Consider the following 121,760-nt stretch of genomic DNA (forward strand, 5'->3'; position numbering starts at 1 on the left):
TTTTAGGTAAATTACTCTGCTTTGCAATGTAAAGGATTGAAAGATAAAACTAGAATATCACAATAATCTAGGTGAGAGGTGATGAGGAATTAAACTGGGGCAATAAGAGTAGGGATTGAGAAACTAAAATCATCCCAACTAATAATCAGACTGTAATGTACACATACAAGGCCAGGGACAAGGCCAAGCAAAAAATGTTCCTCACAAGGATACATGACAGCTGTAAAATGACTAACAACCTCTATCTTTTGAGTGACTGAATAGCTTCCTTGGCCTAGCTTTGTTCCGTTCTCCTCCAAATTAAAGTTGCTGAGATACTCAATTACTAAACTGCCTTGCTCCCCTAATCCCTCCTTAGAATTACTCAACTGAAACCCAAACTCTGCATAAAACCTCACCCTAATCTCTCTTATACCGACACACTTGGAGCAACATATATTCCCTTCAGCCTCAAGTTGACCTTGTCCAGCTCAGTGCATCCGTTGGATCTTGAGTAAATTCCTAATGTCTACTCCTGTTTTCTCATCTGTAAAAATCAAGATAGTAATCATAGTTCCCATCTCATAACACTTTTATTGTGAAAACTAAGATAACCCATGCTATATGCTGATACAGTGCCTAGCAATAGTGAATGCCTCCAAAACTTTAGCTATTACATCATCATCACCATCATCATTAGTGTGAACACCTCCTGACCCCCTCAAGAGGGGGTGAGGCACTGTATGCATTTCCAGTACAAGTATTCCACCTTTTATAATATCTATCATGGTTTACTACACATTGTCACTTTCACCTTTCTGCTTCTTGACTAAATCTTTTTTTTTTTTTTGAGACGGAGTCTCGCTCTGTCGCCCGGGCTGGAGTGCAGTGGCCGGATCTCAGCTCACTGCAAGCTCCGCCTCCCGGGTTTATGCCATTCTCCTGGCTCAGCCTCCCGAGTAGCTGGGACTACAGGCGCCCGCCACCTCGCCCGGCTAGTTTTTTGTATTTTTAGTAGAGATGGGGTTTCACCGTGTTGGCCAGGATGGTCTCGATCTCCTGACCTCGTGATCCGCCCGTCTCGGCCTCCCAAAGTGCTGGGATTACAGGCTTGAGCCACCGTGCCCGGCTTCTTGACTAAATCTTAAACTGTCTAGTTGGAGGTTTGGCAGTTGTATCCCCAAAGTAGAGTGCCCTGGATGGCACAGAATGTTGTAGCTATGCAAGTCACCAATGTTGCTGGTCCTTGTGATGAGAATTTACGCTGAGAATTGCTGCCCATTCTGAAAGCATCAGTGTTTGAGCTGTTGTAACATTTCTTATGAATCAGACCAGACTTTCATTTCAGAACAATAAGTAACAATTCCTTCTAAGAAATCTCGGCTCACTGCAACCTCCGTCTCCTGGGCTCAAGCGATTCTCCTGCCTCAGCCTCCCATGTAGCTGGGATTACAGGTGCGTGCCACAACCACCCGGCTAATTTTTGTATTTTTTAGTAGAGACGGGGTTTCACCATATTGGCCAGGCTGTTCTTGAACTCCTGACCTCAGGTAATCTGCCCGCCTTGGCCTCCCAAAGTGCCGGGATGACAGGCATGAGCCACTGCACCCAGCCATAGATTTTTTTAGTGAGTTAGAAATGAATGTAAATTTCCTTTTATAGGAGTTAGACATTTATTTTTAACAATTAACCACTGAATTCATTTTCAGAAACAGGCCTGAATTGCTTATTAATTTCATTACAGATGTAACTCTAAAAGCCAATTCCATTTCCGAACTATAATTACCATCATTTGAATTTAACAGAGAAAGATGTCTTCCAAGACTTCTTTTGGGTGGATGGCTGGTTTTAGAATAGCCAACTTTACCCTAACCGATGGACAAGACAGTCCTCCAGGTGGCCTTGGACTGACCCAGTTCTCCCTTCTTCCTTGCTTGTAGTTCTTAAGAATAACTGTAGAATGCACTGAGAATCCAATATCCTGATATGGAGGAACTGCCTGAAACAGCTTGGCCTTGTTCTTGTCCCTCCCAGGGAACGTAACATCTTGAGTTAGGGAGGAACTGTTTGAGACAGCCAGGTTGTGTTCCTCTCTCTCCTGGAAGCAGGATGTCCTTTAAAGCTTTGCCCAATGAGTTATGTGGCTCCTATGGTATATAACCCAAGGCAGGCTATGGTGCAAGTGGGGCACGTACAGTCAAGACTCCATCAGCCCTGCCCCGGGCAGCTTTTTTGAGCCCTGGGGTACTGGCTCACAATGGAGCCAGGGCCTCTTTTGTCCCTTGCTTCCTGTCTGGAAGTAATACATCTGCTTCATGTAATGTATTGGGTATGAGTGAGTTCTGTCACACTGGACTCAGACAGGTTGGTAACCAGTGTACACTGAAGCTGTTAAAGGATATCTCATTCATTTACAGACATATATATAGACTGAAACAATAGGAAGTCTTTCACCACCACTAATATTGTAAAGAAAGGGTTTTATTGAGCTAGTATTATTTAATGAAGATGGGCAGCAATTTTAATACAATCTTCTTTTCCAAGACCTTTGACAGACCTTAGGCCCAATTTTCCACCTTTATGTCTAGGAAAGTGCAAGTAAAACACTTTTGAGGGCATGAAAAACACAAGCTTGTTGTTAAGGTGTGTCAGTAGCCAGGGAAATCTGCTGTGCCCCTTTGAGGGTCATCTAACTAAGGCAGAGAGAAAGAAACTGCCTCAAGCCAGCTTCTGTCACCTCTGCAGGGAAGGTGGCCATGCAAACCAGGACATGGTTCAAAGTGAAAAAGAGTGTGGTTAATAATCACGCCAGAACACCAGATATAAGATGTATATTCATCCAACCCTATCTTGCAGACCAGATGACAAACATATTAATGAAAGAACTACTACCAGTCATTGATGCAACACTGAGTCTGAACATAGGTTTAGATGCATTCGGAAACATTCCAAGATATTTATAAGCAAGAGACACGGGGGCATGAATTCCTCAGAATATGTAGAATTATCTATATTTTAGCCTATCTGATAAGTTTCTCTCCCTATTACCATAACAAAAATTTTTTAGCCGGGCGCGGTGGCTCAAGCCTGTAATCCCAGCACTTTGGGAGGCCGAGACGGGTGGATCACAAGGTCAGGAGATCGAGACCATCCTGGCTAATACGGTGAAACCCCGTCTCTACTAAAGAATACAAAAAACTAGCCGGGCGACGAGGCGGGCGCCTGTAGTCCCAGCTACTTGGGAGGCGGAGGCAGGAGAATGGCGTGAACCCGGGAGGCGGAGCTTGCAGTGAGCTGAGATCCGGCCACTGCACTCCAGCCTGGGCGAGAGAGCCAGACTCCGTCTCAAAAAAAAAAAAAAAAAAAAAACAAAAAAAAAACAAAAGTTTTTTAAAGCACTGTATAAACTGAGAGATTTAAATTAATCACCTGCCTTGCAAAGAACCTTGACTAATGAGTAAATAAAGTTCAGACAGTTGTAAAGTGAAGACAGGATAGCTCTTTCACTGTAGAAAACATTATCATTATATACTATGTAACAGTGTGCAAACAATGCAAAATAATATTATAAACCATAGGCTATTAGATTACTAGTCCTTTGAAAAATATTTCTGGAAATGTACAATGAAAGAATTCTAAGTTCTAGGCACTTTAAGCATCCTTTCTCTTCTCTTCTCTTTTTTATTAGACATGGAGTCTCACTCTGTCGCCCAGGCTGCAGTGCAGTGGTGTGATCTTGGCTCACTGCAACCACCACCTCCTGGGTTCAAGCGATTCTCCAGCCTCAGCTTCCCGAGTAGCTGGCATTACAGGTGTCTACCACCATGCCTGGCTAATTTCTTAAATTTTTAGTAGTGACAGGGTCTCATCATGTTGGCCAGGCTGGTCTCGAACTCCTGACCTCAAGTGATCTTCCCGCCTCAGCCTCCCAAAGTGCTGGATTACAGGTGTGAGCCACCGTGCCCAGCCAAGCATTTTCTTTAAAATATTCTGCATATATTTCCTATATGATCAGACCTTTAAGTAAAATATCTGATCTTTGGAAATGCAAAGGGATTTCTGGGTATAGGAAAAGTCTTATTTTCTTATAATTACAAAATATATTTTCTACATCATAAATCGGTAGTAAGTAAGCATATCATGTCCTTGTAACAACTAAACACTGGGGCAAATGTACTGATTGATAAGCCCTTATGAAAGAATACACATTCATGTTATAAAATAAAATACATCTAAAACCATGGCCAATGTTCAGCCAGGAAGTACCAGTCTGGGCCAACAGGCTGTTTCTGAAAGGCCTGAGTTCTGGTCAGTGTCTGTGCCTTACTTTTGATTATAATCCCTACGTATAGTGCTATAGAACCACTAATGGATAAACATAAAAAAGATAGCTCAAAAATGTCAGACATAAAAAGATATTACAAGCCGGGCCAGGTGGCCAGCACCTGTAGCCCCAGCTACTCCACAGGCTAAGGCAGAAGGACTGCTTGAGCCTAAGAGTTCAAGGCTGCAGTGAGCTCTCACTGGGCCACTGCACTCTAGCCTGGGCAACAGAGCAAGACCTAGTCTCTCAAAGAAAAAAAAAAAAGGCATTACAATTACCAACAGGTAGCTGCAAGAGAAACTCGTGTCTCTTAGCTGGTACTGAATCGCTTTCCTCAAAGACTGATGAAGCACTCTCATGCTAAGAAATGCTCATCTGTAAATATTATCAAATGCAGGCACTTAGAATAGTCTAGTTAACAATTTTTAGTAAGCTAGTATATATTATAGCAAAAGCAAAATACTGCCTAGATATGAATGTTTTAGGGGGTTGCTTGGCTGGTTGCCGACTTGGGTTTCGCTCGTACATTCAGCACATAATCATGCCGGAAGGATGAACGGACAGTGCGATTCATCAGTGGCTGAAGAGGGCGGAAGTTGTCCACCATTCTTTTCTCCTTCTCCCCTTCAGAAGTGAAAAGCAGGGTTCGAAATTGCTCAAGCTAGAAATAGAAACAGAAAGCATAAATAATTTCAATAGAAAACTTGCTTTACCTTGTGAATAAATTACTTTCATTTTTACAATTCTGAGCATTCCTTGCAAATTAGATACAGGAGAAGTTATTTCTGGGTAAGAATGCCTTCACCACTTGACAGGGAATAAAATGCCCAGTGGTGGTGGTGATCCTGATGGTGGTCCTGTGGGGAGGAGAGCAGCAGGAGGTGGTGAAACCAGGAGGGCACTTGGGATCCAAAGACTTGGGGCAAAGGCCCTGTCCCCACATATTATCCATTTACCAAGGATGATGAGTTAATTCATCTTTTTCATTCTCAAGAACCTCCTCTTTAAATAAGCAAAAGAGCCAGCTTACAGAATGAGAAAGGAAAGATCTGATGCATATACTAACACCACCAAAAAAAGTGGGTTTATAAAATAATTTAACTGAATCATTAACATAAAATAAGTATTACTGATTGCTCAGTGCACCTGGGTATTGTGGGCAAAGCAATGCATATTGATGTCTTTATTTTTTCCTTTCCTTTTTTTTTTTTTTTTTTTTTAAAGACAAAGTCTTACTCTGTCACCCAGGCTAGAGTGCAGTGGTGTGATCATGGTTCACGGCAGGCTCAACCTCTGGGACTCAGGTGATCTCCCACCTCAGCCTCCCAACTAGCTGGGATTATAGGCACATGCCGCCACACCCAGCTAATTTTTAAATTTTTTGTAGAGACAGGGTCTCTCTATGTTGCCCAGGCTGGTCTTGAACTCCTGGCCTTAAGTGATCCTCCCACCTAGGTCTCCCAAAGTGCTGGGATTACAGGTGTGAGCTACCACACCAGGCTGCATGTAGGTGTCTTAATTGGAGACAGGATTCTCTTTGTTGATGCTGTCCAATAGAACTTTCTGCAATGACGGAAATGTTCCACATATGGCTACTGGGCACTTGAAATGTGGCCAGTGTAACTGAGGAACTGAATTTTACTTTTAATGTACTTATATTTAAATGTAAATGGTTACATGTGTCCAGTGGTTACAATATTAGACAATATAGCTCAATGCAAAAGGAGCAACCCAGAATATCAACGGCTTGTTCTCTGATGTAGCAGCAGTATCGACCAGTAGCCCCTTGGTTTCAGACCCAATTGTGTTATGAAATACTTTACTTAGGCTGGGCGTGGTGGCCTACAACTGTAATCCCAGCACTTTGGGAGGCCAAGGCGGGTGGATCACCTGGGTCAGAAGTTCAAGACCAGCCTGACCAACATGGTGAAACCCTGTCTCTACTAAAATTATAAAATTAGCCAGTCGTGGTGGCGAATGCCTATAATCCCAGCTACTGAGCCCAGGAGGCGGAGGTTGCAGTGAGCTGAGATCACGCCACTGGACTCCCACCTGGGCAAAAAGAGCGAATCTCCATGTCAAAAAAAAAAAAAAAAGGAAATATTTTACTTCAGGCCAGCAGGAAAATCCATTCCCATTCCCCTCATTCAAACTGAGAAGACAGCCTGGGGCACAGTAGACAAGCAAGTGAAGAGTCGTTTGCAACAAAGGCTTCAGGGCAAATAGAACTGAAGAGGCAGAACTAGGACTGAAAACAAGCAATGGACGTATCACACAGCGGCAAATCACACAAAAGCCCTCACTAATTAGGAAGCTGTACAAGTAGTTAATGTTTCTTTTTATTCAGCTAATTGCAGAAGATTAGAAATAGTCTAAAGTATCAAAGATAAATGACATCTATCTATGAAATGAACTAGTATACAGTCCTTAAAAATACCGAAGATGTTCATTATCTATAAAATGTTCCAGGCTCACACCCGTAATCCCAGCACTTTGGGAGGCTGAGGCGGGTGGATCACGAGGTCAGGAGTTTCAGACCAGCCTGGCCAACATAGTGAAACCCCATCTCTATTAAAAATACAAAAAATTAGCTGGGCGTGGTGGTGGGCGCCTGTAATCCCAGCTACTCGGGAGGCTGAGGCAGGAGAATTGCTTGAACCCGGGAGGCAGAGGTTGCAGTGAGCCGAGATCGCATCACTACACTCCAGCCCGGGCAACAGCTAGACACTGTCTTTAAAAAAAAAAAAAAAAAATGTTCCAGGCATCACTGAGTGAAAAGAGCAGCAAAATGGTATGCACAGAATGATTCCATTTTCATACAAAAATTGTGTATATTTATATAGATAAAAGACCAGAAGGACTTATGTGCATCTGGATAGACAAGAGACCAGAAGAATTTCCCTTAACAATGATAGTGGTAAAATTATAGGCAACTAGGATAATATTACAGATGACAGCTAGCATTGTTTTCCTTACTAAATTTTTAGTGTTACCATAGTTTTATATTAAATTACATTCTGGAAGTAGCCAGTACAGTTAGACCAGAAAATACAAAATAAAAATTTAAATTATATAATTGAAAAATAAATTTTAAAATTTTGTTGAAATTGTATTTACAAAGTCCTCACATGGGCCACTGACCCTCTGATGTATTTACTTTGTTTTTCAATGTTATGTCCATTTGTTTTTCTAGAAGGAAAACAAGTCGAGGAAATATGTCAATTTTTTAATCCAAAGAACAGAAACAGACTAATTGTACAAGCCACAAAGCCTATACATTTGCAGGCATGAAAGGCTTTTCCTATGCTTATCCTAGTACTTTTATGGCGGTATATCTCTGGAATGTATTCTTGTGTAAGGTCTGAATGGTGGATCCAATTTTTTTCCCCCAAATGCCTGCTCAATTGTTCCTCAACAGCATTTACCGAATACTCTATCTTTCCTGGCAACTGAGTTGAGATGCTATATTTATCACAAAATAAATTCTCACATGTATTTGGACATATTTCTGAAATTATTATTTTCTTCCTGTGATGGTTAACTTTATGTGTCATCTTGACTGGGCCCTGGGACGCGGAGACAGGTTAAATACTATGCCTACGTATGTCTGTGAAGGTGTCTCTGGAGGAGATTAGGATTTGAATTGGTGGACTGAGTAAAGAGAATGGCCCTCCCCAAAGTGGATGGGAATCATCCAATAAATTGAGGGTCTGAATAGAACAAAAAGGCAGAGGAAGGTTGAATTTGCTCTGGTTGCTTGAGCTAGAACATCAATTGTCTCCTTTCTTTGGAGCTCCTGGTTCTCAGGCTTTCAGACCAAGATAGAAATCTACATTATCAGCTCTCCAGCTCTCAGGCCTCTGAACTACACCACTGTCTTTCCTGGGTCTCCAGCTTGCAGATGGCAGATTGTAAGACTTCTTAGTCTCCACAATCACATGGCCAATACCTTATGATAAAACTTTATCTATCTTTTTCTTTATTTATCTTTATAGGGTTATAGAGTTAAGGTTATTTAACCTTGATAGGTTATTTATCTAACTTTATCAACTTTGTCTTTCTTAATTTTTTAAAATCTTTATCTATATCTGGTATGGTTTGGCCCTGTGTCTCTACCCAAATCCCACGTTCAATTGTAATCCCCCGTGTCAGGGGAGGGGATCATGGAGGTAGATTTCCTCCTCACTGTTCTCATGATAGTGAAAGAGTTCTCACGAGATCTGATGGTTTAAAAGTCTGTGGCACTTCCTCCATCTCTCTCTCTCTCTCCTGCCACCATGTGAAGAAGGTCCTTGCTTCCCTTTTGCCTTCTGCCATGATTTTAAGTTTCCTGAGGCCTCCCAGTCATGCTTCCTGTTAAGCCTATGGAACTGTGAGTCAATTAAACATCCTTTCTTCATAAATTACCCAGTCTCAGGTAGTTATTTATAGCGGTATGAAAATGGACTAATACAATATCTATCCTATTGGTTCTGTTTCTCTGGAGAATTCTAATATACTTCCCTCGATTGATCTATTTATCCATGTGCCAGTAACATGCTATTTAATTATTGAGGCTTTATAACCTTGTGAGTCTAATTATCCCGTATTTTTCTAGAATTTTCCCTGGTTATTTATGTGTTTGTCTTTATTCATGAGTTTAGAAATAGCATATCGATTTAAAAATCCTATTGGCGGCCGGGCGCGGTGGCTCAAGCCTGTAATCCCAGCACTTTGGGAGGCCGAGACGGGCGGATCACGAGGTCATGAGATCGAGACCATCCTGGCTAATACAGTGAAACTCTGTCTCTACTTAAAAATACAAAAAACTAGCCGGGCGACGAGGCGGGCGCCTGTAGTCCCAGCTACTCGGGAGGCTGAGGCAGGAGAATGGCGTAAACCCGGGAGGCGGAGCTTGCAGTGAGCTGAGATCCGGCCACTGCACTCCAGCCTGGGTGGCAGAGCAAGACTCCGTCTCAAAAAAAAAAAAAAAAAAAAAAAAAAAAAAAAAAAAAAAAAAATCCTATTGGCATATTTATTGGGAACACATTAAATTTATGGTGAATAAACAAGTCATGGAGAATGACAACTTAGGTTGTAATTTATGACAAAAAAGGTGTCTTTATGTCTTTTGATCCTATAATGTGTTAACTTTATTAATTCAAGTCTTCTTTTGTATCCTCCAGGAACATTTTAAGTTTTCTTATTAACGTTCCTTGTTAAAATTATTCCAAAGTATTTTATATTTTTGTTTCCATTATAAATAGGGGCCCTTCTTACATTATATCTTTATATCATATCTTTTAGCTGATTGTGATTTATGTATGTCAAATATATTGATTTCTAGAAATTAATATTGTATTCCACTGATTACCAAATTATCTCTGATTTTTGTAGTAGTTTTTTATTGTTTCTCTAATTTATTTTTTATTTTCCGGTCTAACTGCACTGGCTACTTCCAGAATGAATAACTTAATATAAAACTTAATACGGTAACAATCCTTTCCATTGAAAACCTACTATTTGCTTTTGAACTGAGATCAATCTCTTTTATCAAGATAGAGAAGTCTCTATTCAGCTCTGTTTTATTAAAAATTTTCAAAAACGGAATGGTGATCTTTATAAACGTCTTTTTAACTTCCCTGGAAATGATAATATGATTTTTCTATTTAGATCCACTGATAGAATGAATTATATTAATATCATTCTTAACAATGAACCATTCTCATATTACTGGAGTAAAAGCTACTTGGACAAAGTGTATATTTCTTCTGATGAATCTGCTGGATTCTGTTTCTAATACTTTCTTTTTAGCTTTTTTTCTTTTATATTCTTTAGAAGGGGTTCCAATCTTTGGTGAGTGTTGGTATCAGTTATGCTGGCTTCATAAAAAGAATTTGGAAGCTTTTTCTCTTATGAAAATGCTTTGTGGCCGGGCGCGGTGGCTCAAGCCTGTAATCCCAGCACTTTGGGAGGCCGAGACGGGCGGATCACGAGGTCAGGAGATCGAGACCATCTGGCTAATATGGTGAAACCCCGTCTCTACTAAAAAATACAAAAAACTAGCCGGATGAGGTGGCGGGCGCCTGTAGTCCCAGCTACTCGGGAGGCTGAGGCAGGAGAATGGCGTAAACCCGGGAGGCGGAGCTTGCAGTGAGCTGAGATCCAGCCACAGCACTCCAGCCTGGGCGACAGAGCCAGACTCCGTCTCAAAAAAAAAAAAAAAAAAAAAAAAGAAAATGCTTTGTAATCAATAAAAATCCCATAAAACAAGTATGAGTAAATATTATTGTAGTTTAGTATATTATACATTATACAGGATTTTGAGTGTTTGCATAGTAACTACTACTTAGGCTTAGTTTCTAAGGGAAAAATAGAACCCAAGTTCAAAAAACGGACTTACATTACAGTTTCTGGACAAACACTGTTGAATTCTATATTTATTCTGAGATTCTATAGTAGAATTCCCTTAAGGATTTTAAAGACTTTTGAACACATTCATTTCCAGCCTTCATTCTTTCCTTTAAAAGGGTCTTGATTTTGTAGAGTTTAATATTTATATATAAAATACACAAGGCATAAGAAGACATATGTAATTGTCAAATATAGATGTAAAAAGCTTATGTTCTTCTGTGTTTTAACTCTCTCTCTAGTTAATTTGAAACATCCCCAAATTCATGTCCAAACTGAGACAAGACGTTGGTACACTTCAATAGAAATGTATAAGCATTACAAGATGTTAAAACTGATGCCACAGTCTGAGCCCAGCCCTGTTTTAAATGGGCAGACAAGGATTTCCTTAGATTGAAATTGTGGAGAGAACGTACCTGATCATGATCAACCTCTACTGGTTGCTTCTTAATGATCCAGGTGACAGACTCGGAGAGGGGTGGGGTGGTCAGAGACCCTGAGTAGGTCCAGTAATCTGGGCAGGTAGGCATCAGGCAGGAAGGGTCAAATGACCCAAATTCCACAAGGGTGTCCTGGCCAAGAGAAGAGATAACTGAGTCATTATTTAATGGTGAAAACCACTCAGGAATCGGACAACGAGGTGATGGTTCTCAGGGAGTATGTGGAGATGAGCAGTGGTCCAGAGGAGCTCCAGGCCTTTCTGGGCAGCTACCTGAAGAATTGCTGCTTAGGAGATGGAATCATGCCCAGGCTTTGTTTCTGCAATTAACTGTGTATTTTTTATATTCCGCAGTAGGAAAACAGCCAAAACCATTTGATCTCTCAATTCCAGTGAGGTTACATCAGGTAGTCTCCTCTGAGTTTTGTTGAGAGGTTTCAGACAGCAGCCATTGCATAAAGAAGGACGCTTTGTATTTTCAAGAGAGGCTAACTGAGACTTGTCCTTTTAGGAAGAAATGCAGATCAGGAGGAGCCAGAAACCTGGACTAAAAGGAAAGAGAGGGAAAAAGAGGAAAATGGAGAGGAGAGGAGAGGGAAAGAGGTAGGGACCAGAAGGAGAGAGTGGGGGATGGGGGGAGATAATATATGGGCTTCCAGAGAGGAAAGGAGAGGGAAATAGGTAGGGACCAGAGGGATACAGTGGGGGATGAGAGGGAGAAGGAGAGAATATATGGGCCACCACAGAGCAGCCCTTTGAGATTCTGAATATTGAAGAATTAATATTGGGGGACTAGACAAAGGCATCCGACCTGAAGGATGTGGGTCATTGTTCTTTCCAGCTGGACAAGGCAAGTTTCTGTAGAACTGCTCTCTGCTCCCTGCCTGTGGGATGGCAGCTACAGAAAAGAAGGCTGCTCTGGGTATGTTCGCAAGGACTTAGAAGGAGCTGGTGTCAGGAACAGAGGAGGGGACAGCAATATGTTCCTGAGTCCCCAAGTCCTCAGCGGCACCGTGGCAAAACCAAAAAGCTCACTGCCTACCCACAGAATCATGACTTCTGTCCCCTGGGATCATAAATGGCAGTTTTCTTCTAAGGCTGAATACAGTTCACCTAATTAAACTTCCCAATTCAAAGTGCCTTGGTAATGTCTCCACTCTGAGATTGAAACATAAAAGTACATTTCAAGTAATTATGGAAAACAAATAGTACCTTATGCTTAATTGACGGCAAAGTATCCACTAATTTCTGTAGCTCTTTATGATGTTTGCCTAGCTAAAGAACAACAAATAAGAAAATATTACAAACAATGGACATCTCACTGTAGAAACTGTAACAGAATGTGAATTAAAATTAACTGGTGATTACATAAAAACAAATTGCATGACTGAAATTACACTTAAACTTGTAGTTTATAATTTTATAAACATTACTGAATTAAATTAGAGAACACATGAGCAGGCTGTTTGCTGACAAGGTCAGCATGCCTGCAGAGAAAGGTGCCCCCTGCTTCGTTTAAGTATAAGTTCTTAAATTGGAATTAAAATTAAATAAAATGAAAAATGGTTCCACAATTGCAGTAGACACATTTCAAGTGCTCAATTGCCACATGTGGCTTGTGACCACTCTATTGGGCTGTGCATTTTTATACCATTCAAAATATATTCTTTTTTTGGTGGTGCAGGGGATGGAGTCTCTCTCTGTTGCCCAGGCCAGAGTGCAGTGGCACAATCTCAGCTTGCTGCAGCCTCCACCTCCCAAGCTCAAGCGATCCTCCTTCCTCAGCCTCCCGAGTAGCTAGGATTACAGGTGCGCACCACCATGCCCGGCTAATTTTTATATTTTTAGTAGAAATAGAATTTCCCTGTGGAAACCAGGCTGGTCTCGAACTCCTGACCTCAAGTGATCCGCCTGCCTCAGCCTCCCAAAGTACTGGGATTACAGGCATAAGCCACTGTGCCTGGGCCTAAAATACATTCTTAACAATCCTGTATTTCTTTTTTTTTGTGGGGGACGGAGTCTCACTGGAGTGCAGTGGTGCAATCTCAGCTCACTGCAACCTCTGTCTCCCAGGTTCAAGTGATTCTCCTTGCCTCAGCCTCCCAAGTAGCTGGGATTACAGGCACCCACCACCATGTCTGGCTAACTTTTTTATATTTTTAGTAGAGGTGGGTTTTCACTAAGTTGGCCAGGCTAGTCTCGAACTCCTGACCTCGTGATCCACCTGCCTTGGCCTCCCAAAGTGCTGGGATTACAGGCGTGAGCTGCCACGCCTGGCCGTACAATCCTGTATTTCAAGCACTATTTATCTTACCAATGTACGGATCCCAATATTCTTGAAGTAAACAACAATATGATAATGTTCTATCTTTTCATTCTAGAATACACCACATCATTTAAAGTTGGTGAAATGTTTTACCTTTAAAAATACTCCTATCACCGCCAAACCATTTTCTTCCAGTGCTGCATCCTCAAAGTTTTCAAATTTGACTGCATTCCAATGTACTAAGTGCAGCTGAAACACCATGGAAGAGGGTTAACCCATGACTACACAGAATCTCTCCAGAATAAACCCACAGCCTCAGTCAACCTACGACATTTAAACATGTTTCCTCACCCAAAGTAAAGCCACTAAGAAAACCATATGACAACATGATGCAAGATGAGATAGAAACAAAGATCAGAGAGAAATTTAGGCAAGAGCAGCAATTAATATTATTTTAGAATGAAGGGATTTATTTGGGGAGAAAAATAGAAAATTCATATAACAAAGTGACACTTCAGTGAGCAATCAACATCTGTCTAGTCCCATCTTGATTTGCATGAAATACCAATATTCAAAATCCACTTGCATCTACAGGAGAGACGATGTTTATACTGAGAGAAATAGATCCTCCATATGGAAATTACGCAGGAGTTAAAGACAAATTTTTTCTTCAAGGAATAACCATTTAAAATGTGCTTTTAGGCTGGGTGTGGTGGCTCACACCTGTAATCTCAGCATTTTGGGAGGCCAAGGTGGGAGAATCACTTGAACCCAGGAGTTTGAGACCAGCCTGGACAACATAGTGAAACCCTGTCTCTACCAACAAATTTAAAAATTAGCAGAGGAGGCCGGGTGTGGTGGCTCAAGCCTGTAATCCCAGCACTTTGGGAGGCCGAGGTGGGTAGATTACGAGGTCAGGAAATCGAGACCAGCCTGGCTAACAGGGTGAAACCCTGTGTCTACTAAAAATACAAAAAATTAGCCGGGCACGGTGGCGGGTGCCTGTAGTTCCAGCTACTAGGGAGGCTGAGGCAGGAGAATGGCGTGAACCCGGGAGACGGAGCTTGCAGTGAGCTGAGATCCGGCCACTGCACTCCAGCCTGGGTGACAGAGTGAGACTCCGTCTCAAAAAAAAAAAAAAAAAAAAAAATTAGCAGGGCATGGTGGTGTGCGCCTGTTGTCTGAGGTGGGAGGATTGCTTAAGGTCGAGGCTGCAGTGAATCGTGCGCTCCAGACTGGGTGACAGAGTGAGACCCTGTCTCACAAAACAAAATAAAATGGAACAAATATAAAATAAATGTTTTAATGTGCTTTTATTTTTTACATAACATTTACAACTGAATTAGGAAAAAAGTTGTAAGAAGAAATTCTATTTCCTTAAAATCTCCCTTTATTTCCCTATAAATTATTCCTCATCCACCAGTTATGAATGCATTATCACCCAGCCTCCCAAGTGAGACACCACAAAATCATGGTTAACTTTGCCTTCTCCTATCCTGAAGAGAACCCCACCTTCAAGTCCTGTTGCTTTCATTTCAGAAACGCTTGATAAATCTTGCTCTTTTTCTCTATTTCTATTGCCACAGCCTTCATTTAGGCTCCCACCACTGCAAACTTGCATTAATTCGACCTGCGGCTCCACAATGTTCCCTGGGTTATTACTTTGGGCTACTATTTGAGTCCACCTTCGAATTCCAGAAGAATCCAGTTTCAGGATCTTAAGGTTCATTTCAACTATATTATTTGAGATGAGAGAAGTTAACATGTTTACATGTCTTAGCTGAGAATGATCAAAACTGCCTGAGAAAGCTATTTAGCATTTATAGGAATCACCTGATTCTTTGTGATAATTTCCTACAACTAAAAGTTCAGAATTATCCCCACTTCTCTACAGTTGTCACTGTTCCTGACCTTCTCAACATACCTCTGCTGGGAAGCATTTGCTGTCCACGGTGTGCTCAGAACCCCAGGCATCGATGGCCCCCCAGTGAAAATGGAACTGCTTCAATCGGTAGTTGTGTTCCAGGGGTCCTCCCTTGATCACTAAAATGGCACATCCAACAATTCAGGGAAGAGTTATTTGTGCAGTGGGGAAATGTGGGTGAAAGGCCAAATCTCCAGTGGACCCTCCATGTGAACTGTCTTAAATGGATTACACTGAATTATATACAAGTGATTATAAATTTGATTTTCATGAAGTCAATGCACATATAAGGACAAGACCAAATAACATCAAGATTTAACTACATAACAAGCTACAAACAACTGTTAAAGGCCAATTCTTGACTTAATTTTATATCCTATATTATTGTGTCCAGTTTTCTTTTGTGTGCAATAAAATGCAAATTTCTCTCAGCATATTTATCCAACATGACTTTATAATACTGAAATATGGGGATAAAGGGATCCTTCTTTTTTTATGCACGGACACTTTGCTTTTCAATTTTTGAAGATACTAGTGTTGCTTTCCCTTTCATTGAAATGGAATAGGAAATTTGCAAGTCAAAAACGATCACCTGGGAGATGTTGGTCAAAAGGTACAAAGCTTCAGTTAGGAAGAATATGTTTTCAAGATTTATTGCACAGCATGGTGACCATACTTGATAATAATGTATTGCACATTTCAAAATTACTAAAAGAGTAACAGTAGATTTTCTCACTACAAAAAAAAAAAATGGTAAGCACGTGAGGTGACGAATATTTTCATTGCTTGATATAATCTCATTCCACCATGCATACATATATCAAAAGATTACATTGTACCTGGTAAATATATACAAATATGTCAACTGAAAAAACACACTGGCCGGGCCTGGTGGCTCACACCTGTAATCCCAGCACTTTGGGAGGCTGAGGTGGGTGGCTCATCTGAGGTCAGGAATTTGAGACCAGCCTGGCCAACATGGTGAAACCCCATCTCTACTAAAAATACAAAAAATAAAATTAGCTGGGCATGGTGGCCCATGCCTGTAGTCCAGCTACTCAGGTGGCTGAGGCACAAGAATCACTTAAACCCAGGAGGTGGAGGTTGCAATGAGCCAAGATCGTGCCACTGCACTCCAGCCTGAGTGACAGAATGAGACTCTGTCTCACACACACACACACACACACACACGCACACACATTATTACCAATATATTATAGGCAAAATATTGACAAGTGGTTTTTTTTGTTTTTGTTTTTGTTTTTGTTTTTTGTTTTTTTGAAACAGGGTCTTACTCTGTCACCCAGGCTGGAGTGCAGTGGCACAATGTCAGTTCACTGCAACCTCTTCCTCCTGGGCTGAAGCCATTCTCCTACCTCAGTCTCCTGAGTAGCTGGGACTACAGGCGTGCACCACCATGCCAGGCTAATTTTTTTTTTTTTGTAGAGACGGTGTTTTGCCACGTTGCTCAGGCTTGTCTCGAACTCCTAAGCTCAAGAGATCCACCCATCTCAGCCTCCCAAAGTGCTGGGATTACAGGCGGTTGCGCCACTGCGCCTGGCCCAGATAAGACGTTTTTGGCCGGGTGCGGTGGCTCATGCCTGTAATCCCAGCACCTTGGGAGGCCGAGGCGGGTAGATCACCAGGTCAGGAAATCAAGACCATTCTGGCTAACACGGTGAAACCCCGTCTCTACCAAAAATACAAAAAAATTAGCTGGGCATGGTGACAGGTGCCTGTAGTCCCAGCTACTCTGGAGGCTTAGGCAGGAGAATCGCTTGAACCCAGGAGGCGGAGCTTGCAGTGAGCCGAGATCGCGCCACTGCACTCCAGCCTGGGCGACAGAGCAAGACTCTTTCTAAAAAAATAAAAAATAAAAAAATAGAAAAGAAAAGGAAAGGAAAGAAGAGAGAGAGAAAAATCAACTGTCAAGCAGCTGTCAGGCTAGTTAATTGGGATGTCACTGGTAACCTCAGCAAGATTAAAGGAAAAAGGTGGGGTTGGGTGGGGCAGATGAATGCAGGAAAGAAGGAAATATAGTCATCAAGAAATGGGGCAGGCCCAGCAGTGGCTCACACCTATAATCCTAGCACTCTGGGAGGCCAAGATGGGAGGATCACTTGAGGCCAGGAGTTTGAGAGCAGCCTGAAAAACATAGTGAGACCCAGTCTCTACAGAAGAAAAAGAAAGAAACAAAGAAATGGGGCAGGTAGACAGAAGATAGTGAATTGGAAAGCAGAGCAGTCATAACACATATCAAATAAATACATACTTATATATTTGAGGTTGTTGATATTTATTTTTTTAAAAATTTTTTTGAGACAGAGTCTCACTCTGTTGCCCAGGCTGAAGTGCAGTGGCACAATCTTGCCTCACTGCAACCTCCAACTCCCAGGTTCAAGCGATTCTCCTGCCTCAGCCTCCCTGAGAAGCTGGAATTACAGACGTGTGCCGCCATGCCCGACTAATTTTTGTATTTTGGTAGAGAAGGGGTTTCACCATGTTGGCCATGCTGGTTTCGAACTCCTGACCTCAAGCGATCCACCCACCTCGGCCTCCCAAAGCACTGGGATTACAGGCATGAGCCACCATGCTTGGCCTGATATTTTATTCTTTCCATGCTCTGAGAAAGGATTAAACTTGTAAAAAATTACATGACAAATATAAAACATTCAGCAAAGAGTCTGGCTGGTAGTAAGCAATCTGTAATATTCACTCCCTCCTTTTGCTTTTCAATGTGAAAGAGAAGGAGCTGACAGAGAAAGGGATGGTGAAGAAAAGGAAATACACAGAACCCATACAGATAAAAGCAAATGCAGGAAATGGACAGGAGGAATGCTTCTGGGGTGATGGAAATGTTTTAAAATTAGATTATAGTGATGGTTGCACAACTCTTGTAAATTTCCTTTAAAAATCATTCAACTGTACGTGTGTTTTAAACTGCGTACATGTGTTTTAAACTGTGTACGTGTGTTTTAAACTGTGTACATGTGTTTTAAAGTAAATGTAGGACCAAAACAGGGAAGGAGAACTTAAAATGTTTGTGAAAGCATTCTTACTAGGTTCACTGGCACTGCCCCAAAGGAGTGTAAAGTCAGGGAAGCAGGATGAAGCAGGATGGAGCAGGAAGCACCCTGAGGAGGAGAACAAAGGCACTCACCTCTCCATCTCTTAATGCCTACTGACAGTGCCAATAAGAGAAATTCCAGAGGACATGATAATTGACAGGGATCATCCAGGGATAATTTAGTGCCCTTCCCCACAGTATTTCGACTCTCTTATATGCACTCATTCAAATCAGTAACAATGTCCTACTCAGGGGAACCAAATACTAAATAACGCCCAGCAGAGGACTGCGGGATGAGATGTTCACATACCTTCTCTTATAATCCTACTAAGGTAGGTCATGTTGTTCTCTTTTTCATTCCAGAGTTTAGTAATTTGAGTCTTCTGTCTTTTATTTTTCTCTTGGTCTCCCCCAGTTAAAAGTTTGTCAACTCTGTTGATCTTCCCAAAGAACCAACTTTTGATTTCATTGATCTCTGCTCGTTCTTTATTATGTCCTTCTCTCTACTTGCTTTTGGGTTTATTTTGTTCTTCTTTTCTAGTTTCTTAAGGTGGAAAGCTGAGATACTGACTTGAGAAAGTTCTTCTCTATTATAGGCATTTTCATCTATAAGTTTACCTCTTAGCACTGCTTTAGCTGCATCCCAAAAGGACTGGTATAATGTTTTTGTCACATACCTTCCCCAGCTCCTTTTCTTTATTCCAATCCTCATAAAGCACATTGTGGCAGCATTTCTTAGGGTTTTTTCTTTGAAATTTATAGACATCGATATTTATTAGGTTTTTACTTTTCTAGAATTGTTTCTTGCCTTTCTTTGTTTCTAGAATGTCTTTGCTTTCTTTCACTTTTTATTTTTTATGTTCATTCACTCTTTTTTCCTCTTTGCATGCTATTGATTTGCAACAACATGGAGAAATAGCAACGAAGAATAAGCAGGAAATAAGAGGCAGTCACTGAAAGGTGGAAAAAGAGAGAGAGAGAGAAAGTTAGGTAATTACTAAACACCAGCCAGGAAAAGCAGCACCCGCAATTTGTTTCCTCTTTGACCAAACACTCTCTTATTGTAATAACTCATGGGTAGAACAAAGTGTCGGCTGTCCATACAGGTCCTGCAAAATCCACACCGTTAAAATCCTAAAAACTTCTGAGTCTCTATCCAGTCAAACGTGGCAGTCACACAATTTCTTTAAAACCACATCAGGCTACACCTGGGTTATCTGGGACCCCTGGGACTCCCGCTGGACTTCCCAGCAAAAGGGGCTATGTACTTGACTTCAGGAACTACCTGGCCTAGTAGCCGTCTCTTTCTCTGGCGTTCCTTGTTCAGATCCAGACCACCCTACACGCGGCTATACAGAACCAGGAAAGGGAATTAAATGTCCAGCTTTCAACTTTAACTCCTACCCTCCCCTTTTCCTGGTTATCCCTATTAAGAGAAGGGTTAGAAATCGCGAACGCCACTGGCCTAGGCAATCTCTCTGCATGCTTCTTCTGAGCGGCTTCTTCTGCGCGACCGCCGTTAACCGCAGTTCCACTTCCAGGCCCGTCTAACGCTTCTCTCAGCCTAAACCCTAACAATAGCCACATACCACCCCCGATCCTTGACGTCCCCTTGTTCCTAAACCCTGGACAGACACAAGTTTCCTTTTGTTATTCAAATGCCGGCACTACCCTCTGTAATACAACTTCCACTCCCAACTCAACCGTCTTTGCCCCTCCCAGTTCTTTCTTCTGGTGCAATGGGACCCTATATAAGAACCTTTCCACTCACGCCACTATAACCCTACTGTGTCTCCCTGTCACGCTAGTCCCCCAACTAACCTTGTGCACCCCTGCAGAATTTTCCAGGTGGGACTCCGCCCCTTTCCCTAGACCAAAACGAGCTATATTCCTCCCCCTAGTAGCCGGAGTCTCACTCACCACGTCCTTAGTTGCTGCAGGACTAGCCGGGGGAGCTTTAGGTCACTCCCTTATCAGCACTGCAAAACTCTCTCATCAATTCTCCATAGCTATGGAAGCTTCCGCCGAATCCCTTGCCTCATTACAGAGACAATTGACTTCCCTTGCCCAAGTTACCTTACAAAACCGCCGTGCACTAGACCTGTTAACGGCCGAAAAAGGAGGGACCTGTCTTTTCCTCAGAGAAGATTGTTGTTTCTACATAATGAATCTGGACTCGTAGAAACGCGAGTTCAACAACTACATAAACTCAGCCTAGAATTGCAGAAACAACAATTCACCTCTGCTGCCAACAGCTGGTGGAATTCCTCCATGTACTCCCTTCTAGTGCCCTTCATAGGACCATTCATAAGTATACTTCTCTTACTCACTATAGGACCATGTATAATAAACAGATTAACAAACTTTGTAAAAGAAAGACTCAACACTGTCCAGCTTATGGTCCTGAGAGCCCAGTACCAACCTGTACTCACCGAGACTTCCGAGTCAGACATATAAGACCCAGATTGGCTCTCAAGATACTAGAGAGAGGGGGGAATGAGGAGTGGAAAAATACTGAATATCAGAGGTCAGAAAAGTCAGGAAACTCCCCTTAATGCTAAAACAACAAGGTTATCTGGAAAGTCCCTAGCAGGGCAAGTGGCCGTTTGTGGTTTGGTCAAAGGGCGGGAACCAATGAACAACTGACTAATGTTTAACTTTAAATGTCAGCCAATTGTAAACCTACAACTGTAAAAACCCCCAGTGACTCTGTAACTTGCTGTAACTTGTTTGTGTCTGACTATAAAAGACGGCTGAACACCGAGCTCGGGGTCTCTCCCTAGGATCTGATACCTAGCTGGAGGGAACCGAGTTCGAACTCAAAATAAAGCGATCCCTGCCGCTTGGCGTTGTCTCTGGACTCTGGTGGTTGCTTTCGGGTCATCGCGGGTCTGGGCATTACAGCAGGAGTGAATATTTACTTTTTTTTTTCTTTTTTTTTTGAGACAGAGTCTCACTCTGACACCAGGCTGGGGTGCAGTGGTGCGATCTCGGCTCACTGCAAACTCCGCCTACTGGGTTCAAGTAATTCTCCTGTCTCAGCCTCCCAAGTAGCTGGGATTACAGGCATGCGCCACCACACCTGGCTAATGTTTTGTATTTTAGTAAAGACAGGGTTTCACCATGTTGCCCAGGGTGATCTTGAACTCCTGAGCTCAGGCAATCTGCCCACCTCGGCCTCCCAGAGTGCTGAGATTACAGGCGCCACCACTCCTGGCCTCATTATCATTTTTATGGACTCATTTCCTAACATTCATGAGAGAAAACAAGTTTCCTTGAGATCAAGATTTCTCAGTTTTAGCTCTATTGATACTGGAGGCTAGATAACTCTTCGTTAAGGTTATTTGGCGCACTGCAGGATCTTTAGCGGCATCCCTGACTTTGACACACTAGACGCCAATTTTGTTTCCCAAGTTGTGACAACCAAAAACGCCTTTGGATCCTGCAGTGGGGAGTGAGGGATATGGAGGGGTATGGGGGAAAGTTGGCAAAATTACCACTAGTTGATGACTACTTTAAACTATTTCAAATAATAATTATTTTGAGACTAATTTGGACTATTTGACATCATCAAATGCAGTAAAACAAACACGCAAACAACAACAAAAAAAGGGAAAATAAATCTTCACAAAATTTGCCACCTTCTATCTTCCACAGACACTAAGAAGTTTCAGGTAAACTTTGAAATCATTCACATTAGTTTATATCCAGGAAGGTTAGAAAAAGATTCAAAATCAATATACTATTTGAATTTGAAAAACTCTTTTAAAGCGTTCTTTTACACTAAGTAGGTAATACTGTTATTTAACAAAATTACCAGATCATAATTTCCATTTCTCTAATATATGACTAGTCTTTGCAACCTAATACACACATGACTATTCTTTTGGCCCCATTTCAAGTGTATTGTAATCTGCTAAGTTAAATCTGATTAAACAGTGTTACTGTTTAATGTAAAAGTTCTCGTAAAGTCAACAAGCAAAGGAAAAAATTAGTACATATTCAATATACACATACAAAATAAATTTCTGGCAAAACTTCCATTTCACACCTATGCTCTATACCAATTATAAATCTACACATAGAGAGAGATAAATTTATTAATTAAAAATACTACCTATACTACTTGAAGAAAATATGCATAAAAACTAGAAGGAATTTTTTTCACACATTGAAAAAGTTAAGATCAATGAGTTCCTTGCCATTGCTAACAAAGAGGTCAATACTGTCATGGTGAGAGTTTGATGTGTCTGTGTTAACACGACACTGTTTCTTTAACTCCTTACAAGACCACCATATCTTGCCCTCACCTGATTTATCTGTAGAATCTTCAAATTCCACGAGGAAAGAGTATCCATTATTCCAGACGTGGAGGCAGGTGGCTGGGTCATAAGAGATGGTGAGCGGTTTTAAGCCAGGATCATAAACACTGTCCCTCCACCGAATGTTGATGGGTGATTGTCGATCACCCCCGGGAACCAGGTCCACGCTCTCCCAAAGTGGATGCACTAGGAGAAAGCAGGTCAGGCTATTATCAAGACTGTTGGACCAAGTGCGGTGGCTCACTCCTATAATCCCAGCACTTTGGGAGGATAAGGCAGGTGGATCACTTGAGGCCAGGAGTTCGAGACCAGCCTAGGAAACACAGTGAAACCTGTCTCTACAAAATATACAAAAAAAAATTATCCAGGCATGGTGGTACACACCTGTAGTCCTAGCTACCAGGGAGGCTAAAGTGGGAGGACTGCTTGAGCCCAGGAGGTCAAGGCTGTTGTGAGCCATGATCGCACCACTGCACTCCAGCTTGGGTGACAGACCCAAACCATGTCTCAAAAGAAAAAAAGAAAACAAAGCCTGTCTACTGTACTTCTGGAGAACCTGTCAGGGCTAATGGAAACTAAAAGCCTTAGGAATTAGCCACTGTGATAGTTACTTTTAGGTGTTGACTTGACTAGATTAAAGAATACCTAGAAACCTGGTAAAGCATTATTTTGGGGTGTGTCTCTGAGGGTGTTTACAGAGGAGACTAGCATGTAATTCTGAGTGGACTAGGTGGGAAAGATTCGCCCTCAATGTGGGCAGGTATCATCCAAACTGCTGGGGGTCCAGAAAGAACAAAAACATGGAAAAACTGAATGTGCCCATCTGTCTGCTGGATCTTGGATACACTCTTCTGCTCCTGTCCTTGGGTAACAGGTACAGGCTTCCCAGCCTTTGGACTCCAGAACTAACACCAGCACCTCTCTGGGTTCTCAGGCATTTGGCCTCAGACTGATAGGTATACCATCAGCTTCCCTGGTTCTGAGGCCTTTGTCTTGGACTGTCCCATACTACCAGTATCTCAGGGTCTCTGGCTTGCAGATGGCCTGTCATGGGACTTCTCAGCCTCTATAATCGTGTGAGCAATTGCCACTAATAAATTCCCGCTCATCTATCTCTATCTATATACCTTATTGATTTTGCTTCTGGAGAACCCTGACCAATACAGCCACTTAGGGGTTTAATCGATAGACAAAAGTAGAGGATAAAGATAGGTCAGAGAGCACCTGGCAGAGGAATAGCATTTTGGCATCTTGCAAAACCAACACATCTCAGTCTGCCTACTAAGCTCACCTAAACCAAGTGCAATCTGTGCTGTGATCACAGCATAATGCATGGAGTTTAGTGCCATGTGGAAATAGGGTATTCAAAAATGAGTTTCTTTTCTTCATTGAGAATTTCCCAAGCCCCAACTCCCCAAAGTGGCTTTAAATACAAAGACAAATGAACTCAATCTTCAATAACAGATTTATTTTCAAAAAAGGAAATGGGAGAACTTTGGGAAAGGAAACATTCAATCAGTATTCTCAGTGTTTAATTGGTTGGCTGGTAGAAATCAAGGCTTGCGTAGCCTGCATCCTGTAAGATGCTTGCCCCACATAACTGTGCATGCTGAGTTGAGTTCACCTCCTATGTAAGCAAACTCTGAGGACCAGGCAGCCATCCTGCAAAACCTGGCTAGAACATCGGCATTGCTAAGGTCCCTGGAGGTCGCAGTGTGTCACAGGGATGTGGAGATTATCTATTAAGGTGTACACATACAATTCATCCCCCACAGGCACTGAAGACATTGCTGATGCTGATTGTCCTCCAGAGTCAAGCACCAGGTCTCTGTAGCAAGTCCCTGATAAGTATCAGCAGACTTGCTGATAACACAGATCGGCCTGTTGAGACCCCCATGTGTGATGAGCAGAACCAATGTGTATCAGTTTGGGGTGGTCCAGCTGTCTGTCCTTTAGAAGTACCATGGATGGGTAGGATCAAGAACAACAGGAAAACTAGGAGAAACATAGAGAAATCATTACCAAGGACCCTCTGCATCTCGCCCTACCACTAACAATAAGGATGAGACTGGCCAGGCGCGGTGGCTCACGCCTGTAACCCCAGCACTTTGGTAGATCACGAGGTCAGGGATCAAGACACGGTGAAACTCCGTCTCTATTAAAAATACAAAAAAATTAGCCGGGTGTGGTGGCACACGCCTGTAGTCCCAGCTACTCGGGAGGCTGAGGCAGGAAAATCGCTTGAACCCGGGAGATGGAGGTTGCAGTGAGCCGAGATTGTGCCACTATACTCCAGCCTGAGTGACAGAGTAAGACTGTCTCAAAAAAAAAAAAAAAAAAACAAAACGATGAGACTAAGGTAGTTGTTTTGTTACTCTGTCAAATCCCCCGTCAGTGGCAGCATCATCCTCCTATTTCCATAAAAAGCAGAAACCTGCCCCTGGTTACTCTGACAGAGCAGATAATCCTTTCCTTCGGAAATTGCTGAAAGCTGGAAGTCAATATCTTTTTTCTTTTCTTTTTTTTTTTTTTTAGACGGAGTCTTGCTCTGTCTCCCAGGCTGGAGTGCGGTGGCATGATCTTGGCTCACTGCAACCTCCACCTCCTGGGTTCAAGCGATTCTCCTGCCTCAGCCCCGAGTAACTGGGATTACAGGCGCATGCCACCACACCCGGCTAACTTTTGTGTATTTTTAGTAGAGATGGGGTTTCGCCATGTTGGCCAGGCTGGACTTGAACTCCTGGTCTCAAGTGATCCACCCACCTCGGCCTCCCAAAGTGCTGGGATTACAGGCGTGAACCACTGTGCCTGACCGTAAGTCAGTATCTTAACCTTGTGTCTTAGTGTTTTGTTTTGTTTTATTTATAAAAGTGCTCCAGCAATACAGACAAAGAGCTCTCCTGAGAGTGCCTAAATCAGTGGTTTTCAACAGAGAGAACAATTCAGTCCCCCAAAAACACTTGGCAATGTCTGGAGACATTTTCGGATGGCAAAACTGGGAGAGCGTGCTAGTGACATCTAGTGGTTAGAGGGCAGAGATGCTGCTAAACATCCTACAATGCACAGGATGGGCTCCCAGAAGAAAACCATTCTGATCCAAAAGCCAATAGTGCCAAAGTTGAGAAACCCTGGTCTAACGATAAAAGGTGCATGCAAACTCATAATATTCTTTGCTTTCTATTTCTTCATATAATGCAGTACTCTCATCTCTGGAGAGGTCTGAACCCAATGTTCTGTGTTTTCTTTTTTTTTTTTTCTTTCCTTAGTATAAAACAACTTGTGAAGAACAAGAACTTTAAAGAACAAGAAGTTTCTGTTTCAGAAATCTAAATGGAAAATGCACATGAACTGACACATCTGAAACAGAATTTGGGCTATACTGTCATAATCTAATTAGAATGCAAATTCCTTGTGGGCAGGAGCCACATCTTCCTCCTTTTTTGTTGCCCTGTGGTATCTTATTAAACATATGCCCTTCTGGAAAACATCCTATTAGGTACTATGTTCACTATCTGGGTGACAGGATCAATAGAAGCCCAACCTCACCACCATGCAATATACCCATGTAACAAATCTGCATATGTAACCCCTGAATGTAAAATAAAAATGGACATTTTAAAAAAGAAATAAATTAACAATTTGAAAAAGCTATCATGGCAACTATGCAGCGGCCAACATCATAAAATATACAACCTCAGGGTCTAAAAATGTTTAGTAATTTTATCCAGTAAAATATCATATATTTTTCATCTTAGGGGGAAAGATGATCTTAAATTTCTGTTACATTTGGTTCTGTTATATCCACCCAAACACTTGGATTCATATTCATGATGAATAAACATCTCTTTTAATGGCAAAAATAAAAAATAAAATAAACATATGCCCTGTAACGTATCCAACTGCCATTGTTGGGGGGAAAAAAGCTCAAATTCAAATGTTTTGCAAGGATTCAAACGATCTGAAAAATTATTCAAATTGTGTTAATTTTTAAACTTCTAGAAAGCCCTTGAAAGGCCTTGATTCTGTTTTTAAAGATTCCTGACACAAAGAGACTATGCACCTTCCCCTCTGAGACACTCAGTGGTTGATAATGTGAAAATTCACATTCTTCAAAGCCATTCATGAGGGTCTCCTGTGAAGACTAGGGAAGAACTGGAGTGACAATCAGCTCCCTAAGACGATGCCTTGGTCACCCTTAATTGTTCCCCATCTCATTCATGAAATGGGAAGTATCAACACTCACACTCATGCAAATACCAGCCCAAGACAACTGGGCCTATTCCTGCAATTGCTCTTTAATGACCATAATGACACAATCAATTTATACCCTTCAGTTTACAAGTTCAGCTTCCAGGTTTTCTTTCCTCCTACCCACCTCCTTCTTTACTAAACTACACCATCTAGGTTAGACCATCCAACTTACTGTGTGGGGAGGGGGTCCTTGGTCACTGCCCCCTTACTGAAGCCAATTTTTTGCCAACGGCTTGTTTTGCTAAACTGACACTTTTGTTCTCTCCTACTCCCCTCCTTTTCCTCTACTTAAGGAAAAATCAGATCAAAACAATTTCCTGGTAGTTGCTCATATTTTACCTCAAAAATAAGACATTATTTAAATTATTAAAAAATAGTATAGGTGCAAGCCACTGCTGCCTGGGTAAATTTTGAGGAGACACATACATTCACACCATAGCACAAATCTTCCCAGTGATGCTTCTCATCTTATTCCATCCACAAGTATTCACTGAAAGCCAGCTGGCTCACAGAGCAGTGAGGAAGGCAGATAATTAGACACATATGCATATAATTATAACTGCACCCATGTAATAAAATGTCATGAAATAAAAATCAGAGTGCTATGATTAAAAAATTATATTATGAAGTGATCATATTATAAGAGAGTAGCCAGAGATCACTTTGTCAAGGAGGTGACAATTAAGCCCAGACCTAAAGATAATGGGGTGATGATTAAGTGGTTTAACAGAAGCTTCATTTTCAGGTTTTTCTTGTATAGGGAAAATGAAATAAACAGATAGTGATTTTACCAACTGTGGTTTATGTTAACAAAGACACACTGTCATTAAGAAGGTGTCGGCTGGGTGCGGTGGCTCGTGCCTGTAATCCTAGCGCTTTGGGAGGCTGAGGCAGGCGGATCACCTGAGGTCAGGAGTTCAAGACCCACCTGGCCAACATGGTGAAACCCTATCTCTACTAAAGATACAAAAAAATTAGCTGGATGTGGTGGTGCGTGCTTATAATCCCAGCTACTCGGTAGGTTGAGGCAGGAGAATCGCTTGAACCCGGGAGGTGGAGGTTGCAGTGAGCCGAGATTGTGTCATTGCACTCCAGCCTTGGCGACAGGGCAAGACTCCGTCTCAAAAAAAAGAAAAAAAGGTGTCAGTAATTTGTAGCTGATGGGCAACAAAAACCCTGCAGAAGACTCCATGTTGAGGAGGTGCTTGATTTTAGTTGTTTATATGAGTAGTCCTAGGTTTGATTTATTTTGTGCTTTAGCACTGTCTTAGTCCATTCAGCCTGCTATGACAGAATGCCATAGACTAGGTGGCTTATAAATAAGAGAAATTTATTTCTCACAGTTCTGGAGTCTGGGAAGTCCAAGATCAAGGCGCCAGCAGACTGGGTGTCTGGCAAGGGCCTGCTTTCTGGTTCATAGACAGCCTCCTTGCTGTCTTCAAATAGTAGAAGGTACGAGGGGGCTCTCTGGGGTCTCTTTTATATTGGGAACTAATCCTATTCGTGAGAGCTCTGCCCTCATGATCTAACCACCTCCCCAAAGCCCCAGCTCTTAATATCATCACCTTGGGGGTAGGATTTCAACATATAAATGTTACGGGGTCATGAACATTCAGTTTGCTACAACCACCTATTTCCCCAGCTTTGGCACTGTCCTTTTAGCCCCTGAAACATGGAAAGCTCATTCCTGCCTTAGTCCCTTTCTTCGTGCTCCTCCTCCACAGAAATCAATTACCCTCATTTGGCTCAGGGCTAGGCCCCATTATCTTTAGGTCTTGGGCTTAATTGTCACCTCCTTGACAAAGTGATCTCTGGCTACTCTCTTATAGTATGATCACTTCATATTATAATTTTTTAATCATAGCACTCCGATTTTTCTTTCATGACATTTATTACATGGGTGCAGTTATAATTATATGCATATGTGTCTAATTATCTGCCTTCCTCACTGCTCTGTGAGCCAGCTGGCTTTCGGTGAATACTTGTGGATGGAATAAGATGAGAAGCATCACTGGGAAGATTTGTGCTATGGTGTGAATGTATGCGTCTCCTCAAAATTTACCCAGGCAGTGGTGGCTTGCACCTGTAATCCCAACACTTTGGCAGGCCAAGGTGGGCAGATCACTTGAGGTCAGTAGTTTGAGACCAGCCTGGCCAACATGGGGAGACCCCATCTCTAGTAAAAATACAAAAAATTAGCTGGGTGTGGTGGCTCATGTCTGTAGTCCCAGCTACTTGAGAGGCTGAGGCAGGAGAATCTCTTGAACCCGGGAGGCAGAGGTTGCAGTGAGCTGAGATTGTGCACTGCACTCCAGTCTGGGTGACAGAGCAAGACCCTATATAAAAAAAAAAAAAAAAAAAAAAAAAACCAAATGTACACACTGAAATCCTTTTCCCCAAGGTGATGGTATTAAGAGCTGAGGCCTTTGGGAGGTGACTATGTCACGAAGCCAGAGCCCTCATGAACGGATGAATACTCTTATAAAAGAGGCTTGAGAAAGCTCCTGAGCTCCTTCTACCATGTGAGGATGCAGCAAGAAGGCAAATTCTTTGAAGCAGAGAGAACCCTCATCAGACACTGAATCTACTGGCACCTTGGTTTTTTGGACTTCCTGGCCTCCGGAATTGTGAGCAACAAATTTCTGTTGTGTATAAATTATTCAGTCTGAGTTACTGTTATAGCAGCCCAAACAGCATAAGACAGTTCGTTTCTCCTTTTTGCTTTATTTCATTATTTTTCTTTAAGAATCATTCAGGTTTATCTCTTCTTCGCCTTGCTCAGCACAGCAGCCTAGTTCAGAAACCTAAACCCCAGACTTCATACAAAGCCTCTTGGTTGATTTCCTCCTCTAACTCTCCTCTACTCCTGAGTGCTGCCACTCAGCAATTTTCCTACATAACCACCTTTGTCACATTGCTCCTATGCTAAAGACAGTATATCAAGTTGTAACTTCCAAGTTCAATGCCCAGGTTTTCCTATTAGAACCCATCTCACTTATCTAATCTCATTTTCCTCATTCTTCCCAAACTCTGGTGTTCCTATGCTACTTTTCTTGTCATGTTATTCCCCTTAGCAAGCTACTCTTCTTACAACTAACTGCCTACCTACACAAGTTTATGTCTACTTTGGTTTTTTGTTTGTTTGTTTTGTTTTTTTGAGACAGAGTCTCGCTTTGTCACCCAGGCTAGAGTGCAGTGGCATGATCTCGGTTTACTGCAACCTCCGCCTCCCGGGTAAAAGCGATTCTCCTGCCTCAGCCTCCTGAGTAGCTGGGATTACAGGCGCCCGTCACCATGCCTGGCTAATTTTTGTGTTTTTTTTAAATTGTTGTTTGTTTGTTTGTTTTTGAGATGGAGTCTCACTCTGTCGCCAGGCTGGAGTGCAGTGGCACGATCTCAGCTCACTGCAACCTCCGACTCCCGGGTTCAAGCGATTCTCCTGTCTCAGCCTCCCAAGTAGCTGGGACTATAGGCACCCACCATGATGCCCAGCTAATTTTTGTATTTTTTAGTAGAGACAGGGTTTCACCATGTTAGCCAGTACGGTCATCTCAATCTCTTGACCTTGTGATCTGCCCGCCTCGGCCTCCCAAAGTGCTGGGATTACAGGCGTGAGCCACTGGACCCGGCCTAATTTTTGGTATTTTTAGTAGAGATGGGGTTTCACCATCTTGGCCAGGCTGGTCTGGAACTCCTGACTTCGTGATCCACCTGCGTTGGCCTCCCAAAGTGCTGGGATTACAGGTGTGAGCCACCACACCCAGCTGTCTACTTTGGTTTTTAAAAACTTTTTAAATAAAATTTTTTGTAGAGATAGGGTCTCGCTATGTTGCCCAGGCTGGTCTTGAACTCCTGGGCTCAAGCTACCTTCCTGTCTTGGCCTTCCAAAATGCTAGGATTACAGGCATGAGCCCCCATGCCTGGCCTTTAGCCCCACTTTGACTTGTGCTTAGAAGCCCTTCCTTTCCTTAAGAAATCTTTTCCAGTTCAAGTCTGGAAATCTTTTCCAGTTCAAGTCTAAGCTCCCTGATGACATACTCTCCAACCACTCTGAGCTTTGCTTTTTCTGAACACACACTGAATTTGCTTTCACACCATTTAGCACCCAACCATTCCTCACGTAATCTGTGTTTGCTTTATCTGCCCAAAGGGTCTGTGTCAACTCCAAGCCCATGAGGTCTGTGTCCTCCACTTTTTCTATAGTCTCCAGGGCTTCACTTGGTGCAAGGCACAGAAGAGGTACTAAATGCTTATTTTACTGATACAGAAAACCAAACAAATTGATACCAAGGCTCTCCACCCATTACCTCACAGCCACCATCTCTCTACCAGGCAAGCTGGTTTACCCTGAACACCTCTTAGGTTCACCTAATCGTATCTATCTGTTATTCGTTTGTTCCTTAAAATTCTACTAGGTTTTCAAGGTCAGTTCAAGCCCCTTCTCTGATACTCCCACCCTAAATAAAGCATCTTTCATCTGTTCTTACTCCTCAACACCTATTATCTCTGTTCCTGAGCTCCCCAATATGGTAGCACTGTCCCTGTGTGCTAGCCTAAATTGAGATGTACTATATAAATGTACAATACCAGGAACTTCGAAGGCTCAGTACAAAATAAATATTAAAATTTCATTTATAATTCTTATATTCATTTCATGTTAAAGTGATAATATTTTGGATATATTGGGTTAAATAAAATATATTAGTCAAATTAATTTGACCTGTTTACTTGTACTTTTTAAGATGCGGTTATTACAAAATATAGAATTACTCATATTTTTATTTTATTTTATTGAAGAGATGGGGTGTTGCTATGCTGCCCAGGCAGGTCTCAAACTCCTGACCTCAAGCGATCCTCCCACCTTGGCCTCCCAAAGTCCTGGGCTTACAGGCATGAGCCACTGTACCTGGCCTATTAGAAAATATAGAATGACCTATATGGCTCATATTTGTGGTTTACTTTATTTATCTACCAGAAAGCATTGCCTTATACCCTCATGTACTTTTTATCTGGTCCCCTGCTATGTACTGCCCTTTTTATGAGGGATGTCTACTTCCTCATGTTGCTGAAGACGACTCGTGTAGGCCTTGGCCTTAATACAGTGATGGTGTATACACTGGGACCCTCCGTATGACTTGGTTGAGGATGATCACAGAATCACAAATTGCCTTGTTAGAGCATCATCAGGGCTATAAAAGGCACTTGGATGCCAAGTCCATTAGCCATAAGATACCTCCCTGTGCAGTTATCAGCACAGGAGACTAAAGCTCACATTTCCTGATGGTCAGTTCCAGGGCTATTTGTCAGTCTCAGGCAGCTGAAGATAACCCTGAGGCCATTAATGCAATTCTAAGTGGCTCTTAAAAAGCTCTTTTCTCAAGGTTACTTGCATGTTAATAAAGACAATCTAGGGGCATCCTGAGTCTATATTTCAGAATTCTTTGTGAAAACACTGCAAAACAAGCTTTTTATTACTCTCCAGGCTTTATTTGTATTCTTCAAAATTAATTAGAGAAATAATAGAATAACTTTCTTTTTTTTTTTTTTGAGACAGAGTCTTGCTCTGTCACCCAGGCTGGAGTGCAGTGGCCGGATCTCAGCTCACTGCAAGCTCCGCGTCCTGGGTTTACGCCATTCTCCTGCCTCAGCCTCCGGAGTAGCTGGGACTACAGGCGCCCGCCACCTCGCCTGGCTAGTTTTTTGTATTTTTAGTAGAGACGGGGTTTCACCGTGTTAGCCAGGATGCTCTCGATCTCCTGACCTCGTGATCCGCCCGTCTCGGCCTCCCAAAGTGCTGGGATTACAGGCTTGAGCCACCGCGCCCGGCCTAGAATAACTTTCAAACACAGTACAGTTATGATATAGATTACTGCTGTCAAATAGAACTTTCTCTGATGATAGAAATGTCCAGTATATTAAGATCTAGTCATAGGTAGCTATAAAATTTTAATGAATTTAAATTTACATGTAAATACCCACATGGGGTTAGTGGCTACATTTTATACAGGGCTGGCTTCTTTAGTCCCTATTATCCTAACAGGTTTCTCTTTCTTCTACAAGTAAGGAGATCATGAACATTAAGAATCATTGGAATAACAAATCAGTATCATTTCCATTCTACCTGATATTCTTTATATTTCATTCAATTAAGAATTATTAAATGCACTTTCCTATGGTCTAAGATCTCATGCCTAAATCTTTTTATGTGACCATTAGACTAAATTTCACCAGACGATACCTAAGGGAAACTGATTTTATTTCCACATTGGATAATAGGTATAGGCTTTTATCTTTATCTTATTATATTACAAGTCTCCAAAGTCAGGACTATCAAGAGTTACTGTCTGCTACTTGAGATAACAGCAAATAGCAATCTGAGTTGACAGCTAAAGATTATCTGTGGAGAGCCTTGGGAGCAAAGATATCATGAGCACAGAGCGCAGGGCTGACCTGAAATGCTGCTTTCCGAATTTGCCACAACCTCCTACTTTCACTCACTCCTTATGCTGCTTTGCCTCCTTTTTTTTTTTTTTTTTTTGAGACGGAGTCTTGCTCTGTTACCCAGCTGGAGTGCAGTGGCCGGATCTCAGCTCACTGCAAGCTCCGCCTCCCGGGTTCACGCCATTCTCCTGCCTCAGCCTCCGAGTAGCTGGGACTACAGGCGCCCGCCACCTCGCCCGGCTAGTTTTTTGTATTTTTTAGTAGAGACGGGGTTTCACCGTGTTAGCCGGGATGGTCTCGATCTCCTGACCTCGTGATCCGCCCGCCTCGGCCTCCCAAAGTGCTGGGATTACAGGCTTGAGCCACCACGCCCGGCCTTTGCCTCCTCTTAAAAGGGTCAGATTTAAACATCTGAGACAGGCACTGAGCCTATGATGATGATAACAATTGTAGTACTAGAAGTAGCTCCCAACACTGAGTCCTCACTATGTGACAGCACTAGCTAAGGACTTTGCACATGAAAACCAGAAATGAAATTCTAAGCTCCCCAACGGACTGAATGGATCCCCTCTACCCTGGCCAGGGGGATCCCAAAGAAACCTGAAGAACTAGTTCAGGCCATGAGGGGAAGAGAGGTTGGGCATGCCCCATTATATTCCCTCCCTTTAGAGTTTAGGCACAACTGACCAGCATTAACACTCAAATAGAGATCATAAGACTGACATAGAATCTTCGTAGCAATAAAATACCTACCTCCAACCTGACCCTGGTATAGCATCACATGACAGATAGAAGGCTCTGAAAGAAATCAAAGTATTGTACCCCAAAATTCATTTATTTATTTGTTTATTTATTTTTTGGGAGAGAGTTTCGCTCTTTTCACCCAGGCTGGAGTGCAATGGCGTGATCTCAGCTCACCCAGAACCTCCGCCTCCTGGGTTCAAATGATTCTTTTGCCTCAGTCTCCTGAGTAGCTGGGATTACAGGCGCACACCACTACACCTGGCTAATTTTTATATTTTTAGTAGAGATGAGGTTTCACCATGTTGGCCAGGCCGATCTCAAACTCCTGACCTCAGGTGATCCACCTGCTTCAGCCTCCCAAGTGCTGGGATTACAGGCGCGAGTCACTGCACCCAGCCTTATCCCAAAATATATTTCTTTGACATATTTTGAAATGGCCCTGCAAAACCATCCCTTGTGGATAAATGTGCATTCTGTAGAGAGCCCCTGTCCCTTTCCAGGTCTTTTCCTGATCCAGGAGAGATCTGACACCTTTTAAGGTCCATAAGAGATGTTTACCATCTAATCTCTCTAAGCCTGCTAATGGGAGGCTTCATCTACATAACAAGAACCTTGGCTTCTACAATCCCCCTTATCTTAACTCAAGCATTTCTTTCAGTTGACTTCAAGTCTTTAGGCAAAGCTTAACTTTTTCAACCAACTGCCAAACAGCCAAACAGAAAATCTTTGTTTTTTTGTCGCCCAGGCTGGAGTGCAGTGGCGCAATCTCGGCTCACTGCAAGCTCCGCCTCCCGGGTTTACGCCATTCTCCTGCCTCAGTCTCCTGAGTAGCTGGGACTACAGGCACCCACCACTGCACCCAGCTAATTTTTTGTATTTTTTAGTAGAGACGGGGTTTCACCATGGTCTCGATCTCCTGACCTTGTGATCTGCCCGCCTCGGCCTCCCAAACTGCTGGGATTACAGGCGTGAGCCACCGCGCCCGGCCAACAGAAAATCTTTGAATCCACTTACTTATGACCTGTAAGCCCCTGCTTAGAGATGTCCTTTCCAGGCCAAACCAAGTGTTGACAAAAAGAGTCAAACTCTGTAAATATTTGAAGAGATTTATTCTGAGCCAAATATGGGTGACTGTGGCCCGTGACACAGCCCCCACATGGACCTGAGAACATGTGCCCAAGGTGCTCAGGGCACAGCTTGTTTTTATACATTTTAGAGAGGCATGAGACATCAATCAAATACATTTAAGAAATACACTGGTTTGGTCCAGAAAGGCGGGACAGTTCAAAGCTGGGGTGGGGATTGGGGGGGGCTTCTAGGCTATAGGTAAATTTAACATTTTCTGGTTGACAATTGGTTGAATTTGTCTAAAGACCTGGGATTGGTAGAAAGGGAATGGTTCGGGTTAAGATAAAGACTGTGGAGACCAAAGTTCTTTTGAAGTCTTATAGTGGCTGCCCTTAGAGAAAATAGATGAGAAATATTTCCTATTCAGATCTTAGTTAATCTCTTTAGGATTGGGAGGGTCTGGAAAAAAAAGATCTAGCTATGTTAATAGAGATTCTTTACAGATACAATTTTTCCCATACAGAACAGCTTTGCAGGGCAATTTCAAAATATGGCAAAGAAACATGTTTTGGGGTAAAATATTTTGATTTTCTTCTTTGTCTTGTAATGTTACACCAAAGTCAGGTTGGAAAGTAAATCACGATATATGGGTTAAATAAAACCCATCTGGTAACAATTTATGATTTGTGGGGCATGACTCCCCAGAGCCCTTAGATAGGAATTTGGGCAAGATAAAAAAAATCAGAGTTTCGCCCTCAGAATGTATACCTTACAGGTATTGATTTACGTCTTGCCTGTAACTTCTGTCTCCCCCATGCTGTAACCCAACCACCTTGGGTGTGTGTTCTCAGGACCTCTTGAGGCTGTATCATGGGCCACGGTCACTCATATTTGGCTCAGAATGAACCTCTTCCAATATTTTAGAGTTTGGCTTTTTTCATCAACACATGTTATCTTTTCAAACTCTCAAAAATCTGGGGTCATTCTTGGTCACAAGTGTACACTGGCCTTCTGTTGGGGTACCGAGCTGTCAGAAACAATGAGAACTGTCTTTACAATTGAGCAGATGAGGGTACAGAACATAGAAATAGGACCTGCTCAAAGGCCTAGAGCAGCAAAGACCACAATATTATTCTTGGGGCAAATAGGTTGGAACAGTGTAATATGCTACAAACCAAATCAAATGGTGACTGTCCCCTGTTTTTCCTAGTAACTTAGAAACAAGAACATGTCATCTGTTGTGGGAAATTTACTAAGTAAAGCTGCCCCTCCCGAAGCCACTACTGTTTGTTTTTTTTGTCAGCATTAAAAGCAGCAAACTATCCTAACTACATAAGCATACCGGATTTGGATGTTTAATTTCAACTGTCAAAAAAAAAAAAAAAAAAAAAAACGGCAAAACTACTAATACTTTGTAACATAAACCCTAGACCACAAAGTGCCAGTGTTCAGAATAAGCCAGTCTCGGTAGGATGTGGCATATTTGTAGGAAACCACACCTAGCAACCAGAAATTTATTATGCCTCTGGCCCGTTTATTTGAAAAAGAACACAGTCAATGTTGAAGGAAACAAAATAAACTTACAGTGAAAATATATTTGTGGAGCAGTTTCAAGCCCTTGGATGTAGCTAGATTAGCATTACTAATTTACAAGCATTCCATTCTTACCCAGTCTTTTTATTATGTGCATAAGGGGTCAAAGAAAATAAACATGAAAGTGGAGAAACCTAGACCTCAGTGCAACCCAACATTTGAAAACTCTGTGCCCGTGTTTTTTTTTTTTTTTTTTTTAAGACGGAGTATCGCTCTGTCGCCCAGGCTGGAGTGCAGTGGCCGGATCTCAGCTCACTGCAAGCTCTGCCTCCCGGGTTCACACCATTCTCCTGCCTCAGCCTCCCGAGCAGCTGGGACTACAGGCGCCCGCCACCTCGCCCGGCTAGTTTTTTGTATTTTTTAGTAGAGACGGGGTTTCACCGTGTTAGCCAGGATGGTCTCGATCTCCTGACCTCGTGATCCGCCCGTCTCGGCCTCCCAAAGTGCTGGGATTACAGGCTTGAGCCACCGCGCCCGGCCCCCGTGTTTTTTAAGTAACGGAAAACATGAAAAATTCCTCCTTATTGATAATACTTACATAGCTCCATTAACTCAAAGTTATCTGTCCACAAATACACACATTTTCCTTTCCCATCCTCTCAACTGCCCTCTCTAGAGCAGTCATGCAGAGCATGTTTGGCAATCTGCAGACAGTTTTGGTTGTTATAGCTTCATGAGGGTGCTACTAGCAACTAGTAGGCAGAGGCCAGGAATGCTGTAAAGACCCTCCAGGACACAGGACAACCTCCCACAACACACAATGATCCATCCTCAGCGTCCATCATGCCGCAGTGGAGAATCCCTGCCACATCCGGACATGGACAATGCCTTGTATTTCCAGAAGGGGAACGAGATGAGAGAGGTGTGAGGAAGACTATTTCCTGCCTCACTCAATCTTCCATCCTTACAGCAGAGCACACACTTGCAAACTGAACAGCTAGAATTAACTTTGCAATTCCTAACTCAGGACAGAATATTCCAGAACGTTGAAGCTAGTAAACTGCTTACAAACATTTACATGCAACTTCCAGAAACGTAAGGTTCCCAGAAATAATTTGTGGTTTGTGGATCAACCTTTGTTTAAAAGAAAAAAAAAAAAAAGACAATTGCTACCAAGAAATAATAAACAACAGGTTCCAAAGTATTAAACACTGGGATCTGTCTCTTGTCCAGTTTCTGCATGACATCATTTTAACATGCTAAAATTAGTCAAGAAAGAACATTCTACATTTACTTTCATGAATCAGTAGAGAAACAGCTATTCTCACAGTTCATAAGGCATATAATCCTACACTGGAAAGCCAAAGACAGCATAGCTACAAATGTTTAACATGTGTGATTATTATAAAGACAAGTATTTTTGCTCTTGCACACTTGCTCCCTCTTTTCTTTTTCTCTAAGAGATGAGATTTCGCTCTGTCACTCAGGCTGCAGCCCTTTTTGTTCTCTTTAAGGAAGTGGTGTACTCACAGGCTCGGTTCCGGGTTTTGTAAGTACAAGTGTAGAGGCTGCAGGGCCTCGTTGGCATGAATCTCGGAATCTGGAACTTTCTCCACAGCAATTTGCCTGGAGATGCTTGAAGAATGACCCTTAGGCTGTTCATCACCACCATCTTAGCTTGAAATCTTGATCAGTTCCCAGCTAAGTTGCAGGAACCTAATAACCTAGAGGGATGAAGGCAGAGGAGGGAAAGCTGTAAACAACAGAGACTTAAGATCATGGAGAAACCTCTAAGTAGGACAATATTCAGACTAGGAGTACACACCCTGAGGGGGAGGGAGGGAGGGTGGATGAGAGTTAACGGTTTATCCACTCTTGTTCCTCAAACTCATTGGTCCCCTCAGTGGAGGGCAGGGAGGGTCCTGAGGACTGACTCACATGCTTTGCGTTTCCCTCAGGGTTGGCAAATATTAGAAGTCCAGAGAAAAGCTTCTCTTTAGCCACAAGAATGAAAAAACTGTTTACAGTACAGTTTCTTAAAATAAAAAAAAAACAAAACATTGCTCCAGGAAATCCCAGTTAATTATCCAGCATGGTATTTACATGTACGAAGAACTCCAACATTAAAGCTCCCTCCAGGCTGTTGGACTAAAAACAAACATCTGTATCTAGATTGCTTACAAAAACAAAACAAAACCCACGATACATCCTGCCAAAATAGTCATGGGCAGTTTTGAAATCTGAGCTTAAATATAATCTATGACTCTTTGCCAATTTTTGGTGTAACACAATGGTCCCTGAACATGGGAAAACAGACAAAGTTAATCCTAAATTCTCTCTCCACCTTTCACATGGTCACAGTCAAAGTCTCAGAAGATGATGCTTTCCAAGGTATTCACTATGGTGTCCTGAAATTATGGTAATATTAACTTTGAACACTTTCCCCACCACAATACTGCTTCATCCATTTTCCCTGAAAACTATCCCTATTCCATTCTGAAATTTTGAAAAAAAAAATCAATTTTTCTTGGTTACACATTCATTCCACTACAGATTTAGAAGTGTTTAGTCTGAGTACTTAAGACACATTCAAACAGCTGTTCAGGACACCATCTGTGCAACCATGACTGTGGTGTGGCTGCAAGGCCATGTGCTCTGGCCCTGCTAAGATCTCGGCCTCACATCTATTTGCATTCCTGCCTGCCCACCAGCTACGTGGGCTTCAGTTCTTTCATTTTTTTTTTTTTTTTTTTTTTTTGAGACGGAGTCTCGCTCTGTCGCCAGGGCTGGAGTGCAGTGGCCGGATCTCAGCTCACTGCAAGCTCCGCCTCCCGGGTGCACGCCATTCTCCTGCCTCAGCCTCCCGAGTAGCTGGGACTACAGGCGCCCGCCACCTCGCCCGGCTAGTTTTTTGTATTTTTTTAGTAGAGACGGGGTTTCACAGTGTTAGCCAGGATGGTCTCGATCTCCTGACCTCGTGATCCGCCCGTCTCGGCCTCCCAAAGTGCTGGGATTACAGGCTTGAGCCACCGCGCCCGGCCTCAGTTCTTTCAACTCCTTTCTTTCCCTCCAGCCTGTGCAGATGCTCTTTTTTGTATTTTTCATAGAGACAGGGTTTCACCATGTTGGCCAGGCTGGTCTTGAACTCCTGACCTCAAGTGATCCTCCAACCTCAGCCTCCCAAAGTGCTGGGATTACAGCTGTGAGCCACTGAGTCTGGCTATCCCTGGTTAATTTTATTTTTTTTAGAGATGGGGGGGCGGGTCTCACTATATTACCTGGGTTGGTCTCGAACTCCTGGATTCAAGCAATCCTCCTGCTTAAGGGCCTCGCAAAGTGCTGGGATTACAGGTGTGAGCTACTGCATCTGGCCAGGTTATAGTTTTGTGTGTGTATTTGTGTATATACATTTTTGAAGGGAGCATGTATGTCAAAATGTACCTTATTTAAGAGATGCAAATGTTTGACTCAGGATTTAAAACATGGACTGGTAATAAACTTTCAAGGGATTATCTTGATAGTGCCTTGAGCTAAATAATAGTGATATAGGAGTTAAGAAGAAATTACTTAGGCAGATAGTGAGGGTATGGGAGTCCTCAGTAAGGTTTTCCTTTTAATAAAAAGCAGCCCCCAAATAATTTTCTTTTCTAACAAAGAGAAGCCTGTAAAATCGAGCTGCAGACATAGACAAGCAAGCTGGAAGCTTGCACAGGCGAATGCTGGCAGTTGTGCCAATAGAAAAATACTACCTAGGACTAGGCATGCTCAAAATGGTGGCTCCATCTTCTCTTTGCCAGCCAAGTGTACAGTAAGGAGCAGACAAGATGGCACTGGCCAAGTAGAAAGCCCTTTTGCAAAATAAGATTAGGGTGGGACGATCAGCCTTCCCACATGCTATGTAAATGTCACATCTGTTCGAACCAACCTGTGGCCCCCATGTAAATCAGACACCGCCTCCTCTCGCCTGCCTATAAAATCTGCTGCAGTCTGCCACTTGTCCCTTTTTTGGACGCCTCTCTCACAAGAGAGAGAGTTGCTCTCCTCTCTCCTTTCTTCTGCCTATTAAACTTTCCTCTCCTTAACTCCATGTGTGTGTTCCAGTCATTAATCTTCTCCGGGTGAGACACTATACCCCAGAAAACAAAGACGCGCATTAGCACCCTGTTTTCAAATAACTTCCTTAACTGAATTAACGGAGCAAACTTAAAGAACAATAGGCCATTGGCAACTTCAATTTAGACTCTCACTCTGCTTTGTTTTTCTTAACAAAGAAAAACTTTATTATGGAAAACTTCAATTTTATACTAGTATAGTAAGAACACTATAATAAAACCACCTACGTACCCAATATTCCATTTCAACCATCTGTTCATGGCCAATCAAGTTTTATTTATACTTCTCCTAACCCCCCTGCTATTTTTCCTCCCCAGCTTATTTTGAAGCAAATTCCCAGACATCCTATCAATTTATCCCTCATTGTATTTCTGAAATCAAAGGACACTGATTTCATCTCCTCCTCAAACAATCAGCAGCAAGCCTAGCCACCTCCACCCATTCCCCTAAACTGCCTTTGAAAAACTCCTAACCTATGAGCTTTGGTGGAGATTATTTCACTACTAATTCCATCTCCTGCATGGTGTGGCCGGCCCCGTGTCTACCTAAACTCTTTCTTTACTACGATGCTGAAACCGCCTTTGCAAAATTATAACTGAGGAAATTATGACAGTGAATAAAATCAGACCTAATCAACTCCATCTTGCTTCTAACCTTTAAGCTGTCCTTGTTCATTCCTGGATGTAGGCCGAACTAACTTTGGGAAGGAATTCAGTTCATGGCTTGACTCTGAAACAAAATTGATAGCAGCCCTTTCCCAAAAAGACCCCCTTGTTGTCTGGGGACGAGTCTGCCTTTGCAGGACTAACAACTTAGCTAGTGGTTAGAAATTACAGTTTAGGGATTGTGCAGCCTCTGCTCCAAGAGTTTGAACCTCCCCAAATTGCTCCTTGGGATAACATCACTATTGTAAAACCTAAGATCAACGCTTGAGATATTTTGCAGACCCTGCACTCCATGGATCAGCTGACACCACCCAGACCCGTAATCTGGCTCAATCAGTTCTGCCATCCCACCCAGGAACAAAAGACAGCAGGAAAACCTGAGCAATCAGCCTTCCCCACTTCTCAAGCCCTTACTCGCAAAATTATCTTTAAAAACTCTGCTCCCTGGATGCTCGTGGAGACTGATTTGAGTAATAATAAAACTCCGGTCTCCCACACAGTCGGCTCTGTGTGAATTACTCTTTCTCCATTGCAATTCCCCCGTCTTGGTAAATGGATTCTGTCCAGGCAGCGGTTGCAATGCCATGGTCTGTCTTTGTGCAGCAGGTAGGAAGAATCCTTTGAGCGGTTACAATAATATGAACTGAAATGGTTAAGATTAACGCTTAAAGTACACCCTTAAATTTATGCAAGAATCTAGAACCCAAGGAGCAGGAAAAATATTTGCTCAGTTACACTATACAAGAAATTCAGCCGGGTGTGGTGGCTCACGCCTGTAATCCCAGCACTTTGGGAGGCTGAGGCAGGTGGATCGTAAGGTCAGGAGATCGAGACCATCCTGGCCAACCTGGAGAAACCCTGTCTCTATGAAAAACAGAAGATTAGCCAGGCATGGTGGCACATGCCTGTAGTCCCAGCTACTCAGGAGGCTGAGGCAGGAGAATCACTTGAATCCGGGAGGTGTAGGCTGCAGTGAGCTGAGATCATGCCACTGCACTCCAGCCTGGGTGACAGAGCGAGACTCCACCTCAAAAAAAAAAAAAAAAAAAAAAAAAAATTAAACAAAACAAAAAAACAAGAAGTTGATGCTTTCTGTGACTTCAAACGGTGCAAGCTATGAAAGCTCTCTGAAAAAGCTGCTAAGTGTTATATAAATATAAGTTATTATTACTCAAATTGATTTTGTTAAAATGCTACCCATTGTATAAATGCAGAAAGCTAAGAAAATAGTCATTTTGGATGACTTTTAATATCATTTTTTGTTTTCTTTTAAAGCCAATAAATATCCCCAAACAAACAATTGCAACTAATCAGGATTCCCTCTGATAAAACTGATTTGACATTAAAATGAAATTTCAAAACCTTCTAAAAGATATAGGGAAACCTCGCGTTAACTGTGCTTCCTTTCCATTGATTTCCAGTCCTGAACTGAAGCAATACTGAGCGATTATCTCATGTCGAGCACTGTGCTTGTGTAAAGATGAAAAGATCATGCTCTTTCCCCATTCCCACAAGCTTGCAATCTACAAAGAAAAACTATTTAAACAAAGACTTCTTTTTTGTTACCTTTTCAAAAATTGTGATAAAGCATACATAATAGTTATCATTTTAACCAGCTGTAAATGTACAAATTCAGTGGCATTAAATACATTCATAATGTTGTGCAACCATCACCACCATCTGTACCCAAAACTTTTTCATCATCCCCAACATAAACTATGTACTCACTAAAGAAGAACTTCTCCTCTACCCCTTATCCCCTGGCAATCTCTCTTTTACTTTATGTCTCTGTGTATTTATTTGCCTATTCTAGGTACCTCACGTAAGTGTGATCATACAGTATTTGTCCTTCTGTGACTGGCTTATTTTACTTAGCATAATTAAACAGATATTTCTTTTCTTTTCTTTTCTTTTTCTTGAGACAGAGTCTCGCTCTGTCACCTAGGCTGGAGTGCAGTGGCGTGATCTCAGCTCACTGCAACCACCACCTCCCAGCTTCAAGTGATTCTTCTGCCTCAGCCTCCAGAGTAGCTGGGAATACAGGCGCCCGCCACCATGCCCGGCTAATTTCTGTATTTTTAGTAGAGACAGGGTTTTACCATGTTGGCCAGGCTGGTCTTGAACTCCTGACCTCAGGTGATCTGCCCGCCTTGGCGCCCCAAAGTGCTGGGATTACAGGCGTGAACCACCGTGCCTGGCCATAAACAAATATTTCTTAATCAAAGCTGGACACGATGGCGGCCTTGATTTAGTGCAATGAGAATATATGGTGCAGGGGCTCTAAGTTTCAGGAAAGGGTGGCATCTGAAAAATGTATCGTAGGAGAGAGATAATTTAACAGGGAGGCAAAGGCAGAGGGATGGACAGGGGAACCTTCCCCGATGATGAGGAGGTGGAAGGGGATGAGTAGGCCCCAAGGCCGAAGAAAACAATTAGAGTCAAAATGGGCAGAACCTTAGGTTTACTCAGTAAACAATTCCAGTGTCAGGGGAATATGGGCAAACAAGTGGAAAAGGCCTCCTTTCTTGCTCACAATCGAGTTAGAATGAGACATAGTAATTTTTGGGAGGATGATGGCAAGTACAATGCAAAGTCAACAGAAAGGATGTGTGGGCTCTGCCTTCAAAGGGAAGGTTGTGATAAGACAAGGCCAAGGGCATGGCCGCCAGCCAGGAGAGCTGTACAAACAGATGAGTGAACACACACCAGGCCAAGGCACAGGGCCCTGCACAAGAGGTTGTTAGGGGTGGGGGATGGGTCTGAGGCCTATTAGCATGGCACTCAGAGAAGTCTGGGAAATGACCCTTGACTCTGCTCCACAGAGAGCCATCCGGAAAGCACTGAGGCATGGCAAGCTGGGGCTGACGGCCAGGGCCATGGTCATGCCTTGAGGACTGCCCTGCATTCTGTAATCACACTGTCTGCACAACACCAAGGCTGGAGGCCAATGACGTCTGGCCTAGAGGAAGTTTCTCCTGTACATCCAGACTGACTCTCTAGGGCTAGGGGGCAGGACTCTCTAGGACAGAGGGCCAGACTTCACCCTCACCTTCACCCTCTCGGTCATTCTCCTCCACACTCAGTGGTAGATTGCTTGCAGCGGTCCAAAAGTCTGAACCTCTATCTGTGCCCCAGAATGGTGCTGATCTCACTGCAGGGGACCCTGACTCTGAAGATTTTCTTTTTCTCCTTTAGACAAAACAAAAACAAAAACCCGCAAACCTCAAACTGGTTTTTCTGAAAGAAAGCCAAGAGTATTTCTGAACTTCCCATCATTCCAAGTCTGCTATTAATATTTGTCAACACACTGGCCAAGCAGATGCCCTGGGGATGCAGTAGGAGGTGGGGCTAGGTGAGGATTTGAGATTAATTTGGGGAATATGAACTTCCAAGAGACTGGAAGGCTTTGGATATTATTCCATGGGTATAGGAGAAAGCAGTGATGGTTTCTGATGACTCCGACAATGGAGTACAGGATGGATGGGAGCAAGTAGAGCCAGGAAAGTCAGGGAGGAGGTGATTCCTTTAACCATCCTTCATTCAATCCATCACTCTTTTATTCTTTTTGTCATTAAGATATCAATTGAACATCTATTAAGTATGAAACATGGTTCTAGGTTCATTGGGGAAGAGAACAAAGCTCTTACCCTTGTGGAGCTCACATTTTAGTAGGGGATACAGGTAATAAACAACAAATGTAATAAACAAGTCAGTTGTAGAGACAATTTGAATATGTCCAGTAAAAAGTGGAGCAGGGTAAGATGAATTTGGAGTGCCACTTGAGAGAGGGTGTTATATTTTTAAATATATTGCTCACAGGAGGCCTCGTTAAGAAGATAAAATTCGAGCAAAGGATTGGAGGAGGTAGGGGATTAGTTACATGGCTATCTAAAGGAAGGACATTTCAGGCGTGGGGAACTGCCTGGGCAAAGATCCTGAAGTGGGCGTATGTCTGGCATATTCAAGGGATAGTAAGGAGGTCAATATGGCAGGAGTAGAGTGAACTAGGAGGAAGGCAGTAGGAGATGAGGTTCACAGGTAATGGATGACAGATGAAGACTTCTGGGCTACTGCAAGGGTTCTCTTTCTCTAAGTTAGGGTTTCTCAGTCTTGGCACTATTGACAGTTTTGATTAGATGACTCTTGGTTGTGGGGGAATGTCATGTGCATTGTAGGGCGTTTAGCAGCATCAGTATTGGCTAACATCCAATAGATGCCAGTTCCACCCTATATCAGAGTTGTTACAACAAAAAAATATCTACAGACATTGCCAGATGTCCCCTGGGGAAGGGGAATAGGACTACCACAGGTTGAAAACCACTGCTCTAAGTAAAAAGAGGAGACAATGGAGGTTTCTGAGCAGAGCAGTAACATTTTATATTTACATACAGTAATTTACATTTTTAAAAGATCACTCAGGCAGGGTGTGGTGCCTCATGCCTGTAATTCCAGCACTTTGGGAGGCCGAGGTGGGAGAAGAGGATCACTGGAGGTCAGGAGTTCGCAACCAGCCTGGCCAACATGGTGAAATCACGACTCTACTAAAAATACAAAAGTTAGCCAGGTGTGGTGGTGCATGTCTGTAATCCCAGCTACTCGGGAGGCTGAGGCAGGAGAATCGCTTGAACTCAGGAGGTGGAGGTTGTAGTGAGCACTCCAGCCTGGCGTCAGAGTGACAGAGCGAGACTCTGCCTCAAAAAAAAAAAAAAAAATCACAGCATGTCTTATTGAAAATTGCCTTGGGGAGTAGAGACCGGTAGGAACAGGAAAGAAGTAGGAAGTAGGAAAGAAGTAGGAAAACCTTTTAGGGATAATCCAAGGCTTGAACTAATCCAGAGATGTCACAGTGGACGTGGTAAGAAGTGGTTGGATTTTTGATATATCTTGAATATACAGCCCATAAGATGTGAACGAAAGGAGTTAAGGATTACTGGAAGATTTTTGGTCTACACAACTGGAAAGATAAAGTTACCATAAACTGAGATAGGGGAGACAGTGGGAGAAACAGGTTTTGGGTGGGAAATAAGTAGGTCAGGTTTAAGCATGTGGAGTTTGAAGTGAAACTCCAATAATCCGAGTGAGAGAATATGAAGCACCGAACTGGGCAGTGACAGTAGAGTTGGACAGGGTGCTTGGTATTCAAGAGACAGCCATTGTGATTTTTAAAATGTAGGGTCTGTCACTCAGTTAAAGGAGAATAAAAGGAAGAACTGAAGGAAGACCTTATTTAATAGCTGGAGTGATGCTGGCAGTAGGACGAGGATGAATCCCTGTACAGAAAAATATAACTTGTCGGGCTGGGCACAGTGGCTCACATCTGTAATCCCAGCACTTTGGGAGGCCGAGGCAGGTGGATCAAGAGGTCAGGAGTTCAAGATCAGCCTGGCCAAGATGGTGAAACCCCATTTCTACTAAAAATACAAAAATTAGCCGGGCGTGGTGGCAGGCGCCTGTACTCGGGAGACTGAGGCAGAGAATTGCTTGAACCCAGGAGGTGGAGGTTGCAGTGAGCTGAGATAGTGCCACTGCATTCCAGCCTGGGCGACAGAGCGAGACTGACTCAAAAAAAAAAAAAAAAAATAGAATCTGTCATGAGAAACAGGGAAGAGAAAGATGATGGCAGGTCATACCTCTAATCAAATTGGATGGTTTTTTTTTTTTTTTTTGAGACAAGGTCTCCGGGTCAGGTGCAGAGACTCACACCTGTAATCCCAGCACTTTAGGAGCCGAGGAGGGTGGATTACTTGATGGCAGGAGTCCCAGAGCAGCCTGGCCAACATAGCAAAACCCCATCTCCACTAAAAATACAAAAATTAGCCGTGCATGGTGGTGCAAGCCTATAAGCCCATCTACTCGGGAGGCTGAGGCAGGAGAATCACTTGAACCCAGGAGGCAGAGGTTGCAGTGAGCCGAGATCGCGCCACTGTACTCCAGGCTAGGTGACAGGGCAAAACTCCGTCTCAAAAAAAAGAAAAAGAAGAAGGAGATGGGGTCTCTGTTACCCACGCTAGAGTACAGTGGCATGATCTTGGCTCACTGTACCCTCTGCCTCCCACACTCAAGTGATCCTCCCACCTCAGCCTCCCAAGTAGCTGGGACCACAGGTGTACCACCACGTCCAGCTAATTTTTGTATTTTTGGTAGAGATGAGGTTTCGCCATGTTGTCCAGGCTGGTCTTGAACTCCTGGCCTCAAACGATCCACCCGCCTCAGCTTCCCGAAGTGCTGGGATTACAAGCGTACAGGCGTGAGCCACGGCGCCCAGCCCGCTAATCATATTGGATTTAAGGTGTCAATGGGACAGCTGAGAGGAAAGGTCTAGGAGAGAGTTGGCAACAGAGCTCTGGTGCTCAGGAGCGGTCAGGAAGCTACAGATAGAAAGAGAATCCCCTACTCCCAGCAGTTACAGGTGTATCAAGGGAGACTCACAAAAAGGAGCCATGAAGGATGCTGAGACTGAGAACAAACAGTCAAAGGCAATCAAGGAAGGAACAGAGCTTGGAAGGTCCAGGTGAGGAGGTTCCAGGAAAATCCAAGTAAACAGAAATTCAATTTAGCTAATACTAGATTGCAATACCTATAACAACACATAAGGTTATTTTTGTTCAGGCCTAAGGTCTATCCTCTCTGTTAAATTAAAAGTTATAGTTTATTAAGAGTTGGTTATTTAAACTTACTCACTGCATTCATAAAACCCAAGTTTGTGAAACCAAAAATAATGTTTAACCATCAAACACAGCACGTAACAATCAACTAATACCATACATTACTGTATTTCATGGAGAATCTGTCCATACCTAAGTTTGTCCATAAAGATGGGTCCCTGGGCTCGATGGACTACAGGGGAGCTTTCTGTGTTATATGCTCTTTGCCATCACTGAAGATTTATGTATATCCTCGGATTTTGCTAACCTGCCCCTTAGCTGTTTTCCAGACTTAGAAATGTGTGGAAACAAAGATTCTGAAAGCCCTCAATGAATCATTCATAAATCTTGTATTTATTAAACGACAAGTAGCTTGAACTCTGCCTGATTAAGCCATTCATATGTAGGCAAAACAGAAAAAAAAAAAATGTACTCTGACTAAAGGTTACAATTACATTGGAAAAAGTTCCTTCATTCTCAACAGATTGACCCTTCCTTTGATCACCTCTTGATTTCAAAAGGAAACAAGCCTTTTTGCAATTCCCAAATTAGAGATTATGTTGCAATATCTTGACTGAGAAAGCTCAGCTTCCCCCTCTCACCCACTTCTTCCCTGGGAGCATGATTCCAATGTGTGGTAGCCAAAGGTTTCAAAATATGTTTCTAATAATTGCCCAGTGCCACCAATGAGATGAAATGCATTTTCCCCTTTCCGTCCAATTTCCCAAATATTCATATTCATTCATTCACTCACAATTCATTCAACCTTTACTGCGTTCCAATTGTGAGTGGTTGTAGCTTTTTGCCTGGCTCCAGGGAGAAGAGGGCAGGTGTGTACAGGCACAGAGAACGGTGCCCTTGCTGCTTTTGGCATTTCAGTGAATTCCAACCCTGGTGCTGAGGTTAAAAAAAAAAAAAAAGTACCTGAGTAAAAACTATTCCTAGAAAGCTTTATGGTTTTCCACTTCCAACATACCCAAGAAGAGTGGCCACTCCTGAGGGATGTGCAGGGACAATTCAAGGGTATGCTCTGGGGTAGCTTCTCTCACCACAGAAATAGGGCTACTTGTCTCCATACTCCAGCAAGACTTTTAAACAGCAGAGTGATGGCCAGATTATCAGTAAAGGAAGAATGGGAAGCAGAAAGCAATGCGGTTTTCACTGGTTAAGAGAGAACAAATTCTTTTCAAACTAAAGTGTACATATCATCAACTCCCCATGTCTCTCAAACTCTCTCAGTGAAAATACACCTGAGGGAAGGGCACTGACACCAATATTAACCAATTGCCACAAGCCTCAGGGCAGAAGCATTTAACATTGAATGCCACAAGAATCACGAAAACCAACACGGTTTGTATTTGCAGGTTCCTCTCCTTCAGCTTTAGGGCTGAGCACAAAACAAAAAGGCCAGAAGGAACTGCAGAGCGAAGAAGACTCAGATTTGCCCGCATGGCACAATTGTGATGCTGATCCCCTATCTTGGGGGTGGGTGGCTGCGTCTCTCCACAGCCCCTAGCATAGTGGGCAGTGCGGCTACAATGCAGATCTGAGGGAGTCCCAGTTTACTGCGCCTCGGTTTCTGGAACCGCAACCTCAGATTTGTTGCCCTTACCCCCGTCTCTAGCTATTCACAGCATGCTGGACTTTCTAGAGTTATTTGGATTCAACCAACCTTGGCAACGCTACCTACCAAGGAACTGCCCTCGCCCACCCCCTTTTCTCTAGAACAGCTATTATCGCGTCCTGTGCAAAGAACCTTAAAGGATGACAGTCGTTTGGTAACTCCCATAGTGGAGGAAGAGGGCTAGGGTGGGGGAGTTCGATACCCCATTAGGCCCCAGTACTCCGGGGCGCCCTGCCGGGACCCAGACAGTACTCGCAGGATCAACAGCTCTCCTAGCTCCGAAACTCGGTGGGGCAGGGAGTCGTGGGAAGAATCTCGGCCCTGTCTGGATCGGCCTGCCCCTTGTCGCCCCACTCCTCTCGGCCACCCGTCCTTACCTGAGCGTCTCTCCAGATCACGAACCTAGCCGCTCGCTAGTCTCCGGGGATCCGCAGCTTGCACGCCAGCCGATCAGAGCTACGCCCCCTCGTGCCCTGTTACGCCCCACATACTAGGGCCGCGCCCCTCAACCGAGGCCACGCCCCCACCTGGCAGATCCACGCCCCACTACATCCGCACGTACCGCCCTGGTCACGCCCGCCCAAACCGTGCCAGTCTCTGCCCTCCACCCTGGCCGCACCCCTTTAGCTACAGCCACGCCCCTCTCGCCCGGGCCACGGCCCCATCCACCCCTGCTCCCTCCTGACCACGCCTCTAAGCTCCGCCTGGGCTCGTCCCTCTAGCCTGGGCCACGCCTCTGAGCCCCGCTCTGGCCCCGCCCCCGAATCCCCCCGCGGGACCACTCCTCCCTCCTCCTGCTAGCCGCTGGCCGCATTTGTGGATCGAAACTAGACCTGAGGCTTTAGAGCCTTATCTAAAAAGTGACTTTCCCTCGGTTCCTCCCATCTCCAAACACCACGACTTTATGTGCTGGGAACAGGTGACTCAGTAGGGAAACAAACAATGCACATGTCCTTTCCCGCTAGTTTTCATGTCTAATTTACCCGAGTTTCTTTAAGCCAGTTTTTATATCCTCTGAACTCGAACTGTGGACCCGTGTTCCTTCCAGCCCAATTTTCTTTTCTTTTTTTTTTTTTTTTTTTTTGAGACGGAGTCTCGCTCTGTCGCCGGGCTGGAGTGCAGTGGCCGGATCTCAGCTCACTGCAAGCTCCACCTCCCGGGTTCACGCCATTCTCCTGCCTCAGCCTCCTGAGTAGCTGGGACTACAGGCGCTGCCACCACGCCCGGCTAGTTTTTTGTATTTTTAGTAGAGACGGGGTTTCACCGTGTTAGCCAGTATGGTCTCGATCTCCTGACCTCGTGATCCACCCGTCTCGGCCTCCCAAAGTGCTGGGATTACAGGCTTGAGCCACCGCGCCCGGCCCCAGCCCAATTTTCATATCCTCTAAAGCAGAACCGTGGATGTGTTCCTTCTAGCCTCTTAGCCGACCTTAAATGCTAGGCAGATGAGTGGAAAAAACAGAATTCCTCTACTGCCTGATGTCTCCTCCAGATGGCCTTTCCTAGGCACCCAGTGACCCGTTGCTGCTGAGGGCCCGTGAAGACATCACCCCCGCTTTGTGCTTTGAGATTCCTCTGCTATCCTTCTTCCCTCCATTTACAACTCTGGGTCCACGTGCAAAATGTGAAGAAGCTATAACCAGCTTTCTTCCCCTGTGTACATACATCTCTGCCTCATTCATGCAAATTTCATTTATCGAGTACAAGCTCCCCTGACAAATAAGACAAACCTCAAGGAGCTTACAGTCTGAAGTTGCCCCCAACTTGGGTTTGGATGAGAAAATTGGGGAAGATGTGGCAAAAGGTTAATAGGTGGAAAAGGAGTTGGTAATCTCAGGTCTTCTTGACCCCATTAGTAGGAATATTTTGGGGTAGTAAACATAGGAAGTCACTTTTATAGTATTTAGTACATTTCTTTACACAGTAAATTATCAATAAATCTTAACTGAATATCTACTCTTCCACATGTATAGAAAGATATAATTTGCCCCCTTTGTAGAAGTAAAATTTGCTACTTATATTGCTTCATATGCCAATAATAAAGATTTTATAATCACACAGTTCTTTTTTCTTCTCTTCCCACCCTCCCTTGCATTTCTGGCTTGAAGACAGTGAGAATATTCAAAATGTTGGGCTAGAAAGAACACAGAGAAAAGAATAACTTTCAACAGAACACTTTCATTATGCTCACCCTGACCCTGAGAACTCTGCTTCATTTATAAAATGTTTCAACTGTCAGTCATTTTTTGCCTGAAAAATGAATCCACAGAAATTGGTCCAAATACAGCCTATATAAATTACTGAGTGATCTTTATACAAGTAGTTCTGCCTCACCGTCTTCCACAAATGATTTGAGGCAGCTTACTAAAATATAGACATTACTAGATTTAAAAAATAGGGGAAGGAACCAAGGAAAGGAGAGCTTAATGGAAGGAGAATGATGTGGCCAATGATAAGATTAACATTTAAGTTTGCACTCCATCAGATCCAGACAGTTGTCAGAATTAGACCAGAAATTTGACCCTAGCTAAGCCATAGAAAAGAGGAAATAGCAATCATTTTGAGGTTTTTACTGTTCATAAGATAAAAACTGGCTTTTTTTTCTTTTTTTTTTTGAGACACAGTTTCACACTTGTTGCCCAGGGTGGAGTGTAATGGTGCGATCTCAGCTCACTGCAACCTCCGGCCCTCGGGTTTAAGCGATTCTCCTGCCTCAGCCTCCTGAGTAGCTGGGATTGCAGGCATGCACCACCATGCCCGGCTAATTTTGTATTTTTAGTAGAGATGGGGTTTCTCCATGTTGGTCACGCTGGTCTTGAACTCCCGACCTCAGGTGATCCACCCGCCTCGGCCTCCCAAAGTACTGGGATTACAGGTGTGAGCCACCACACCCGGCCTTTTTTTCTTTTTTCTTTTTTTTTTTTTGAGGCAGAGTCTCGCTCTGTCGCCCAGGCTGGAGTGCAGTGGCCAGATCTCAGCTCACTGCAAACTCCACCTCCTGAGTTTACGCCATTCTCCTGCCTCAGCCTCCCAAGTAGCTGGGACTACAGGCGCCCGCCACCTCGCCCGGCTAGTTTTTTGTATTTTTTTAGTAGAGACGGGGTTTCACCGTGTTAGCCAGGATGGTCTCGATCTCCTGACCTCGTGATCCACCCGTCTCGGCCTCCCAAAGTGCTGGGATTACAGGCTTGAGCCACCACGCCCGGCCTTCTTTTTTTTTTAAACGGAGTTTCACTCTTGTCGCCCAGGCTGGAGTGCAATGGCGCGATCTCAGCTCACTGCAACCTCTGCCTCCAGGGTTCAAGCGATTCTCCTGCCTCAGCCTCCTGAGTAGCTGGAATTACAGGCACCTGCCACCATGCCCAGCTAATTTTTGCATTTTAGTAGACACGGGGATTTCACCATGTTGGCCAGGCTAGTCTCGAACTCCTGGCCTCAGGTGATCCACCTGCCTCGGTCTCCCAAAGTGCTGGGATTACAGGCGTGAGCCACCGTGCCCGGCTGTTTTGTTTTTATAGAAGCAGTTTTTCTTGAATTTTAGTCCTGAGAGAAATACAGTTTCCTCATAAAGATGATGTAGTGAGCCTAGTGGGAACTATCTATGTGTCATAAGGAGTGACACCCAAATCCCGTCAATGGAAACTATTGGCACAATCACAAAGCACAGTGCATTAAATCAATTCTACGAATTGGCCAGGCACAGTAGATCACACCTGTAATCCCAGTACTTTAGGAGGCTGAGGTGGGAGGATTGCATGAGCCCAGGAGTTAGAGACCAGCCTGGACAACATGGTGAAATCCCATCTCTACAAAATTAGCTGAGTGTGGTAGTATATGCCTGTAGTCCCAGCTACTCGGGAGGCTGAAGTGAGAGAATCACCTGAGCCTAGGGAGGCTGAGGCTGCAGTGAGCCATGATCACACCACTGCACTACAGCCTGGGCAACAGACTGAGATCCTGTTTCAAAAAAAAAAAAAAATTCCATGAACCATCAACATATTTCTGTTCACTTGAATACACAAGCCCTCAATGGTCTGGCTTAATCCAGGGTAGTATTTAGATCATCTTTCCTCAGGATGGCAAACAGGTTTCAACTCACATGTTAACTCTGAACTATTTGTAGTAGCTGCCTGAACAACTATGTTGAGAAGTTTGGGGTCTTTGTCCAGGCTCAGAAAGAAAAAGTTCTGTACTCAGTTAACAATGCTGTGGGTGTAGGATAGGTAAGTGGTTGCATGCAATAACCTACCTGGTACCTCTGCTTTGTAGAAATAGAGGTCTTGCATGTAGAACTTTTGTGCAGTCACTCAAAATCAACAATTCTCATGGTCGGGTGCGGTGGCTCACACCTGTAATCCCAGCACTTTGGGAGGCTGAGGCGGGTGGATCACCTGAGGTCGGGAGTTTGAGAACAGCCTGACCAAGCTGGAGAAACCCCATCTCTATGAAAAATAGAAGATTAGCCAGGCATGGTGGCACATGCCTGTAATCCCAGCTACTTGGGAGGCTGAGGCAGGAGAATCGCTTGAACCCAGGAGGCAGAGGTTGCAGTGAGCCGAGATTGTGCCATTGCATTCCAGCCTGGGCAACAAGAGTGAAACTCTGTCTCAAAAAAAAAAAAAAAAAAAAAATTTCTCACCACAGGGTTTTTGATATATGTCAGAGAGTAGAGAGTTCCAGGTCCCTTTCTCACTCTGATCCACCCATACTGGTCTTCCCATGTTCATTCCTGTCTCTGAACATTTTCTTTTGTTGTTCCCATTGTTTGGACCACTCTTTACTCAGATCTTTACATGGCTGCAGTTTTCTCATTATTCAGTACTTAGCTAAAATGTCACCTCTTTAGATATGTTTTTCCTGACAACTATATCTGAAGTTGTATCCAGAGCCTCTCAATCTGCACTGTGCCCAGAGATCACCCAAAGATCATGTTACAATGTAGACTCTGATGCAGTGGCTCTGCGATGTGACTTGAGATTCTAGATTTCAAGCACGCTGCCAGGAGATGCAATTCTGAGGTTCTATAAGACACTCTGAGGCTGAGCACGGTGGCTCACGCCTGTAATCCCAGCACTTTGGGAGACCAAAGTGGGTAGATCACCTGAGGTCAGGAGTTTGAGACTGGCATGGCCAACATGGCGAAACACCATCTCTACTAAAAATACAAAAATTAGCTGGGCATGGTGGTGGGTGCCTGTAATCCCAGCTACTCAGGAAGATGAGGCAGGAGAATCACTTGAACCCAGGAGGCAGAGGTGGCAGTGAGCCGAGATCATGCCATTGCACTCCAGCCTGAGCGACAGAGCAAGACTTCGTCTCAAAAAAAAAAAAAAAAAAAAAAAAAAGACACTTTGAGTAACAGCTTCACCTCTCCATCTCTATTACCTATTTTATTTTCTTCATAGTGTTTCTCAGTATTCAAAATTATTTGATTATTTGTTGGTTGGTTGGTTGTTTACTATAATGTAAATTCCCTAAGAGCAGGGACTCTGACCAATTTGTTCCACTTTGTACTCCTGGCAGTTAACACAGTACCTGGGGCATCAGAAAATGCCCTTTAAATATCGTTAAATGAATAATTTTATGATTCATTAATTCCTTTATCTGTTCAGTGACTGCTTAGTTATATGGCAGGAATTAACTATAAATGATAGAAGGCAGTGCTACTTAAGTGCTAGCCTATGAACTGCTAGGTACTCTGGTTCAAGCTGAGATAAGCTTGAACTAGAATGTAAATCTGATATGTCATTAAGCACGGTGGTCATTTAGGATGCCATGTTTTTCTTTTTTTCTTTTGTTTTTTTTTTTTGAGACAGAGTTTCACTCTTGTTGCACAGGCTGGTATGCAATGGCTGATCTCAGCTCACTGCAACCTCCACCTCCCAGGTTCAAGTGATTCTCCTGCCTCAGCCTCCTGAGTAGCTGGGATTACAGGCATGCAACACCATGCCCAGCTAATTTTTTGTATTTTTAGTAGAGATGGGGTTTCATCTCGTTGGTCAGGCTGGTCTTGAACACCTGACCTCAGGTGATCCACCTGCCTGGGCCTCCCAAAGTACTGGAATTACAGACATGAGCCACCGCACCTGGCCAGGATGCCATATTTTTTCATAGCCAGGCTTTCTTGATCTGATTAGTAGGATATTTCTGGGCAGCAAACACAGGAAGCCATATTTATAGTACTTACTACAGTCTTTTACACAATCTTCACTGTTTGTACGCCCTTTTTACTTGTGTATACAGCTACACTTTTTTTCCCCTCATAGCAGCAAGATTTGCTACATATAATTCTTCATCTGCCAGCAATAGAGATTTTACTTTCATTTTTTTAAACAGTAAAGATTTTAGAATCACATATTAGTTCCCTTCTTTTCCCACCTTCTGTTCTATTTCTGCCTTAAAGACAGTGGGAACATTCACAAAGTTGAGCTAGAAGGAGCACAGAGAAAAGAACAATTTTTCAACAAAACATTTTTATTCAGTTCACCCTGACCCTGAGAATTCTGCCTCATTTATAGAAAATGTTTCAAATGTAAGACATTTCTTGCCTGAAAACAGAAACAAAAATTGGGACCAAATATGGTTTAAGTTACTGTGTTCATTTTTATGTAGTTAGCAACAGCTTATCTTCTTCTACAAATGATTTGAGGCAGTTTACAAAATTAAAGACAATACTGGATAAAAAGCTGAAGGAACCAAGGGAAGGGAAGTTTAAAGAAAAGAGAGTAATGAAGCCAATGATAAAATAAACAAGTCACCAAGCCTGAACTTTTTCCTTCTTAGCACAGAGGAAAACGTTCTTGTTAAAGGTGGGCCAGAGATTTGACTCTAAGCTTCTGAATGCCCATAGCAAGAGAGAATGACCATCATTTTAAGGTTTACCAGTGTTGATAATATGTGTGTGTGTGTGTGTGTGTGTCTGTGTGTGTGTGTGTGTGTGTGTGTATTTGAGACAGTCTTGCTCTGTTACCCAGGCTGGAGTGCAGTGGTGTCATCGTGGCTCACTGCAACCTCCTCCTCCTGGGTTCGAGGGATTGTCGGGCCTCAGCCACCTGAGTAGCTGGGACTACAGGCACACGCCACCATGCCTGGCTAATTTTTTTTTTTCTTTTAGTAGAGATGGGGTTTTACCATGCTGGCCAGGCTGGTCTTGAACTCCTGACCTCAGGTAATCCACCTCAGCCTCCCAAAGTGCTAGGATTACAGGTGTGAGCCACTGCACCCAGCCCAGTGTTCATAAAATAAAAGCCAGAGTTTTGTTTGCTTGTTTGATTGATTTCGAGAACTACAGTTTTTCTTGATTTTCAGTGCCAAAAGAAACCCTGAATCCTCATAAAGATGAGGTTGTGAGCTAAGTGGGAAATAAGTGTCCTAAAGAATTACACACAGTTTCCTTCAATGTAAGCTATTGTTACAATCACAAAGCACAGTCCATTAAGTCAATTCTATGACTATCCAAACTTTCCTGTTCAACTCCAAAGACTGTACACACATCAGGAATTGTTGGGAGAAAAGCTGAGTGTTGGGAGAAGCTGATGCAGGACTTGTATGTCTGACATAATGTAAAAGAGTCTTGGAACATGTCTGGGGTCCAGGGTCTAAAACCCCTTGTGGCCTTCGGAACACCAAGCTCTGTGCTAAAGGGTGGAAGGCTACCCTGACGCACCATAATCTAAGCCCAGGGCATAAAACCCCTCGTGCTTGGATAGAATCCAGGACTCAGAGCATAAAACCGCTCATGGCCTCTGGAACGTGTCTAGACTTCCTGGCTCCTTGCTCCTTGCTCTCCCAGGATCGATTGTATCTTGAGTTAAAAGAACCTGGTCTCCATTATCTCAAGTAGCAGAGCATATGCTAAACCATCACAGCTGTATGTAAATCATGTGCTTAATGCAATGCTCCCTTTCAACCCCACATTCTCATCATCTGTTTCTTTGATCGTCAATAAATAGTCTGGGCTTCCAGAGCTCGGGGCCTTCGCAGCCTCCATACTTTGCGATGGCCCCCTGGTCCCACTTTCTCTCTCAAACTGTCTTTTCTCATTCCTTTGAGTCTGCCAGACTTCGTCTCCCCCACAATCTGGTGTTGGGTCTGATCACCCCAACAGCGAATGGTCTGGATTTTATTTTATTTTTTTTTGAGACAAGTCTCGCTCTGTCTCCCGGGCTGGAGTGCAGTGGCCGGATCTCAGCTCACTGCAAGCTCCGCCTCCCAGGTTTACGCCATTCTCCTGCCTCAGCCTCCCGAGTAGCTGGGACTACAGGCGTCCGCCACCTCGCCCGGCTAGTTTTTTGTATTTTTTAGTAGAGACGGGGTTTTACCATGTTAGCCAGGATGGTCTCAAGCTCCTGACCTCGTGATCTGCCCGTCTCGGCCTCCCAAAGTGCTGGGATTACAGGCTTGAGCCACCGCACCCGGCCAAGTCTGGATTAATCCATGGTAGCATTTAGATTATTATTCCCCAGCATGGCAAGTAGGTTTAAATTTGCATGTCAACTCTGATCCATTCATATTAGCTGCCTAAATAAACTGTGTTGTGAAGTTCTGTGACTGAGTCCATGCTCAGAAGGAAAATGTTCTGTGATTGATTAACAACGTTTATCGTGGGTACAAGATGGGTGAGTGGCTACCTACAACAACCTATGTGACATCTTTGATTCGTAGGAATGGAGACCTTGCATGCAGGTCTTTTATAGTCCTATCAAAACAACATTTCTCCTTACAGCACACTTGATAACTATCACTTGGTAGAGAATTCAAGGTCATTTTCACTGGCTAAAACCTAAGGGCAGAAACGTTGAGGTGTTGATTAATTTATATGCTTTGTATACCAACCAGGAGGAACTTAGTTTAAGGTTCTGTTATGAAAATGAGAGCATCTGAACAAAGTGGCACATGATCTAATGCCCCTTCTACCTTTCTTTCTTCCTTCCTTCCTTCCTTCCTTTCTTTTTTTGAGACAGTCTCGCTCTGTCGCTCAGGTTGGAGTGCAACGGCGTGATCTCGGCTCACTGCAATCTCTGCCTCCTAGGTTCAAGCAATTCTTCTTCAGCCTCCCAAGTGGCTGGGATTTCAGGCGTGTGTCACCATGCTTAGCTAATTTTTTTTATTTTTAGTAGAGATAGGGTTTCACCATGTTGGCCAGGCTAGTCTCCAACTCCTGACCTCAGGTGATCTGCCCGCCTCAGCCTCCTCTATCTCTATCTCAGCCTCCCAAAGTGCTGGGATTACAGATGTGAGCCACCGTGCCCAGCCTCCTCTATCTCTATCTCTTTCTAAAGTATGGATGGGCAAGGCTGAACACTTTAGGGTAAACTCCAACCAGGCAGCCAAATAAGTGATTAAAGACTGAAAATCCTAACTCCATGCATGGCTGCATGAGTTTTTAGCCCAGAAGAATAAGTATTATGTGCCAAGACCATGGAAAACTTTCAATATGACACCAAGAAGCAGTGTAAATAATTGGGTATCTAGGAGAAAATATCAGAAGAGTCAATACCGTCTTGCTTTCACTACATGGGACTCATTATTCCTTATTGGGAATCATTCACAGAATGAGACACAAAAAGACAGATGCTCATGCATTCCGTTTAAGAAACTGTCCTTTAAATTCCCACTTTATAAATATGTTGGCAAAATGACACTCACTCAGTTTTTCTGAGTTAATTTTTTTTTTTTTTTTTTGAGACGGAGTCTTGCTCTGCCACCCAGGCTGGAGTGCAGTGGCGGCTCTCAGCTCACTGCAAGCTCCGCCTCCGGGTTCACGCCATTCTCCTGTCTCAGCCTCCCGAGTAGCTGGGACTACAGGCGTCCGCCTCGTCGCCTGGCTAGTTTTTTGTATTTTTTAGTAGAGACGGGGTTTCACCGTATTAGCCAGGATGGTCTCGATCTCCTGACCTCGTGATCCGCCCGTCTCGGCCTCCCAAAGTGCTGGGATTACAGGCTTGAGCCACCGCGCCCGGCCCTGAGTTAATTTTTATTTCTAAACAGTAGTAATTAACATTCTCTGAAGTAGCCGGGCGCAGTGGCTCATGCCTGTAATCCCAGCACTTTGGGAGGCCGAGGCAGGCAGATCACGAGGTCAGGAGATCGAGACCATCCTGGCTAACATGGTGAAACCCCGTCTCTACTAAAACTACAAAAAATTAGCTGGGCGTGGTGGCAGGCGCCTATAGTCCAGCTACACGAGAGGCTGAGCCAGGAGGATGGTGTGAACTCGGGAGGTGGAGCTTGCAGTGAGCCAAGATGGCGCCACTGCACTCCAGCCTGGGCGACAGAGGGAGATTCCATTTCAAAAAAAAAAAAAAAAAATTCTCTGAAGTAAAAAAAATTAGCCTGTGAAAAATAAGTCAAAGTTCATAATAGTTATGGCTGTTAATTCACTACAAAATTTGGTGAGCCTTTTGAATATGCTAGCTTCAAAAGATTTTCTCATCTTAAAATAGAGCATTCCAGCCCGAGCACATGGCAAAACCTCATCTCTACAAATAATAAAAAAATTAGCCAGGCATGGTGGTGCATGCCTGTAGTCCCTGCTACTCAGGAGGCTGAGGTGGGAGGCTTGCTTGAGCCTGGAAGGCAGAGGTTTCAGTGACCCAAGATGGCGCCGCTGTACTCACTTTGGGTGACAGAGTGGGACCCTGTCTTAAAAAAAAAAAAAAAAGACATAAAATATCAGGATGAAGACAAAAACATTCCAGGATTCTTTGTTTATGATTGACTCTGGAAGTTGGGTTTTTGTTTGGTTTTCTTTGCTGTTGTTGTTGTTTTTAATCCTAAGCTAGGAATGAGAAAAAAAAAACCAAATATACCTCAAGACACTTCATTCCCAACAGTTTTGGGCTTCTTAGAACTCCAGTTTATGATTAAGATTAGTCAATTCAGTTATATTCAACAATCAAATAATCATGGGCTATGAAAAATGCAAAAATGAACCAAATATAGCCCCTATCCTCCAGGAACTTACAATTGTAGGACACAAACGTAGATTATGTTGGCAATAGATGCATGTACAAATGTGAACAAAATGCTGTGGGTGCACAGGACAAGGAAAGGATAAAAAGTTACTAGATGTGACAAGTCACTTATAAAGCTATAACTAAAGCAAAAGCAAAGAAAGGTTTCTCAAAGGAGGTGATAATCAGGATAGCCCTGGAAAAACGGCAGGAAGTTTAAAGGCAAAAAATGAAAGCCCACGGGATTCAAGTTAAGGCAATCTCCTGAAAACAAATATAAAGGACAGAAGTGAGACACAGTGACTCTGACTCGCAGGGACTTGCTTATTACCTGGGTAACAAAATAATCTGTACACCAAACCCCCGTGACACACAATGTAACTATATAACAAACCTACACATATACCCCTGAACCTAAAATATGATTAAAATGGCCATACTGCCCAAAGCCATTTACAGATTCAACACTATTCCTATCAAACTACCAATGACATTCTTCAGAGAACTAGAAAAAACTATTTTAAAATTCATATGGAACCAAAAAAGGGACCAAATAGCCAAGGCAATTCTAAGCAAAAAGAACATTGCTGGAGGTATCATATGACCTGATTTCAAACTATACTACAGGGCTACAGTAACCAGAACAGCATGGTATTGGTACAAAAACAGATGCATAGGCCACTGCAACAGAATAGAGAGCCCAGGATAAGGCACACTTAAAACCATCTGATCTTCAACAAAATCGACCAAAAAAAAAAAAAAAAGAAAGAAAGAAAGAAAGAAAGAAAAGCAAAAGTATTCCCTATTCAATACATGGTGATGGGAGATAACTGCCTAGCCATATGCAGAAGACTGAAACTGGACCCCTTCCTTATACCATATACAGAAATCAACTCAAGATGGATTAAAGACCCAAATGTAAAACTAAAACTATAAAAATCTGGAAGATACCAGGAAATACCATTGTGGACACAGGACCTCGCAAAGATTTCATGATGAAGTCTCCAAAAGAAACTGCCACAAAATCCAAAACTGACAAATGGGACCTAATTAAACTAAAGAGCTTCTGTACACAAAAGAAACTATCAACAGAGTAAACAGACAACTACATAATAGGAGAAGATATTTGCAAACTATGTATCTGACAAAGATCTAATATTCAGAACCTGTGAGAAACTTAACCAAATTTACAAGGAAAAACAAAACAATCCCCCATTAAAAAGTGGGCAAAGACATGAACAGACACTTTTCAAAAGAAGACAAACACGTGGTCAAACAAGCATATGAAAAAAAACTTGACACCACTAATCATTAGAGAAATACAAATCAAAACCACAATGAGAGAACATCTCACACCTGTCAGCATCGCTATTATTAAAAAGTCAAAAAATAACAGATTCTGGTGGGGTTGTGGAGAAAAGGGAACACTTATAAGCTGCTGGTGGGAAATTAGTTCAGTCAATGTGGAAAGCAGTTTGGAGTTTTCCCGGAATAATATGTTACAATATGGGAGATTATTCTGAAACCTGGTAGGATAAGGACAGAGACTTAGGGGTGACCAAAAAATCAGAATAAATGTTGATATAAGATAGGGTCACCTCCACCAGCAGGGTCAAAGAAAGTAGTATTGAGGTTACAATCAGTTAATAGTATAGTGATGCCAGCAGCTAGGACTGGATTCCACCCAGCAATCCCATTACTGGGTATATGTCCAAAGGAATATAAATCATTCTGCCATAAAGACAGATGTACATGTATGTTCATCACAGCTTTACTCACAATAGCAAAGACATGGAATCAACCTAAACGTCCATCAACAGTAGACTGGATTTTTAATATGTGGTACATATATACAATGAAATACTATGCAGCTATAAAAAAGAATGAGATCATGTCCTTTGCAGCAACATGGATGGAGCTGGAGGCCTTATCCTAAGCAAACTAACACAGGAACAGAAAACCAAATGCTGCATGATCTCACTTACAAGTAGAAGCTAAACCTTGAGTACACATGGACACAAAGAAGGGAACGACAGACACTGGGGCCTACTTGAGGGTGGAGGTGGGAGGAGGGTGTGGATCGGAAAATTACCTATCAGGTACAATACTTATATCTGGGTGACAAAATAATCTGTACACCAACCCCCAGGATATGCAATGTACCTATGTAACAAACCTGCACATGTACCCCTGAACCTGAAAGTTAAAACAAAAGAATACAAAACTATTCCCAACCTCACTAATAATTCAAATTTAAACAAAAAGAAATGAATTTTACTTATAAGATGGCTAAGATTAAGAAGGGTAATAATATCCAGTGTTGGTGAATGTGAGGATATTAGCAAAGTCATGCATTCTCATGAAAGTATAAATTGCTACAACATCTCAATAAGCTATTTAGCAGTATTTCCTAAAATAAAAGTGCACATAACAACAGGGCGACTATAGTTAACAATAATTTATTGTGTGTGTGTGTGTGTGTATATATACATATATATAATATTTTGAGGCAGGGGGACAGAGTCTTGCTCTGTCGCTTAGGCTGGAGTGCAGTGGCATGATCTCAGTTCACTGTAACCTCTAGCTTCCGGTTCAAGCAATTCTCATGCCTTGGCCTCTCAAGAAGCTGGGGTTACAGGTGCATGCCACCATGCCTGGCAAATTTTTGTGTTTTTAGTAGAGACAGGTTTCGCCATGATGGCCAGGCTGGTGTTGAACTCTAGGCCTCAAGTCATCCGCCTGCCTCAGCTTCCCAAAGTGCTGTGATTACAGGCATGAGCCACCGCACCTGGCCTAATTTATTGTATATTTTAATATAAAAGAGGGGAATTGGACTGTTCCTAACACAAAGAAATGATAAATTCTTGAGGTGATGGATGCCCCAATTACCCTGATTTGATCATTACAAATTGTACGCCTGTATCAAACATCACATGTACATGATATTACAACTATTATGTACCCATAATAAAAAAATAAAAAAGTAATAATTTTTTAAAATATGGAACAAATGATAAATGATAAGCTTATAACATATATTGTATATATATTTGACTGATCTTTCATTTTAAACAGTATCCCATAAGTTTATTAAATGATAATCTTTAGGCCGGGCGCGGTGGCTCACGCCTGTAATCCCAGCACTCTGGGAGGCTGAGGTGGGAGAATCACAAGGTCAGGAGATCGAGACCATTCTGGCTAACACAGTGAAACCCCGTCTCTACTAAAAATATAAAAAATTAGCCGGGTGTGGTGGTGGGCACCTGTGGTCCAGCTACTCGGGAGACTGAGGCAGGAGAATGGCACAAACCAGGAGGCGGAGGTTGCAGTGAGCCGAGATCGCACCACTGCACTCCAGCCTGGGCGACAGAGCAAGACTCTGTCTCAAAAAAAAAAAAAAAAAAAAAAAAAAAATGATAATCTTTAGAGAAACATTATTTAGGCCTTTAACTGGTAATTTCTTTCTTCTTATCAATTGGGTTAACGGAAATAACCTCAAATTTTAAAACGGGAGTTAATAAAAGGACAACAGAGGAAATTTGCAAATTGATGTTAGGTTGATGGTGATAATATAGGGGGAAACTTCATAAGAATAATATATCAAAATGCTGTGCTCACTTTAGAGAAAAACAGAGCTTTAAAAGAGAAAAGAGGCCAGGTGTGGTGGTTCACGCCTGTAATCCCAGCACTTTGGGAGGCTGAGGCAGGTGGATCACCTGAGGTCAGGAGTTCGAGACCATCCTGGCCAACATGGTGAAACCCTGTTTCTACTAAAAATACAAAAAAATTAGCCAGGTGTGGTGGTGGCGCCTGTAGTCCAGCTACTTGGGAGGCTGAGGCGGATAATCACTTGAACCCGGGAGGTGGGGTTGCAGTGAACTGAGATTACGCCACTGCACTCCAGCCTGGGCAATAAGAGTGAAACTCTGTCTCAAAAAAAAAAAAAAAAAAAAAAGAAAGAAAAGACTGAAGTTAAATGAAAACTTCATTTTGTACAAGCAGTGTAAAAGTTTACAAGCAAACTCTTTGCATTCTTTTCAGTTTAAGATTAACATGTCCAAGTTCAGAACTCTTCAAGGTAAACTGTGCAGTACTGAGACAGGAAGCTGCTAGGCAGCAGTCAAGACTGAGTTCAAGATTGAACTCAATCATTGGCACTTAAGCAGGTATAGAGAAAATCCCTACACCTACATCTAGGAGGTTTCCTCAGTATAGGGCTTATTTATTTATATATGTCAACAATAAAAGTAATGATGCCAATTAACCAGGTGTCAGCACCAAAACTGTCTCTAAAACACTAGACCCTAAGTAACTATTTCTATATTGGGAAACTAGGAAGGCATATGTGATCCATTATCCAAAATCACTTTTTTTTTTTTTTTTTTTTTTTTTTTTTGAGACACTCTCACTCTGTTTCCCAGGTTGGAGGGCAGGGGCGTGATCTTGGCTCACTGCAACATCTGCCTCCCGGATTCAAGCAACTCTTCTGCCTCAACCTCCCAAGTACCTGGGGTTACAGGCACATGCCACCATGTTTGGCTATTTTTGTATTTTTAGTAGAGACAGAGTTTCACTATGTTGGTCAGTCTGGTCTCGAACTCCTGACCTCAAGTGATCTGCCGCCCCCCCCTCTGCCCCCCCTCCACCCCGTCTCCCAAAGCGCTGGGATTACAGGCATAAGCCACTGCACCTGGCCCCAAAATCATTTATACAATGAAAGTAGCAACATTAGGTTGAAACAAGGTTTCTCCACCTCAGCACTATTGTCCTTGGGGACCCAGATAATTGTTTGTGGTGGAGCTACCCTACACAATGCAGGACGTTCAGCAGTGTCCCTGGTCTCTATCCACTAGATGTCAGTAGCACCCCCATCCCTGCCCACTGCAATTGTGACAACCAAAAATGTCTCTCCAGACATTGCCAAATGTTCTGGGGGTCAAAATTGCCCCTGATTGAGAACCCCTGGGTTAAAGTACAATAGGGTTTGCACATGAGGCAAAAATCTTTTATCTCCACATGTATCTTAACCTGATGATAGCTTAAAGAGAATAGAACCATTTTGTTACCTCTTAATTATTCAGAAAATATTGGGCTAATTATTATAAACCTCTTGAAATTGTTTTATTATGTAGACATATCAATTTCATTGCAATTAAAATATGAAGGATCGCATTTGATTAAAAATCTATAACTTCTAGAAAATTTCTGAATGGTGCTAAATGGTTTAGATGCTAGTTTTAAAAATGCACGATTTTAAAATCTTATAAAACGTTTCCATATTCAGCCATTACAGGTTTTATTTGATTTCTTTTAATGTGTCACAGCCAGAGAAATTTCCCAAAACCCAATACAAATTTACAGAGTAATGTCACATTTGAAATGGTTTCACAATTTATAATACTAGTTTTAGGCATTATATGTTTACTACATTTCTGTGATAATGAAACAGAATACTCAGAGTCAAATTTAAAAGGAACATCAGCCTCCCTACTTCTTGCTTTATTGCAGGTGAATTGAGCCTACATATGCCCTCATGCTTTTATGACTCTGATGAACTTTAAAAGGCATCTTGCATGAATCAAAAGAACGACACGTGTTTTATTTTCATGTGATCTCATATTTTATTTACCCCAGAGCAGTAGATCAATAGTTAAGTGCCCAGAAAGTGCTTTTCAAGAGTGTTGTGAAGTATAAAAAACACGGAGAAATCAATTTCTTTTCCCATCTCAGGAGACTTGATGCCCTTTTGTGTGGCTCATGGCAAGAGTCATCTGAACTTTTAAATCTACATGCTCTACACTCTGAACGTTTGGAAGTAAATAGTAACATATTCAGAATGATTCAAACTGCTTTATTTGTCATCATTTCCAAAGTCACTAATAAGTTATTAAGCTCCCTTATGTGAAATTGCTGAAATGAGCAGTTGATGAAGCAATTTACACAGATCTAAAGACTCTGGAAACTTACTACTTAAAACGGGTACATGGTGGCTCACTCCTGTAATCCTAGCCCTTTGGGAGGCTGAGGCGGGCAGATCACTTGAGGTCGGGAGGTCGAGACCAGCCTGGCCAACAGGGTTAAACCCTGTCTTTACTAAAAATACAAAAATTAGCCGGGTGTGGTGGTGTGTACCTGTAGTCCCAGCTACTCAGGAGTCTGAGGCACAAGAATCGCTCGAACCCAGGAGTCCGAGGCTGCAGTGAGCCGCGATTGCGCCACTACGCTCCAGCCTGGGTGACAGAGTGAGACTCTGTCTCAAAAACAAAAAAACACAAAAACTTGTACATCAAGACAAGCACTAAATTTGTGCAAGATTTTGAAAAGTTTAAGAAACTAAAGATAATATCTTGAAAGGCCAGAATCCTAGTATCAAGTTCCATTTTCCATTTATTTTACTGAGGTCTCCATCAAGCTATTTAACAATGAATTTGTTTTTTGTACCTTCTATGTGACATGTCACCTGTGGTGTCTTCATATTTGAAATCAAGTTATTGGCAGTGTCGCAAATTTGTCATTTGAGCTTTTGTCTTTTTATTCATCTTATAGAACGTATACAAGTCATTAACTGAAATCTTGCCACTTTGGGCCGCACATTTAGCAATTTTTTTTTTGCTGTGGTCAAACAAATCTAAACATATGAGCACATCAGCCCATGGGCAAGAAGTAGCTTTATCCTGATAGGAAAATCTTACTACCTTAAGAAAGTTTCCACTTCATGCCCTTTAATAGTATTAATCATATAATATGATAGATCAGCATCGTATTAATATGATAGATCAGCTTTAAAATAATGGGAAAGTCAAGACGATGCTTTTATTTTAAAAACAGAAATTTAACAGTGCAATATTCACTCATAATTCCTTTAAAAAGAATATTGTCAACAATAGACACTGGGATGACAAGAGGAGGAGGGTGGGGGACAAGGGTCGAAAAATCACCTACTGCGTACTGTGCTCACTGGGTGGCAGGTTCAATCATACCCTAAACCTCAGGATCACACAATATACCCTTGGAACAAGCCTGTACATGTGCCCCGAAAAATCTAAAATAAAAGTTGAAATTTAAAAAAAAGAAAAAAAAGGAGAAATGCCAGAGGAAATAACAATAATAAACGAATATTGTCAGATGCTTATTTGAAGTTATTACAAAATATATTTGGAGATTAAAAGTAAACTGTACAGATTTCTTCCCATAAACTCTAAGATTAAATATGTATTAATGTGCTTGAGATGAATAAGAACAATATTTAAAATACGGTACATATATATTTAGAGTTAAATCTGAAAAGAACTTAGAAATTTAGAAAATACTTTTAAATGTAATAACTGGGTTACAGGAAAAAATGAAAACTGTAATTATAGACTATTCTGAAAACTAATGATAATGAGATTACTATACATCTATATTTCTTATGTTATATAGCCAGAGCAATACTTGGAGGAAAATCCATAGCCACAGATGTTTTCATTACTAACTAAGACCAAAAATAAACAAGCTTATTAGTCAACTCAAGAGTTATAAACAAAACAGCAAAACAACAATAACAACAACTGGTAAACAGACTTAATCAATGAACTCAGATGAATGAATCAGGAAACAGAAAGAATAACAGTGAAAATTAATCCAAGAGCATGTTCTTTGAAAAAATAACAAAAAACTAGCAAAACTTCTGACATGTCCAACGGGAACTGAGAAAAAATTAATGTATTCACTAGCAAATATAAAGAGAACATAGCAACAAAAAGGTATTTTATAGAAAATATCCTATAATGCTCATGAGAATACCGAAAAATCTGAATGAATTAAAGGATTTTCTTGGAAATTGTAGCGTCTAAATGGATTTAGAAAGATTCATGAAATCTGGCCGGGCGCGGTGGCTCAAGCCTGTAATGCCAGCACTTTGGGAGGCCGAGTCGGGTGGATCACGAGGTCAGGAGATCGAGACCATCCTGGCTAACACGGTGAAACCCCGTCTCTACTAAAAAATACAAAAAACTAGCCGGGCGAGGTGTGGGCGCCTGTAGTCCCAGCTGCTCGGGAGGCTGAGGCAGGAGAATGGCGTGAACCCGGGAGGCGGAGCTTGCAGTGAGCCGAGATCCGGCCACAGCACTCCAGCCTGGCGACAGAGCGAGACTCCGTCTCAAAAAAAAAAAAAAAAAAAAAAAAAAGAAAGATTCATGAAATCTGATATCAATGACCATGGAAGAAATGGGAAGTTTTCAGAGAACTTCTCACCACAAATATGCATGATTCAGATTATTTATCCATCAAGTTTTTATTTCATACACTTTTTAAAGTACTTCAAAACACAGAAAGTGCTAGAAATATTTCTATACCACGTTCATGGTGGCAATAAAAAAAAATCTTCAAGAATTAGCTCCTGAAAAGAAACCTATATGCTATTCTTCATGAAAATAGAGCTAAAAATCTTAGGAAAAACCTAGCAAAATATGTACAGTAGTTTGTTGAAAATAACTAAAATAGTCAAAATCAAATAATGAGAAATCGAAACAAAAATTAACTTATATAAGGGTTAGATCAATGTAAAGAATTTATCAGTATAATGTACTAAATGATTAAAAAACCCAATGATCATAATAATACATACTGAAAAGATAGTTACATTTCAAAATCGATTATTGATTAAAATGATTTTTAGTAAACTGGAAATAAAAGGATACTTTTATCAGAAAGCAAATCATATTTAACAGTGACTCACCAGATTATGTGGAATAGGAACAGTCCCATTACAGTAAGAAGAAGACAAGTGTCCATGTTATCCCACCATTATGTCGCTCTGTTCTGATAGTGCCACTACAATGAGACAAAACAACAACATCAATAACTAGGTATTACTATTGAAAAGCAGGAGAGAAACTTAAAGTATATGCAGATGACATGAAATATGGGATTGCTTTCTGGGAAAATGCAAGAAAATAATCATATATCAAATTGAAAGGGGGAACTAACAACTGTCAAAGAATGTCTGTGCAGCAGGGTACGGAGGCTCATGCCTGTCATCCCAGCAGTTTGGGAGGCCAGGGCAGGTGCATCACCTGAGGTCAGGAGTTCGAGACCAGACTGGCCAACACGGTGAAACCGCCATCTCTACTAAAAATACAAAAATTAGGCAGGCATGGTGATGTGCCTGTAATCCCAGCTACTCAGGTGGCTGAGGCAGGAGAATCGCCTGAACCTGGTGGGTGGAGGTTGCAGTGAGCCAAGATCGAGCCACTGCACTCCAGCCTGGGCGACGGAGCAAGATTCTGTCTCAAAAAGAAAAAAAAAAGGAAAAAAAGGAATGCCTGTGCACACATAAAGTCATGCAAAAAAATTGAGAATAATGAAAATGTTGGCAAAATAAAGGCAAAGGATCAAATAAGCAGAAAAAGAAATACAAATGACCATTCAACATATAAAAAGTTCAGTTTTACTATGAAACAAAGAATTGCAAATCAAAGCAGTATTTATATACTGCTATACCATTTGTTTTGCCAAAAGAGTTTTGAGAGCCAATAATATATAGTGCAGGACTCTGGAAAACGGACACTCACATACAGCAATAATCTGTACACTGATATAAACCTTTTGAAAGGAAATTAACATGTACTGAAACCTTACATGTTTGTATACCTTTTGACTCCAAAATTTAAATTTACACCAAAGATATTAATAGAAGTGAATAAAAATTTGTCAGTTTCCAGAATATTTATTATAGCATTGCTTGTTGTAATTTTAAAAAATAAAAAATAAATTTAAAAGCATATAATAGATCTGTAAAATGAATGAAATATTAGACAGTCATTAAAAGATGTGGGAATACACTCAAAGTGACACTGTGGATCGGATGCAGTGCTCAGGTCTGTAATTCCAGCAATTGAGAAGGCTGAGACAGGAAGATTGCTTGAGCTCAGGAATTTGAGACCAGCCTGGGTAATATAAGCAAGAACCCATCCATTCAAAAAAAGTTTAAAATTAGCTGGGTATGGTGGCATGTGCCTGTACTTCCAGCTATTGTGGGGGCTGAGGCAGGAGGGTTGCTTGAACCCAGGAGGTCGAGGCTGCACTGACCTATGATGGTGCCACTGCACTCCAGCCTGGGTGACAGAGCAAGATCCTATCTCTATAACAACAACAACAACAACACCAAAACAACAGCAATAACAAAAAACAAAAACAAAACACAGTTAAGTTCAACAAAGAAAGCAGTTCAACAAAGAAGATGACAAAGCTGTATAATAGCATGATTCCAGTTTTGTTTTTAAGAAGAAATGTATATGTATTTACACACACACACACAAAAGAAAACACAAGGCTTAGAAAGGTATGTTCCAAATATTTAGAAAGTGTTAACATTGGTCATTCGTTGATGCTGGTGGAATTACAGGTGATTTTTACTTTTCTCCTTTTGCTTCTTTGTATTTTCTAAAGAATTTCTATTGCTCCTTTAAAAAGATGATACAACAAACATCCAGAAACCATCATTCACAAGAGATTGTCTTCTCAAATGAATGACTTACACTAAGACCCAGTGTTTTACTGTCTTCAACCCTAGTTACATAGATGACTAAGTAAAAGCCAAAGAAAGCCACTTGATACTTTTATGAAGTGTAAGGCTAAAGGAAAGCTGAAGCAGATTTCTATGTCCTTAGCATAGCTTTCTTCCTTGATGCAAACAAAATGCTTTGTTATAATCTCTATCTATGTATATTGATTTTTCCTTACCATGATGGCTTTACTTAGTTTAACATTTCCCAAGATGACTTCATCTAGTCTGGCTTTTTTTTTTTTTTTTTCCCAGGGGTTAGCTAGGTGAGCTCTTCCTTCTGGAAATTTCCATTGCACCTAATATAGTGACATTGCTAGAAATGGCTGGGCTAACTTGTGGCTGCCTCTCCCTTTAGTACGGCTTTTCCTGACTCTGTGTCCTTGCAACCAAGATGAAGGAGAGAGAAAAAGCTTCCTCAGCTGGATTTAGCTGACGGACGTGGGTCCTTTACAATAAAATACCACCCTTACAAGGAGGGAGAAATGATGTGTTTCTTAAAGTGTTGCAGAAGTCTCATTGTTGATATTTTCCTCGTTGTTGCTTTGAAAATCCAATATTTCTATTTAACACCAGAGTCACCCAATCTAATTCTGCCATTCATGATTTTTGAGGAACGGGGTGGAATTTGGGGACTGAATTTATGAAGAGGCAGAACGGTAGAGAGGAAAGCCCTGACATCAACCTCTGGGCGGGGCATTGATTGGCATCTGTGGAATGCCCACCGGGAAAGATTCTTTTACACTCTTATCTTAATTCTCAGAGCATCTCTGAGGTTTTGTTGCAACTTCAGGGTTCTTTTTTAACTTTTATTTTAGGTTCAGGGGTACATGTGCAAGTGTGTTATACAGGTAAATTGTGTGTCACGTGAGTTTGGCGTACAGATTTTGTCATCCAGATAAAAAGCATAGTATTCGATAGGTAGTTTTTCGATCCTCTCCTTCCTCCCACCCTCTACCCTCAAGTAGGTAAGAGGAAGCTCTGAAGCTCTCCTGGGATGTTCACCCGCTGTGGTGAGATTCAGGTGAGGCCCTTCACGGAAGGGCACCCTTTGTTTACTAGAGAGAAAGGAGTCACGTTTGTTTCCTGAATGAAGATAGTCTGTCTATGAATCGGTATCCTAGCCCCGAAAAGGTGGAAAGTGCATGCCAAGAAAACCTCTAGACAGGACTCAGTTCTTCCCATGATGCACCTAACCAGAGAATCGCAGAAGGGGCGAGGGAAGGATTCCAACTTTGAGGCAGCAGAGGAAACATTCTTTTGAGGTAGAGTCTGGAAAAAACAACGAATCTGTAGATTTCCATAAATAACTGACAGGAGACAGGCGACTTCTATGAAAATATTAACCCAAATGATGGGTGTTAATCATTAAACCTTCTAGGTGATGGATTTGTTCTTTTTCTGATATCTTAATCTGGGTCACAGAATGGCTCAGGCAGCTTTAAGTGCAGAGTGGGTTTTTCTTCCTTTTTTGTTTGGCTTTTTTTTTTTTCTATTCCAAAAGGACCTTCCTGCCTGCCTGCCTGCTGCCTGCCTGCCTCCCTGCCTGCCTGCCTCCCTGCCTCCCTCCCGCCCTTCCTTCCTTCCTTCCTTCCTTCCGGCTTTTTTTTTCTATTCCAAAAGGACCTTCCTTCCTTCCTCCCTCCCTCCCTCCTCCCTCCCTCCCTTCCTTCCTCCTTCTGGCTTTTTTTTTTTGTATTCCAAAAGGATGTGTTTCCTTCCTCCCTCCCTCCCTCCCTTCCTTCCTTCCTCTCTCTCTTTCTCTCTTTCTTTCTTGACAAAGTTTCACTCTGTGGCCCAGGCTGGACTGCAGTGATGAGAACGGGTTCAAGCAATTCTCCTGCCTCAACCGCCCAAGTAGCTGGGATTACAGGCACCTGCCACCACGCCCGGCTAATTTTTTTGTTTTTACTGGAGACAGGGTTTCACCACGTTGACCAGGCTGATCTCGAACTCCTGACCTCAAGTGATCCACCTCCCAAAGTGTTGGGATTACAGGCGTGAGCCACCGTGCCTGGCCAGTAACTGCTATTCAGGCAGAACTCTGTCAACCAGGTAGTTAGCCTTGAAACTTAAAAATACATTAACATGGGCCAGTAAGAGAAAAGGCTGGACAATAACCACTGTCAAAACAGCAATAAAAATAATATTAAAAAATAGCAATAAAAAACCTAACTAACTTTGCATCCAGCTCTGTTCCAAGCAAAAAGAAAAAAAACATAAACAAAAACAAACCAGTTTTCTGTTGTTTGAGTGCATCTTTCACTTAAAGGACTTGTTATTTCTCTAAATTTCCAGATGTGTTGAGGCTTGAAATTTGAGCCTGTGACTGTTTTACGAGTTTCAAAAGAAAATATTAAACCACCTAACATGACAGAGGGAAACTTTCAGTAAATAATTTGGAGCCATTTAGTTGTAGATCTGTTCTCTGTTCATTCCAGTTGCATAAAATATTAGGAATCACTGGGCTCTGTTTGACATATTTTGGCATGATTGCCACTCTTTCGAGTGCTCAATAGTCATCTATGTGTAGCGGCTGCCATATTGGACGGCACAGACACAGAACATTCCCATCATCACAGAATGTCCCATTGGACAACGCTGTTCTATAGCATTAACTTTGATTTTCACAGCTACCAGATGTTTGGGTTGATCAAAACCAACCCCTTGGCAAGAAATGTTTTTAGAGTGAGACAGAGCAGCTCTGGAACTAAAATAGTCAGTGAAGTACCTGAGTGTTCATTTTGAAAAAATTGCTTTCTAATAACACTTTCTTTATGGCTGGGCCCTTCCGCAAAGTTATCTTAAGCTTGAGTAAATCATTCCTAAAGACCTCTTTCTAATGTTTTATTAAGGCAATAGTAGACTAAAATGGAAATTGTTAATACAATGGTTTTGATTAAAGTATTTATAGTACATGCTAGAAATATGAACTGATGACACAACTAGTATGTGTCACTTGGCCTGTGAAACCATATGTGGCATATAAAGATATGTTCAATTTTATACATTTATTGAGCACCTATTTTGTGTCAGATATATGCACAACAGGTGGCTAAACTGCTATGGACATTCTTGTACATGTTTTTTCTGTATGCTTTCTTTTGCTTGGGTATTTACTTAGCAGTAGAAATTTGGGTCACAGAGTATACATATGTTGAGAGCTATTATCTCTTTCCTTATCCTCTTGTGAGTTCTACACCTTCTCATTAGTATATGTGCTCAATTTCACTTATGCATGGAGGCTCTTTCTTTGAAATGTTTTGAATGCCCTAGGGGAAATATGCTATGTATTTCAATGAACAAGCTTTCAACCTGTTCACACTTGTCCAGGATACGTTGGTTTCACTGGCAGGATACAAAACCCAATCTAGAACTACATCAATCCTGTTCTGATCTAAATAGCTTGGGGCTTTCTTTTGTGACCAAAACTGGACTTCTACCCAGCCAGCTCAAGCTCTTGGTTTTAAGAGGAATCAATGAAAGGACAGATCAGGTTAAATCATCCTCAAGAACTGAAAAACAATTTAAATATGTGTTCTGGTGAGAGTTGGCTAGCATCTTCATTTAAAAAAATATAGTATTTCTCTTTTCTCAGACCCATGTTAAAGAAGAATCATGGAAGGAGGGTTTCCTGTCCAGGGATTGAACAATGTTGCAGAGTTTTTTCCAATCACCAGCTACTGAGCAAGCTGGGAATGGAATGGGTACCTCTGCCAGATTTGCTTTTCATCCAGTTTCCAAAGCTGGCAGAATACTATCCACTCTTCAGATGCCATCCTGGGAGGTAGGATCTTCATTTTTATCTGCTGCACTGAGCTCATCATTGTTATCTACACTTGAACAGGCTCATTCATCATCTCTACATTGTGTTAATAAGCCTTCCCTATCTGAACAGCGTGTACCAACCCCTAATCAACAATAGTCTTTCTTGATTTTCAAGTGTGTAGATTAGAGGTCTTTCTGTGCTTCTGCTACTTAAGCAGGGAAAGGGACCAAGGGGAGAGTGAAACTCAAATTTATTTTTCCTTATATTATGAAAGTAACTTTGAGGAAAGAGAATCCCAGAATTCTTCACTGAAGTGAGGATTTGGATTTTATTTGTATTTCAGCAAGTTATTCTTTTCCTATTACAGATAGTACAAGGGACATCTAAAGCCAGTTCTTCCTTCATGCCCAAGGGAGTTGTTTCACTGCAATGTAAATTAGCTTGAAATCCATCCTGGCTGGGCACAGTGGTTCACACCTGTAATCCCAACAACACTTTGGGAGGCTGAAGCGGGAGGATCACTTGAAACCAAGAATTCAATACCAGTCTGAGTACAAAGTGAGACCCCGTCTCTAGAAAACATTTTTTAAAAAATTAACTGGGCACAGTGGTGCACACCTGTTGTCCCACCTACTTGGGAGGTTGAGTCGGGAGAATCACTTGAGTCCAGGAGTTCAAGGCAGCAGTGACCTATGATCATATCACTGCACTCCAGCCTGGTGACATAGAAAAACCCGTCAAAAAAAAAAAAAAAAAAAACCCATCCTATGAGCAAAATAGCCATTAATGACATATGAGACATTCTTCTAGTTTTCAGTAGTCAATGAGAATGTCTACCGTCACAGACAGTGGGGCTTCAGATTTTCTTTGTTGATGGGTGGAGAGATTATATGGGACTTGTGTTGAAGCTACATTTTGGCAGCAAGCTCCCCTTTCACTGAGATCTCACATTTATATGGAGTGGCTATGAGAGAAGTACTGATGGAACTTATCATGGGCTAAATTCTCCCCAAACCATCCCCTGGGGCCACCACTGTCTACATACTTGCACCTTTACTTGTGTGTAGTTACATGAAAAAGTAGCAGCCAACTGCATAGGTCACAGTGACATAAATGATGCCTGTTGTTAGGCCTATGGTGCACAAAATTTCCCAAGCCAAAATTGGAACATACAAGTGACAACTTGAGTGTCCTCAGGAAATGCTCTTCATGACATCTGTAGACCAATGGAGAAATTGATGGTAAACCACGTTACAAAGGAAAAGAACTACTAACTACCTTGATAATGATATGATATGGTGGGGTGGGATGGGGAGGACTTCTTGGGTGGTCAGGAGAAGGCCTTTCTGAGGAAGTGCCATTTAAGCTGGGACTGGATTAACAAAAAGGAGCCTGCCAGGGGGAAAATGTTCCAGGCAGGAAGAGTTGGTTCTTGGCCAGGTGCCCTGCATGGAGGGACATGCTGATCTTGCTGCCAGGCAGTATGAGTTCCAGCAGTACTGGCTGTCAGGGCGATGAGTGATGAGGGCAGCTTAATGAAGCAGGATGTGTTTAGGATGCAATTCAGGTGCTGGGCTGGATTCCACATGCACTGACATAAAGGAAGCTGCACTCCTACGTGAACAGCCTTTTCCTATGGGAAAGGGCACCACATAATGCAAGATGGGATTAAAAATAACTTTGCAAAGAGACTGCCTCTCTCCAGTGGGTGGGTGGATGGAAAACACCAGTAGCTTGGCAAATGGGTTAGCTTTTAAATCTGCCTTCTTTTGGTTCCAAAGTGAGACTGAGTGAATTAAAAATTCTGGAGGGCAGCTGTTATAAGCTGAATCTTGTCCTCCACCCTCCCAAATTCATATGTTGAAGTTCCAAACGCCAGTACCTTAAAATGTGACTGTATTTGGAGACAGGGTGTTCAAAAGGGGTAATAAAGGTACAGTGGGGTCATGAGGGTGAGCCTTAATCCAATCTGACTTTTGTCTTTATAAGAAGAGGAGGTTAGGACACAGATGTGCACAGAAAAAGATCACATGAAGACAGGGAGAGAACAGCTATTACAGGGCAAAAAGAGAGGCTTCAGGAGAAACCAACTCTGCTGATACCTTGCTCTTAGACTTCCAGTTTCCAGACTATGAGAAAATTAACTTCTGTTGTTTAAGCCATCTAGTCTGTGGCATTTGTTATGGCAGCCGTAGGAAACTAACACAGTAGAATTATCCTTTCCAAAGATGGATTCAGAGGTCTTGGACATTGGCTGTTTATTTTTTTCTCATTCCTTATTCTATGAATATTTCAGAAAACTTGAAGATACTCTGAAGCTAGCGGCTGCCTCATAGCTGGAGAAGTCTCATGGTGGAAGGTTGGCTTGAGTGCCTGTGACTGGGGAGAGAGAGGGCAGTTTTCTGAGCAGTCTGCACTTAAATATATTCCTGGGGCCAAACAGAGGTTTTGGAAGGGAACAGGATGGAGTCATTGCCTGTTAGGCCCATGTCCTTAAGTGAGACAGGGCAAAACAAGGCAGCAGAGTGAGGCTGGAGGTGTACACCCCTGGAGGCAGAGCTGAGATGGGGCGGAGGAAGTTGGTCAGAGCATGTCACCCATGTCAGGGGAAGATGCAGTGCAGAGGTTCCGGGAGGGGCCCCTGAAGGCCCGACAGGAGCATTCTGAGTGGAGAGCATCTGGATTCCCACCACCACAGAGGACCCCTCACAGCAGGGGGAACCACAAGGGCCCTGGTTCAGGAAGAAGAATTTGGCCTTTCCTTGTCTATCTCACACCCCCATCATCTTGCTTTCCTGTCCCTAAGCGAGGAGAATGAAGCATGGGGGAGGGGAGCACAGGCAGGGAGGGAGTGGAGCCCAGAGCAAATGGCGGGGGCCCGCCACTCAGGTCCCTGCTCTGGCCAGAACTGCTTGAAGGGGAGCAGCTGTAGGTGAGAGGCAGGAAGGCAGCTTTGGTTAGACTGGCCTGGATGCCTCAGTAGCCGGAAGTGACAGGAAAGCCACACCATCTGCCCCAGATGCTGTCAAGAGGCGAGGAAGAAGGAACTGACAGAGTGCCCAAAAGGAACAGTGTGAGCAACATCAACCTCTTCCTTCACTGCTGTCCACAAGGTCAGCCCATGGAACTACATTGCTGTGGCTGGAGCCACAGGATCAAGTGACTTCTACTGAAAGCCTGCTATGTGCTGGGCACTAAGAGTCAAATGAGGGCTAAGATCAACAGTCAGCAAAGCATGGCCTGTGGGCCAAATCCAGCCTGTTGCCTGCTTTTATACAGCTCACAAGCTAACGATGATTTTTACATTTTTAAATAGTTGGAAAATGAAAAAGATTTGTGATGCCTGAAAATTATCTGCGATTCCAATTTCAGTGTCCACACACCAAGTGTCATTGGAATACAGGCTTGGTCATTTGAGTATCTATTGCTCACAGGCTGCGTTCTTGCTAGAACAGCAGAGTTGGGTAGTCCTGACAGAAAAAGCCTGAACTACTTAGCACCTGGCCCTTCAGAAAAGCTTGCTCATCCCTACAGAAGACCAGGGCCCCTGATCCTACAGGAAGTCCATCTAGTGGGGGATACCTCATGACAATAATTCATTTCCACAACAAATTATGTTTTGAAAATCTTTAAAATGTAAGCTACATATAACTTTTAGTCCTTAGAGTGCATCTGACTTTGTCTTTCATTAAAAGTTAAGCACCTACGAATTTTACCATTGAATGAAATGAAGTAATTTATATGAAGTACTTGGAAGCATATAGAAAAAGCCATAAGTGTCACATATTATTAATCCATACTGAATTCCCATTGTGCTATTCTATAGTTGTAGAAATCAGGATGGGTTATGTAATTTGCAGGGCCCAGTGCAAAATGAAAATGGAGGACCCCTTGTTAAATCATTAAGAATTTCAAGACTACAACAGCAGAATATTAAACTATGGGTAAGACCCTCTTAAGAGCACAGGCTTGTGTAACTGCACATGTCCCATGCCCAAGAAACTGGCCCAGATAAGAATTACACGAAGATGGACTAAATGTGACAGCAACAAGGCACTTCTTTTGAAGTGATTATTTACAAATCTTTATATTAATGGTTTTCTTGTTATTTGCTGCTTTTCCTTAAAGTAGAATGGAAGATAGGCCAGGCGTGGTGGCTCCTGTCTGTAATCCCAGCACTTTGGGAGGCCAAGGCGGGTGCATCACCTGAGGTCAGGAGTTTGAGACCAGCCTGGCCACACAGTGAAACCCCATCTCTACTAAACATATATAAATTGGCTGGGTGTGGTGGTGCGTGCCTGTAATCCCAGCTACTCAGGAGGCTGAGGCAGGAGAATCGCCTGAACCTGGGAGGCTGAGGTTGCAGCGAGCCAAGATCACACCTCTGCACTCTAGCCTGGGTGACAAGAGTGAGACTCCGTCTCAAAAAAAAAAAAAAAAAAAAAGTAGAATGGTAGATGAAAAAACTTAGTTGATAGGAGAATGCTCTAATATCTATAGGTTATTCTATTTGAGGTTTTCTTGGGACTTACATAGGAAATGTCAACTCTGCAGTTGTTGGTTGAAAAATTGGGTGTTTCCACTATTTATAATAAGACTTAGGCCAGATCTACTAAAACGACGTCACAAGGATTTTACAATGTTGAAAGTAATTTCTCAGGAAGCTATAAAGTTTACTCCATTTCCCAGGTCAACTGGGAAATTTTCTCTCTCCTTCCTTCTCTTATTTATCTACAGCCCCTGACTATTTCTCAGGTCAACTGGGAAATTCAACTGCTTAGTTTACTCAAATATTGGCTTTTAGATAATTCATCATTTTTAGCAAGAGAGGTAGAGGTCTAGCTCAGGCATGGCTTTCTTTTTCTGAGTTAAATGGTGTAGGATATATAATGGATTTCTTCCTCTACCTAATTATTCAAGGATGAATCTTGTGATCTAAAAAGGAACAATGTGCTGTTGTATCCACGGTAAGGGGATTAACAGTCTTGTGCTTGTAAAACAGCAGCCCAGCGCCCATTTAGTTCTTTTGATTTCTAGAAACAAGAGCCCAATTCTTACTACTCTTTGGAAGCAGTTGGCCCTGTCTAGCGCCATTGATGAAAAATGGCAGTGGAGCCAATTCTTAGAGAAACCTTCAGACCAGGGCTTCCCACACTTGAGGAAGGGGAGTAAACACTTTTACCTCTTTTTCGTGATTTGCTTAAAGAAGACACTTGTGTCTGAGTTAATATAATTTCTCGGTAAAAACAACTGGTCAAAATGATTACTGAAGTGAATTCATCAGACCCATCTATCTTTAACACCTTGAAAATGCAGGGTTTCTATTTAGTTACACCAATGGTATTTTGGCTTATTAAAAGACATGTCCAGCTGAATAAGTGCTTGTTGATTAATTTTTCATTCTCTTAAAATCTTGGAGGACATTCAATGTAGTGACATTTTGAAGAAAGACCATGAAGTCACCAGTTGTACAAAATTTATAATTAGAAGAAATGTCTATCCTTTGATAGCTAAAGAAGTTAACTACTGAGCTGTGTTCTTCATGTGACTTCTCTTTTAGCACAAATTTTCTCTCTTTATGTTTACAATTTCTTTGGCTACCTCAATCTACAGCATATTCAGGATTCTTCTTCCACTATAGTTTTTGTTATAATGTGTCTCTGAATATTTGTATCCGGGTAGGGGAAGTTTCAAGGAAGTAATCTCTCTTCCTTCTTCCCTCCCTTATTTATTAATGCAGCTCCTACACAACTAAATGTTTGACAGGGTCTCTTGGGGAAAAATTCCAGAAACAGTGAGATGTTAACCTCTTGTCATCCATCCACTCATTTCACAATCACTTACTGAATGGTCCACATTGGCCAAGCTTCAGGAATACAGGGGCTCACTGCACAGGAAACACTTGGGCCGCATGTTCTCATGTCCCAGGGCACAGAGAAATCTATTTGTTGCTGATGGACAAAGTATTTGATAGTCTCCCTAGTGACCCTGCAACTGATCAAATTAAAACAGGTGCTCTTTGCTTGGAGATCATGAAGTTCAAATCAGGGCAGGGATTAGAGACCCTCCTGACAAAGAATGCAGACAAGCCATGTGAAATCTAGAAGCTCTTTGTCCTCCCCATGTCCTGGGTCTATTCTCACACAGGGCATGGAACTATGTGCAAATTCTGCCACCGTGGGGGTTACTGGCTTCCACTTTGGTATTTAATGCTCCGGTGGGCTCAAGACTCTAGTCTTGGTTTTCAAGAGTCTTAGCATCACTAAATTCCTGCATGGGATGGGGCACGGAATCTAAATGCTGCTGTAGTAGGAACTCTTTTCCTAACCATATCCCTAACCATATTGGCGAATCAAGGTTAGCTCTTAGTAAACAGTTGTGAGTGAATGAAGCATGTTTAACATCCTGGCTCTTAAATCAGCGGTCTATTGAGGTGCAGTGGGTGCAAGAAAACAGTGTCCCCCCAAATCCCCCCAATTTCTTCCTCTTTTTTGCCTCAGTCCCATAGGAGGATGCTCCTATAGTGGACTTGGCACACAATGGCCAGAGTAGAAGCAGCTCCCTATTGCCTGGGTGTTAGCTTTTGTTGGACCTCGGTTTCTTACTCTTGGGGAGGTCAAGACATCAGTTAGTTTCTGAAAGCATCATCCGAGCAAGTAGGAAGCGCCAGCCCAGAGTGTGTCTCCATCTTCATATACAGCCTTGGCTGCCTTCAGAGCAGGGCTAGGCTTCCCCTGGCCCCCTTCCCACAACATTGCTACTGTGGGAAGTGGGCTTATTAATTTCTAGTTCAACTGCATGTATGTGAACAAAATATAACACATCTCTACAGATACATTTCTATGACTGCTATTTATTGAGCCCAAGGTCACTTTTTTGTTTTCTTAAAATCTGAGATTTTACTTCTATTGGCAGCACCATCTTGTAGGAGGGATGCTTAGTATTCTTCCATTAAAGAAGACCCTAAGCAAGTAAAACTATTCACCTTTTTTCCTAATGCCAATCCTGTAAGAAACGACAGAAATGGTGCTACTGAAGGCATTAGTATAGTGGATGGCATAAAAACAAACATATGAAACATGTGAATACAGAAAAAAGCTAAATTTTGGCTCTGTCGTGCAATGGACAGTGCATTGGATGTCTAGAAAAACGCTAAGTTTTAAAAATTTTGAATAATTACTAAGACTGTTCTTATAACATATGGGTGCCAATGTATTTTAAAAAAATTTTTTTGAGACAGGGTCTTATTTTGTCACCCAGGCTGGAATGCAGTGGTGCAATCATGGCTCACTATAGCCTCAACCTCCTGGATTTGAGCAATCCCCCTGCCTCAGCCTCCCAAGTAGCTGGGACCATGGGTGCATGTCATCACATCCAGCTAATTAAAAAAAATTTTTTTGTGTAGAGATAGGGTCTCACCGTGTTGCCCAGGCTGGTCTCAAGCTGCTGGGCTCAAGCAATCCTCCTGCCTCAGCCTCCCAAAGTGTTGGGATTACAGGCATGAGCCACTGCACCTGGCGGGTGCCAATATCTTGCATTTGAATATATCTCATTATTTTTGAAGTGTATTTCTAGCTGTTATGTCATTATCAATGATGCCAATCAGAACTTGTAATTTATCCAGTGCTTTATGTCATTATCTGTAGTTTAATTTATAGTGCCTAGGAAACTTTTTCAATAACTGCTCAGCTCTTGCTAAAATACATCTATATATCAATTTATAGATATATACATGTATTAGTCCGTTCTCAACACTGCTTTAAAGAACTACCTGAAACTGGGTATTTTATAAAGGAAGTAGGGATGCTGGTAATTGACTCACAGTTCCGCGTGCCTAGGGAAGCCTCAGGAAACTTACAATCATGGTGGAAGGCGAGAGAGAAGCAAAGCCATGTTTTTACATGGTGGCAGGCAAGGAAAGGGGGAAGAGCCCCTTTTAAAACCATAGGATCTGGCTGGGCGTTTTGGCTCACACCTGTAACCTCAGCACTTTGGGAGGCCAAGGAGGGTGGAACACCTGAGGTCAGGGATTCGAGACAAGCCTGACCAACATGGTGAAACTCTGTCTCTACTAAAAATACAAAAATTAGCCGTGCATGGTGGTGTACACCTGTAGTCCCAGCTACTTGAGAGGCTGAGGCAGGAGATTTGCTTGAACTGGGAGACGGAGGTTGCAGTGAGTTGGGATCACATCAACGCGCTCCAGCCAAACAAACAAAAAACCAAAACCAAACAAAAACCATCAGATCTCATGAGAACTCACTATTATGAGACTAGCATGGGGGAAACTGCCACCATAATCCAATCACCTCCCACCAGGTCTCTCCCCTGACACATGGGGATTACAATTTGAGATGAGATTTGGGTGGGAACACAAAGCCAAACCATATCAATACATATATAAATATATGTCATAATTTAAAATAATTTTAGATTCAAAAAATAGTTGCAGAGATACAGAGTTCCTTTGTTACAAGGGTTCTGAACCTGGGGCAATTTGTGCCCTTTCCCTACCCCAGAACATTTGGAACTATACAGAGGTACTTACTGTTGGGTTTCACAATTTGGCCAGGTAGGGGGTTATGGTGAAAGGGATGTACTGCTGGCATGTGCAGGCCAGGGATGCTGGTAAACTTCCTACAAAGCATAGGATGGTTCCCTCAGCAATGAGGTGGCCCCAAATGTCGAGGTTGTGAAAGCCTGCTCTGGCCCCTTCACCCAGTTCCCCTAATGCTATTATTATACCTAACCACCATGCATCCATTACAACAGGAGATTAGATCTCCTCCTCCTTCGTCTTCCCAACTCTGTGTTTCTCAGTCTTTCCTTATTTTTCATGACCTTGGTGCTTCTGAAGAGGGTTGGCTGGGTATTTTGTAAAAGTTCTCAACTGGATATTATCTGCTGTTTTCTCATAATTTAGCCAGAACATAGGGATGACTGGAGAAGAAAATGAGGTGAAGTGCCCTTCTCAGCATATGGTGTCAGGGTTCCTGATACACACATGACATCACTGTTAAGTTCACCTTGATCCCTTGGATCACGTGGTGCCTGCCACGTTTCCCTTTCCAAACTGTAACTGTCAGAAGGGAATCTCTAAACCCTTATACTCAGGGAAGGAGACTTAAGCTTCACTCCTGGAGGGGGAGTGTCAAGCAGTTTATGGACTTGTGTTATCACACACTCACTATTATATTTTAATACAACTGACAGCTCAGATGTGTCTTGTGGAAAGCAGCTTTGGGGTTAATGCCCACAAAAACCTATGTCAAATGAGCAAGACAGCATTTCAAATAACTAATCATTCTGTAAACTCTAAAACTATACAGGCCGGGCGCGGTGGCTCAAGCCTGTAATCCCAGCACTTTGGGAGGCCGAGACGGGCGGATCACGAGGTCAGGAGATCGAGACCATCCTGGCTAACACGGTGAAACCCCGTCTCTACTAAAAATACAAAAACTAGCCGGCGAGGTGGCGGGCGCCTGTAGTCCCAGCTACTCAGGAGGCTGAGGCAGGAGAATGGCGGGAACCCGAGAGGCGGAGCTTGCAGTGAGCTGAGATCCGGCCACTGTACTCCAGTCCAGGCGACAGAGCGAGACTCCGCCTCAAAAAAAAAAAAAAAAAAAAAAAAAAAAAAAAAAAATAAAACTATACAAAGAATACAATTTCTAAAGTGAAATAATTCACAAGAAGAAAGTAATATGTAGCCCAAATAAATGAATGAATAATTACCAGCCTTGATGAGTAACTATAGATGGTTGTTAGAAAATTTTTGGCAAGAAGCAGGCAAGTGGAGTGTGAAAATAAATGTCAAAGATTTAGAAGTCTTTCTCGCCTCAGCATCCAGAAATGTCGAAGGGTTGTTTTGGAGCTATATCCATGACTCAGAGTGCTATGGCATTTAGAGGGTGGGGATTAGAAATAATTAATGTTGTCTAAGGCTCAGGACAGTCCCACATAACAAGGAATATCCCACCCAAAATGCCAAAAGTGTCACCATTGATGCACACAGAACCCAAGTCCCTTCTTGTACCTCATTCACATTGCGACGCCTTGTCAATCCCAGAGATGGGGGAGTGGAAAATTTCAGACTAAAAGCTAGATTTTTAGAGCTTCAGTCCAGGACTTTTTGTGTGTAACCAAAACTGTTTCCATTGAAAATGTAAGGTTTAATATTTTCAGCAACAATTTGAATCTTATGGGAATCTTTATTTCTAAGTAGATAAAATATCTTCATTTTATTTGTGAGGTACTCTATTGTATGAGTTGCCACCAAAGAAAACATTGAAACATTTGATGAACTTGCATACATAGTAAGAGAGTGTCGTTCCATGGTAACTGGGACAAGGAGAGTATTTGGGGCCCCAGTTGGGTTGAGAGTTTAATGCGACCCTCCCTATTTTTCTTTATAGCACTTGCCTTCCTACCCTCCACCAGTATGCAGTGTATGCATTTATTGACTTGTTTATCTTCTGTCTCCAACCCCTCAGACAGCAAGCTCCATGAGAAGGGAATTTGCTTTAGTTTATGCAGTTTATATTCTATGACTCTCTAAAGGGGAATACCATGTAATTCACGTTTGAACAGTATTTAAAGAGGCTTTAGATAAAAATAACAATATGGGTAAGGTATCCAAATTACCTCTTACCTGGTTTCTGCTCTCCTCTATCATGCCAGAAATATTATCTGGTATGTTTTATGTAATTTATATGATGAAATATTTATATGAAACTTAACAGAATATATTACATATTAACATTTCAAAATACCTCAATTTTATGAACATTTTAATTCATATTTAACGAGCAATTGCTATATAAATTTATAAATAAAATATAAATATGAATTAAATTATAAGCACTATAGTATGTATATATTATTTGAATAAATGGCATTGTGCTGCACAAAATACTTCCAGTCTTTTTCATTTGAAAGTACTTTTCTTTTGACATTTATCCTTTTTTTAAAAAAAATATAGCTCTTAGCTCAGTGGTTGCCACCAGTGGGTGACTTTGTCCTTCAGGGGATATTTGGCAACTCCTGGAGCCATTTTTGTTTGGTTGGTTTTTCTTTTTTTTCTCAAGACGTAGTCTCGCTCTGTCACCCAGGCTGGAGCGCAGTGGCACAATTTCAGCTCACTGCAACCTCCGTCTCCCGGTTCAAGTGATTTTCGTGTCTCAGCCTCTTGAGTAGCTGGGATTACAGGCATGTGCAACCACAGCTGGCTAATTTTTGTATTTTTAGTACAGACAGGGTTTCACCATGTTACGCAGGCTGGTCTCGAAGTCCTAGCCTCAAGTGATCCGCCTGCCTTGGCCTCCCAAATTGCGAGGATTATAGGCCTGGAGCCATTTTTGATTGTCACAACTGCTGGTAGTCCTAATGGTCTCTGGTAGACAGATGCCAGGTTTGCTGTTAAACATCCTACAATGCAGAGTATCCTCACAACACTGAGTTATTTGGCCTGATTCTGCTGATGTTGAGAAACCCCTGCACTATTTCTTTCCTTTTTTTTTTGAGACAGAGTCTTGTTCTGTCGCCCAGGCTGGAGTACAGTGGCTGATCTCAGCTCACTGCAACCTCTGCCGCCTGGACTCCAGCGAGTCTCCTACCTCAGCCTCCTGAGAAGCTGGGATTACAGGCGCACACCACCAAGACCCAGCTAATTTTTGTATTTTTTTCTGTGAAGATAGGATTTCGCCATATTGTTCAAGCTGGTCTCAAACTCCTAAACTCAAAGCGACCCACCCGCCTCAGCCTCCCAAAGGGCTGGGATTACAGTTGTGAGCCACTGCACCTGGCTTATTCCTTTCCTTTAATCTGTGGAACAGTATTCCCTGGACAGCATACACTATATTTACTTTATTCCTGTACTGATGAACATTTGGGTTGTTTCAATTCTCTGCTATGATGACGAGTGCTGCAAAGAACATCCTCACCCGTGTCAGTGTATGTGTGCCACAGGGTTTCTGGTAGCTGCATTTTCTGTTCTAGGAATCACTTCCAAATGCCATTCCAGAGCAGCTGGACTCCTTGCTTCTACAGCGTCACCTGGGATTCCAATTCCATGCGTCTTTACCAGCCCTTGGTATTATTTAACTTTTACATTGTTGCCAATTTGAAAAGTTTAAAATAGTAGCTCATTTGTAACAATTTTGCATTTCCTGATTGCTAGTAAGACCAGACCACAGGAATCATTCACACCCCAAGCATTCTAGAAAACTGGTGAAAATGTTTTCTGTCCAGCATGCACCACTTCATTTGGTTTGTCCCTGCGTCTTTGATATGTATTACAAAACCGCACATTTTGGGGGACTAGGCTTGCCTGTTTCTGCCACTAGAGGTCACTGATCCTCAGTGGTTCTCCACCAGTATGACTTCTGACCTCTGTACCCTTCCAGGGAGTATTTGGCAACGCCTGGAGCCATTGTTGATATATCGTCAAGACTGTGAGTGTGCTGCTGGCACCTAGAAGTGAGAGGCCAGGCATGCTGCTAAGGCCCTGCAATGCACAGGACACCGTCCCCCTCCACCTTGCCCCCTCCCCCCTCCACCCTGCCCCCACCAACAAGAAAGCACCATCTGGCCCAAGTAATAGCGCCAAGCTGGAGAAACCATGGTGTTGTCTTTGAAAGAAAGCATATGACAATCTCTATAATAAAGACACCTATTATTAACAACAACAAATATTTTATTGCAGAAACTGGGGAAACTGGGGAGAAGCATGCCTTCTGTCCCCAGGGAGAAGGCAGGGGCGAATGCGCAAGGAAAAGGGAAGGGTTTTAAAGGACAGGAGAGGTGGGCCTGGGGCTCGCTGAGTGGAGCAGTGGAAAGTGCCCTGGTGGGGCCGGTGGCTGGTGTGGGGGTGGAACCACAGTCAGTAGGGTGAAGGCGCTGAGGGCTGGAGGCTCAGGAGGTGGTGGCAGGGGCCTGACTCTTGGAGCTGGGCAGCAGGCTGGGTGTGCTCAGAGGCTCATGGCCCCCCTGGCGAAGCTCCTTCCAGGTGCAGGCAAGCCTGAGGCGTCAGGGCAGTGCTGCCCGCAGGCCCAGCGCTCCTGCGGTGGCTCGGCGACCGGGCGCCTGGCAGCCGCACATCCTGCAGCATGGCAGGCGGCTGCCAGGGAGGATTGAGACAACGCTGCCTGGGAGTGGGGGCCTCTGCTCAGCGGCCTAGACCTGGGCACAAAGGAATGGGCCACTCCGTTTCTCATCACAGGCTTGAAGGCAGATGGCCTGGGCGTCCGGCTCCCTCTGCGCTCTGGCGGGGTGATTTTCACAGTCACCAGGCTGCAGGCAGGCTGGGGGAGTGGCGGGCGGTCCAAAGCCACCGCTTCACGTAAGCCACGCGAGCCTCGGAGAAATCAGGCCTGATGTTGCTCAGCAGCGGCGGCCTGTTGGGAAAGCACCTCCAGGCCTGGGGGACCATCTCCGGAGGTGGATGGGGGCGGGGACCATCTCTCTCCGGATGCGGATGCGGGGGTAGTCCCAGCTGGGAGGAGCGGTGGGGAGGGGCCGGGTGCGGACCCAATGCTTCCCTTGGAAGTAGGTGACCTTGCAGTTCTCCTGGACCTGGGGGCTGAGGAAGGGCCTGGACCGCAGGGCCCAGTGCTTCTGGGCGCAGCTTTCTGGCCCAGAGCCAGCCCAGGAAGCGGCTCAGGTAGCTGCCTATGAGAGCAGGGCAGTGGGTGGGGCCTTTCAGTAGACACTGGGGTGCTAGAAATTTCCAAAATCTGCGGTCACGGTCCGAGATCAAATGTCAGTGCTCAGTGACCAGCGACCCTTGGCATCAAAATGTCGGAAAGTGCAGGAGGCGCCGTGTGCTGGGTATGGTCTGGCCACCAAGTGTCGCATGGGGCAGGAGGCCACGGCCAGGCCAGAGCTTTGTGGCGCGCAGCTGCAGAACGGGTGGGTGGTGCCCCATGCTGTCTGGTGGCCCAAGGAGGTTCAAGCCTCAATCCTTCCCACTCATGGTCCCAGACACTTAGCTCTGCGCAAAGGGGCCTGGCAGCTGCCTCTACTTTTGTACCTGACCTTTAAAGGCAGAACACAGAAGAATTTCTGCCAGGTCCTGAAAACCGGAGATACCTGTTGACAGAAGGGTGCTCTCTTTGATCAGTGTGAAAATGATTACAGTCCACTTGGATGCTCTCTTAAGGAAAAACAAATCATTTACTCATATTCGTCTAGGATGGCTGTTATATCACTTTTTGCAATTTTGTTCTTAAGAAAATGGTGAAAGCCATCAGGATTTATGTTTTAGTACCTGTAATGCTGATTTTATGTTGACCCTCATGTAATTTTCAGTGTTCATACAGCCATGTATGGATAATCTTCTCTGAACACTAATGCCATTTGTCCTTTCATTTCTATTGGTAATCCTGGAGTAGAGTGAGGCACACTTTCCATTAATAGCTGAAAAACCTAACTTCAAAAACAAAGAATCCAAAGGCTGCTTAGTAACTGTGGTGCTTAAGTTTAGAGTCTGTTCAAGGTGGTGTGAAACAATTTTTTAGGGGGGACACTTCCCTCAAAAGCACCTGCAGAAGGAACCTACTGACCCTCTGGAATGCCAGAATTGGGAAGAGACAAAAACGTCGCAACCAATGTGAAGATCAGGCAATAGATTTGGTCCAGACTGAGGAAGATGGGTGAAGACTGAAAACACTAAATAGAGCTTAACAAGGAAGCACCAAATGCTTTTTGAGGTCAGAGGGGGCCAAGTGTTTTGCAATGCAGGGTTGGGGCCAGCCAGTAGTTGTGGGGGAATGAGACTCCTAACACTCACCGACGAATTCCTTTGGTTTTTTGCCTGACTCCTTATTTATGGAATGATCTCTAGGTATATGATTTTCAAAATCTAGAGATATTCCTATGGTATAATTTTCTTCTGAAGACGGTTCTCATGATTGGAATGGCTTTTTATTCATATCTAAGACGTCTCAAGATAATGGCATCAGAGTGGGTATAGACTTTTTTTTTTTTTGAGACTGAGTTTCGCTCTTGTCCAGGCTGCAGTGCAATGGCGCGATCTTGGCCCACTGCAACCTCCACCTCCCAGGTTCAAGCAATTCTCCTGCCTCAGCCTCCCGAGTAGCTGGGATTACAGGCACCCGCCACCACGCCCAGCTAATTTTTTGTATTTTTAGTAGAGACGGGGTTTTCACCATGTTGGCCAGGCTGGTCTTGAACTCCTGACATCAGGTGATCTGCCCGCCTCAGCCTCCCAAAGTGCTGCAATTACAGGCATGAGCCACTGCGCCTGGTGTGGACTTCTTTTAATGTATTTTTTCTTTCCAATGTCTATAGAATTTCCCATATCCTTTTTGCAACATAAGCCACTGGTTGTTTATTCTGTTTGTGACTAAAGACTCTCTCTTGACAAACCACAATTTTGTCCTGGTGAGGTATAGGCAGTCATAAGTGAATCACCACTAAATATGCCTTCTACTGGTTCATCAAGGTGTTGATTAGTTAAAAGCCATTCTCATAGACACTGAAGATGTGTTTCTTCTTCTCATACACCAAGAGGTACAGCATTTTATTGGTTAGTTAATATTAGGGATTAATGTATATCATTGGTGTTTTTGGTGTTCAACAAGGGGTGAGTTTGCAATTGACAGTGGAGAATGTCTGGAGACATTTTTGGTTGTCACGACCTGGGGAGGTGGTACTATGGGCATCCAGTGAGTCGAGGCATGGATGCAACTAAACATCCTGCAATACACAGGATAGTCCCCACAACCAAGAATGATCTGCCCTGAATGTCAGTGGTGCTGAGGTTGAGACCCTGCATCCAGCTTCCTCTAACGTTATCTTATATAATCACAACGCATTCCTCAAACTAAGAAATTAACATTGGGTTGATACTATTAAGTAAACTCCAGACTTTATTTAGATTGCCCCAGTGTCCTTTGTCTTCTCCAGAACCTACTCCTTCTTGGTCTCCTCCACTCTTGAGTTTTTCTGCCTTGTTTTTCATGACCTTGATGCTTTTGAAGAGGGCTGGTGAGGTATTTTGTAGAAGTCCTTTTTCAGTTTGGTTTTGTCTTTTCTCATGATTTAGATGGGGGCTACACATTTTGGAGGAGGAATGCCATAGAGGTGACTGGTATTCAGGTTGTTTGCAAACAATAGGGCAAAGAATAATTATGTATATGTATTATTGTTTAGGTCTGCAGTTTATGTGTAGGCTAAATTGCTGTTTGGTAAATTGCACTCTGATAGCTATTACAATAGTACCAACTCAGCATTGTATCTTCCTTTGATATTGTAATTAACTGTTAGTAAAACAACATACTTTTTAGTCTCTTGTATCTTTATTCATGTGTCATTACCACCTACCACTACACATGAGGCTGCCCATGCTCCACACTTGTACCAGCACTGTGAGCAATATAATTTTGGGGTTTCTGCTAATCTGATACGTGAAAATTCGTATTTCAGTGTAGTTTCATCTTGTTTCGTTGCTTTTTATAAGGTTGAAAATTTTTTCACATGGTATTGGGCTTCTTGTTTCCTTAACTGTAAGCTGTCTGTTTATACCATTTGCTGTTGATTATCTAAAAACTGATTTCTAGAGACTCTTTATATATTAGAGCAATTAACTCTCTGTTTTGTTCACTATGATGTCTCAAACACCTAGAAGGGTAGCTGGCATACAGTAGGCATTCAATAAATAGTAGCTGAATGAGTAAACAGTTGCAAATGTTTTCCCTGTATGTCATCTATCTTTTGTTTATGGTGATTTTCATCAGAAAGGATTTTAAAATTTTTGTATGTAGTCTAATTGCTAGTTGTTTTCTTGATTACTTCTGGGTTTTGATTTATAGTTAGAAAAGCTTCCTCCATTTGGATGTATGAAAGAATCTTCCTACCCTCGTAATTTTATGGCATTTTTTTACCTTTGAAGTTTTGTTCCATCCGGAATATATTTTTGTCAGGATTGAACGATGGGTCCAACTTTTTCTCCTAAATGCCTGCTCGGTTGTCCCCCAATACCATTTACTGGATTTATCTTTTCCTGCATTGAGCTGAGATGCTATCTTTATCATAAAGTAAATTCTCATGTACTTGGCCATATTTCTGAACTATTTTCTTCCCTTGATTATCTTCCTATTCATGTGCTAGTATCATCCTATTTAATTATTGTGGCTTTAAAGCCTTATGGGTCTAATCATTCCTTATTTTCTCCTTTAGAATTTTTCCAGCTGTTCATGCTTATTTGCTTTTCCACATGAACTCTAGAAGTACTATATCTAGTTTTAAAATTCTGTTGGTATTTTTATTAAAACCATATTAAATTTATGGAATCACAACTTAAGGAGAATTGACATCAAAGGTGTCTTTATGATATCTTCCTATTTAAAAACAGGGTATATGAATTTTATAAATTCAAGTCTTCTGTGTCCCTCAGAAATGTTTTATAGTTTTCTTGTTAACAGTTTATGTTGTTTATTAAGAGCATTTTAGTCTTTTAGTTTCTATTATAAATAGGCTTCCTTCTTCTGTTATGTCTTCTAACTAATTGTGAGTTACATGTGTCAAAGGAATTGATTTCTATAAACTGACATGGTACTCCACTAATTGCTGAATTATCTTTGTAGGAGTTTTTAGTGTTTCTCTAATGTTCTTTATCTTTTTTGGTCTAACTTTATTGGCTCCTGCCTGAGGTTAATTCAATTAAATTTAGTATTTAGTTTGCTAATAATCATGGAGTTAACATTTAAACATATTATTTATTTTTGAGCTGAGATAAATCTACTTCATCCAGTTAGGGAATTCTCCATTTCTGTTTCATTAAAAAAAAATTTTTTTAAGGGATGGTGGGTTTTATCTAATGTATTTTAGGAAATCTATGGAAATGATCATATAGATTTGTTGACAGGATGAAATCCATTAATCGTAAGTGTATCATTCTTAGTACTGAACCATCTTTGGATTACTGGAATAAACCCTACCTGGACAAAGTATATATTCTTCTAATGCACTACTAGACTCTATTTCTAGTATTTTATTTAGCTTTTTTTGTTGTTGTTACATATTTTTCAGAGATATTGGCCTATTGCTATTTTTCAGGGGTAGGATGGTCTAATCTTTGATAGGTTTTGGTATCACTGTTATCCTGGCTGCATAAAAGAGGCTGGAAGCTTTATAGTCAATAAAAATCCAATATGAACACGTATACGCAGTTATTATTACAGTTTAGTTTATGAATTAAACAGGATTTTGTGTGCTGATGCAGTGACCGCCACTTAGATTTGGTTTCTAAGAGAAAAATAAATTCCAAGTTTCAAACAACTGACTTACATGAAAATTTCTGGATGAACATTGCTGGAGTCTGTCTTTATCCTGAGATTCTATAGCAAAACTCCCTTAAGGATTTTAAAGGGTTTTGAATACACCCATTTCCAGCCTTCTTTTTTTTATTTAAAAGGGTATTAATTTTCATAGAGAATCTACACGATGCATGTATAATAAAAACATGTCACTTTAACTCTTCTTTCGCTAATCTGAAATACCTCTAAATTCATGTCCAAACTGAGATAAGACATTGGTACACTTCAATAAAAATGCATAAGCATTACAAGATGTTAAAACTGATGCCACATCTGAGCCCAGCTTTGTTTTAAAAGGGGAGACGAGGATTTCCTTAGATGAAAATTGTGGAGAGAATGTACCTGATCATGATCAACCTCTACTGGCTGCTTCTTAATGATCCAGGTGATGGACTCAGACAGGGCTGGACCAGGGAGATACTGGACCTACTTGGGTCCAGTAATCTAGACAGGTGGGCACCAGGCAGGAAGTGCCAATGACCCAAATTCCATGAGAGCTTCCTGGCCAAGAGATTGGTTACTGAGTCATTATTTAGTAGTGAAAACCACTCAGGAATCAGACGACGAGGTGATGGTTCTCAGGGAGTATCTGGAGATGAACAGTGGTCCAGAGGAGCTCCAGGCCCTTCTGAGCAGCTACCTGAAGAATCGCTGCTTAGGATGGAATCATGCCCAGCCTTTGTTTCTGCAATTAACTGTGTATTTTTTATATTCCCTAGTGGGAAAACAACCAAAACCATTTGATCTCTCAATTCTAGTGAGGCTCCAGCAGGTAGTCTCCTCTAAGTATTGTTGGGAGGTATTAGACAGTGGCCAGCGCATAAAGAAGGAGGCTTCACTTCTTCAAGGGAGACTGAGAATTTTCCTTTTAAAATGAAATGCAGAAAAACAAATAACCCCATTAAAAATGGGCAAAGGACATGAGCACACACTTCTCAAGACATACAAGTGGCCAACAAACATGAAAAATGCTCATCATCACTAATCATCAGAAAAGTGCAAATCAAAACCCAATGAGATACCATCTTACAACAGTCAGAATGGCCATTAATAAAAAGTCAAAAAACAACAGATGTTGGTGAAGCTGTGGAAAAAGGGAATGCATATACACTGTTGGTGGGAATGTAAATTAGTTCAGCCACTGTGGAAAGCAGTTTGGAGATTTCTCAAATAACTAAAAACAGAGCTACCATTCAATGCAGCAATACCATTACTGGGTATAAACCCAAAGGAAAATAAATCATTTTGCCAAAAAGACACAGGCACTCATCTGTTCATTGTCACACTATTCACAACAGCAAAGACATAGAATCAACCTAGGTGCCCATCAGCGGTGGACTGGATAAAGAAAATGTGATAATATATACACTATGGAATACTACACAGCCACAAAAAATGAAATCATGTCCTTTGCAGCAACATGGATGCAGCTGGAAGCCATCATCCTAAGCGAATTAATGCAAGAACAGAAAACCAAGTACTGCATGTCCTTGAGAGAACTAAACATTCAGCACACAGATATAGAGATGGGAACAATAGACATTGGGGGTTACTGGAGAGAGGGGTAGGTTAAAAACTACCCATTGGGTACTGTGCTCATTACCTGAGTGATGGAATCCATACCCTAAACCTTAGCATCATGCAACATACTTATGTAACAAACCTGCACATGGTACCCCTGTATCTAAAATAAAAGTTGATAGAAACAAAAAATGAAATGCAGATCAGGAGGAGCCAGAATTCTGTACTAAATGGGGAGAGGAAGAAAGAGGGAAATGGAGAGGAAAGGAGGGGGAAAGAGGTGGGGACCAGAAGGATACAGTGGGGGAAGAAAGGGAGGAGAGAATATATGGGCCTCCAGAGCACAGCCCTTTGAGATTCTGAATATAGAATCTCAAATAATCTGAATATAGAAGAAATAATCTTGGGGGGCTAGACAAAGGCATCCAACCTGAAGGATGTGGGTCATTGTTCTTTCCAGCTGGACAAGGCAAGTTTCTGTAGAACTGCTCTCTGCTCCCTGCCTGTGGGATGGCAGTTACAGAAAAGAAGGCTGCTCTGGGTGTGTTCACAAGGACTTAGAAGGAGCCAGTGTCAGGAACAGAGGAGGGGACAGCAATATGTTCCTGAGTCCCCAAGTCCTCAGCAGCACCGCAGCAAAACCAGGAAGCTCATTGGCCCACCCACATGATCACCTCTGTCCCCTGCAATGTGACCCAGGGCCAGGGTCATTCATAAATTACAGGTCTCCTTCTAAGGCAATGTTCAAAGAGAACCGGAATACAGTTCCCCTAGTTAAACTTCCCAATTCAAAGTGCCTTGGTAATGTCGCCACTCTTGAGATTGAAACATAAAATATATTTCAGGTAATTTAGGAAAAATACTACCCCATGCTTAGTTGATGGCATGGAATCCACCAATTTCTATAGCTCTTTATGATGTTTGCCTAGCTAAAGAACAACAAATGAGAAAACATTAAAAACAACGGACATCTCACTGTAGAACTGGAATGAAATATGAATTAAAAATGACCATCTGGTGATTATCTAAAAAGAAATCACAGTCTGAAACCGCTGAAACTGGCAATTTAGAATGTTATAAACATCGCCGAATTAAACTGGACACAGAATACATGAGCAGGCTGTCTGAGGTTGTGCCTGTAGTCCACAGGGAAAGGTGCTCCTGCTCCACTCACCTCCCCCAGCCTTTCTAAGCCTTGGCCCACAGGGACCCTGGAGGCTGAAGCTCTTCAAACAGGCTACAGCACATGAAGGCCAGGCTTTCGGCACAGACCCCTAAGTCCTCAAGGGCATGTTCCAGGAGCCTCAGTATATAAAGCACGTTTTCTATTAATAGCTTTTGTATTTAATGCTCTGACATCTGGGGACTTGTTGACACCACAAGCACTGTCCCTCCCAAGGTTGGCTGATTCCCAGAGAGAACAGACAGCTGCAAGAGCGCCCTTCATTTGCAATCCAGAGCTTACAGCCCCGCCATCTACTTTATCAGGCTCTTACACCAGGGCCACTGTTCTCCTGCACCAATCACCCCACGGTCAGGTATCAGCCAAGTGGGGACAGCCCCCTAGGCCACGGAACACTCTGAAATTATTCGAAGTAGCCAATCCCGAGCCTGCATACCCTGCCTCGCCTGTTCCTTCCCACTGAAAACTCAATAAAAGCTCTTGCCCGCATTTCCCCCTCACTTTCTCTGCCTCCTGACCAACCCCGGTACTTCCTCATGTGGCCCTGCACGGTGTGTCATGCCTCCAGCTTCTAGGGATCTGGGAATAGGATCAGCTTCTTCCTTCATGACAGTCATTCCCATGTCTGCATGTCTTACTATACCTGATTAAAATAAACCCCAGGTACCCTTAAAACACTCAGCCTCCAGTGCAGATGAAAGTTGGGAGCATGCAGGGAGCCTGCAGCTGCCGAACCTGCAAGAGCTCAGGGGCCCCATGAGAGTGTGGCCTACGGATTTTTAACCCCAGTCCTCCATTAGCTAGCTGTGTGACCTAGCAGGAAAGCACTTAACCTCACTGAGCTTCACTTTCTTCATCTGAAAAATGGAGACAATAATATTGCCATCAGAGAGTTCCTAGAAAGATAAACTAAGTACTTGGCAAATATGGAGTCACTTAGCACTCATAAATATTAGTTCCCTTCATGAGGATTTCCTAGAGTTTACGGCCTTTATCTTTCTGTTTAAAATACATTCTTCTGTTTAAAATGTATTCTTTTTCATTTTTTGAGACAGAGTCTCACTCCGTCACCCAGGCTGGAGTGCAGTGGCGTGATCTCGGCTGACTGCAGCCCCTGCCTCCTGAATTCAAGTGATCCTCTTGCCTCAGCCTCCCGAGTAGCTGAGACTACAGGTGCCCGCCACCACACCCAGCTAATTTTTGTATTTTCAGTAGAGACGGGGTTTTGCCATGATGGCCAGGCTGGTCTCGAACTCCTGGACTCAAGTAATCTGCCCGCCTTGGACTCCCCAAAGTGCTGGGACAACAGGTGTGAGCCACCACACCTGGTGTAAAATACATTTTACATTGTAACCATTATTTATTTATTTGCCTTTATCCTTTTATACCAGTGCTTAAAAATAGAAGTATGATACAAGCCACAGAGGTAATTAATTTTCTAGTAGCCACATTTAAAAAGTAAAAAGAAATAGATGAAATCCTTTTTAATAATATAATTTTACCAAATATATTCAATATATTATCACTTCAACACGTAATCAGTAAGAAAAGTTACTGAGATGGTTTATGTTTTTTCCATACTAAGTTTTAAAAATCTGTTGTGTATTTTATACTTCAGCACATCTCAATTTGGATGCTACCTTTTTCATCAAGATACTTGATCTATATTTAGATTTAAAAAAATTTATACTTGAAAACATATATATACATATCCAAATGGTTCCAAACATTCTTAAAAGTTTTTCTTCTTTTTTTCTTTGGAGACAGAGTCTCACTCTGCCGCCCAGGCTGGGGTGCAGTGGCACGATCCTGGCTCACTACAACCTCTGCCTTGTGGGTTCAAGCAATTCTTATGCCTCAGCTTCCCAAGAAGCTGGGATTACAGGCGCCTGCCATCACGCCTGGCTAAGTTTTGTAATTTTAGTAGAGACGGGGTTTCGCCACATTGGCCAGGCTGGTTTCGAACTCCTGGCCTTAAGTGATCCGTCTGCCTCGGCCTCCCAAAAAGCTGGGATTACAGGTGTGAGCCACTGCACCCGACCCAAAAGTTTTTCAATAACTGAATTGAATATCAGTTTTTTAATTGAAATTTAAGTGAATTAGAAGTAAATTAAATCTTCATTTCCTAAGTTACACCAGCCACATTTCAAGAGCTCAACTGTCACATGTGGCTTGTGATCACTCTATTGGACGGCACAGTTTCATGCCATTTAAAATATATCCTTAACAATCCTGTATTTCAAGCACTATTTATCTTACCAGTGTATGGATCCCAATATTCTTAAAGTAAACAACAATATTATAATGTTCTATCTTTTCATTCTAGAATACACCACATCATTTAAAGTTGGTGAGTTTTTTTTACCTTTAAAAATACTCCTATCACAGCCAAACCATTTTCTTCCGGTGCTGCGTCCTCAAAGTTTTCAATGACTGCATTCCAATGCACTAAGTGCAGCTGAAACACCATGGAAAGAGGGTTAACCCATGACTACACAGAATCTCTCCAGAATAAACCCACACCCTCAGTCAACCTATGACATTTAAACATGTTTCCTCACCCAAAGTAAAGCCACTAAGAAAACCATATGACAATCCAAAATGAGATAGAAACAAAGACCAGGAAGAAATTTAGGCAAGAATAGCAATTAATATTTCTTTGGAATAAAAGGACTTAGGGAGAAAAAATAAAATTCATATAGCAAACTGAGTCGCATTTCAGTAAGGGATCAACATTTGCTCGTTCCCATTCTGCTTTCCATGAAATACTAACATCTAAAATCCATTTACATTAAAAGAGAAAATGTTTATGTTGAGAAAAATAAATTATCCTTATAGGAATTAGACAACACTTGAAGACTGGCTGGGTGCAGTGGCTCACATGTGTAATCCCAAGACTTTGGGAGGCCAAGGTGGGTGGATCATTTGAGGTCAAGAGATTGGGACCAGCCTGGCCAACATGGTGAAACCCCATCTCTACTAAAAAAAAAAAAAATACAAAAATCAGCAGGTGTGGTGGTGGGTGTCTGTAATCCCAGCTTCTCAGGAAGCTGAGGTGGAAGGATCGCTTGAATCTGGGAGGCAGAGGATGCAGTGAGCCAAGATCGTGCCTCTGTACGCCATCTTAGGTGACAGAGCAAGACTCCATCTCAAAAAAAAAAAAAAAAAGTTGAAGACACACTTCTTCTTTGAGAGATGACCACTTAAAATGTTCTTTTTATTGTTGATATTACATTTAAAACTAAATTACTGCCAGGTGCGTTGGCTCACGTCAGCACTTTGGGAGGCTGGGGCAAGAGCATCACCTGAGGCCAGGAGTTCAAGCCCAGCCTTGGCAACACAGTGAGACCTCGTCTCTACAAAAAATTTTAAAATGAGTTAGGTGTGGTGGTACGCAACTGTGTAGTCCCTGCTACTTGGGAAGCTGAGACGGAAGAATCACTTGGGCTAAGAAGTTCAAGGTTGCAGTGAGCTATGACTGCACCACTGCACACCAGCCTGGGTGATAAAGTGAGATCCTATTAAAAAAAAAGCAAAACCAACAAACCAAACAAAACCTAAATTACAAAAAAGTTATAAGAAGCAATTATATTTCCTTATGATCTCCCTATACTTTTGCTATGGTTTGCATATGGTCTGTTTGGTCCTGCCAGGTCTCATGTTGACACCTGCTCCCCAGTGTTGGAGGTGGGGCTTCATGGGAGGTGTTTGGATCACGCAGGCAGATCTCTTATAAATAGCTTCATGCCATTCGGGTGGAAGTGAGTTCTTACTCTTAGTTCCCAAGATAACTGATTTAGGTTTTTTCTTTTTTTTGAGACAGGGTCTCACTCTGTCACCCAGGCTGGAGTACGGTGGCACAACTGTGACTCACTGCAGCCTTGACCTGCTAGGCTCAAGTGACGCTCCCACCTCAGCCTCCCAAGTAGCTGGGACTACAGGCATGTGCCACCATGCCTGGCTGTTTTTTTTGTTGTTGTTTTTTTTTTTTTAATTTTTTTTGTATAGACAAGGTCTCACTATATTGCCCAGACTGGTCTCCAATTCCTGGCCTCAAGTGATCCTCCCGCATTGGCCTCCCAACGAGCTGGGATTACAGGTGTGAGCCATCGCGTCCAGTCACAGAACTGATTGCTGAAAAGAGCCTGGTACCTCCTCCTTTCCCTCTTACCATGTGATCTCTGCGTGCTGGCTCCCCGTGGCCTTCCAACATGAGGAGACACAGTTTGAGGACCTCACCAGATACAGATGTGAGCAGCATGTTTCCTGTACAGCCTGCAGCACCATGAGTCAAGTAAACCTCTTTTCTTTATAAATTACAGAGTTTCAGATATTCCTTTGTAGCAACACAAATGGATTAAGATAACTTCTCTACAAATTATTCCTTGTCCACCACTCATGAACTTATTTTCTGGCATCACCATTCCCCCAAGTCTCCTAAGTGAGACGCCTCAAGGTCTTGGTTAACTTTGCTTTCTGTTCTCTGGAAGAGGATGTCACCTCCTAGTTCTGTTGCTTTTATTTCAGAAATGCTTTTTAAAAGTTGCTATTTTCTATATTTCTATTGCCTTAATTTAATCTCCAACCACCTATCACTTGGATTAATCTCAACTTGTGGCCCTGCATTGTGGCCTGGGCTAATCTAAAAACATAAAGTAACTGGCTAATTAAACAAAATCATGCTATGCCACTCTCTCATTTACATATAACTAGTTTCTGACGAGCCTGCCCTCCATCTACCCTATTATCCTTTGATGATCACCACTCTCACTGCCTCTCCCCACAACACACATTCAACATTCTGGCCACATCATTTTGTTTTTGTTTTTTTGGTCATTTCCTGAACATTCTATCACATCTGCCTTTGCACGACTTTCCCTCAGTCCAGAATGCCCTTTTAATGCTCTTGGCAAACTTCCATACATCCTTTAATACCTAATATAAATGGCTCCTCCTTAGTGAGATCATCATAGACTCCGCTGAGTAGTCTGTATCACGCGCCTTCCTCTGTGGCCCCATAGCCCTCTCAGAAACATTTTCAAACCACACTTGCTTTATAATTTTAATTTCAAGTATTCTTCCCTCACTAGACTTTGCCCTTTGGGTGGTTGACAATTAGTACTCCTGGCACTTCGTGCAGTGCTTTGCACATAGTTGCCACTCAGAAAATGTTGGACACATAAATAATGATAAAATTCATACACGTTATTAGGTGGCCACAAATATAAAACGTGTTTTTCTTGCCTAATTATCCTTCTGCTCTGTATTGTGATCTTATATTTTACAATGTAATTAAATAGAATTACTATTTAATATAGAAGTTATTTGCAAAGTAAGCCAGCAGAGGAAAACTAGTACATATGCAACACATAAACACACAGAAAATAGATTTCTGGTAAAGCTTTCATTTCATTTCATGCCCTTTCTTCTATGCCAATTACAAAATCTGTACACAGAGATATATGTATTTGTTAATAAAAAATATTACCTATACTAGAAGGAAACATCCATAAAAAAGAAAAGGGAATTTTTCCATACACTGAAAAGTGAGTCCAATGATCATCCAGAAAGCCCATTCAGGGCATATACCCAAAAGAACAAAAAGAGACATTTGTACACCCACGTTCATAGCAGCGTTATTCACAAAAGCCAAAAGGTAAGGAATAGATAAACAAATGTGGTCTATCCATATAATGGAGTATCATTAAGCCTTAAAAAGGAAGGAAATTCTGACACACACTACAACATGGATGAACTCTGAGGACATTATACCAAGTGAAATAAGCCAGTCACAAAAAGACAAATACTGTATGATTACACTCATATGAGGTGCCTAGAGTAGTTCGATTCACAGAGACAGAAAGCAGAATACTGGCTGGGCGTGGTGGTTCATGTCTGTGATCTTTGGGAGACCGAGGCGGGCAGATGACTTGAGGTCAGGAGTTCAAGAGCATCCTGGACAACATGGTAAAACCCCCCTCTACTAAAAATACAAAAGTTAGCTGGGCGTGGTGATGGGCGCCTATAATCCCAGCAACTTGGGAGGCTGAGGCAGGAGAATCACTTGAACCTGGGAGGCAGAGGTTGCAGTGAGCCGAGACTACCCCACTGTACTCCAGCCTAGGTGACAGAGCAAGAATCTGTCAAGAAAGGAGAAGGAGAAGGAGGAGGAGAAGAAGAAGAAGGGGTAGGAGAAGGAGAAGGAGACGGACGCGGAGGAAAAGGGGAGGGGAGGGGAGGGGGAAGGGAGGGGAGGGGAGGGGAAGAAGAAAAGAAAGAAAGGAAAGAAAGAAGGAAAGAAAGGAAAGAAAAGAAAGAAAAGAAAGAAAGCCAATACTGATTGCGAGGAGCTGGAGGGAGGGTGAATGGGGCACTACTGTTTAATGGGTAAAGTTTCAGTTTTGCAAGATGAAAGGATTTCTGGAGCTAGATGGTGGTGATGATTGTACAATAATGGAAATGTACTTAATATACTACTACTTAACTGTATTCTTTTTTTTTTTTTTGAGACGGAGTCTTGCTCTGTCGCCCAGGCTGGAGTGCAGTGGCCAGATCTCAGCTCACTGCAAGCCCCGCCTCCCAGGTTCCCGCCATTCTCCTGCCTCAGCCTCCCGAGGAGCTGGGACTACAGGTGCCCGCCACCGCGCCCGGCTAGTTTTTTGTATTTTTTAGTAGAGACGGGGTTTCACCATGTTAACCAGGATGGTCTCGATCTCCTGACCTCGTGATCCGCCCGTCTTGGCCTCCCAAAGTGCTGGGATTACAGGCTTGAGTCACCGCGCCCGGCCTGTATTCTTAAAAATGGATAAGATGATAAATTTCATATTATGCATATTTTACCATAATTTTTTTTAAAATTCCAATGACTTCCATGCCATTGCTCACAAAGAGGTCAATACTACCATGGAGAGAGTTTGATCTGTCCTCTGTTAACATGACACTGTTTCTTTAACTCCTTACAAGACCACCAGATCTTGCCCTCACCTGATTTATGTGTAGAATCTTCAAATTCCACGAGGAAAGAGTACCCATTATTCCAGACGTGGAGGCAGGTGGCTGGGTCATAAGAGATGGTAAGCGGTTTTAAGCCGGCATCATAAACACTGTCCCTCCACCAGATGTTGATGGGTGACTGTTGATCGCCCCCAGGAACCAGGTCCACGCTCTCCCAGAGTGGATGCACTAGGAGAAAGCAGGTCAGGCTATTATCAAGACTGTCCACTATCTAGCATCACATATGAGGCAATTTCACTTCTGGAGACCCTGTCAAGGCTAATGGGAACTAACAGCTTTAGCAATTAGCCATTCAGGGCCTTAATCAGCTGACTAAAGCAAAGGCTAAAAGACAAGCAAAGGCTAAAAGCAGAAGAACAGCATTCTGCCATCTTGAAAACCCAACTCATCTCAGTCTGCCTACTAAGCTCACCTAAACCAAGTGCTATCAGTCCTGTGATAACAGTAAAATGCATGGAGATTAGTGCCATGTGGAAATAGGTATTCATAAATGAGTTTCTTTTCTTCATTGAGAATTTCCCAAGCCCTAAGCCCCCAAACTAGCTCTAAATACAAAGACAAACTAATTTGATTTTCAATAACAGACTTATTTTCAAAAAACACACACAAAAAAAATGGGGGCAGAACTTTGAGAAAGGAAATGTTCAATCAAGTATTGTGTTTAATTGGTTGGCTGGTAGAAATCAAGGCTTGCGTAGCCTGCATCCTGTAAGGTGCTTGCCCCACATAACTGTGCATGCTGAGTTGAGTTCACCTCCTATGTAAGCAAACTCTGAGGACCAGGCAGCCATCCTGCAAAACCTGGCTAGAACATCGGCATTGCTAAGGTCCCTGGAGGTCGCAGTGTGTCACAGGGATGTGGAGATTATCTATTAAGGTGTACACATACAATTCATCCCCCACAGGCACTGACGACACTGCTGATGCTGATTGTCCTCCAGAGTCAAGCACCAGGTCTCTGTAGCAAGTCCCTGATAAGTATCAGCAGACTTGCTGATAACACAGATCGGCCTGTTGAGACCCCCATGTGTGATGAGCAGAACCAATGTGTATCAGTTTGGGGTGGTCCAGCTGCCTGTCCTTTAGAAGTACCATGGATGGGTAGGATCAAGAACAACAGGAAAACTAGGAGAAACATGTATTGAGAGAAATCATTACCAGTGACCCCTCTGCATCTCGCCCTACCACTAAGAATGGGTCTAAGGATTTAAGAAATAACTAGGCAGCTCCTACCGAGTCAAATCCCCCAAACATGGCAGAGACACCCTCTTGTTTCCATAAAAACCAGAAACTTCCCTCTGGTTTACTCTTACAGGGGGGATAGTTCTGCTTCAGTAGCAGCCCAAAGATGGAAGTTTAAAATCTTAGCTTTAGCTTTATTTTTTTGTGAGGGTGGGCAAAAGTGTCCTGGCAGTACAGACACTGAGCTCTCTTGGGAGTGTCCAGACCGGTGGTCTCATCAAAGAGAGTGACTATGGCCCTAGGGGACATTTGGCATTGTCTAGAGACATTTTTCATTGTCACAACTGGAAGAGGGTGCTACTGCCATCTAGTGGATAGATGCCAGGGATGCTGCTAAACATTCCACAAAGCAGAGGAAGCCACCACTGCAACGAGTTACTCAGCCCCAAATGTCAACAGTGGCCCAGTTGAGAATCTCAGTCTACAGAAACTCAGAATATTCTTCTCTTTTTCCTAATTCTTCCTATAACATAGTATTCTCTTATCTCTAAAGAGATTTAAACTTAATTTAAAAAATTAAGTTCTACTTTAACTATAAAGGGTAGACATGCAGGTTTGGTATATGGAGTGACACTGAGGCTTGGGGTCCCAACGGTCCTGTCACCCCAGCCATGTGAGCATAATACCCAACAGGTTGAACCCAATGTTTTAATTTTTCTTAGTATGAAAGAATTCCTCACAGAAGAACAATAATTTTCCATTAAATTTAAGAGCCAAAAATTAAAAATGCATTTGAACTGGCACAATATTTCAATACTATAATCTGATCAGAATGCAGATTCCTTCTAGAAAGCCCTTAAAGGGCCGATTCTATTTTTAAAGATTCCTGACACAAAGAGACTACGCACCTTCCCCTCTGAGACACTCAGTGGTTGATAATGTGAGAATTCACATTCTTCAAAGCCATTCAAAGCCATTCTCCTGTGAAGACTAGGGAAGAACTGGAGTGACAATCAGCTCCCTAAGATGATGCCTTGGTCACCCTTAATTGTTCCCCATCTCATTCATGAAACGGGAAGTATCAACACTCACACTCATGCAAATACCAGCCCAAGACAACTGGGCCTATTCCTGCAATTGCTCTTTAATGACCATAATGACATGATCAATTTATGCCCTTCAGTTACAAGTTCAGCTTCCAGAAGGTTTTCTTTCCTCCTACCCACCTCCTCCTTTTTAAACAAAGACCATCCATCTAGGCTAGACCATCCAACCCACTGTGGGGAGAGGCAGTCCTTGGTCACTATCCCCCTATTGAAGCCAACTTTTTGCCAAGGGCTTGTTTTGCTAACGATAAACTCACACTTTTCCTCTTCCCTCCCCTTCTGCCATTTTAACAAAATACAGATAGAAATGATTTCTTGGCAGTTGTCATACTTTCCCTCAAAACAGGAAGGTAATGACGAAGCATTCTAACAGAGGCCTCATTTTCAGGTTTTTCTTATGTGTAGAAAGTGAAGAGACTGTGACTATTTCAATCATGGTTTAAGTGAGTGAAGGGCACACTGTCATTAAAAAGGTGTCAATAATCTCTCACTGATGAGCAAGAAAACTCCTTTAGATTTCATGGTGAGGATGCACTTGGTCTTAGTTCTTATTTATATGCCTAGTCCTGTGTTTGACTTATTTTATGCTTGCACCACCTATTTCTCTAGCCTCCTTGTATGTCCCTGGGCTCTTCAAATGTAGAAAGCTCATTTCTGCATCAAGCCCCTTAGTTCCTGATTCTCCTCCTCTGCTGGAATCAATTTCCCCTCATTCCACTTGGCACTGGCTCCTGTTATTGCCTTGTCACCATCTCTCCTCTTTGACTACCCTATTATAACATGATCCCCTTGAATTTTTAATCATAGCCCTCTGGTTTTGCCCTTCACAACATTATTACATGGGTAGAGTTACAATTTTATGTACACGCGCTTAGTTATCGGCCTCCCCCACTGCTCTGCAAGCAAGCTGGCTTTTTTTTTTTTTGAGACGGAGTCTCGCTCTGTCGCCCAGGCTGGAGTGCAGTGGCCCAATCTCGGCTCAATGCAAGATCCGCCTCCTAGGTTCACGCCATTCTCTTGCCTCACCCCTCCCAAATAGCTGAGACTACAGGTGTCTGCCACCACGCCCAGCTAATTTTTTGTATTTTTAGTAGAGATGGGGTTTCACCATGTTAGCCAGGATGGTCTCCATCTCCTGACCTCGTGATCCGCCCCCCTCAGCCTCCCACAGTACTGGGATTACAGGCGTGAACCACCGCGCCCTGATGCAAGCTGGCTTTCAACTACTATGGTAGATCGAATGCATCAGATGAAGCGTATCACTGAAGAAGTTTGCTTCTTTTTGCTTTATTTCCCATTACTGCCACGGATCACATTATTTTTCTTTAACAATCGTTCAGGTTTAGCTCTTCCTCGCCTTGCCCAGACCACTAGCCTAGTTCTGAACCCTACACCGCAGACTTCACACAAAGCCTCTTGGTCACTTGTCCTCTTTTCTCACTTCCCTTTACCCTGAGTTCAGCCACTCAGTTTTCCCAAATTACCAGCTTTGTCAGGGTGCTCCTGTGCTGAAGACAGTATATCAAGTGGAACTTCTGGGTCCAAGTGCCTGTGTTTTTCTATTAGAACCCTCCTCATTTATCTAATCATTCTCCTCATTCTTTCCAAACGCTGGCGTTCCCATGCTGCCCCCTTGGTCAATCCTAAACGAGTGGTGCTGTAAATTTCAAACACCCAACAGGCTTTGAAGACTTGGTGCAAGGTAAAGAATGTAAACTCATTAACAATTGTTATATGGATCACATGTTAAAGTGATAATATCCTGGATACACTGGGTTAAGTAAAAAAAAAAAAGTTACTAAAATTAATTTCACCTGTTTTCTTTTCCCCTTTTCTAATATGACTATTAGAAAACTGAGAATTACATGTGGCTCAATTATATGTCTATAGGACAATGTTGCCCTATACCCTCATGTGCTTTTTATCTGGTCCCTTGCTATGTACCACCCTTTTTATGAGGGATGTGCTATTTCCTCATGTAATTGAAGACCATCTGCGTAGGCCTTGGCCTTAGTGCAGTGATGGGATACACAGGGATCCTCTGTATGACTTGGCTGAGGATGATCGCAGGATCACAAATTGCCTTGTTAGAGCATCAGGGCTGTAAAAGGCACTTGGATGCCAAGTCCATTAGCCATAGGAGACACATGCAGTTATCAGCAAAGGAGACTAAAAGCCCACATTTCTTGGTGGTCACTTCCAGGGCTAATAGTCAGTCCCAGGTAGCTGAAGACAACCCTGAAGCCATTAGTACAATTCCATGGGACTCCTAATCTCCCACTGTTTCTCAAGATCCTTTGAAAGTTAATGAAGACAATATAGTCTGGGGCATCCCAGCCTATATCAGAGGTCTTTAGGAACACATTGCACAACAAGCCTGTTAAAACTCTTGTCCTCATCTGTACAACGCCCATGACAAGTTTACCTATACAACAAACCCGCACACATACCCCTGAACTTAAAAGCTAAATTTAAAAAAAAAAAGTATTGTTCTCCAGGCTTTGGTTCTTCAAAATTAATTGGAAAAATAATAGAACTTTATAATACAGTTGAATTCTAATATAGATCAGTGCTGTCAAATACAACTTTCTCTAAAGATGAAAATGTCCATTATGGTAAGTTGTAGTCACGTGAGGCTATGTTAATGTGCTTAAATTTACAGGTAAATACCCATAATGGCTACATTTAATTGTGGCTACATTTTAGACAGCACCATTCTAGTCCAAGTTATCCTAAAAGGAAATGTTTCTTTTCTTTCTAAAAGCAGGGAGATCATGAACATTAAGAATCACTGGAATAATATTACATTTGTACTATTTACATTATAGCTGATAATCTTTATATTTCATGAAGAATTAACATGATTAATTTTCCTATGGTCTAAGATCTCATGCCTAATTTTTTTTTTTTTGAGACGGAGTCCTGCTCTGTCGCCCAGGTTGAAGAGCAGTGGCACGATCTCGGGTCACTGCAACCTCCGACTTCCAGGTTCAAGAGATCCCCCTGCCTCACAGCCTCCTGAGTAGCTGGGACCACAGGCGCGTACCACTATGCCTGGCAAATTTTTTGTATTTTAGTAGAGAAGGGGTTTCACCATGTTAGCCAGGATGGTCTCAATCTCCTGACCTCGCGATCTGCCCGCCTTGGCCTCCCAAAGTGCTGGGGTTACAGGCGTGAGCCACCGTGCCCGGCCACCTAAATCTTTTTATGTGGTCATTATGCTAAATTTCACTAGATGATACACTAAGTGAAATTGATTTTATTTTCATCTTGGATAACAGGTGTAGGCTTTTATTTTTATCTTGTTTTATTACAAGTCCCTCAAGTTAGGACTTTCAACAGTTACTGTCTGCTACTTGAGATAACAGCAAACAGCAATCTGAGTTGACAGCTAAAGATTATCTGTGGAGAGCCTTGGGAGCAAAGATATGATGAGCACAGAGCACAGGGCTGACCTGAAATGCTGCTTTCCGATTTGCCACAACCTCCTACTTTCATTCACTCCTTATGCTGCTTTGCCTCCTCTTAAAATGGTCAGACTTAAAACATCTGAGGCAGGCACTGAGCCTATGATGATGATAACAATCAAAGTACTAGAAGTAGCTGCCACAATTGAGTTTCTTTTCTTTTCGTTTTTTTTTTTTTTTTTTTGAGACAGAGTACAGGTCCTGGCTCATTGCAACCTCTGCCTCCCAGGTTCAAGTGATTCTCCTGCCTCAGCCTCCTGAGTAGCTGAGACTACAGGCATGCACCACCATGCCCAGCTAATTTTTGTATTTTTAGTAGAGATGAGGTTTCACTACGTTGGTCAGGCTGGTCTTGAACTCCTGATCTCAGCTGATCCGCCCGCCTTGGTCTCCCAAAAGTGCTGGGATGAGCCACCATGCGCGGCCACATAACTGAGTTTCTAACCCTCAAGAATCTCGGGTTATTCTTGGTTACAAGTGTACACTAGCTTTCCATTGGGGTACTGAGCTGTCAGAAACAAGGAGAATTGTTTTTACAATTGAGCAGATGAGGGTCCAGAATATAGGAATAGGACCTGCTCAAAGGCTCAGGGCAAGAAAGACCACAATATTCTTCTTGGGGCAAACAGGTTGGAACAGTGAAATATACCACAAACAAAATCAAATGGTGACTTTCACCTGTTTTTTCTAGTAACTTGGAAAGAAGAACACATCATATAATACAGCTATTACTCAAGTGAACCCCACCTCCTCGGGGGACCACTGTTTGGTTTCTGTTGGCACTAAAAGCAGCAAACTATCCTAATGGCATAGGCTGACTGGACTTTAGGCATTTAACTCTCAACTTTCAGAAAAAAAAAGACAAACTAAAGATCAAGGCAGAAACCCCACACTCACACAAAACGTTAGTAACTAGATAAATGACTAAATTTTTTCCACGTTAAGCCTTAGAAGGCAGTGCCCGGGTTTGGAATAAGCCAATCTGGGTAGGATATGGCACACCCAGCAATCATAAATTTCTTATGACCCCGACCAACTCATCTCAACGAGAACATAGTCAATGTTGGGATAAAACAAAATAAATTTGTAATAAAAAATTCTTTTGAAGCAGTTTCAAGTCAATGGATCCAGCTAGATCAACATTATTAATGGAATTCCTTTTCTTATGTGCACGGAGGTTCAACAAGGGTAAACCCAAAGAGCACAATCTGAGAAACCTCAAATTCTGAAACAAGCCAGTATTTGAAAACTATGTAAATTCATTGTGAATAGTGAAAAATATATTTTAAAAACTAAAAGATATATTTAGCCAATTCATTACACACATCTCTCCACCATCACAGACATCTCTCCTATCATCTCAGTGGTTCTCTCCCAGGGTTATTTTGCCCTCCCTCCCAGGGGACATTTAGTAATGTCCTGAAACATATCTGAGTGTGATCATTTGGGGAGTGCTACTGGTAAGAGATCAGGGATGCCATTCAACATCTAGTGAGCAAAGGGCAGCCCCCACACCACAGAATGATCTATCCCCAATGTCCATCGTGCCGCAGTGGAGAATCCCTGCAACATCCAGCTGCGGATAGTACCTTGTATTTCCAGGAGGGGAACAAGATGAGAAGGCTTGAGGAAGACCGTCTGCTGCATCACACGATCTTCTGTTTTTACAGCAGAGCACACACCTGCAAATCAGTCAGCTAGAATTAATTCTGCAATTCTTACCTCTGGAGAGACTATTCTGAAGCATGAAGCCACTGAAGTGCTTGCAAACATTCATGTGCAGCTTCCTGCAATTTAGATTCACAGAAATAATCTGCAGTTTGTGGATCAACCTTAGTAAAAAGACAACTGCTAACAATAAATAATAAAGAACAGGTTCCAGAATATCTGAAACCTTCTCCAGTTTCTGCATGACATCATTGTAACATTTTAACATTTGTCAAGAAAGAATGTTCCACATTTATTTTACTGGACAAATAGAGAAACAGTTATTCTCACAGTCCATAAGGCATATAAGCTCACACTGGAATGCCAATGACATCATAGCTACAGATGCTTAACACACGTGATTTTTATAAAACCAACAAGTCTTTTCTCCTCTCTTTAATGAAATGGTGTACTCACAGGTTTATTTCTGGATTTTGTAAGTACAAGTACAGAGGCTGCAGGATGGCCTGGGCCTTGGAATCTAGAAGCTTCTCCACAGCAATTTGCATGGGGATACAGGACAAGTGGCCCTCAGGCTGTTCATCACCACCATCTTTACCCTGAAACCTTGATCAGTTCCCAAATAACTTGCAGGAACCCAATAACCTAGAGGGAAGAGGGCAGAGGATTGAAAGCTGTAAGCGATAGAGACTTAAGATCATGAGAAAACCTCTAAGTAGGACAATATTCAGACTAGTAATACACACCCTGAGGTGGAGGGAGGGCAAATGGGAGTCAATTATCCATCCATTTTTGTTCCTCAAACTCACTGGTCACCCCAAGATGACAGACCCACTTGCTTTCCCTCACATTCACTTGGTGCTCCTGCCTGCCCACCAGCCACATGGACTTTAGTTCTTCCAACTCCTGCCTTTCCCTCCAGCTTGTGCAGATGCTCTTCCTTTCCTGGACTCTCCCTCCATCTGTGCGTGGTGAATCCCTACCCCCACTTCAGGTGACTGACACCAGCATCCCTTCCTCTAAGCTCTCCCGACCACGTGCTCACCAGGTCAGCCCAGAACTGCTTTGTGGTCACAGTGTTTATCAGGGTCGAATTAATACCTGACCAGGAATGTACTTTATCACCACATCCTCTCCAGTATCTAAGCCCCATGGTGGCAGGGACCGTGTCTGCCTTGGTCAGAGCTGTATCTCTTAGGGACACAGTGCCTCATTCAAAATGGGTGCTGGGAGTACTAGTCAAGTGACCCGAGTAGGCTCCCTTGGGGACAAAGATGTTGGTCCTAATTTCAACAACTAAGAACTGTGCCATGCCTGCCAGCACGCTCTGAGACAGTACTAGGGGTCTTTCCTTTTCTCAAACGCCATCACCCATTTGTAGGGATGTCTATACTTTTAAAACACTTGTAAATATTTCTCCTTTGAGAAGAGGGTCTCATATCCCTAGCTAAAAGATCCAAAGGACCCCCCAAATCCTGCCTGATCTAAAAGAGGACCCTCCCGATGAACCCCATCTAGTCTCACAGGGCTGGGATTCTGCCAGTTAGCACTTTCATTTCAAAATGTATTGTCATTTCTTTTGCTCCAAGCACAGTGGTGGGTGCTATGATGCAAAGATGACCAAGACTTGAACTGTACCTTCCAGGTATGTAATTTCTCCCTTAGGAGTCTCTTGAAATGCACATAGTATGGGTAAGAAAAACACAGAGCAACCAGTTCACAGCAGGGTGTTTCTGCCATCTCAGATTCTGCCTTCTCTTGCCAAAAGACGGGCTCTTAGCAGTATGGCCATGCTGGGGTGGTGGGGGGGGGTTGAGGTAGGTGGGAATGGGTGGCAAAAGACACAAACATAGAAGTTGAGGGGCACTAAAGACACATTTCCCTTACAAATCTGAACTTTATTTCTTCATACCATCTTTCCAAGAAGAGTGTAAGATACAAAACCCACACCATGGTCCTCAGTGATGCTGAGCAAGGAGGCAAACGTGCTTTTATCCTCCCCTCTCTTTGTGCACATTCATGCTAGTTACTGGCTGTGCACTAGCTCCTCCCCTCTGCACTGCTGTCCTTGACTCTGCTCCATCTAAGCTAGAGGGAAGACTACACCTACGTGAAAGGAGTGAGCATCATCTCTATGTGCATTGTGAAGTAGAGCACAGCAGGATAAGAAGCCAGTCTTTTGGCACAGTGCCATGCGCTTTGCTTTGTGTATGTGTCACTGTGCGAATGTGCGCTGAACTCAGGGAGCCAGAGATGTGCAGCCATTACATTAAAGGGGACTGGTAGGAAGTTTGTGAATCCCATAGAGGTTCCTTACCTCTAGGCTTGACTCCCTACTGGAGGTCTTCAGGCCAATGTATTAGTTTGTAAGAAAGTACCATAGACTGGGTGGCTTAAAATTTTTTGTTGTCTCACGGTTATGGAGGCTAGAAATCTGAGGTCCAAGTTCTCTGCAGGGTTGGTTCCTTCTGAGGGCAATGAGAGCTCTGTCCCAGGCCTTTCTACTTGGATGGTTATTTTATGTGCCAACTTGGGTAGGTCATGTACCCAGATGTTTGGTCAAATACCAGTTTAAATATCACTGTGAATGTATTTTTTAGATGAGATTAACATCTAAATCAGTAGACTTGGAATAAAGATGATTACCCTTCATGTGAGTGGGCCCTACCCAATCAGTTGAAAGCCTTAAGTGAAAAAAAGACAGGTTGCCTGAGGAAGAGGAAATTCTACCTCCAGACTGCCTTTGGACTGGAGCTGTGCCATGGCACCAGTTTGTGCTCACAATCCAGCCTGAATGTGTCCCCAAAGTTCACATTTTGGAAACTCAATCTGCAATGCAAAAGTGTTGGGAGGTGATTAAATCATGAGGGCTCTCCCCTCATGAATGGATTAATGCCATTATTAGGGGGAGCTGGTTAGTTTCTGAGGTAGTGGGTTCCTGATAAAAGGATAAATTTGGCCTCGTTACCCTCCCTCCCTCCTTCTTCACCCCCAATCTCTCCCACCCCTCACATGCACATGTTCATGCCCTTCTGCCTTGTGCTATGGGATGACGCAAGAGAAAGCCCTCACTAGATGTTGAGCAGATGCTGGCACCATGCCCTTGGACTTCCCAGCCTCCGGAATCATAAGCCACATAAATTTCTGTTCATTATAAATTATCCAGTGTCAGGTATTCTGTTACAGCACAAAACTGAGTAAGACAGGCTGTATATCAACTCTTCCCTGGTCTCCAGCCCGTTGGCCTGCACTGCAAATTTCATGAGCCTACATTCATGAGCCAATTTTTAAAATAAATCTCTCTCTCCCTAAACACACACACACACACATGTGCGCGTGCACATGGACACACACAGGCACACCCACACATACATACGCACACAGACACACAATTGGTTTTGTTTCTCTGGAGAACACCTAATAAACCTTGCTTCTGGTAATTCCTTGGCTTGTGTCAGCATTAAGTCCAATTTTCATAAGCCATTCTCATCTTGTCTCCAAATTTCCCCTTTAATTAAGGACACCAGTTATATTGGACTAGTGGCCACCCTAATGACTGTAATTACCTCTATAAAGACCCAATCTCCATATGAGGTCACATTCTGAAGTACTGGGGCTTAAGACTTAAACATATATGAATTTGAGATGGGAGGATGCAATTCAACTCGTAACAGCCAGTGACACCTAAAGTATGTCTGCGTTGCCTAAAAGGTGTTGACAATTCTCAAACCAAAGTTAAAATCACTTTTGTTTCGTTTTATCTGTTGTGTAAACACAGTTTTTAGTGGGAGTGTGTATGTCAAAATGTCTAAGGACATGAAAAATCACCCTGTTGAAGCCATGTAAAAGTCTGGCTCAGGATTTAAAAGACAGACTGCCAATAAGCTTTCAATATCTTATCTTGATAGTACCTGGAGCCAGGTGAGAGCATCTGGTTTTTAAATAACTTCACTATCTGAATTCACTTAACAGGTTTAAACAGCAATAGACCATGGGTCAACTAAATTTAGAATTTGTTTCCCCTTGTTAGGGCAAACTTCAAACTTGTACAAAAAAAAGGTGAGAATAAATCACCTATATATCCAATACTCTATTTCTTTTTTTTTTTTTTTTTGAGACGGAGCCTCGCTCTGTCGCCCAGGCTGGAGTGCAGTGGCCGGATCTCAGCTCACTGCAAGCTCCGCCTCCCGGGTTTACGCCATTCTCCTGCCTCAGCTTCCCGAGTAGCTGGGACTACATTTGCTGGGACTACAGGCGCCCGCCACCTCGCCCGGCTAGTTTTTTGTATTTTTTAGTAGATACGGGGTTTCACCGTATTAGCCAGGATGGTCTTGATCTCCTGAGCTCGTGATCCGCCCATCTCGGCCTCCCAAAGTGCTGGGATTACAGGCTTGAGCCACTGCGCCCTGCCCCCAATACTCTATTTCAACAATTACCAGTTTGTGGCTGGATAGGGCCTAGGAGAGCTAAGTCTTTTGTGCTATACATCCTTTGCTATCACTGATTATTCATGTATGCCTTGGATATTACTAACATGTTCTTTTTCTGTTGTTTTGCAGCCTTAGAAATGTGTGAAAAAAGAAAAGAGTCTAAAAGTCTTTAAATGTCATTCATAAGTGTTTATTAAATGCCTCATAGCTTGAACTCCACCTGATTAAGCGACTTATGCAAAAGAGACGTAAAAGTACTAACCAAAGGTTACAATTATATTGAAAAATTCCTTGATTGGCATCAGATTGACTCTTCATTTTCTCAACTCCTGATTTCAAAAGGAAGCCTGCCTTCTGCAATTTCCTGAAACTTAAATTGAGATATTACGCTGCTATGTCTTAAGAAAGCTTAGCTTCCTCCTCTCATTCACTTCTTCCTTGAGAGCGTGATCCCAATCTGAGGTTGCCAAAGGTTTCAAAATATATTTCTTATACCTGATTTGTGTGTTGCAACTAACTGCCCCAGTGTGGCCAGTGACATGATGAATTTCCCTCTTTCCATCAAATTTCCTTAACATTCATATGCAATCACAAGGCACTCAACCTTTATTCCATTGTAACTGTGAGCAGTGGCAGCCTTTTTGCCTGGCTCCAAGAACAGGGCAGCTACGCATAGGCACAGAGAATGGTGCCCTTGCTGTTTTGGCCTTTCGGTTAATTCCAGCCCAGCCCACGTACTGATTTAAAATAGCCCAGAAAGTTTTTCATTTCCAAAATATTCAAGAACAGTCCAGCTTTTCACTAAGTCCCCGAAGACGGGGAGGTGGGGTGAACTTCGGTTCACTGGGGACTCTGATGCAGGCGCTGCGAATAGTGACTGCTCTGAGAGATGCGCAGGGGCAGCATTTCTTACCAGAGATTTCTGACTATTCTCCAAACTCCAGCAAGACTTTCAAAGTGCATAGTGGAAATGGTCAGATTATCAGTAAAGGAAGAAGGGGAAGCAGAAAGCAATGTGGTATTCAACGGCTAACAGAGAACATATAAACAAATTAAGGTTTATGCATCTTCGTTAACTCATTTCCCAAGTTTTTCCAGCAAAAGTAAACGTGAGGGAAGTACACTGATATTAATACTAACGCGTTTCCAGCAGCCTCAGCGCAGCAGTATTTAACGCTGAATATCACACAGAATCCCAGTCACCAAGAATGTCTGCATTTCGGAGGTTCCTCTCCTCCGGCTCTGGGGCAGGGCACAACAGAAAAACTCAGATTTGTCCACGGGACACAACTGTGCTTTTGATCTACTCTGTCCATAGCCCCTGGCATAGTCAGGTGGGAAGATCACCAATGTAGACCCGAGGGAGTCCCAGCTTGCTGCTCCTCAGTTTCTGGAAATGCACTCCTCTCATTCCGCAATGTCTCTGGGAAAGCTGTTCTACTTTTTAATAGACAGAATCCTAAAAGGATGTCTGGTGATCCTCAAAGTGGATAAAGAGAGCTAGAGTGGGGAAGTGGCTATTTCCCCGACGCCAGCCTCCCACTCCCATTCCTCAGAGAAGCCCCGCCAGGACCCCGGCCAATCTCGCGGAACCAAAAGCTTCCCTGGCTCCAGAGCCGATAGCAGCACGCGGTCGTGTCTGCGACAGGTGGCAGAGTTCCTGCCCTCTCAGGCAGACCACGCCCCGATGCTGCCGATGCTCCTTACTGCCTCCCGCCCTTACCCGAACGACTTACCTGAGCCAGAACCTCCACGTTAGCTCCCGGACCCGAAGATCCTGCACGCAGCTATGTTGCCCACGCCCCCTCACGTTTACCTACGTCCCCACGCAGCAAACGTCATTTCGTCATTCCAGGCTACGCCCCTATCAGTCCCGCCTCTGTCCCCGACCCAGGCTCAAATCTCGCCCTGACCACGCTTGCCCTGCGCCGGAGTCCACACCAGCTCTGCGCTCTGGCTACACATCTCCTGTCGCTGCCACGCGCCTGCACGCTAACTTGCCCACGCCTCTGCCCTCCGCCTGCTCCACCATGTTTGCTACGCCCGTCAGAGCAACAAGGCACGCCCACACGTAAGGACCGCGCCCCCACGTTCGAGGCACGTCTCTGCGTTCCAACTACGTCATGTCCCTACTTCCCTTTTCGCGCCACCTCCCCTGCCCGTCACTACTCCGCTGCCTGCCTTTCCATCTGTGGTCACTTTTCCACGCTTCAGCCAGTCTGCGCCTCAGAGCGCAGTTCGTTTCACATACCAGTGATCATCCAGTCACAACTATTCTGCCTACCCTACCTCCCTCCCTTGGGCCCACGTCCTTACTCCGCCTAAAGTATGCCGACCCTCCCGCCAATTCGAACATCTTTTTTTACACCCTTGGGACTACGCCACGCCCTTCACGTAAGGGCTAAGGACAGCTCGTTCGGGTCACGCCCCTGCGGTACGCCTGGGCCACGCCTTTTCCACTAAGCCTTGCTGCCTGCGCTCCTCACTGGCGGGGCCGTTCCCGCCGCGGCTAACCCCTTCCTTTCTCTAGGAACAGGCAAGACCCGTCTGGTCCGCGTCACTTCTCTTCCTGCATTCCACACCTCTCCTTTCTGGCCAGTCCTGGCCGTCCTCCTAGGCCACATGCCACAACCCTAGGGTCCTCATTGGCCAACGGGCATCTGGCGCATGCGCACTTGCCTACCGTAAGTTCTGGCCACGCCTTAGGTTCCCAGGCCACCCACTTTTGGTTCCACTCTGGTCACGCGTCTGCCGCCAGTCCCACGTCCTCTGCGCTCCTTTTAGGTGAGAGACTTGATTCCGGGAAACCACGGAGGAGTTGGAGGGGCCCACCGGTCTCTGGAGAGAACTGTCCAGGTCCTGGAACCAAATGTCCGCGGCATTTATAGAGTGAAATGACCCTGCGGATCTCTGATCCTCTCTTAAAAAGTGACTTTCTCCATGTATTTTCCAACTCTAAACACCACTACTCGTTAAGCAAAAACCGAGTAGGAAACAACTGATGGGCCAGTGGGGGAGCAGTGTTCTTCTAGCTAGTTTCATGTCCTTTAGCCCGACATGGAGATCAACTGGAACCGTGTTCCTTCCAGCCCCTCAGCGAACTTGAAATGCTAGGGAGATGCATGGAGTAAGCACACTCCTCTACTTCCTGATGTGTTTCCTGATGACTTTTCCTAGTTGCTTGGTGCTCTAATGCTGTCTAGGTCCTGTCGAGACACCACCACATTCAGACCTCTGTTTGCAGCCCCCTGCTCCGAGATTACTCTTTTTTACTCCCTCCACTCGCAATTCTGGGTTCACAGGAAAAAAGTGAGGAGGTTATTACCAGGTTTTCTGTCCAGAAATTTCTGAACGGTCATTCTTGGAGGATGGACACTTTCCGTTAGCCATTCATTCATTCATTTACTCAAGACAGATTTATCAAGTATTATGTCCAGTAAGAAATAAGACCCAAAGAGATTACAGACTGAGCTTCCCCAATCAAGTTTGTATGCACAAGAATTGAGAAAGTTAAAGATGGTGTAATAAAGGAGTTGATAGGTGGAAAAGGACTTGTTAAGTGGTGGTTTGTTGTTCTAATTAGCAGGAGTATTTTGGGGCAGCAAACATAGGAAGCCACTTTTATAGCAGTTAGTACAGCTCCCTTCACAAGAAATTTTCAATCTTCATTTAAAGTATTCCCTTTTCACTTGTATAGAGGACTACAATTTTTCCCTCCATGGCAGTGAGATTTACTATATACACTTCTACATATGCCAGCAATCAAGATTTTATGATCACCTATAAAGTGTAAAAGTTCCCTTCTCTTCCCACCTTCCATCCATTTCTGCTTTGAAGACAGTGGAAGTTTCACAATACTGAGCTACAAGGAGCACAGAGTAAAAGACAATTTTCAACAAAACATTTTTTTTTAAGCTTACCCTGGCTCTGAGAACTCTATCTCATTTATATAAAATGTTTCCAACGCTAATCATTTTTTGCATGAAAAATTAAACACACCGGAAATAGGACCAAGTGCAGCCTGTGTAAATTACTGCATTGATTTTTATAGCATTATTTATAGCATTATTTTCTCCCAGATGATTTGAGGCTGCATACCAAAATATAGGCAACACTGTATAAAATAAGTATTATAGGTTAAGGAACCAGAGGGGAAATTCATGGAGGGAGAATAAATAATGTAGCCAATGGTGAGATTCACACTCAAGTATGCACACTTTCAGATCCAGAACAGTTGTTTAAGGTGGGCAAGAGATCTCACTCTAAGCTTCCATAGAAAACAGGAGATAACAAGTATTTTAAAGTTTTGCAGTGTTCATAAAAACCAATCAATCAGGATTTTGTTTGCTTTTGAGAAGCACTTTTAAAAAAAAATACTTTTTAGCGCCAAGGCAAATCCCAGTTCGTCATCATGATGACGCTGTGAGCTACGTGGGAAATAAGTGTCATACGTTGTTACACCCACATTCCCTCAGTGGAAACTGTTGGCATAATCACAAAGCACAGGGCACTGAATCGATTTCATGAACCATCCAAAATTTCCTGTTCAACTGAGTACACAGCCCCACAATGGTCTGGTTTAATTCAGGGTAGCATTTAGATAATCTTTCCCCATAATGGCGCATAAGCTTCAACTCACATGTCAACTCCCATTTATTCGTATTAGTTGGCTGAATAGCTCAGTTGGGGTGGCTGAGTCCATGCACAGAAGGAAATAGTTCTGAAATAGATAAAAAAAATTTTGTCATGGGTGTGGGATGAGCAAATGGCTGCAAACAACAACCTGTCATCTCTGATTTGTAGTAATAGGGATCTCTTGTGCACATCTTTTAGGCAGTCCACAAAAACATTTCTCATAAGACTTTTGATGAATTTCAGACAGTAGAGGGTTCAGCATCATCATTGGCCAAAACCTAGGAGCAGAAGTTCTGAGATATTGATTAATTCATATGTCTTTAATGTTAATGGGAGCATATAAACTAAAAGTGATGCGGTCTGATCCCGCCCCCGCCCCCAACCTTTATAGAGGTTGGCAAAAGAAGTACCTATTGTCAGGGCTAAATGTGACTGGGTGACCTCCAGCTGGCGGGCAAATGAATGATTAAGGATGGAAAATACTATTTCATAGACCATGGCTATAATACTGTTAGCCTAGTAAAAAGAGAAAATTGACTTGCCAAATCATGAGAAAACTCTTACACCTGGGCAACAGTGGCCCCAGCTAAACCTGTAATAGAAATGTCTTGCTTTTACTACATGAGACCCGTTACAAAGTATCAGTCTCTGTGCACAAGATGAGACACACAGACACACATACATCCCACTTAAGAAACTGTCCTTTAAATTGCTACTTTAGGAGCATAAAGTTGGCAGAATTATACTCACTCAGTTGGTCTGAATTAATTTTTATTTCCAAACAGTAGTGATTAACTTTCTCTGAAGTAGAAAAATGTTAACTTGTGAAGAATAAGACAAAGTTCATAATGATTATGGCTACTGATTAACCTACAAAATTTGATGAGCTTTTCAAATATCCTTGCTTAATATGGTTTCTCATCTTAAGGGGATATGATATAGGATGGAGACAAAAATATTCCACATTATAGAGTTCCTTGCTTACCAAAGATACTGGAAATGTGTGTGTGTGTGTGTGTGTGTGTGTGTGTTCATAAAATTAAGCATACTATAAGATTGTAACAGCATCTGTTCTATATTCTAAAATTATTATTAAAATAAGCTCATTTATCTTTTCCTTAAGACGGCCAATGAAACATAATTTCCTGTTTTTTGTAGTCATGGGCACATAGTGGGCTGCCAGTCCAACAGCCTATGATTGGTAAATAAAGGGCACATTGGAAACTCACTATCAGGGAATGTCCTTCCCATCTCCCATTGTCTTTCTCCCTGTCATTTACAATAAAGCCATTCCCATATTGAAATCTTCATTAGCCTCTCAGGACCATTGTTGGAGAATCCAAACTCTCTGTCCTCTAAGATCGGAGCCCAACTTGGCTTTTCAGATGCATCTACACTGATGCTCCCTCCCCCATCTTCCTCTGAACCACTCTACCAGCAAGTCCCTGCTGTTGGCCATATCCTGTATCTGTCCTTTGTGTTTGTTTTCAGATTTCCTTAACTTGGATCCTGTGGGCTTTCATGTTTTACCTTTAAACATCTTGCCATTGTTCCAGGTCTGTCTTGATTATCATTGAAAAACCTTTCTTTTTTCTTTTGTTACAGTTTTTTTTTTTGTTTCTTTTTTTTTTTTTTGAGACGGAGTCTCGCTCTGTCGCCCAGGCTGGAGTGCAGTGGTTGTTACAGTTTTATAATGACTTGTCAAATCCAGTAACTTTTTATCCTCTCTTTATCCAGTGTTCACAGCATTTTGTTCACAGCATTTTGTTCACAGTTGTACATGCATCTATTGCCATCATGATTTACTTTTGTGTCCTACAAAGTTGTAAGTTCCTGAAGGGCAGAGACTATATTTGGTTCATTTTTGCATTTCTCATAGCTCATGAATATGATAGTTGAAAACTGAGTTGACTAATTTGAATCATAAACTGAAGTTCTAATAAGCTTGTGACTGGAAATTAAGTACCATGAAATGCATTGCGATGTGTATATTTTTACATTCTTAGCCTTAGAAAAACCACACACACACACACACACACACACACACACACACACTTGTCTCCCTTTTTTCTTCTGTTCTTCCATGTGTGGGTTATTTCCATTAACTCAACTACAAGAAGAAAAGAGTTACCTAAATGATGTTTTTAAAGTTTGT

At 42.7% G+C, this 121,760-nt stretch overlaps 2 protein-coding genes and 1 non-coding gene across 7 annotated transcripts; all 3 read right to left on the reverse strand.

Moving 5' to 3' along the window:
• Nucleotides 1-4,059: 4,059 nt before the first annotated feature.
• CA5B (carbonic anhydrase 5B) lies at nucleotides 4,060-69,560 on the reverse strand. Of its 4 annotated transcripts, XM_033200910.1 has the most exons (9): nucleotides 50,172-50,333; nucleotides 48,925-49,067; nucleotides 38,279-38,472; nucleotides 22,700-22,897; nucleotides 15,323-15,441; nucleotides 13,552-13,647; nucleotides 12,345-12,407; nucleotides 11,110-11,265; nucleotides 4,060-4,964 (listed from the first exon to the last, which is right to left on the reverse strand). In XM_033200910.1, the coding sequence occupies exons 3-9, from the start codon at nucleotides 38,418-38,420 to the stop codon at nucleotides 4,785-4,787; spliced, it is 954 nt and encodes a 317-aa protein (XP_033056801.1). In that variant the 5' UTR covers nucleotides 38,421-38,472; nucleotides 48,925-49,067; nucleotides 50,172-50,333; the 3' UTR covers nucleotides 4,060-4,784. The 4 variants fall into 4 exon arrangements, with proteins under 4 accessions (XP_033056801.1, XP_033056800.1, XP_033056799.1 ...); XM_033200909.1 differs by lacking the exons at nucleotides 48,925-49,067; nucleotides 50,172-50,333 and adding an exon at nucleotides 69,469-69,560; XM_033200908.1 differs by lacking the exon at nucleotides 48,925-49,067 and having other exon boundaries at nucleotides 50,172-50,330.
• Nucleotides 69,561-74,945: 5,385 nt separating this feature from the next.
• On the reverse strand, nucleotides 74,946-75,085 carry LOC117078656. Its single transcript, XR_004435093.1, has one exon. It is a non-coding gene; the product is annotated as a small nucleolar RNA SNORA7 (small nucleolar RNA).
• Nucleotides 75,086-92,247: 17,162 nt separating this feature from the next.
• On the reverse strand, nucleotides 92,248-117,537 carry LOC117077260 (carbonic anhydrase 5B, mitochondrial-like). Of its 2 annotated transcripts, XM_033200912.1 has the most exons (5): nucleotides 110,595-110,968; nucleotides 103,088-103,285; nucleotides 100,275-100,378; nucleotides 98,469-98,561; nucleotides 92,248-94,264 (listed from the first exon to the last, which is right to left on the reverse strand). In XM_033200912.1, exons 1-5 carry the CDS (start codon nucleotides 110,806-110,808, stop codon nucleotides 94,235-94,237), a joined length of 639 nt encoding a protein of 212 aa, XP_033056803.1. In that variant the 5' UTR covers nucleotides 110,809-110,968; the 3' UTR covers nucleotides 92,248-94,234. The 2 variants fall into 2 exon arrangements, 1 of the variants encoding a protein (XP_033056803.1); XR_004434717.1 differs by lacking the exons at nucleotides 100,275-100,378; nucleotides 110,595-110,968 and adding an exon at nucleotides 116,707-117,537.
• Between the last annotated feature and the right edge of the window lie 4,223 nt (nucleotides 117,538-121,760).

The sequence above is a fragment of the Trachypithecus francoisi genome, unplaced genomic scaffold (genome assembly GCF_009764315.1).
Source record: "Trachypithecus francoisi isolate TF-2019V2 unplaced genomic scaffold, Tfra_2.0 Lachesis_group6, whole genome shotgun sequence".
Lineage (NCBI taxonomy): Eukaryota > Metazoa > Chordata > Mammalia > Primates > Cercopithecidae > Trachypithecus > Trachypithecus francoisi.

What these genes read in the sequence shown, in the direction of transcription:
- CA5B (XM_033200909.1), bottom strand. Translation starts at nt 38,420, where the DNA reads ATGGTGGTGATGAACAGCCTAAGGGTCATTCTTCAAGCATCTCCAGGC. An exon ending in TGCCGTCAATTAAGCATAAG is followed by an intron (nt 11,266 to 12,344) that starts GTACTATTTGTT and finishes TCTCTTGGCCAG; the next exon opens with GACACCCTTGTGGAATTTGG. An exon ending in TAGAGGTTGATCATGATCAG is followed by an intron (nt 4,965 to 11,109) that starts GTACGTTCTCTC and finishes TTCTATTTCTAG; the next exon opens with CTTGAGCAATTTCGAACCCT.
- LOC117077260 (XM_033200912.1), bottom strand. Translation starts at nt 110,808, where the DNA reads ATGTTAAAATGTTACAATGATGTCATGCAGAAACTGGAGAAGGTTTCA. An exon ending in TCAGAATAGTCTCTCCAGAG is followed by an intron (nt 103,286 to 110,594) that starts GTAAGAATTGCA and finishes GCTTTCTCCTAG; the next exon opens with TGCATCCACTCTGGGAGAGC. An exon ending in AGATTCTACACATAAATCAG is followed by an intron (nt 100,379 to 103,087) that starts GTGAGGGCAAGA and finishes ATGGTGCTGCAG; the next exon opens with GCTGTACAGGAAACATGCTG.